A 127009-nucleotide genomic window follows, 5' to 3' on the forward strand; every position below is an offset into this window, starting at 1 on the left:
CCGTGAGGGCGCACCATGGCGGTGCCGTGAGGGAGCGGCGATGCCCGTGGGGGAGCACGATGCCGGTAGCCGTGAGGGAGCGGCGATGCCCGTGAGGGTTGAGGGAGCACGATGGCGGCGGTGCCGCAGTGCCCTCAGCGCCGGGGGCGGGGCGCGCCGCAGCCCGCGGGGGTCCGCAATGGGTTCTCCCGGCGCCCCCCGCCCCGCGCCGTTGGTTCGCTCCCTCCCCCGCCTGGTGCCCGGCGCGGGCCCGGCCGCCATTTTAGGAGCCGCCGGCGGGGTGGGCGGGGGAGGGAGGGGAGGGACGGCGAGCGGAGCGGGGCCGCGCAGCGCTTCTCCTCCCTCCTCCTCTTCTTCCTCCTCCTCCGCGGGGCCGAGCCGAGCCCTCCGCCCGCCGCACAGCGGAGCCCGGACCAGCGGGGGCGCCAGCCGGGGCTGCGCGCTGCCGTCCCCGCTCCGCGCTGCCATGCCGGCCCCCGCCGCCCGCCTGCTGCTCGCCGCGCTGCTCTGCGGAGCGGCCGCGGCCGCTCGAGGTAACGCGGCCGGGGCGGGCGGGGGAGGCTGCGCGGCGCCTTGGCGAGGGCGACGGTCCGGGTCGCCCGGCGAGCTGCGCCGCGGGCGGGCGAGGGGACGGTGTCCTTGGCGCCCTGCGCAGGGGAGGGAGCGCGGAGGCGGGCGCACATCGAGGGTAGGGGACGGGGGGAGGATGGAGCCGGGGCCGGGAGGACTCCGCCGCGGCCATTGCACCTGCAGAGGGGCCGCGGGGATGGCGGCTCGTCCTCCCGGCTCACCTGCGCCCGGCGGCCCCGAGCCCTCCCAGCCGCGGAGGGCACGGCCCGGCCCGGGGCCCGGCGGGGGATGCGCGGCGCTCGCCGTGTCCGCCCGCCTGTTACATAACGGGGCCCGGGGCGGGCGGGGGGCGGCACTTGTTGCCGGGAGGGTCCAGCGGCAGACCCGGCCGCAGCGGGGCCGGGCAGAGCCGGGGCGGCAGCGGGGATCAAACCCCTGGCAGCCGGGCCTGGCTGGGCTGGCGTGGGCAGGCTCCGAGCGGGGATGAGCCGGAGCAGCGCCTGGGCCGGACCGTGCGGGTTCGCGATGTGAGCGCGGGCCTGGTGGCTATTGATTGATCCCGAGGAGCAGCAGCATCATACGCATTGCGGGGCTGCTCCCCGGCAGGCTTCAGTGAGAGGCTCGGAGACGCTTCCTCACCTGAAGGTTACCCCTGGCATCGGGAATGCTGCTTCTGCAAGATTCAGCTGATCGCATGATGAGATTTGAGAGTGTTGAATAGCAGCGTACATTAGAAGTGCGGCTGTAAAATGGCTTATAAATACGTTGAAGGGAAGTTCTTGATCTAAAAAAGCAGCTCGTTATGGGCACATCTTGGTGCAGTTTCCCTGTGTGGGATGAAGAAGCTGATGCTGTGGTATGTCTAGGAAGTCCTCTGCCAGCTGTTCTGGTAGTGGCCATCATTTACCTGTGTAAGATCCCTCAAGTACAATCTGTTCACCAGCGTTCTTGGTATCGTTAAATGTGGTTTTGCCGCACCAGTACAAAAGCATAGTGTCTTTGATTTCCATCGTTTGAAACTAGGAATAAGATTAAGATCAAAAGCCATTTTCTAAGAAAGCTGCTTGGGAACAAATGGCAAATTTAGGCAGCATTAGCCAGGACAGTGCTGGTAGGCAGATTTTCTGCAGCTTGTTGGAGGCAGTACCTGTTTTCAGTCAGACCTACGGAGCTGCTGGGCTGCAGGTCCTGATCTGTTTAACTTCATCACACATAACTGAGTTACAGAATGAGGGCTGCTTTGGCTTAGTATGTGCAGTTGCCTCAGTCCTTGCCGTGTTTTGGCTGCTGTTGGTAGGCCTGTTAATAATGTTACGTGGAGATGCACTTAGTGACAAGTAAGCTCTGGAGGACACCTGGAAAGCTGCAAGGGCTGCTCATTTTTATTTCCCTGTTGTTAGGAAAGGCATTTGTTTGGAAACATTTGTGATAAGCTTTCCATTTTGTGCTGTGTTGCCAGTTCCTTTTTTTTTTTTTTCCAAGTACAGTTGAACTTGCCAGTTCTGCCATTCCTGTCGTCGGAACAGGGGAGTGAAAAGTGGTTTCTTTTTGATGATGGAAAGAAAGGGAAGTAGCCTTTGGGGGATGCAATCTTGCCCAAAAGGCAGGTGTGAGCTAGCTGACCTACCATCTTCCCTGTAGTTATTTTAAGGGGTGCAGAGAGTGATTTTGGGTTCTAAAGAGTCATTTTCCTGTCCAGCTGGTGCAAAACTCTTAATCTAATCGAATTTGTTTTGCAATTGATCAAGTTGACCCCAATATTCCTGAGCTTGTTGCAGTGGAAGAGCAGTACCTAGCAGTGCATTCCGGCTGTGGCTGAAGCAGCTGGATGTGTCTGAGCAGAGCAGCTTGGGGAGTGGAGTGGAGCAGCTCCCCGCTGCTGCTTCCGTGGGCCTGACCGGGCAGAGTGGTAGACCTCTGTTGTCTTGGGGCCCTTCCAACTCACTGTCATTTAGGAAGGGTATTGATGAAAGTAATACTATCTTGAAGAAACTTTGCTGATCTGTGATTATTTCAGGAAGTTATGTGGTGCTGTGAATGTCTTAAATCCAAACCACAAACCACTTTGTTACCACCACAGTCTTGCAGCAGATGTTTCTTTGACACAGAACAGCCTTTTTCATATTGGGCTGGAGATTAGGTAGGCTTCTTTCTCCTTTCTAGAGGCAAGGAAACGTAACACTATCCTAAAGCATTATGTAGAGACAATTTGGCTATTTATGTGGCCTGTTCTTTTTTGTTCTCCAAGCATTTATGAAAGTAAGAAACCACTGAGAAGAGAGAGAATTAACCAGTACTAGACCTCTGTACAATGTACAGTGCTTGGGAAAGCATTATATACAGCCACCTGGACGTGTAAACAATTTTAATCTCTTTTTCTGTATGTGTTATTTAAAACAATAGACTACTGTGGAAACTGAAATGGAGGAGAGATGGTCTGGGCGAGCATGGTGTACATTGTGTTTGGAATACTCCTGTGCTGGCTGTCTTCTCCCATGTTACCAGGCTGCAGGTTGTGCTGTCTGTGCTGAGGTAGCTGGAAAATTTGTCAGCAGAAACTTCTCTAGACTTAATAAATGTGTCTTTGGTTTGAGGTCGCAATGTTTCTGCAGACACAGAATCACCAGTTGCAGGTAATTGCAAAGATTTTTTAAAGGAGAAGGAAAGAAGATGGGCTCATGGGCTTCAGTGTGTCGTGGAAGTTAGAAGGGTTGAAATTAAACCCAGGTCAGGCCACAGCTCTGCATGATGTGAACATCCCACAGCTCAGAAGTCTGGTGAAGCAGTGTTTCCTGCCATGCAGCCCAAGTATGTGATAGCTGAGTGGCTTGTGGCTCTGGAACTGTTATACAGAGAGGAAAAAACATCTATAGTCACGAGGGTTTCCTGAAGAAAAGCTCTTGTACCATTTTTCTGAGCCTTACCCCATTCTCTTTAGTTCCACTGGGAGAAGTCTCTCTGAAATGTGGTTTGTGGTGTTAAGGGCCACATATCTTGTAGCACTATCATTGTTGTCAGGGACAGAAATGATACCTCGACATGGGAGAGTTCAGTGAGGCGGAAGCCTTGGTCTTAAATAAATCTTGTTTTGCACTCTAATTTATTTGTTTTGTGCTGATTGACTCACACTGGCTCCTGTAGGGACTAAACCTCCTTAGGAGTCTTTAGAAGGGATTATTGGAAACCTCAGTGCCTTTGAAGAGGTGTCTGTCTGTCCTTTGTTTATAGTATTAGGTCTCATCTCACTTGCTTTGTATCTGATTGAAAACAAGTTGCAGCTACTGCTCCCAGTGGGTTTCCCTGTTTTCAAATGGAGTCAACAAGTAGAGCCAGAAGTGCCAGCTATACTGGGGTGATGTTTGCTGTATTTCTAAATACTGTTTCCTTTCAGGGAGCTAAGTTTATAAATACGACAACAGTTAAAAGGAAAGGGGTTTCCACTCTTGCACTATAATTAGCAACATTTAAGATAACATTTATTAAATTAGTGTTTGTAGTTAAAGGCTTATGTTTTCTGTTTCAGTCTTCTGTTTAGAGTAAAACATTTTAAATTTCACTTGAAATTAAGGCTTTGTTGTCTTAATCCTATTTAAACTGTTTTGTGGTGGAATCTTTGTTTTCTCTGGCAGGCTTTTATCCAAATTCAAATTTGGTCAGTATATCGTCTGTCTAAGGTCTTTGGTGCTCTGAATGTTTCTTCTGTTGCTGTTGTGGATAGTAGAAATTGCACATAGTTTCTAATCAGTCATTTGCATGTCTCTTAGTTTCATCAGGCTTATAGCAAAGCTTCCATGTATCTTTGTACAAATAAAATCAGATAGAGGCCACTGGTTCAGGGGAGAACAGGAAACTTTCTGTAAGTGGTGATAAACAAGTGATTTTTCTCTAGGCAGAATACAATTTAATAAAACCCCGTTGAATCCCTCCAGCTATTGGTTTGAATGTGCTGTTTGGAGAGGTAGTGTTAATTGTACAGGCTGTTAGTGTGGGCAGCTGATAGATTAGAAATGTTATCTTGTGCTCCAGTGTGTGGCTGTTGAGCTTCCAGAGCAGGCGTTAAAAGTGCTCCTTAACTGTGGCAAAGAATCCAAGGCAGAGGTCTGAAACTGTGGGGTGAATTTCAAGCAGCAGGTTTTCCTTCAGCCAGGAGCCACAGAGGGTGATGGTGGATGTCCATGCCCTTACTGAGTCCGTGTCCTGGGGCATCTCCAGGATATTCCAGGTGGGTCTCCTGGCTTCACTCCCTGGTGCTTTGCTGCTGCCTTCAGCTCCCAGCAGTGGAAATGGTAGTTGGTCCTGGAACCTCATGCTCTGGGTCAGTTCCACGCTACCAAGGAAGTCAGCATTCGAGCAGAACTTGTGCTCAGTTTCATCCCATTGTTTGGTCCTGGTTGTAGGACAATGACTTTTGATAAAATTCGGGGTTTGAGAAGACCCAGTTAAATAAACAAACACAATACATCTTTTCATTACCACTGATTTATTTCAAGTTGCTTATATCCAAAGTTAATCCTGGGTCTTTTTTCTTGGAGGCTGGAGGCAGGAGCTGTGAGTGGCAGGCTGGGCAGGACAGAACACACATTGTAATCAGGCCAGGCTACGCCTTCTCTTATTCAGCTTTGCTTTCAGGGTGGAGAAGGCATATTTTATTGTGTAGCTCTTCACTCCTTGGCTGGACTGTATTTTTCTGTGGTTAGGTACTACACAGAATTGTTCTTTCAATGATACAGCTTGAAATTTCTTCAGAACAATACTAAATTACAGCTGTTGAAGGTAAGACATGTTGGAGTTTTTATTGTCTCACTGAAAGGCTTCCTTGTGATCTCTTGCATCCAGAGGAAGACAATTAAGCAAAAGATACACAGTAATCACTTTTTGTCAGGCCTTCAGGACAAGTAAAGGACTCTTTACTAGTTCATCTGTATTAACAGAGACTATAGTTCTCTTTTTGTAAATTTTTCTATGCATTTTTCATGAGGTCTCCAAGGTACATTTTCAGAATGAGGATTTTGTGGTTACTGTCCACAGTAAATAGCTTTCAAACTCTAGTGCTTGTTACTGAGTTTAATATGTTTAACCAGTTAATTTGTAAGAAATTTTCTTTTACATGAATCACATTGACTCAGTTCTAACAATATGCAACATGGCTAGACAGCACTGTGTATTAGAAGTAGTTATCTAGAAGAAAAAGGTTTCCAACTACAGTCCTTTCTGGGTGAGGTGTGTTTAAATCTTTGGTCCTGTAGGTGCCAGATCCCATTTGAGTCAAATAAACTTCAACCACTTGTAAGAAGAAAGCAGAAGTCCTCAGAAAGGACTTTGATAAGTACATTTAATTTTAGTATTTGCTTTCAAATTACAGAGCTGAATTAATCTGATTGTCTTAATAGCTTGTGATTGAAGTTTCTGTCCTAGCCCTAAACCCAGCTGCCCTGCCTACCTGTTCATTTACATTCATTAACTGTTGTAGGCAGCAGGAAAAGGGTGCTGCTGGTTATCTGCTGGACTGTGTTCTGCAGCATCAGCCATCGCTCTCGGGAAGGAAGCATCCTTGCTTTGAGGAGCATTCCCTTTGCTGCTGCCAGGCCAGGCTGGTCTGTTCTGCTTCGGGAGCAGATGGCATTTTCCAGCCTGCTGTTGGAGGCACACGTGCGGTTCTTCCCCTGCAGCAGCAACTACCTGCAGAGAGCAGAGCTGGGAGGTGGCTGCTGCTCTCCTGTGGGACGTGTTCTGTCAGGCTGGGCAGCAGGGAGGGCTCTGCAGGAGCCCCTCCATTCGGGGTGACACCCAGGAAATGCCTCTGCTTAGCTGGCCTTGGAATTTCTTTGTGCCCACTAAAGGCCAGGCAGAAGTCTGCGAGCTGCCTGTGCCAGCTCTGCTCCCCCCACTTGACTGGATTAAATGCTCGTTGGGATTTACAGCACATTCCAGCTGAGGTGCTCACAAATAGTGTGAATATTGTATTTCAAGGAAGCTGGTGTAGTTTATCCCAGTTAAATGGCAAGAGATTAACAGCTCAGGGCACTTCGGTAGTGTCAAGCTTGGGATAGGCTGCTGTTCTGGTTGGAAAGCACCAGTCTGTCTTTGAACAACTTCTGTAGATTGCAGGAGTTCTGTGACAATTAAACTACCCTTTCACAGTCCAGCATTTAATGCTGTTTAAGCAGCTGAGATCAGGATAATACTTGGCTCAGTGTGATTGAACAGGAGAGATGTACTGCTCATAAGCTGTACTTCATATTTCAAATGCTAGCTTGAGAGTTCCTTCCAGTGAGTGGTTATGCTGAAGTCAGTAGATCACAAATACGGATAAGGGGCCTTTCCTGGATATTCAGCAGTAAGTTTGGTGGTTTAAAATCCAGTGATGTTTAGCCTTCATACATACAAAGGGATTTAAGCTTTATGTTTTAAAATCTGGTGATGTTTTAGCCTTCCAAAACACAAAGGGGTTTAAGCTTTATGATTTTATTGTCTGCAGCACAGTAAAAAGACATGACTTTGCTTTCAACTGGGCCTGTTGTTTGAAGGTTCACTAGACTCTGCAGATGCTCAGCATACTCAAAATTCTGTTCATATGTGGTTACAGTACTTCAAGGTTTATAGCACTCCCTGCCCAGCAGTAGTGGGATTCAGGAGGTTGATAAATTAGGAGAAGATTTCTCAGAACATTAAAAAAAACCCTAAGTATTTTTGTAATCCACATTCAGAAGCATTAGAATGGAGATGGAGGGTTTTTTCTGGCAAAGATCTGTTCTGGTATTTTGTACCACATCCTTGCAAGGATGAAGATGAAGGATAAAGGACTCAGATTTTCAGTTGGGGTGTAACTGTCCTGGATGTGCCGACAGAAAAATACGCAACTGTGACCTCCTTGTGCTCCTGCAGCCAAAGTTGTGTTGGTGAGACAATTTTCTTGAAACCAGGTTTGAATTGAGGGTGAGTGTTGCATGGGAGCCTCAGAGCTGAGCAGTTGCTGGCACCTTCCCTGGCAGGGAGGAGTCTGTGCTGGTGCCTCTGAGAGGAGCAGGTTTGTTGTGAGAGCCGCGTTCCTGGGAGGGTGCTGCAGCCCGAGCCTCTCTGGGTGAACCGAGCAGTGTGCTTGGCATTTGCTGCCTGTGCTGTGCTGCATGCTGGGAGCGTGCCTGTGTGAGCCCACCGAGGCAATAAAGGGAGTGTTGCCATATTAAGTAAAACCACATGGAGTAATTAAACACAGTTTGCATTAAAACAGTTCCTTCTGAGTTCTTTCTTGCTGCATTGTTATGGATGAAGATGATACATCGTGTCTGCTGTTGCTACTAACTAGTAAAAGATTGCAGATGGAAGCATATTGGGAGTATGATGGTTTCCTGTATGAGTTCTCTAGGTTTAATCATTTATTGAAGTGTCCTTTTATCACTGTTTTTAATTCCCCTAGGTAAGCATATGGCACATGACATGAATCCATTTTAGTTGGTTGAAGAGACAGGATTCAAGAGTCTGGGTTAGCTTTCCTTCTCTGCCTGCCTTTTGACAATCTGCTTGTATAATTCTTTAGAGGTGAAATAGCAGGCCTCAGCTGTGTGGTAGTGTTCAAGCTGTCGAGTATATTTTGCTGTAATTGCACAGGCATGCATTTCATAAGTTTTAAGTTCTTGATCTCCTGCAGACCAAAACCTGGGTGATGGTGCCTGTGGCATGCTCTTTGGTGGGTTTGTTGTAACCTCTAGCAAAGCATTTCTTGTATGCATCGTTTGCTGAAGATTACTTGGTTTTGTCTGGTAAGGAGCAGTTTTCAGGCCCTTCAGGATGTTTTTCAGTAGGCTCTAAGCAGCTGGATACATGCAATTTTCCAGAATTGCATGTGGGAAAATTGTGCTGTTAAGGAAGCTTAACCATCCAGGAGCAACTCAGGCAGTCACACTCCAGCACCTGAGCTGGGGATCATAAAATGAAGCTAAATGTTTAATAATTAAGGGACTCTCCTGCTGGATTGTCACACAGTAGATGACAGCCTTGTAGATAACATGATTTGATCTTGCATCTTTAGTGATGTAGTAGAAAAAGCTCTTTTTGAGGCTGACAGGGAAAGAGACTGCATTTCTTTGCAGCAGAGGAAGACCAGTCATCTTGAGACAGGCTCGAGTGATCAGTTTGAGGCTCTCCTGTGCACAGGTGAAGGATTCTCTCATGTGAGATTTTTTTAGTGGAGTTTCTCAGTATCTTGAAACGACTACTAAAGAAATGAAGCTTGACCTCTTTTCCACCTGTTTTCTTAATGGCAGTGAAACCCCCTCCCTGTACAGGACAAAAGCTGACATGAGAACAAGTCTTGATGTTCTGAAGAATATTCCACCAGCTGCATCCCAGCTTTTCCATGGGGGGAAGCAGAGCGTAAACAAACCCTGGTGTTTCCTGTTCCCTGGCGTGGGGCTGACTGAGGCTCTGCTGGTGTCACACTTGGCACTGGTGGCAGCAGCTCCCCATCACCGTTAGCAGGTTTTTCAATTGCACTTCAGGGGCATCTTAAATCCCAGCATAGTTAGAAACTCATTTAAATTCTCTGAGTTACTTTTGGAAAGCCTACGGGGACACTCAAATTCTCTGAACGTACTTAGCCAGGATTTTGTCTCAAATCTTTTAGTTTATTAAAACCTTGATTCAGAATTACAAAGGAGGAAAATACAGAAATTAGTATTATAAAGCACTTTTAAAAGATACTGTCAGTTTCAAATGTTCTGACTTTGTACTTTGTTTTCCCTTCAGTTAACAAGCATAAGCCATGGATTGAAACCACCTATCATGGCATAGTTACAGAAAATGACAACACGGTGCTCTTGGACCCCCCTCTAATAGCCCTGGACAAAGATGCACCTCTGCGTTTCGCAGGTAAAGAGTTCATCTGCATTTCTGTTTGAAGATGTGGAAATGCTTTCCTGGGGGCAAATGCTCTGTGTTTGTGTGTTTTCCCTAACAGCAGCATAACATTTCAAAGCTTTTAGATCCTAGGAAATGTGTGTGCATGGACCAGTGTTTTATTTCAGGTTTGCAGCTGTATCCAAGTATCCAAACCAGAAAGCACTTTGTTTCTTTCAGTTTCATGTGTACGTGGTAATTTTTCTGGTGGTTTATTTTTGTTTTCATAGTGTCTATCGTTTTCCTCAATCCTCCAGATTCCACATTTCACAGCATTCAGCGTGGGAGTTCTGAAACAATGATTTTCTTACCATTCTGAAGAGAGTTTTGGTTTCCTTAGCATTTATTTGTGTCTTAATAAAATGAAAATACTAATTAGTAGAATTAGGATTTGCATGTCTATGATAATGCTTAACAATCTAGAGTATTTTAAAAAAACTGAACAATCTCCTCTGGCTGAAGAAAAGGCTTTTTCTCCTCTAGCAAAAAATACAGAGAATGATACACAAGATATTTGCCAAGTGTGAGCTAATTCTTCACTTTGAACATAGGAATGACAATTTTATTATAAGCTTCTGCAGTAGATTTTTTTCTGATAACTTTTGTTTAGGAATCCTGTGTTCATTAATTGGATGCAGTATTATGGAAAGTCCTTTTTTGAATTTGACAGTGTTAGAAAGATGTGTTTGAAGAATACCATTGGGCATCTGCAGGTATTTAAATTACTTGTAGCAGATAACACAAGCTTAAATTGGATATTTGGAGAAGCTTATTTGGTTAAGCAAAATTTGAGAGTTAAGAATCCTGGTGAAGCACCTAAAGGATGTGACATGAGCCGTTTTTGGGAGCCTTGCTTAGCCTGGCTTCATGGAGGAAGAGATAGGAGAGAGAATTCAGTTGAGAGCCATTTGAAAAGTTCAGCTGCTGACTGCATTGAGTGCTGCAGCTTGGTCACAATTTTCCTGAGGTACTGCTTAAAGTAAGAGTTTTGTTGCATTATCATGAGGCTGTAATTGTCTCCAGTGAAGTTGAAGATAATGCTAAATTTGCTATTCAGAAGTTGAGAGATAATGCTGAACCTCTGAAATGGAAACTTCCTCCTGTATTGGGTACATATGGCAGAGGCTCTTCTACTGTCTCAACTGGAGATGAAACTGCTGTCTGTGGACAAAAACCTTCCATTGCCAAATGAAGAAGCTTGCGTTGGGATACACAAAATCTGTTAATTAAGAAGAGGAATGGGAAGCCTGACTTGTGTTCTCAGGGATGAGGAGAACACAAATCACCTCTTGCAGTTCTTAAGTACTTTAAATGTAGGTGCTGGTGGTTCAGCAGCATTGAGCAGATTCTGAAAATGGCAGGTTTATACCTCTTGGATAGGGATGTTTTCAGGAAAGTATTGTCAGAGTATCTTCAAATATTTTGTTGTGTTTGCAGAGGAAAATCCAATGTCAAAGCATTTCTTAAATGAGACTTTTCCCATTGGGTTGATCTAAATTGTATAAACCTGCTTGCATTAAATGAACATTTTTATCAACTGGAAATTGTATAAACAGAATATATTTGTATAAACAATATATTTGGCTTTCAAAAATGGACATTTCTTAAACAGCAGGAGCAGACCAATGGATTTAAAGAAATTAAGTTTAGAGTATGGCACATAAACGTTGTAAAGAAATTCCTGGTTTGAGACTGTTGGGTTTGAATTGCATAAATGTTGAACTGTGGGGCTCTGTGGAAGTGTTTGTGGGCCATTGAATGGAGCAGTCCTGCAGCCTGTCCTTCAGGAGCCCTGGCTGGGTGAGTGCTGCCTGGTCCCAGCTCTGCAGGAGCTGTGCTCCCGTCCTGGCACAGCCCCTGCTGGTGCCCAGCACGTCTGGGGGCTTCCATGTGAGGAGCCACTGCTGTGCTTTCCCAGCAAACAAAGCGCTGCTCAGGATTAAGGGCTGCTGCAGCCCTTGCTGCTGCACTGCTGCTTATAAATCTAATTTATTCATGCTTCAAAAGGCTGGATATTTTAATTAATTGTGCCCTCTAGCTGAGCTGTGAAACTTCTGAACCGTCTGCAGATTTAAAATACTTTAAGTAGAGCTTTTTTGCTTTATTTCAATTTTGAGCGTGTCGAAACATCTCCAAACGAGTTCATTTAGATGCTTTGTTGTACATGAACTGTGGGGCAAGTGAAAGTAACATTTATTGCTTTGCTCACTCTGTGCTGTGGGTAGGACCCTAAAATTCAGGTGTGCAAAAATAAGCGGGGTTATGTGGATGTTTATTTCTTGGGTTATTTGTTGGTTTTAGATGTGAAATGACACACTTTTGGAAACAGGGTGAATATAGTCACGCCAGCCTGCCTTGTCAAACTGCCTGGCACATAGAGACAGGATGGAATCAGTCTTCTGCACCATCACTGTTACAGATCTGCTTGAGAAGACAGTGACCATTCTTGTTCCTCAGTGACTCTTTTCTGCATCACAAATTGAATCATGTTGGAATTTGATCCTAAGTGGCTTTGCTGAAAAAAATAAAACTAAAAATAAAATAAAGGACAGTTACATTTTTTATTGTATGTTTATTGTTTGTGCCTAAAACCAGTCTGATGGCTGAAGCTCTCAAGCAGGGATTTCCCCTTTACTGTGCATAAAGGAACTGAATTTCTGTTACATGTGAAACAGACCCTGCTGGATCTGGATGCCTTCACACAGCTGCCTGTGCAGTGCAGGGTCTCACAGCCAGGTGTTTGAAGTGCTTCCCTTGGCTGTCTGATGTGCCTGTAACAGGGCTTCAGTCCCTCTTCCCCACCTCTAGAGAAAACCACTTCTCAGCCACAGCCCTTTATTTCCCTCCTGCTCTTCTGGGATGCCAGTAGTATTTGTGGGGGTTAGGAATTTTTAATGTAAAGCATAACTGTGTGGAGAGCTTTGAAAAGGTTCTTTTAAAAAATTCCCCCAAATCCATTAAGGCCTTGGGGTCCCTCTCCCTGGAGGCAGCTTCCCCTGGAGGGCTGGGCCAGTGCTGATGCCACAGCCCCACTTTGCTGAGGAAGGGAGCTCTGCTGCCGGGGGCAAGGCTGGAGGGGATTTTTAGAAAAGAAGTGTCCTGCAGAGGAGATGACACTCTAAGCAAACACTATACTTTATACAGAATATACTTTATACAGAATAATGTAAATAAATTCAGATAAATTCTACTTTATGGGCAGTTATTCATCAACATGCAGTTTTGAAAACATCTCGTTTAGCAGTTGGTGTTATTGAAAAAAGAAAAGGAGATTGGATGAAATATTTCAAAATTCTCCAAATGAAAACCTGGAGTTAAAAGATTTAACCATATTTACCATAACTAAAACGCTAAAATTATAACAGTTACAGCAAATCACCGCTGGAATTTTAAAATACAGTTTTTCCAAAGCTTTTCTGTGTAATGTGTGCATCTTTGCCTTTTCCCTATTTGCTCCCATTCAACCTTTCCTGTTACTGACATGGGTTTGTCTTTTTTCCCTTTAGAGAGTTTTGAGGTGACAGTTACCAAAGAAGGTGATAAAGGGTTCTTTCTATCCCTTTTATGAATATTAACCTACTAACTTTGGTTATGAAATGGGGAATCAGCACTGAAACAGAAGATCCTGTCATGCTCTTTTGTCCCATTTATTCTCCCAGTTTTTTTCTATTTTAAAATATATTGATAAAAAGTGTTATGTAACCAAACCCTTGGTTAGAAATATCTGTAAATCAGACATCCATTTGAACCATTTGGGGTTATTGTACATTGTGTGGACACTGAAGGAGTTGTTTATGGAAAATTAGCATTTTCTGATATTTTCACTTGTAGATCACTTCTTTGGGACAGCTGAAGTTTTCCACATGCTTTGTGAAGTGATGTTGATGTGCTGAAGCATTACAGCACCTTCCTGCAGTACACACCCCTCAGGACTGACTTCAGTGGTTTAAAATATGAATCACCCCCTTTTTTTGAATACCTCTAGACATGTTTTCATTAGGAGTGTGTTGTTGGTGCTAAGAAACCACTGCAGCTATAATAGCAAAACAGTGGGGTTTGTTGGTGTGAGAAAATCCCCAGCAAAATACAACAAGTAGCAGAGGTAAAAACACAGTGTAGGTGCTCAAACAGTTGATTGAGTGGCTTTTGTTGTGTGCTGGGCTCACCCAGCTGCGCCAGCTGCAGTCGTGATGTGTTTAAAAATGATGTGCTGGGGACTTGTCTTCCAAGTTTGTAGGCTGAAGAGTTTGGCTAGAAGGAAAGCCTTCTAAATAATTTCCTGGGAGCCTCCTTGACTGACATTTGGCCTCTGTTGGTAGATAGCTGTTGAAATGGATGCCTGAGAAGTTGGTATTTCTACCTTTCTCATTCAGTAGTTTATTTTGATTCCCTGATTTTAGCCAGGTACATTGCACAGGAAGACTTTGTCCTTTGATCTGTTGACAGAATTTCTGTAATTATGGTGCTGAACCTGTACTCGAAGCCTTTTCATCCCTTGACTTGTAACTGTGCATTTTAACCTCTTGCTCTGGTCAAAGTAAACCAGCTGCCCAGCTATTGCCAGTAGCTTGGCATAGAAGGTATTACCAGTGGCCTTGGCTGTATGCTCACATGAGATCTACTCTTGCCCTAGAGCTGTCTCAAGTACTCCTGTGAAATGCCTGTCTACATTTCTCTTTTTCTCTTTTGTACTCCTGCATGAATGGATGCAAAGTAAACAAGTTGCTTGGAAGGCAGACGTTTGCTTCTTTTTACTAAAGTTCCCAGAATTCACCCATTTTAAAGCACAGTGCTCTTGCTTTGTCCACAGACCCTCACAAACCCCTGGCTGCAAAATGTTCGGTCATTTATTTTAAAAATGTATCATCATGTTGACCAGCTCTAACCTACCTTTACTTTAACTCTGTAGGTGAGATTTGTGGATTTAAAATCCACGGGCAGAATGTTCCCTTTGAAGCAGTGGTAGTGGATAAATCCACTGGTGAGGGAATAATACGCTCCAAGGAGAAGCTTGACTGTGAGCTGCAGAAGGACTACACGTTCACCATCCAGGCCTACGACTGTGGGAAGGGACCAGATGGAGCAAATGCAAAAAAATCCCACAAGTAAGTCAGTCTGGGGTGGGCCGAGGGGAAGTGTGGCTCCGAGGGGTCTCCTGCTTGTGGTGATTTATGGTCTGTGTATTGAGAGTAAATGGGAACCAAGTGTTCGTCCTGGAAGGCTTTTCATGGAACCACAGAAAGGGCCAGCTTGGAAGGGACCACACTGGCTCATCTGGTCCAACCTCCCTGCTAAGCAGGGCAATAATGGTGATAAAAAGAGCAGCAAAATGGACATGAACCGCTTGGACATCCCTTCTTTTGTCTTAGGTGGTACTGCTTTAGCCCTTGATGTCTCTGGATTTACATTAGAAAACCAGCTGGGGATAGAAGCAGGGAAACTGCTGATACACTTAAAATCTGCCTTGAGTTGGTAGAGTTTGCAATGGGGTACCAGGCCTGGACATTGTTTTGGAATTCAGTTTCTAAATCGAAAAAACTGTTTCAAGAAGTCAGTCTATTAAGCTTAACAAAATGCTGAAACATTCACGTTTCTATCAATTCCAGACAGCCCCACCAGAGAACCCAGGATCAATAGCATGGGGCTCATCTCTGCCTACATTAAAGAATGGGAACAAAGCAGCCTTTAGCTTATCTTTATCTAAGGAAAAACCACAATATAAAAGTCTCTAGAAAACCCACTTGAGAATGACTGTTTGACACGCTGGTGTGAACATCTGCAGAGCATGTGGGAGATGAGCAGTTGTGGGAAGCAAAGAGAGGGGCATAAATAAGATGAGGAATAGAGTAGCAGAGGGCAGCTTGGTGACAAACAAAACCTTGCTGTTCTATAACTGTACAAGAGTTTGAGTTTTATTTGCAAATAACCAGTGATAGTAAACAAACCCTAGAACTACACTGAATTATATAGCAATACCCTGGAGAAACAGCCACTGCTCCTAGTTAGGGTAGTTGAGGTGGTTGGGTTTATTCAGTCAGTGGTTGCTTGTTTCTGGGAGCTGGAATGCTGAAGGATGGCTTCGTGTGAAAAAGAAGAAGCTGATTTGGCAGAATCTGTAGTACCCTAAAAGCATTTCTTTGAACAGAGAAGAGTAATAGTCATTCAGAACCAGGTGTAAATATTCCTGTTAATCAAACCCCAAACCTTCACATTCATGGAAGTAAGTGGAAGAAGAAAAGGCAAATGTAAAACGCAGATTTTTCCTTGTTTAAAGTACCCAGGAAACAGACCTTCAGCACAGGTTTTCCTTTCTTATTCCTTGGTTTGACCTGTCTGTGTAATTCTTGCAGCAGATATTCTCTGGTAGTATAAATGCCATTTGCCTTCATTCCAGTGGTGTATTCTGTGGTGTGGGGAGGCAGGAGGGAGGGAGGCCATTTGGAGCTGTTGCACAGCAGCAGTGCAGGTTCAGAGCCTTCAGGTGAAAGACTGACGTGGCTCTGGTGGCAGAGAGGGGCTGGCTGCTGAGTGCAGTGCTGCAGGGGCAGGGTGTGCAGTCCCTGGGAGCCCGCTGTGTGTCATTGCAGGGCCACGGTGCACATCCAGGTGAATGACGTGAACGAGTACGCCCCGGTGTTCAAGGAGAAGTCCTACAAGGCCACGGTCATCGAGGGCAAGAGGTACGACAACGTCCTCAAGGTGGAGGCCGTGGATGCAGATTGCTCCCCCCAGTTCAGCCAGATCTGCAGCTACGAGATCGTGACTCCGGACGTGCCCTTCGCCATCGACAAGGACGGTGAGACACGGGCTCAGCTGGCCACTGCAGAGCAGGGGCTGCCCTGGCCACCAGGGCCTGCAGCCTGGCACTGAAAAGCCAGACCCTGCAGGGCAATGCACTTGCAGATGGGGTTATTCAAGTCTGTATGAAGTACATAGATGGTACCTGGATGTGTTTTATGCAGTAATGACCGTGAAGAATTGTCTTGATGTCTGACAATTGCCTTTTTTCTGTGTCAGGTTATATAAAAAACACAGAAAAGTTAAGCTATGGTAAAGAACACCAGTATAAACTGACAGTAACCGCCTATGACTGTGGGAAGAAGAGAGCTGCTGAGGATGTGTTGGTTAAAATTAGCATTAAGCCTACGTGCAAGCCTGGCTGGCAAGGTTAGTTTGCTGTCTTTCCTCTCTGCTCTTAGCATTTGCTGATACATTCAGTTAGATACGAGAGGTCTTTAATATTGTTTCTTTGGGTAAATACTCAGGTTGGAGCAAAAGAATAGAATACGAGCCTGGCACTGGCTCTCTGGCTCTGTTCCCTGGGATGCATTTGGAGACATGTGATGAGCCAATAACCTCAGTTGAAGCCACGGTGGAACTAGAAACCAACCATATTGGTAAAGGCTGTGATAGAGACACCTACTCTGAGAAATCCATCCACAGGCTCTGTGGTAAGAAGGCTTTTGTTAAAATAAAAGTGGTCTCTCTTGCTTACTAGTTTTACTTTGAATTTTATGTTAGACCAGAAATCAATGAGTAGATCTGGTCTTCGCTTGCACATAGTTTCCTTCAACTGATTTCCTCACTGTCATCAAAAGGCATGAAATTGCCTGAAGGTGACTTCTGCAATAATTCTCAGATGTGGTAAAGAATCTCTTTCTTCTGCCTGTCTGCTGTCTTACGTAGACTAATAATGTGCCTTGCATGAGATTCGTATTGAAGAGCTGGAAGAATTTGTGTGGAAGGGTATAGCTGTTAAAGCCTCTGTTTTTCTGAGCATGATGGACGTAATGGCTGCCATCTGAGAAATACATGATGGAAAACTGGAGAAAACCAAGAAGGAGTGGTTTGGGAAAAAAAACAGTTAACTTGGATCAGTTAAATTTGTACCATGGTTGCCCTAGGAATAAATGCCCTTGACATCCACTTACGCTGCAGTTAAAGGTCTTACAAAAAGTCAGTGGAGTCCTTTGTAGCCATATGGAAGAATTGAGATTACAGGATAAATTATCACTCGTGATTTATGTCTTCAGCTGCAGTTGAAAGTAATTGAAAGTGTGAGTAGCATGTAACCCCAGAGGCCTAGGCAATTCCTGGGCTATTCCTGCCCGAGGTCAGTGTGACGGTAAAGGGACCTGCTGCTGCCTGTGCTGTGGGCTGGGAGCGGGTGCTTGTGCACTCCTTCAGCTGGGTCACTTCTGGTCTCGCAGCTGAGTATGGTGTCCAGAGAAAGGCATCGTGCTCGTGGGGCTGGGGGACAAGTGGCATCAATGAAAGGGTTCCTGAGATAGAGGAAAATCAGATTCTATAGCTGTGGAGGTTGAATTTGCTTATTATGAGATCAATTGTCTACCCAGAGGTGAAATTTGTGGAAGTTACCATGGTATTAGATGCCTGTAATTAGTGCCACACTGTTTAAAAGGAGAATTGGGTGATGGTAGTGCATAATCCTGACAGTTGGTGCTGAGAAATTAGTGCTGAGATAAACAGTTGAATTTGAAACCAGTGGTGGTCTTTGAAATTTCTGTTTTGATTTGAGCATTTGTGTTGTAGGTGCTGCTTCTGGCACAGCTGAGCTGCTCCCCCCTCCAAGCAGTGCTGCTAACTGGACTGTGGGGCTGCCCACGGATAATGGCCATGACAGCGACCAGGTCTTCGAGTTCAACGGCACACAGGCTGTGAAGATTCCAGATGGTGTTGTCACAGTCAATCTGAAAGAGCCCTTCATGATTTCAGTATGGATGAGGCACGGGCCCGGAACCAAGGAGAAAGAGACAATTCTGTGCAATTCAGACAAGACAGGTTTGTCAATACTTCAGTAATAAACAGTCGGGTTTTTATGTGCTCTGGCAGCGCATGTGACAGTGTTTTCTCCACCTTAAGGTTTTCTTGGAATTTATACGAAGTTGACTTTAAAAAACACTGTTGTGCTTATGTTTAGGTTCAGCCTTAGATTATGTAGCTTCAGATTGGGCAGACTTGTTTTTCTAATTCTGTTTCAGTTTACATTATGCACTTCTTTTGCTGTGGTAGATTTCTTATTCTGGCACTGCAGCCTCGAGTTTGCATCTCCAAAGATAGCCTTGTTCTTGATGCTGCCTAAAAACATTAAGACACACATCTCAGGTCTAGTGACAGCACTTGCTGCTCTAACTTTATTTTCCTTAGGAGGATATAATTTCTTTTTCTCCAGAGATGAAGATTTTTTTAATTCCGTGCATAATTTCACTCTCTGCTTATGACTCAGAAACAACAATTTGGAAAATACCATTAATAAGAAGGAAATACAATAACCCTGTTTCCATAATTGCCATTTGTATCAAAAAAAGCCCTTGTGTTTGCAAGTAGAGCTCTTTTTCTCCTGCTGACAGGTTTATCTCTGGCTCTTCAGTGCTGTGCCTTGCTTTAGGCTGGGTTTGGATAGAGACTTCTCTGTGTTCTGCAGCCTCATGGGCTCTTTAAGAGTGTTTGCCCTCCCTGCTGCTGCAGATGTTTTACATCCCTCTTACCCTGCCTGATTTACGTCTGCATTGATCACTGCCTGGCATGGCTGTGGTGTTGAAGTGTGGCCCTGCAGAGCAGGTGGGTGTGGTGGGTGGGCTGTGCAGGAATAACGCTGTTGGTTGCACTGCCGCGCAGATATGAACCGGCACCGCTACGCGCTCTACGTGCACAACTGCCGCCTGGTCTTCCTGTTCCGCCAGGACCCCTCCCAGGGAAAGTCCTACAAACCCGCCGAGTTCCACTGGAAGCTCAATCAGGTGAGCTTCCAATCTGGGGGCTGGTGGTAGAGTGCCAGAGTGAAAGCCACCGACAGCTGACAGTGTGCTTAGCAATAAATACTCCTGCCACTGCAGCCTCCTGACTCCTGCTCTACAGAACAAGCTGTGCTTGTTTCACTTGTGATCAAGTGGCAGGCTCGCCTTCAGCTTTTCATCTTGAATACAAAGTAGAAAATGCAGCGTCAGTCTCACAGCTGTGACATCAGTTGTCTTCACTAAATGCACTCTAAGGTGGAGTGCATGAGAAACAGGACATATTTATTCTAGGTTGATGATAGCATTCAAGTACTTCTGAGCGTGTGACATTTTCTCAGCCCCCTGGATCTGTGATAAATAGTCGTGGTTTTTTAACAGTTTCTCTCAGCAAATACCTGTCCTTTGTCAAGTAAGGTTGTCTTACAACAGTATTTCAGGATGTGCATGCATGTAGAAATGTATTTTTAGATTGAAATATGCTGTTATTTAATATAAAATTAAAGGAAAGGAAGTATATGCAGCTTCCTGTATTGGCAGCAGAATAAAGAAACTTTTATTAATGTTTGGCAGCCAGTTAGCTTTTCAGATGTGTGCCATGTGTGTGAAAGATCAAGTGTGTCTGTACAGGCTTGTGTTGTAGGTCGTTGGTACATCTGCATGTATGCTTATGTAAAACATGGCACCAGATCAGTTACTGAACTGTAATGGAAAAAAAAAAGATTGAATTTTTAAAACTCTCTCTATTCAGGTGTGTGACAAAGAGTGGCACCACTACGTGGTCAACGTTGAATTTCCCACGGTGTCTCTGTACGTGGATGGGGTTTCCTATGATCCTTTCCCAGTCACTGAGGATTACCCACTCCACCCTTCCAAGATAGAAACACAGCTGGTGGTTGGAGCATGTTGGCAAGGTAACTATTGACGATTGTTAACACTTGTAATTAACTTCTTTTAATGAAATCTTTGTGGTTATCCAGAAGTACCCAGCGGGTCTTCTTAGTGCATGAAATGTTTTGCCTCTTGCAGATGGGTTTTGCTGCAAGCTGGTATCACATATTTCCTCTGAGTCATTTTTACCATGAGTGTGTGTTTGTTTTGTCGTTGGCCACAGGTGTGTGAAATACAAGGCTGCTCACCAGCCTGTATTCCATCTACATGATTTTTGTGGTGGCCGTGGGGAATACTGTTAGCTTATTTTTAATAGTAGTTGTAACAATGCCTCATGTACTTCAGATTGCCAAGCAGAACACTTCAGTTCAAGTAGGTTGAAGAGCATCTTGTAGGAAAAGTGTTCTCATCAATGGAAGCCTGTCCTGCAGACAGCTCTGCAGAGCAACACAGCAGTGCTGTCTCTTGGGTATTTTACCATTTCAGCTTAGAAAAATAGATACCTGCTTTATTGTCTGCTCTATTTAGGCTGCTCTAAGTTATATATACAGCTCCTCTCCAAGGAGAAAAAGATTTTGTCCTTCTGACGTTCTTTTAACGTTTCTTTTAAAAAATTAAAAGCCAATTTTCATTTTTGGTGCTTCCATTTGATAAATTGACTGCTCAATACATGTGATTCTATTATTGATTAAGAAATCTGTGTTGATAATGGCTTCTTTTGATCAGCTTACAAAACCTTTTGGTGAGTTACAGAATTACTCTGGATCTCACATTAACTTCCCCTCAAATGGAGCCAGCTGTTAGACTTGTGTTGTCTTGCTAAAGGTGGTTTGTGTGAGGTTCCCTCTCTTGGTTCTGCAGCTCTTGCTGGTGTCACTGCTGCGTGTGTGTGGGGCTCTTTGGGCTGTGGTGCCATGACTGTTCTTGTAACAGCACAGTGATGTCTTCCCCTGCACTGCAGCTCTTTGTTTCCAAGAACTCATAATCCTTGAGGAGCTGGGTCCAATGTGAGCAAGCTTTGGGGGATGTGCTGCTTTGTATTTTCTGGGATTTGAGAGTTTGCCAAATTGTAACTACTTGGTCCTTTCCCTGTTGTCCTATTCTTTGTCTTGCTTTTCTACAGAATATACAGGAAGTGAAAATGACAATGAAACTGTGCCCGAGACCTCTGCAGGTTGCTGGAGTTTTTTTCCCTACTGTTTTATTTCATTTTTAAGCCAAGACATTGCTTCATCTTGCACACAGCATGAAATGCAGGCATTGCATTTGGGCCATTGACCTTCACATAATCCTCTCCTAGGCTTGTGTCTTCATTGTGCTTCTATTTGCAGAGCATCATCAGCTGACTTCTGCTTGGTTTTGGATTTTTTTCTTTGTTTTGGGTATTTTTTGGTTGCATCCAAGTGTACTTCCATGTACAAATCTGCAACGGTTGTGATTGCAGTGAAGTGGTGAAAAAAGTTGCTGGTGTAAAATATCAGCTATAATCTCCTTCATCCAGTTTTGTTAAAGCATAAACACATGTCATCCTATATAAATGTGTGTTTTTATGCATGTAGGTATGTGTCTTTGTTATAGAATTTATTCATTGGGCAGGACCTCTGGAACTCAGGTACCTTTGCTCCTCTCTCAGAACAAGACTGATCTGATATTTAGATCAGGCTGCTCATAAACACAGACCTGGAATTTACAGGGGATACTCACTTGGTCAGATATTTATATAAAATTCTAATTGTGAATGGGCAGAAAAGCTTTGGCTACCAGGTATTTCAGATTTGCTACAGGGTTACTTCCTCATAACAAATTTTAGTGACAGTTCGGTGGGTTTTGTGTCTCGAGTTGGGATACTTAAAACTAGTGTATATTTTTAAAAGTGAATTCAAGATATGTACCCTTCCTGTAAGGTTTAAGAATTGCTGGAATAGTCTGGATGTAACTGGCAAGAGGTTTCTAGCTGTGCATCACATTTTAGTTTGGAAAGGAGGGAGCAGCATCCAGGGGCTCCAGAAGCTATATGAAAATCATATAATTTGTAGCAGGACATTTCACCACTGAATATTTGAGTTGTACTAAGGATCTTTTATCACTTAGAACTTCTAAAACAAGCTTAGATGTCTTTCTAAAATCAGGTTGCTTAGTAAGTAATGGGCTTGAAAATACACATTTCCAGGTGTGGCGTTTTGTGGCCCCAGGATTTAGCAAGATGGACTAGCTGATCATTGTGACATCATCTTCAAAAGCACTGAGGAATAAAGGGCTTGTTAAGTTGTCCTTATCAGACTTGACTCAGCTGAGTTACCTGGGTTTAAACTGCTCACTTGAGTCTGCAGAGAGAAGATGGCACCTTTAGAAGGGGCAGGTGACTCTTGGACACCTCTCAGAATGAGCTGAATGACTTTACAAAGCTCCTTTCTACCCTTGGAGTGTAGGGAGAACCTGCAGTGCTGGTTCAGGTGGAGATCCCTCACACCTGGAGGGATGCTGTCCTGTGTCCTGAGCAGAAGGAGGTGTTAGCTCAGCAGGAAGATTCAGGTTTCATGGCTCATCCCATTGTGTTTGATTTCTGAGCACACCTCGCTGTGTGGGGCTTCTTTTGGGACGTTTGTCATGGAACAGTCAGTTCAAGGTGGCCACAGCTGTCTGAAGGCCACGTGCATGGTGAACTGTTTAATTCTTTCTTTGTGCCTGACCATAATCACAAGGTTAACACCCAGAATGGATGAAAACTAACCCGCATGTGTATAATCCTGTGTGTATCAGCTGGCATACTTGTTGTCTTACAAAACAAAAAGCAAAAAGAATCACGGCAAGTAAAGATTTTTCTCCCTCGTGTTTTGAAGGTGGTGAACTGCGCATGGCTCAGTTTTTCCGAGGCAATCTGGCAGGGTTGATGATCCGCTCTGGTAAACTGGAGAACAAGAAGGTGATTGATTGCCTCTACACCTGCAAAGAGGGGCTGGATTTGCAGATGGCCGATGGTGTTGGCAAAGGTGTGAAGGTAAATTTGCATATAAACAAAGGGGAACATATATATTCCTTCCCTGATCAGAGTTACAAGTTTTACTGCCAGAGTTAACAGGGTGCCCCAGATATAACAAGCTCGTATCTTGTAGCGTTCTGCATTAATATTACATAAAAATAGGAAATTTTTCTTGTATAAACCTGCTCTTAGAAATGAAAGTTACTCTGCTGTCTTTTAAGTCTTGAAGAGAAACTCCATATTTGTAAGCCTCTCTTACCAGCTGTGCTGACTGTCTAATAAGAGATCTTCAACAAACAGCTTCAGAAAATGAGATTATGTGGCTTTTTCAGTAGCAAGGTTGTGTGAGCAGGGCTGAATTTCTTTTATATGTTAGCTGTCTCTCTTCTGTATTACTAGAACCAGAACTGTGATACGTGCTTAGATTTTTTCTTAAAAAATGAAACACAAATACATTGCACTGGGGTAAGGCAGCGAGTGGGGAGCTCAGACTGTGTGCCACAAGGCTGGGAAATAATGACCCCGTTGCTTTGGATATGGATGCAGTTCTCCTGCATTCAGCAGTGCTGAGCTGCAGTTTGAATTGCCAGATCATGTCACTCAGCTGGGTGTTCTCTTACGGTTCTCTTCCTTGTTTTCAGATCCACATGAACCCGAGCCAGTCAACGCTGACCGTAGAGGGGGATGACATTGACAGAGTTGACAAGGCCATGCAGCACATTTCCTACCTGAACTCCCGCCAGTTCCCAACTCCTGGCATTCGGAGGCTGAAGATCACCAGCACTGTCAAGTATGTCCTGGTGCTGAGCTGGAGCATCCCTGTGTGGGGCTGGTGGAGCCTGGTGTTCACAGACCCCACTTGGGAGAAACAGAGGAGTCCTGGGCTCTGTGACCATCCCACATTTCAGTACCAAATGTTTTCCACACCAGCGCTCTGCTTTCTGCCCGAGAATGGAGTAGGGAGTGTGTGAGATGGAGAGGGAAGTCCTGCCAGTGCTGGGAGTGTCTGCAGTGGCACAGCTTCATTAAAGGGGTTACCTGTGGCTCTAAGTCAAAACGTAGAAATAGGCCAAATGGTAACTGTAAGTAAAAACCAATTGTGAGATTGCTCCCTTGGTGGCTATTCCATACTTTCCAGGGCAGCTGATGAATTTATCTAAGACTCTTGGGTCTGAGACAGCTTTTGAAAAATTGATAAAGCAATTACTGTGTGTAATTGTGCTTCCCACTGAAATAACCACCTTGACTGCCAAACTGCCTGTGTCTCTCAGGTGTTTCAATGAAGAGGCCTGTGTCTCCATTCCCCCTGTGGAGGGGTATGTCATGGTCTTGCAGCCAGAGGAACCAAAAATCAGCCTGAGTGGCATCAACCACTTTGCCCGCTCTGCCTCAGAGTTCGAGAGCTCCGAGGGCGTGTCCCTGTTCCCGGAGCTGCGCATCATCAGCACCATCACCCGGGAGGTGGAGCCCGAGGGGGACGGGGATGAAGATCCCACAGGTAACGGCGCTGGGCCCCACCCTCGCCTAGGGGAGGGTCTTCCTCCTGCAGGGAGGTGTGGGCTTTTAATACAGAATCCAGGAAGGGAAAAAAAGGTGTAGATCCTCTGGTCTGGGCTAACAAAAACTTACCTGGAAATGATAATAAGTCCAGGCCATGATCTTCATATAAATATCCCTTCTTTGTATTTTGTACTTTATTTTTTAAATCATTATTTTGTGAATACTTGTTCTCCTCAGGCCTAGATTTTAATATTTGTTCTGGTGTTTCTGCTTAAATCTTTGGCTTTTCCTCTGATTTTTAGTTCAAGAGTCTTTGGTATCTGAAGAGATCATGCACAACCTGGATATGTGTGAGGTGACAGTGCTGGGAGAGGAACTAAATCAGGAACAAGAGAGCCTGGAGATTGACATGACACGATTGCAGCAGAAGGGCATTGAGATGAGCAGTTCTAACCTGGGCATGATAATCACAGGTGGGGGTTCCTGCTGCTGCTCTTGGGAGGGTCTGAAGGGACTGACAAGGGGAGCAGTTCTAGAGAGGTGGTTTGTAACACCTTACTCCAAGTACTTAATTTTTTTTTAGAATTTCAAGTTTAGACTACCTTTAGAACCCCAAGCACAGCAATTCTGTGGAAAGCTGTGATTCTAGAAATTGTAACATTCTAGAACCTTCCTTCTGTCCTTTCCTGTGTTCCAAATAGCCCGTCACCTCTGGACTGTGGAGCTGCAGTTAGACTTTGCCCCAGAAAAGGCTTGTTCCTTCCATGGGTACCCCAGTGCTTGGGAGCAGGCGTCATTCTTTTCTGTTACGTTAAAAGTATTCCATAGAAAAGCTCCCAGAATCCCTTCAAAGCCTCCCTGGGTTTAGGATTTCACCACAAAACCAACCCACAGGATTTCAGCGGAGCCACCCGTGTGTGTCGGCGGCGTTCCCCTTTCTGTATCCTTGCGATTCTGTCGGCCAGGAAACCTTAGGTGGAGCACTGGAGTAATATTTGTCTGGGCTGTGAGGTGGGGCAGCTTCGCCGAGCAGCTGCTGTAGTGTGTGTGTCCCCCAGGGGTGGACACCATGGCTAACTACGAGGAGGTTCTGCACCTGATCCGCTACAGGAACTGGCGCACGGCGGCTCTGTTCGACAGGAAGTTCAAGCTGCTCTGCTCGGAGCTCAACGGGCGCTACGTCAGCAACGAGTTCCAGGTGGAGGTGGGTGCCTGCCCCGGGGCTCGGGGCCTGCAGGGCTCAGCAGCATGCAAGTGCTCGCCTCAGCATGTAGATAATTGACCAGTTACTGATTTGGGTTCTGTCCTGTAAATCAGCATTAGGAAATGTGAGCGTTTCGGGCAGTATTTTATGGATAAATGTGGTTTTAGTCCTGTATTTCAGCTTGAAATAAAATTGTTGTTCGTAGAAGAGATAGTGTGGCTAATGGAGGTGTGAAGGTGACAAGGTTGCATTGAGAACACGGATTATTAATTTAGCAAGTGGAGTGAGAGTGGTGCTACCAGAGAGGCGAGTGGCCTTTATGTGTCACTTCGGGGATGCCACAGATGGACATGCCGGGCCCTTTGTTGTTCTGCTTGTCATATGTAAATTTCTGATACTAAGGGATTATGTTAAAGCACAGAGAGGCTAAAAATGCATTTCCTCTGCAGCAGGCTACAGGTTAATTATTATTTAGTATGCTTACATCTAAAAGATGGAAGTACAGCAGAAAATGGCATTAAAGGCACTAAAATTCTCAGTTTTTTTCTCTTTATCTTTTCAGAAGGAAACTATTGGGTTTCTGGAGTTTACCACTTTCTGTTTGTCTCTAGGTGAATGTTATCCACACAGCCAGCCCAGTGGAACATGCCAATCACATTGCTGCACAGCCACAGTTCATTCACCCAGTGCATCATTCCTTCGTTGATCTCTCTGGTCACAACCTGGCAAACCCTCATCCCTTTTCAGGTCAGAATTCTCAGCCATTGAAGTTGAGCTGGTTTTTTGTCTTTCAGATTGATGTAATTATATTTGAGGAAAGGAAGCCTAGTTCTTACTTTCCTGCTGACCTTTTAAGTGGCTGTAGACGAAGTGCCTTTGTGTAATAAATATGAAATACGATAATATACATGGAATACTTGTATAAAGCCATTTCCCATGGCAGGGGATGGGCAGGGGAGGAGTTGCCAGCACAGTGTGAGAGTTCCCACTGTGGTGTTTTGTGGCTGCAGTTGTCCCCAGCACAGCCACCGTGGTGATCGTGGTGTGTGTCAGCTTCCTGGTGTTCATGATCATCCTGGGCGTGTTCCGGATCCGCGCCGCGCACCAGCGAACCATGCGGGACCAGGACACGGGCAAGGAGAACGAGATGGACTGGGACGACTCTGCCCTGACCATCACTGTGAACCCCATGGAGGTAACCCTGGGCAGCTGCTGGCCTTTCCCAGCTGGGATTGCCCGTGGGCACGGGAGGAGAGCAGGAGCGAGCCTGAGCACAGGGCAGAGCCCTTACCTGGGCATCCAGAGCAAATGTGCCAAATGCCAAGAGCAGTTGGTTGGGATCTTGCAGGGGGTAGAGTTTCACGATGGAGGATGGGATTTTACAGGCCAGTGTCCAGCACTAGTGTTCATCGTGTGCACAGTGCCTTAAACACAGCCTGCTTTTGTCTAAACTCGCAGGAATTTATTGTCAGAACATCTGTGTTCATGATGTTACCTTCTTCTGTGGCTGACATGAATGTTTAGAAAATTGGGAACAAGAAAGACCTGTGACCTTCGTGCCCTGTGTCCTATTGTGAGATCCTTTCCTGGTAGAATTTGCAGTTCTGGATCACCCTTCAGAGCCAGTTTGTGTCGAGTGCCAGGGTTGTCACAGAACTCTTTTACAATGTGCTACTTCCTTTGTCTTTTCTGGTTTCTGCCAAATTCCTGCTGAACTTCGAAATCCAGCAGGGAATCTGCAATAGCTCTTCCTCAATGTAATGCCTTGAATAAAGAACAGAAAGAATTTTAGCCAGTGTGGTAATGACAGCTAATTTTTGTCTGAACAGACGTATGAGGACCAACACAGCAGTGAAGAGGAGGAGGAAGAGGAGGAAGAAGAAAGTGAAGATGGAGAAGAAGATGACATCACTAGTGCAGAGTCTGAAAGCAGTGAGGAGGAAGAGGGAGAGCAGGAGGAGGACCAACAGAATGTTAACAGACAGCAGCAGCTGGAATGGGATGACTCTACCCTCAGTTATTGATTCTAGCTGCTCCCTTTGTCTTTATGTTCCCGCTCTAGAAGACTCCACTGTAACACACTCCATTGGTACCAAGGATTCATGGTGTTTTAAACAAAAAAATTCATTCTGGCCAGTAGATTGAACCCCCACAAGCCGTGTTTGTGTTCTGTCAGCTAGTTCCTGATGTTTAGGGTTGTAGTTAGCACCTCTTCCTTCAGCCATGCCTCAGTGACTGGATTTTTTTTACGCTCTGTGAGGAACCACCTTGCACTTTTTTCTTCATGTCATCTCAGCTAAGTGACTCTACAGCTCTGTAGCCATTGCACATGAATTTCTGAACTGTCTTTTTTTGCTCAGTGAAAGAAACTTGGCTTTGTTCCTTTTTCTCTTTCTAAAAGATGCAAAGATTGCTTGTTGACAAAGGGTAAAGCTGCTCATTTCAGCCTGTTGATTTCTTTTAATTTTTTTCCCCCGAATTAGTGCATGTGTAAAGTGGCAGAATGAGGTTACTATGTAGAAGATTAACAAGACTTTTTAATATTTTGTAAATATATTGGAATTATGTAATTATGTCATTTGTGGTAGTGAAAACAGAGATTGGGGTTTAAAACATGCTAAAGTGAAAAATCATGCAGCATGAACTATTCCAAGTCTCATCCTACTGCAGCAGGAGCACGGGCACAGTTCTTAGTGTAGATGTTCAGTAACTCTGTCTTGGCCTTGACTGCGATGTGTGCTCATGCCCCGCTCTCTTGAGCTCCTTCCTCTTCTTTCATCTCCTTTTTTTTTGCAGAGGGAACAGACAAGCTTGTGAGAAGTTGTAAAGGCTTTAGGAACCTCTGCAGAGGTTCAGCTCCCCTGTGCACTACAGTTTGTTTTTAATTTTATTTTTTTCTCCAATTAAGGCTTGCCATAAAGGCTTTTAAGTTATTGGGGAAACAACACTACATGCATGGTGGGCAGATCTGTGTGCTGTGGCTGTGGGCTGTGGCCACAGCTCCTGGTAGTTCTGGGGAGAGTGCCTGGAGTCCAGTGTGGGCTGGGCACACTGCAGACAGGTTTGGGGCAGGGGAGTCTGAGACCTGGGCTACCAGTCTACATGGATAGGGATTTGGGGTTTTTTTGTTGTTATTTTTCTAATTTGGAAGTGGGAGGGTTTGGGGTGCAGCTGATACCACTGAACACTCCTGCTCCTCCCCTGCAGCCCCTTGTACAGATCGTCGGTGTTTTAAGCCTTTGTTTACACTTAGTAATTGTGTTTTCCTGCTGGTGAAAAACTGTAGCATAAACTATCCAACCAGAAAACCTTGGGAATCATGTTAATTCATGCGATTTGGGTTGTTTCTGATCCCAGTTCCATTTTGGGATTGCAGAGGGCAGTAGCTGAAGGGTACAAACATGGGGGGGCTGTTTTTTCCGTCAGGCAGGGTCGTTTAACTTTATTTGGTCTGATGCAGAGTCGTGAATAATGAATTTCTGCTTGATCTCTGTGGAGGTGGAGTAAAGAGTAACTTGTTCTGCCTGTAACAGGAGCCTGGGACTGCATTCCCTCCTGAGCACGGTAAGCCAAGCGCCAGCGTTTGCTCCTGGCTGTGGGTGCAGAGCCCAGCGGGCCACAGCCAGGGCCAGGAGCACTGGGGAAGGGCCAGCGAGGGGCACAGAGGGTCCTGAGCAGCAGAGGGATAAAAGATCAGGCTTGACCACGTGTTTGTACAGCTGGGGTCCAGAGCAGCCCCCTCTCACCTGCTGGGACCCATGGGGTTTGCTCTGGGGGAACCTGACTGAGGAGTGCCTTTACAATAGAGATGGACCTGGCAGCAGGGAAAGAACCCACACCAGAGCTTACTGTTTTTTGGGGTTGGTTTTTGTTTTTTTTTTTTTAATGTAAAATTTTAGATTTCTAAAATGGAAAATGGTTTTGACTACTTACGTGGTAATTAACTGCTAGTTTTAAGTAAACTGGGAAACTTTTAACTTATGTCTGACAGTTGTCCTGTGTTAATGTGTAGAAGACTTATCCTTCCATATACTGTTGCTGTAGCTGCTGTATTTTAGACCAAAACTGATCATGACTTAATGGTAATACTGAGGGGTTGTCATGTCCTGATGCAGTTTGTAGCCACTGTGGGTATAACTTTTCAGATGTGTATATTGGTAACAGGTCAGTTTGGAAAGTCTATAAGCTACAATAAATTTCTGGTTCTAAAGGTTGTTTGCATTTTTTATTTTCCTGAGTGAAACAAAATAGAATCCAGTTCTATAAACTGCCTTACTTTGCCTGTGCTGGGGGAGTAGGAGAGTGTTGTGGTCATTGCTCTCAAGCACAGAAGGACTTGGCAGCATTTGTGTACAATTTGTCAATATCTTTTATTTCTTATTTACAAAACATGTGCTTAACACAACTGAAAAGCTAAACATGTAAACATTCTCTTCTTGCAGAACCACGGTTTGGCTTAAAAAAATACTTCTTTTTCAAAGGCAACAGAATAAGCACAATCCATTTGTACAGAATTAAAAAAAACCAATGACAGAAACATCTCTAAATAAATAGAAATAGGTCTATCATTCTGAGCATATTCATAAAAATGAGAAGCCACTTGTAATGAAATGGAACATTTTTGAAAATTATCTAAGTTTCAATCTTTAGTACAGTTCAGCTTGCTGAAAACCATCAGGTGAGCTGCTGCTTTGTGAATTTGGAGTCAAAGGCTCTTTGCTGACCCAACAGAGCTGTCAGAGATTTCTCCAAGGTACCCTCCCAGGGTGTACAAGAAGAAGGTCTGCACGCTGACTCACTGAATGTTTACTGCTCCTGGGTAAGTCAAGTTTTCCAGACTAAGTAAGCTCTGTAAAACTGTGCTCAGTTCTTGCAGTTGATACTGCTACACCTTCGTGTTATTGCACTTCTCAAAGTGAGGGACAGGACAGAGCCACTGCTCTGCAGTCTGTGAGGGCCTGGCCTTTCTGCTGAGAGGGCCTGAGGAGGGCAGGGGGCCAGTGCTGCAGCACCTGACCCCCAGGCTCTGGCACTGCAAGAGAATTGCTTCTGCAGCTCTGGAACTGTAGTGTCTGCCCTTCCACAAGAACCTGATCGGGGCTGTAGTTTCAGTGCATCTCCCCTTGCACAGGGCCCAAGACTTTTTTTTTGCATACTTTTTGCTCTGTAAATTAGTTTAATAAGCAAGGAAATAGCAATATTTACTCTCTAAAATGGAGCAGAGGCACAGGACTCTTTCTCACTGATCAGCCTGCATAGGGCTCTGAATCCTGCAGGATTTCCCTCCAGTACCAAAGCAGCTGTTAGAGCCTGAGTGCTTCAGTCACAGTATCATCTGAAGGTGTAGGAAAAGGGGCTCTCCCAGGGTTAAATTAAATTAAAATGAGGTGTCTTCTATGCCAGAACTGCTGCTTCTACCAACAGGTGCTTGAGAGGCAACAGGGTTTGTATGAACAGATCCAAACCAGAACAGACCTCACAGCTTAACGTCTTTTATGAAAAGCAGTAAGTACTTTAATTTGAAAATGCAATCTTAGCGTTTTCAGGTTTGAAACCAAAATAAATGCAGAAATGCAGGAATTACTTGAGGCTCAACTAAAGCCTAACTTTGGAAAGCAAAGTACCTGATCCAGTGGCCACCTCAGAGCTGCTTTTGTGCCATCAGTTCTAGACAGCAGTAGCTGAGTTCCAGCTCAGTTTCAGAACACTTCAGCCTCTGGAGCAGACAGAAAGCAATGTGACAGCGTGGATGCTTTTATGCTGTCTCAAGGCAGAGTAAAACCATTGTCCAAGTCAGCTTTGGTGTGCTTTGAGCTGACCCACCTCAGTGGACACTGACACAGGGCAGGAGTGACCACATGCTGAAGGTAATGCCTCTGAGCTGTAACAGTGCTGTCCTAGATAGGCTGCAGGCATGGGGGGACCACTGCTCAGCTAAATTTCCAAGGAAATAGAAATACAGACATTAGCACACGGGAGGGGCGTTACAACTGCCTCGACTCTTCCACTGAAACATGGATTTGAAGCTGAAGGAGTTCTCAGGGGTACAGTACCTCTACCCACCTTCACTGTATGCAGTAGTTTTATTGCCTCACGCCTCTCCCTTGTCCCCACAGAGGTACAGCAGCCACGGTGGTGTGGCCGAGGACAGGCCGACAGGTTTTCAGTCATGCAGCAATGTGTGATCTCTGGCAACGAGGTGGGGGATCTTGCACATTGCACCACTGTCTGTCAGGGCTGGGCTGGGGCTGCTCTGTTCTCCTGGGCAGGGGCAGCTCCTGCTCTACTGCCTGTTGTCTTTGGAGACGTTGTGTGCCAGCCAGTTCACTTTGGTTTTCCAGCTCTCCCGCAGGGCCTCGTTAAACTTCACTCTGAAGTGCTTCAGTGCCTCCTCATCAGTTTTCCCAAGGGCCAGGGAGTCCTGCAGGCAGGAGGCACAAATCAGTGCACAACTGAACAAGTCACTGCTCAACCAGTAAGATGTTTATTCATAAGAAATTACTCCACTGAAAGGAGGAATGGAGTAGCCATCAATTATTTTTAATTGTTCCTGCAGTTGCAGAAGGTTTTTTTCTCTGATAAACACTTGCACCCTCTGCTTCTGTTGGTGCAGGAGAGCACATTCTGAATTGCTCTTGGACAAAGTGGGGTGGTTACAACTCAGGAGGCAAAGTAGGAAATGAGAGCCAAGGGCTTTGCCTCCTTCCCTGCCAGTGGGCACCTGCTGCCTTCAGGTGAAGAAACAGAAGAGGTTTCTGAGCACCAGGACCTGGCATTTCTGATGTCCTGCACAGGGCCTTGGGCAGCCACTGGAGTTCATCTGCTCAGTTTTAGCTCCTTGCACGGGCTCTGCCTCTTACCTTTAGGTACTGGATGTCTTTGGAGCAGCTGAGCTCTGGCAGCCCAGCAGCCTTCATCAGTGCAAAGAGGTGCAGGAAGAGGAGCCCGTGGCGCCGCAGGATCATGTAGGCCCTTTCACAGTAACCCCTGAACCTGGGCAGGAGCAAAGAGCAGCCAAAGGAGTGAGGACTGCCGACTGCACCACTCTGTAAAGCATTTAACCAGTCTGAACCCTGCTCTCTCCAGTTAATAATTTATTTACTTCCATCTGTACAGGCAGCTATAAGCTGCACATTGGTAGAAATAAATACTAAATACTTATACTACTACTACTCATTGGTGGAAATAAATGCTAAAAATTTAGAGCTTCAAAAGCTGAAGTCAAGTTTAAGCACTCCCAGCACTTACCTTTCAAACTTCTCATTGTTGTTAGTTTTTCCTTGCTGGATGACATGCACAAAGTCGTAGGTTAAGATGAAAGGGACTCGTTCTCTGTTAATACCAAATTTAGTCTTGAAGTTCCCCAAAAAGTGACCAAAATCAATATGGAACAGCTGCAAATAAAAAAAACCAAAACTAATTCAGAATATTACCTGTTTTAGCTGATCAGAGCTGAGTTCTCTTCAGTTAGTTCATTGAGCAGATCCTGGCCATAGGGTTTAGGAAGGGGGGAGAGTGGCCCTGCCCAGGGCCCTGCTTTGGGCAGAGCCCTTCCCCTGCCCTGAGCAGAGCCCCCTGCCCTGCCCGGGTGCCCCCGTTACCTGCCCCTGCCCATGCCCAGGTGCCCGGTTACCTGCCCCTGCCCCTGCCCTGCCCAGGTGCCCGGTTACCTGCCCCTGCCCCTGCCCTGCCCGGGTGCCCCCGTTACCTGCCCCTGCCCTGCCCAGGTGCCCGGTTACCTGCCCCTGCCCCTGCCCTGCCCAGGTGCCCGGTTACCTGCCCCTGCCCCTGCCCTGCCCGGGTGCCCCCGTTACCTGCCCCTGCCCTGCCCCTGCCCGGGTGTCCCAGTTACCTGCCCCTGCCCCTGCCCTGCCCGGGTGCCCCCGTTACCTGCCCCTGCCCAGGTGCCCCCGTTACCTGCCCCTGCCCTGCCCTGCCCAGGTGCCCCCGTTACCTGCCCCTGCCCCTGCCCTGCCCAGGTGCCCCCGTTACCTGCCCCTGCCCCTGCCCTGCCCGGGTGCCCGGTTACCTGCCCCGTCTCCCGGACCATGATGTTGTCGCTGTGCCGGTCCCCGATGCCCAGCACGTAGGTGGCCACGCAGTAGCCAGCACAGGACAGGGTGAACTCCTCGATGGCTTGGTCCAAGGCATCTCTAGAGAGGGTAGGAAAGAGTGGAAGGTGATTTTGCTTTGGACTCCAGTACTGCCCGGGGAGAGCTGTTTTCAGCTGCAGGAGGAGGGAGGGAAGCTCGTTTGGACTCCCGCACTGCTCTCTGGAGGCAGGACTCCCACCCCTGCTTCACAAGATGAGCTGCGAGGTCTGTAACTGAAGGGCTCTGAATAAGGTGGTGTCCACAGTGGAAACGAGATCCACACCAGGCCTCCAGGCAGGGGAGCAGCCACAGCCCACGGGACAGCCCGGAGCTGTGCAGAGCTGAAGGAAGAGGAGCAGGGAGGGAAAGGTGAGCCCTCACCCCGGGTTCTTGGACTTGAGCCAGTTGAGCAGAGCGTCCTTGTTGAAGGCAGCCGTGGCCACCATGTTGCTCTTGTTGAGCTGGATGTTGGCGATGGTGTCCGAGTGCATGACCACCTCAATCAGCCCCGTCTTGTCTCCTGTGGAGAGGCAGCCATAAGGGGTCATCCTGCAGAGATGAAAGAAACCCTTCCACTGAAATCCTGCCCGCAAACGGGTCCTGGTGACTTTTAAGCTCTCCCTTGCCTGCCTCCCTTTCTACTCTGCAGTTCCCCACCCCAGAGAAGCTGCCCTGCTGCTCCCAGAACACCAGACAGAGCTGCTGGGGCCAAAGGAGCTCGCAGGGAAAGCAGCCTCGACTGAGTGCAGGAGGACAGCTGTGTGCACACTGCTCACCTCAGGTCCAGGCCCTCCTGCTTCCACAGGATGTCCATCAGCTGGATCATCTGCAGAGTCAGCATGTCCTGGCGCAGATCTGGGCAGCATTGCAGAGCAAAACAGAATTTCACTGTTCAAAGGCATCCAATTACCACTGCACTAAAATCTTAATTAAACGGGGAAGCAGGTGAAATATAGAGGGGAGTTAATATATATTTTCAGATTACTACCAAAAAAACTCACCCAAAACCAATAAAGTTCCTAATTTACACAACATCTTAATGGTCCAGATTTAGGCCCACTCACTCAGTAAATACTTGAGACTAAAAGATATATTTTCACAAGCATAATAAAGACTTACCATCTCCATTTTTAAAAATTATACCCACTCCACCTCCACCTGTCTCTTCACTATTAAACACAATCCACAAAGGTTTCATTTTGGAGTCCATGAAGGTGCACTGATCCACACTAGAGGAAATAAAAATAATACTCTGAGTTTTCATCTATGAAAATATCAGCCATCCAAGCTGCCAGTCCTACAGCAACTCCACCCACTGATGGGCTTGGGACTTCCATGGGGAAAGAGCCTTGGGCTAACCCAAAGCCTGGCTCCAGTGTGAAGCAAAGCACAAAATTCACACAGACTCAGAGGTGCAGATCTCTCCCTTACCAAACTTCAGCGAGGATAATGTTGGGGTTCAGGGGGGACTGGAGGTGGGAAAGGGCTTCCCTGTAGGTTTCCTGCTTCATGCACATGTGCATCATCTCCTTGGTTTGAGGCTTGGTGGCCTTCTGAGAACTCACTTTCACAAAGTCATTCAGAGCTTTCATCTTGTTCAGTGCTTCTCCCTGAAAAAGGGAGGGATGAAACAGGATTGACAAATAGGAAATTCCTAGAGAAAGTTTAAAAAACACTAAAATCTCCTGTGAAATATAAACCTTGGTTCCATCTCTTACTTCCTCTTCGATTTGTAGCAATTTCACACACTGCAGCAGAACAAATTAAGTAGTATCTGCTTGAGGAAGATCCACAATTAATTGTGGATACTCTGCTGGGCACAAAGGCATTGCAAGGCAATGGCTGCAGCAGGAATAAAGCACATTACCACACACCAAAGGAAGAAGTGAGGTGCCCTGGCTGGAAAAGTGCAGAGGATGAGACAGAGAGCCCAGCCTGCCCCTCAGTGCTTTTGGGGAGTTCTGGTTGTGAGCAGCTCCCTCTGGACAGCACCTCACCCAGCTGGTCGAGTAACAGCAGCGCTCTGCACATTTCACACCACTCTAGACACAGACTGCAGCCTGTGTGGGTGACATCCCCAGGGCTGGGGGAGCTCCAGGGGACCCCAAAGCCCTCACGAGGCTTTTCTTGTCCTACTGTAACATTAATCTGAGAGAGCCGAGAGCTGAGAACTGGCCCCGAGGCAGAAAGGCCCAAAGCAATCAGTACCTGCTTCATCAGCACCTTCATGTGGTGGGTGCTGCCCCGGCAGTAGGCTTCCAGGATCAGCCCAAACCTCAGGGAAACTGCGGGCACGTGCATCTCTGACCTGGGCAGGGAGCAGAGCAGGGGTTAGAGCAGAGCTGGCTCGCTGCAGAGTCACTCACTGTCCCCTGCACCAGGCACCTGGCTGCTGGTTACATCCCATGTGATGGGGAAGGACAGAAAATGCCCCCACCCTGAGGGTGATGGAGGAAAACCGTTGCTTGAGGTGATGAAACATCTTTCTGGGTGACTCAATCCCCTACCCCTCCTTTGAGAACATCACTGGGGAGCAAGAACAGTTCAGAGCTTATGGCTCAGAGATGGCAGGGGGCCATGGAAGCCCAGAGCAAATTCCAGCTCAGAGGCATGTGTGTATATAGTCACAAAAATATATAAATTCTGGAAACAGAACCCCACCCAAATACCACCACTGAAATGACAAACAACAAAAAGAAATTAATAAAAAACCAATATTGTGTTCTCCTGGAATAATTCTTATTGAGGCACCCGAGGTAAAAAGTAGCAGTTCCCACTTCACAGAGCAATGAGGGACTCAGTAAATGCTGGTTTCCCTTGATTTTTGAGAAAAAGCCTGAAACATTTGCTCTTCACCTCAGATGCCAGAAGAGGAAGTGGCCGATCTTGCGGTTGGATAATGCCCTTTCCAGCAGGAACTTGGTCAATTCACAGTCTAGGTAGGATTCATACTTGAGCACCTGGACCAGCTGCAGCAGGTATTGGAACACATCATCATCCCTGTGGACAGAAAGGACACGTGAAACACAGCCTTGTCACTGCCATAACTGTCCCTGTAAAAGCTGCAAAGACAAGGCTGTCACTCCTGTTCACAGCCCCTCAGCAGCCCTGAGCAGAAATAGAAAGGGCTCTGCCTCTCCCCTGGGGACAGCACTTACGTCAGCTTCTTCAGGGAGTTGATAGCAAAGGAACCAACATAACGGTCAGGAAAGCTGAAATCCAGCAGCTCCAAGGCATTCAGGACAGGCAACTCTGGCCAGGTCTGAAGCAGGGAAATCATCTGTAATGAGCAAAAAGAAAATAGCTAAAAAAGGGAACAAGGCTTCTATGACAGTGGATATAAATCTGAAATTCTACCGATGAAAGAGCAGCTCCTTACAGGGGGTCACTATTTATAGATGCCTCACAGCAAGTTTGCAGATACCAGGTCAAACACTGATCCATTGAGGTGGCTTGTGCTGATCTCTTACTATCATTTAAGAATATTCAATCCAGATCTCTTTTTTTCCCAAGAATTATACAGATTTTTTTTTTTTTTGCCTCCAGTTTCTCGAAGGGATAAACAAGACCTTGCTGGCCAGTAACGAATCTGGGACAGGCCCCAGAACCAAACAGAGCCCAGAAGAGCCAGACCTCAGCTGGGAACTTCCCTGAGAAAACTGAAGCACCCCTGCTCAGCTGGGCTGCCAAACACGGCACTGAATGCAGACACTGAAAGATGGATTGAAAAAGGAGCCCTGGCTGCCAGCCCCAACGGCCTCACCTGGGCAACATCCTCGTGCTTGTTCCACTTGGTGATGACGAGCAGCTTGGCCAGGGCCTGCGGGTACTGGTCACGGATGTCGTACCTCATCTTCCACACCAGGTCCTTCTCGTGCTCGTACAGCTCCGTGTGGCTCCTCCGCTCCAGGATCTCCTTCAGCTGCAGCTTCTGCACAGCAAAGGGCACACCTGGGCTCAGCCAGCCCACACAGACCCTGCAGGACTGGGGCACAACCAGGGGTAAGGGGGAAACAACCAGCCCATGAAACCAGGCTGGCAGGCAGCTGGAAACTGATGCCAGAGGACTCACCTCCTCAGAATCTTCTGGGGCAGCTCGGGGCTGTTCTCCATTCCTCCCCAGCTCCAGCAGCTGGGACACAAATAAAGAGGGTGAGAAAGGCTCTCAGTTCCTCTGTTACTGTAGTCCCCATCACTTCATGCTGCACAGGAGCTCAGTCACTTGCCAGCTGTCCCAGGCTCCCCTTTCTGCCTGGCACAGCCCCTGAGCAGACCCTGCCTCTTGGGGAGCACTGAGCAGATCTCCTTCCTCCCCTGTAGCAGGCACATCTCTTCCTCCACTTGTCTGGCCAGTTGCAGTGACAGATGGAAAATCTGCACCTCACACATGGCATGTTATCACTCTGCTGAAAGGGAGGGAGCTGCCTGCTTTCACTCATTTCCCCTTTATTCCTATTCCTTCCTGCAGAGCCTAATGCAGTCCGAAGGCAGCTCAGTTAAACCCATTTTTTAAACAAATGCTCATCTATGAGAGCAACTTTACCTCAGTAATTCACAGCTTGGAAAAGTATTCACTCAAAGGTCCCTCAGGTGAGAGGAAATGTGACATTTTCAGTCAACAATATCTATTAATCAAGTCTGCTTGCACCCAGTCGCTGTTGATGGCTGCCCCAGAGGTTCCCCACTGGAAGGGACAGTGAGGGAATTCCTAAAAGTGTCCCTGTGCCCCACCTGCTCAAAGGATGGGTAGTACACAGGATGTGCTGCCACGCTGGGGAAGCAGATGACCAAGGCTGCTGCACTCTCTGTGTTGGGGTTGCACTGCACTGTGCCCATGGGGTTCAGAAGTTCCCCTTTCTCATCTGAAAAACAAAGCACATAAAACCATGAGCCCAAATCTTGCGAAGCTTTGGTGCAGAAAGCAGAGCAGAGGCTGTCCCTGGGCACTGCCTTGGGCACTGCCTGGCCACGAGCCCTCCACCCTCCTGAGCCTTCCCCAGTGAGGGACACGTGGCATCCTCAGGTGGGCAGCCACCTCAGGCCACACCTGCAAAGCCAAGCTCAACAAAGCCTTGCCTCGGCAGGGCTCCAGCTGCCATCAGGGCACGGAGCAGTGGCCACTGCACTTCCAGGGGAGGCTGAGGATGCCCAGGGCCAGCAGCTCCCTCTCGTGCCATACCTGGGAAGGAGGACCACATGTGCAGGCAGCACTCCCCTGTTTTCAGCTGGTCCTTGTAGTCGAAGAGCATCACGTTGACCCAGGCGATGGGGCAGTCCTGCAGGGACAGAGCTCGTGGGGGGCTGCCCGGCCCAGCTGGAGCAGGGCACCGAGAGACCCCCCTGCCAAGGGACACCCTGCCTGCTCAATTCTCCTACATTAAGAGTGCAGGATGACACGGGGCACTTGCCAAAACCTGGGGTCTTTTGTGTGGTGCTGAATGGCACCGAACGCTCCCCACAAATGTGCCTGGAACTTCACCACCTGATATCTGGCAAAGCTGAAGAATCTAATTTTCCAATAAGGCCTTGCTACTCTGCACTCAATATTTGAGGGAACCATTACATATTTCATATATTGCACAATTTGAGAGGAGGGAGAAGAACTTTAATTTTGAAACAGGGAACACGGAGCAGGCACGATTTTGGAAAACGAGACAAAGGATGCTAGAAATAGCTCATAATGGGAAAAAAAGGCTTGGCTTCTTTGTACAATAATAAACACTATCTACAGAAATCAAACTTCATGCTGCCAATCCCTCACCACACCCCCAAAATAAACCCCACAAATCCAACCCAGCCTCATTTTAGAGGAGGGAGACTCCAGCAAGCAAAACATGGCCAAGACAAAGAACCCATCCCCTGCCCTCACCCAGCTCCCAGCCCCAGAGCAGACACACATCCCACGAGTGAGCTCAGCTTTCCTGCAGTCAGGTTCCCCAGATGGAACACTTGACCTCATGCAGCAGCACTCAGGGCTCAGATCACACCACGGCTGAAGCACAGAACAGCTGGGAAAGGGGTTACAAGGCAGAAATTCACCCACAAACAGAGCCACGCTGGAAGGAACCACAGAGACACAGAGTCTGGTTCCACTGGGGCATTCTAGACAGCGCAGCAGCCTTGCCCCACAGAACACCCCAGCACTGGGGGGAGGTAACAGAGCCCCCATTTCCCTCCAACGTGACAAAATGAGTCACTTCCAAGCGGCCTCTCACAAACCTTGGAGCAGATTTGATTACTCCAAATATCTTCAGTGAAATCACATTTGAGACATCAGCTTCCAGACAACAGGGAAAAGCCAAATAAAACACCACCAGCAGCAATAACCTTTTCTAACAGAGTAAATGACATGTAACCACAGCTCAGAGCCTGCCAAAACACACGGCAAGATTTCTGGTGGATGAGGTCCAGCAAAACAAGGATCCAGCATTCTAAAGACAGCCATCTCCTGCATGATTTAGAGGAACACTGAAAGCCAGCCCTCTGGGTGACATTAACCCTCTGACTCATCCAGTCAGCCTGCAGACATGCCTGCTTTTGTGGCAGTAACTAATTTGTGGATTTAGTCCCACCTATCTGCTCTGGACAGTCTGCATATAAAAACATGCATGGAATTAACCTCTGAGTAAGGGAAAAAAATAACAATCAAACCAAACAAACAAATCAGGGTGCACTCTGTAACCTGCCCTTACCAATCATTTGAAATGATTTCTGGGCACTTCACTCAGAGCTGTAGCTCACCATGGGGAAAAATTCCCTTTTTCAGTGCTCAGCTGTAGTGAATGTTGTGATTTTATACTAAAAGCTCATCAGAATGCACCCAGCTTTCCCCAGCACCAGAACACACATGAATAAGATCCTCCTAATAGCTCAGCTAAACAGACTGGCTCTGTTTTGTCAATCAGAACAGTAAGATTTCCTACTGACTGCTTCAAAACTGAAAATTATTCCAGTGTGACCACAATCATCCAGCCTGTGGATGAATCAGATCTGTCCAACAAAAGCCTCCAGCAAGAGCTGGGGTTCTGCTATTCTTAAATAAAAAAGAAACCCAACAATAAAACTGTTAATCCTGGTCCTGGCCTCAGAATGTTTCCAGTCTGAAGTCTTCAACCCAGAAATTGGTCCCCACAAGCAGGATTCCTGAGCTGGCTGTGGCTCCCAGACATGACTGCACAGCAGCCCTGAGAACCCCACTGATGTCAGCACAACAGAGCTCAGTGAACCTCCCAGCAGCGAGGAGGAGTGAGCAGAACTGAAATCTTCTGTATCACACTCATCAGTGCCTCATTCCTCTGCTCTCTAGCACAGATGGCATGAGTAACCCTCTCCTCAGGGCACGGGAGCAGTCCTTGTGGCCACACAAACAATAACTCGCAGCGGCACAAATGCCTTTGCTGCTCATAAAGGAAGGAGCTTGAGGCTTACATTACAACTCTGGGAAATCAGCAATTCAGTTACAGGCTGCAGTTGGATCTGCTTTTAGATACTAAATTATTAACGGAATAGAAGATTTGGAAAGTGAAAAATATCACTACCTCTGATTAAGATGCTCAAATCAAGAGCTTCCAAGGTGATTTAACACTTTGGTTAGTCTGCAACACCTGAACAGTGACCTTGAAGAATCTGCACTTCAATTTTACCTTGCCATAACCAATGTTTACATTCCTCAGTTCATTCCCCCTCCCTAGCTGGTAATTTGCTCCACTGGGCATTTGCAGGAAAGACCTTGTTAGAAAGAAAATGCAACAGAGATGATGGTTTAACCTCAACTTCAAAACAAGGAAGTTGCAGAAGGGCGAAACAGGGACACCAAGATAAGTGATTCCTCTTTAGGTCCAGTCAGATGCTGGGTATGTTTCCCAATGGTCTTTCTAGAGAAGAAATTGCACATAACAGCCTTTCTTACAGGCAGCCACTTCTCAGCTTCCTGCTCCTGCTGCAGGAGCCCCTGGCCCCTGCCCTGCGAGCTGCTTTATTACCAGGAACCCTTCTGAAAGCAAAGGCCCCTTGTCCAGGATTCACTGTGCTCCGTGGCCTGGCCCAGCCCCGGCCTGGCCCACAGCTTACAGCAAGAATACTTACAGCTTTCTTGGACTTCTTCTTGGTGGAGCGAGCCTTCTTGGCCTTCTCGACGACGGCGTAGAGCGCGAGGCAGAGGCGGGCCATGCGCGGCAGGTCGCACACGCTGATGTCGAAGGCCAGGCGCTGCCGCCACACGGGCTCCGAGCACACGCTCACCTCCGAGCTCGACACGGTCTTGCACAGCATCTCGCTGCCGTGGAACAGCCCCGCCTGCACCACCAGCTGAGGGAGGCAGGGAGGACAGCACGCCGTGAGCAGGGCTCGCCTGGGGGGCTCGGGGGCGTGGGACAGGGCAGCTCCCCTCAACACGCTGTCCTCCTCCTGCCTCTGTCCCTCGGTTCTGCAGTCTCTTTGCTCGGCTTCACTGAGGGCATTGTTACCTTCTCACTTCATGCAGACTTGCATATTGATTAATGTGACACGTTCTTTGCCCACTTTCCTTCCTTTCCAAAGGGCAGCTGTTCCCCCGCTCCTCATTTCCCCCCTCATGGCCAACACCCCACACGTCCCAGGCCTCTGCGCCTCCCCTTTGCCAGCCACCACCTCTCCCCTCAGGGCTGGCTTTCCCCTGCCCTGCACAATGCCCTTAGCTCAGGGCAGCAGCTCTGCGTGCTGTGCAGCAGCTTTCCTGGCTGTCTGCCCACCTGCCTCCCCATCCCTGCTGCGCTGCAGCCCAGAGGCTGCCCCAGGGCTGCGTGCAGCCCCTCAGGAGCAGGTGAGCCCACGCTGCCAGCCTCCCCTGCCCTCCCCTCACACACCAGAGGGAGCGACTGGGAAAGCACACGCACGAACCCCGGAGCGAGCCAGTGCCCACCTTCATTCTCTCGTCCGCATTGACCTTGCTGCCTTGCACCAGCTCGATGTAGAAAGGCTGCTCCAAGGACCAGAGGGAGCCATAGTTTGGCTGCAAAGAGAAAAGGGTTCTGATCAGGAACAGATGCAACAAAGGCCTCTCAAGCCAGGACCCGAACTCATCTCCCATTCCATGCTTTTGGGTCCCACAGAAGAGAGCAAGAAGCCTGGCACAACCAGGGAAGCTGTGGAGAGGGCTGGAAATTCCCACCCCATTCCCCACTGTGAACCTGCCCTGAGGAGGGCAGGGAGCACCCACTGCTGTTCCAGCCCAGACCAGCGTGTCCCCCAACAGATGAGCCCAGGGGTCCCTGTCCCCTTTTACCTTTTTCTTGGGGAGCGGGGGGGGCTTGGAGGCGGCCTTTGGGGGGCTGGTGATGCAGTTGGTCTGCTCGTCCCTCATGGCAATGATGGCAGAGGAGTGCACCATGGTCAGCTGGGGGGTCAGGCCCCGCTGCAGGCAGCTGCGGATGTGCTGCGGGGGGACAGGGTCAGCCAGGCCACCCCCCAGAGCCACCAGCCCAGGCAGGAGCCCTGCAGGGACCCGGGGAAGGACACAGCAACAATCCCACTCCAGCTCTCAATGATCTCCTCTTGCTTTATAAACCTGCAGCTCGCTGGCCTCATGCTGCCAGAGCTGAGAATATGAAGTGGCTTTTATAGCTGGCATTTCATCAATGGACTCAAATGGCTGCATTAAGGGAAAACACTGAGGAGGATTCAGCACTCCCAGCAGCAGTCTGCCCTGCCAGAGGAGCACATGATTCAGGATTACTTGCCCAACTTTCAATGGGAGAACCCTCATCCCACGGGGATATTTCCAGAACCACAGCCTGTAAATGTATTTACACAGGATTGGCACCCAGGGGCAGGTTTAGACCACTGGCCCTCCGAAAATAGGGATTGGTTATGTTGCTGGAAGTACCCTTTGTCCTAGGTAGCATCCAGGTGCTGTCACTGATGTGCTGCACTCCTGCAAACAGCTCACAACACGGCCCAGCCCACGCCCCAGCCAGAGAAGGCCATGTGGGAACAGTCACTGACAAAGCAAGACACGAGGCTCACCTGGAACTGGTACAGGGGGTAGTTCCCATAGAGATATTCACATTTCCCATTCACCTGCAGGGTGTAGTCCTCTGGCTTCTGCACGGTCTCGGGGCGGAGCACGGTGGCCTGTTTCTTAATGGCATAGCCCATTAGGGTGATGGGGAACTCCCAGGGGGAGATCTGGAACATGAAGCTCTCCTGCAATCCCAACAGCACAGCAAACTGTCAGGCACAGCACAGGGCTGGCGTGGCACAGACAGGGAGCAACATTCCTGCTGCTGGCAACGAGGAGCAGCATGGGAAGGTACAATCACACACATCAGCCCACGATAAGAGGGATATGTTTGCCAAACTGGGCAGGAGCAAGTTTCAGCAGTGTAAGCACAAGGCTGGAAATCAGGAACTTCAATTTTCAGCAGAATGACCAGTTCGTGTGGCTGCCAGTCATTAAAAACCTTCCCAGAGTCATTCCAGCAGCAGGGCAGAGGCTGGAAGGGTCCCCAGCTCAAACACACTGCTCTGAAGGCTGCTCTCCTGAGAGGGTGACCTTGCCTCGTGCCCAGGCACAACAGGCAGAACATGAGCCCGGGCAGGAACAGGGGCCATGGGCAGCACACAGCAGGGCCTGCAAGCAGTGCTTGCTGAGCAAGCTCCTGAGCTCCCAAAGGAAAGCCAAGTACTGGATTCAAAGGAAAGCCTGGCTCCTTTCCTACCCAAACCCAAAAAAGGTTTCCATCCCACGTGCACGCAGCAACCTCAGCTCCCAGCTAACCAGTACACCCAGTGCACGTTCAGGAGGGAGAACAGCTCCCTGCCAGCCATCTCCACAGGCGAAGCAGTCTGGAGAATGAGCACTGAACAGATGCAAACGCTGTCCAGGCACACATCATTCTGTCTCCACACACACAGAGGCTTCCAAAGGAAAAGCACAAACCATCAAACACCGCGACAGAAAAGTTTGTGCTTTACCCCGCCAGACTGGAACCTGACGTTGACAAAGATGTTCTTGGTGGGGATTTGCAGGGAGCTGAGGCCCTTGGGAGCGGGCTCCAGCTGCAGGGGGAAGTTGCACTCCATCCACGCTGCCCAGCCGAGCTGCTGCCGCTGGGCCGCCTTCTCCTCGCAGAACTGGCACATCTTGGCACGGAACTCGCTCACCTCCGGGTCCTGCACGGAGTCAAACTCGTGCAAACCTGGGGGCAAGGCAAGAGAGGGAGGCACAATAAGCATCTGCAGCCAGTGGGGGAAATCAGCCTTTTCCTCACGTGTCTGTGGAAGAATCCCTGAACACGTGTTTAACATGTGGCCAAAAGCAGTCAGCCAAGCTGCCAGCAACCCCTGATCATGGTGATCATGGGTGTCCCCACAGCCCAGTGCTCCGCCAGCAGGCAGCACCACCTTCCCTGGCCCTGCACAGGCAGTGTCCCCCTGCATCCCCTGCAGATGGACCCTGCTGCTGTCCCAGTGTCCCAGCACTGCCCTGCAGCCAGCCAGGCTGTCTGTGTGCCCCCAGAGCCAGCAGCCATGTGCCCCTAGCAGTGAGGGCTGTGTGTCCCCAGAGCCAGCAGCCCGTGGGGGTGAGGGCTGTGTGTCCCCAGAGCCAGCAGTGTCCCTGGGGGTGAGGGCTGTGTGTCCCCAGAGCCAGCAGTGTCCCTGGGGGTGAGGGCTGTGTGTCCCCAGAGCCAGCAGTGTCCCTGGGGGTGAGGGCTGTGTGTCCCCAGAGCCAGCAGTGTCCCTGGGGGTGAGGGCTGTGTGTCCCCAGAGCCAGCAGTGTCCCTGGGGGCGAGGGCTGTGTGTCCCCAGAGCCAGCAGCCCGTGGGGGTGAGCTGACCTTTGCCGATGAGCAGGCTGATCTGGGAGTTGATGAGCTTCTTGGCCCGGTCCCCCTCGCGCGCCACGAGGCGCAGGACGGGCAGGAAGGGCTGGATGTCGCAGAGGCGGCGCTGCTCGTCCTCCAGCTCCTGCTGCTCGGCCGTCTGGTTGATGCAGGTGAACACGTAGGCCTCGGGGTCGCTGAGCATGTGGAACAGCGGCTCATACTGCGCGTGCTTCCAGAGCACCTGCGGGAGGGCACGGGTCACTGCGCTGTCACCCTGCCACTGTCACCCTGCATGGTGTCACCGTGCCGCTGTCACCCTGCCGCTGTCACCCTGCCGCTACCTGCTGCTGTCACACTACACACCTCACCGTGCCACTGTCACTCTGCTGTCACCCTGCCGCTGTCACCCTGCACACCTCACCACACCACTGTCACCCTGCTGTTGTCACCCTGCTGTTGTCACCCTGCTGTTGTCACCATGCACACCATCACCGGCTGCTGTCACCCTCCCTCTGTCACCCTCCCGCTGTCACCCTCCCTCACCCTGCTGCTGTCACCCTGCCACTGTCACCCACCCCCTGTCCCTCAGCACACAGCTAAGGCAGAGCACAGCCCCAGCTCCTCGCAGCCCCCTGCCCTCCCAGGCTGCTCCTCAGCCAGGTCTGGTGGCTCCAGCTGCAGCTGAGCTGCTGGCCAGGTTCATTTGTAGGTGCCTTTAACTGACTCCCTTTCTTCATGCTTTTGTTTCGGGCAATGTCAATCCCTCAACCTGAGCATTTAAATAAGCCCCACCTGAACATCCCACAGTAAGCACCTGCTGACTCTGGTCCTGTAAACAGCAATTGCTCACACTGGAAACAAAACTGGGTTAAGTAACTTGCCCCCAGTAACATGAAATCTGTCAGGGCGCCAAGGACAGGAGCCAAGAGCTTCTCAAGCCTTGTCAACACCATCCAGTTCCCAAGGATGCCTCTCTCCCTGTGGATAGCACTCTCACATGACTCCATATCCCTTTTTTGACTCTCCTCCTAAGAGCTCTGCAGTAGATGGGCCTCTGGCTGTAACACAGGCTGTCACCCAGAGCTGGCAGAAGGCTGTTACCTGCTTGATGGTGCCCAGGCTGGCATTGCAGGGCACTGAGAGGTTTAGGTATATGCCTGTGGGCAGTAAAAAGTCCACCTGGATGTTTTGGTTTTCCCCCTTGGACCAGAATTCCGTAGGGCAGTAAATGCCTGGGGGCATCCTGCTCACTGCTTAGCTACCACCTGCAAGAAAAGGGAAAACAATCTGGTGCTGTTGACTGCACATTATCTGCTCAGTGCTGTGCTGGGCTCTGTAGAAAATTAATGTGCACAAGAACCTAAAGAAAGGAAGGTCAGCACAGCCTTAAAGCTCAGGGAAAGTTAGTAAATTAGCAAAAATTCCACTTCAGTGCATTTGAGCCACATGCAACTATAGCATTTGTTTGTATTTCAATGCAACCCTCTCTTAATCCCTTCTAGGCCAGGATTAACATCTGCACCTGCATTTGACACAGAAATAAGAGAATGATCTACTCTGGAGAACAAAGGCATTGTCCCAATAGCTCATCCTTGACCAAGCAGCCAAGAGAAACAGTAAGTTCCTACCCCTGGCTGTGTAAGGCAATCCTCAGGCCACATGCTCCAAGCTCCACTTTGTTTTTCCAGAGCTCAGTTCCAGTCTGCAAGAGGGAGAAAGAGTTGTTGCTGGTTCCAACTATGCATGCATTTTTATACACACAAACAAATAATCCTCTGCTGTACATCCCCTCCCTACAAGTATAGAAAAATGAAGAGGGAGGCAACCAGAATAAGTTTGTTAATTCCATCTGCAGCCTGTCCCCTGGCAGGATGCTGCAATTTATTTCCAGCACATCCAAGGAATGCGAAGAGAACAGGAATCTGAACACTATCAGGTACAGACTGCTGTTGTCAAACACAGGATGGAACAAAAGGCATTCACCAGCAGCCTGTCAGACATTTCCTTTCTCAAAGACCTGTAACAAAGTCTCCATCAATTTGCCCACAAGCAAAATGCTACAGCAATAACACCTCTGGCTTCCTGCATGGATGGCAAGTGGCAGAGCGTGGTGTCCCCTCGCACAGGAGACTCTGGAACTGGGGGATTGGCTCCCAGCAGGGGACAGAAGAGGCTCTAACTAATGCTCTGCAACCACCTCAGCAGAGAAACCAGCTCACCCCAACTCCCTCTCACCAGTTTTTCTGCCAGGTCAGCAGAGGAACATCCCAGTGGCACGGCCTGGAAGGTGCCCAGCCCTGAGCAAGTCTGTGTCCCTTCTCCTCAGCCCATGAAACCAGCACAACATTTCCCCATTCACAACTTACAACGCAGCTCTGCAGCCGTGGCTGTGGAGACTTTGGAAGAAGCTGAGCAAAGTGCAGCTGATTCCCAGAGCACAGAGTCCTGCTGGCAGCTCCTCAGGAGCCAGCCCTGGGCTCCAGCGAGCACAAGGAGCCCAGCATCTTATCTGCCAGCTCCTGGAGCACACCACTTCCCTGTCAGCAGTGAGGTCAGGATTCCCAGAAACATGAGCTGTGCTTTATCTGTCCTGCTTCCTCAGCACACAGGCTGCATCACCACAAACCACCCCGGGCCCTGCAGGGAGGGCAGCAGAGGGGGAGGAGGCGAGGCTTACGAGTTTGAATAAAGCAGAACAAGCTGGCCTTGTTCTCTGCCCATCAACACTGAAAACAGCAGGTTTCTGGTGTGTCTGCTACCTCAGCCTGAATCAGCAAACTGCCACAACTCTACTGACCAGCAGAGACAGAGACACAGCCAAGGCTGAGCTGCTTCCTCCTGCTAAGGATTTCTATCTGGCACCACATCCCAGAGAATATGAAGGGCCTGCCTAAGCCAGGAGCACTACAGTGTCAGTTCAAGCTCAGCCCCTTGTCTTTCCAAACTCCCTGATTTAGAGGATTCAGGATTTTTTCCTAGTGTGAATATACCAAAGGAAGAATAACTCTGGACTTTCATCATTTCTAATACATCATTCACCAAGTCTCTCCCCTTCCCATTGCTAAATTCAGAATGTTCTACTTGTTGGAGCTCAGATCTGATGTGACAGCTCTTACATGAGGCCAGCTCTGCATGGATGGGTACTCTGCACTGCCTGACTTCCCTCTTCCCCTTTGCCTTGGGAAACTGAACTCAGTTCTCCAACTTTGTTTGCACCTCATGTGTACAAGTAATTACAATTCCCTTTTCTCTGGGTTGTTCTGCCATTTGTGAACGGCCAAGTGCAGCATCACTCCTTTTTGGCAGGGTTTACACTACTGGAGTAATTTGAGATATACTCTCTGTCTTTCACTGCAGCAGTCTTCCAAAAAAAAAAAAAATTCTCCAATATAATTGACAATTTTTAAAGCCCAGACCTCTTCATCACTGGGCAGTAAAAGTGGCAGAGGAAAATAACCACGAGACAAAATTTCACTTTTTAGATGAAGGCAGGTCCACAACTTCCCCTGTGCCCTCTGCCTCAGTTTTATTCCCTACACTGCAGGAAAGCTACAGGCTGCTCTCCCCTCCCTGAGGCTTCCCCTTGCAGTATTTAGTGTGCAGGTAATAAATGTGTATCTTCAGCAAAGAGGGGAGCTGGCCAAGGCAGAGCTGATGCCCACATGGGAGGAGTCCATGGACTGGGACAGAAACAAAACCTCAATTTTACTGGATGCCTTGTAGAGAGTAGAGGCACAGCATCAGCTGCAGGAGGGAACACAGGTGAGGAATCTGAGGCAAGGTGAATTTGTGCAGAGTGTCAGGGTGCACATCTGAAACCACCCAGCCAGTATTTAACAGGCCAGCAGCCAACATAAAACCTACTAACACAAATTTCCTCTTGTGAGGTTTATCAACCGCAGCTCTGCTGTTTACAACATGCAACTGCTTTGGAGAGGAAAAGGCAAAAGAGAAAGCAGCAAGATCAGGCCTGGAGCAGCGTTCCTCTGCGAGGCTGCAGCACCAGACAGACACGGAAGCTCCAACACCCACAAACAAATTGCAAAATTACAAACCCCAGGAGTACCAAAATACCTCTCGAGCTTATAGGAAATGAGCAGCGCAGAGCTCACAGGTGATGTGCTGCGTGGGAGACTGCAGGAAGCCACTTTCATTGCAGGCATGGCTTTGGCTGGGGGAGGAGACCCCGGAATTTTGAGGTACACACGTGTCTGACATGGCTTTAGCACACCATCAGTACACTGGGCACAGCTGAACCAGCTCTGAGCTCTCACAGCACTTCGGTGTGCTCTGAGAGAGGTTTGAGCTGGGTCTTGGTTTTCTGGTTGGGGTCACAGGGTAAAACAAGTCCACACTTCAGACAAGTCATTTGAGCACTGACTGACAGTAAAAGTAACCCCAAATTGCCCTTCAAGACAGATTGGGAAGAATCCTGCAGCAGGTAAGTGTGTCAAACTGCCTGCCCGTGGGGGTTTGGGAGAGGGGGGCTCCCCCTGGCAGGGTTTGCTGGGGACTCGCACCCAGGGCCTGCCACTCCAGCACACACAGAACCAGGCTGGAGCTGCTTCCCTTCGGTGTAACAGGTCAGACCCTGCTGCTGTGCCCACTGATGTTTCCATCACAGCTTCCAGCAGCCTCCTGTAAAACAGGATCCGGGTCTCAGCTGTGCCATGGGGCCATCTCTGCTCTCCTTCAGCTCCTGGGACAGGGCTGCACCCCAGCTCTGTCTCTGGTTCCTCCTTCAACGCACCCACAAGTGTCAAACTCAGGCCATGAACCAGGCAGGAAGACACTGGGGACCCCTCAGAAAATGTGGAAAACCATTCAAGCACTGAACAACCCCTAAAATGGAGAGCCTGGCTTTTTATCTTCCTCCAACCCGAGTTTAGAATATTTGAATTCCCTTTATTTGGTTTACCATCCTATGACTTCTACCTCCACCAAATATAAAAATGAAATAAAGCTTTTTCATATTATCAGCTTCCATTTTGTATATTGATCTCTCCTGTCCTGCCACACAGCTGTCTGCACTGATTCACTCATTCTTTCACCAGCAGTTCATTGTTCATCCAACTCTACACACCAGACACAGTTATGCTGCTTGGACAATGCCTTTGCTTAGGTATTCCTAAGCCCTGATTAATCTGACTTTTACTTACACAAACCATCAGATGGATGCAGCTGTACCATGCACTGTCCCTGGCAAGGGATGACAATGCCCATACCAAACTCTTCAGGCCTCTGAGATCCTACGGAGCATCCCATTCCCTAGCAGAGGTGCTGATAGAAACCAGCAGTTAATTAACAAAAATCAGCATCTTCTGGGCAGCAAGATTTCACTGGAGAATCATGGATTTTCCTACCATCCATGGATTTGTTCTGGTTATGTGGAAACGACAAGGATCAAGCTTTAAACAACCACTGGGGCTAAAGAATGCCCTGGCTTGGGCCCTTCCCTTAATGAAATAAAGACTCCTTTGAGCTTTTAAATTGTTCAATGCCCACCTCACACACACACGCTCCCACAAAACAGGCTCACAGGGACAAGCAATGGAAGCAGAACTACACTAATGTGATCTGAACTGGGGATAACCTTGTTTGTGCACAGGGCTGATGATGAAAGGGGTTGTCAGCAGGAGAAGAGATAGGAAAGCAGAATGCACATGTGGAGATAAAAACAGGCTGCAGGTTTTGGGGCTCCCAGCTCCAGAAGGACCTCAGAGCAATCTGCCATCATTCAGGCTCAGCAGAACCTTAGATCCCACCAGAAGCAATAGCCAGAGGGAGGGAAAGAGGAGTTCAGGCAAAGCAACTCAAGAGAAAAATAAATGTAAAGCCATTCCTCATTCTGGGAGTAAAACAGAATCACCACAGAGAGACACCACAGAGCAAGAAAAGCATCTGATGGGAGACTCAGGAACTTTGGTGGGAACTTCCAATCAGCTCCTAGGCAAGTTCACAGTATTGCCTGGGGAACTACCTGGTGGGAAACCGTATATTCAGTGGTTAGAGGAAAAGCCTGAAAACCAGCACCGTGCACAGCTCTGCTCCCAAACCCGACCACTGTTTGCTGCACAACACCAAACAACAAATCCTCCATGTTTCAGCTTTCTGACATGCACCAGCACAGCCTGTAACTCATGAGGGGTGTTGTAACTCTTGCATGCTGGCAAAGGGATATGAGATCCTTGCACCCTTGCTATTACTGCTCACACAGGCAGGGCCTGGGAGCTGGAGGAAGTTGTGATAAACGAAAGCTTCCAGCTGAAGAAGTTGCTGAAATTAGGCTTTTTCAACTGTTCCCAACGGCTCCACAACACCAGAAACCCGAGTCCATCTTGTTGATGGAAACAAAACACAAGTCACGCGTTTCTAACGACTTCTGTCACGACATTCAACTTTCAGGTTCCCATCTCAGGCACATACAGTGTGCCACGTTCCAGACTCTCCCCTGGGAGCCCTTAAAAGACCCTCGTGCCCTGCCAAAAACATGATCCAGAGCTAACCCACAGCAGAAACACACATGGCTGCGAGCACCTGAGCCAGGCAGCACAAGCCCTCCACCAGGGAAGATCCGGATGACCAGGTGTCGCCACTCCCCAAGCCCGGGAGGGACAATTGTGGCGACAAGGCGCCATGTGCCAAAGCCACCTAAAGGCCAGGCAGACACCAGCAGCACCCCGTGGGGCGGGCCGGCAGGTGATGAGTGGTTACCGGCCAAAAGAGCCAGCCCGCTGCCTGCCATCCCTCCATCCCTCCATCCATCCATCCATGCAGGCAGGGCAGCTGCGGCCGCGCAGCCCGGCGCTCAGCGGCTCTGCCGAGCCCCGCTCCCCGTGAGGCTGGAGCTCTTTTCCCGAGCAGCAGCAGCGCTGCTCGCTGACGGCGCCCGAGCGGAGCCGGCATTTGCCGCAGGCGGCCCCGCAGCGCCGGCCGCGCACCGGAGCCCCCGGCCCGCCCGGGCCCCGCTCCCCAGCCCCGGCCCCGGCCCCGTCCCTTCCCGGCGCTCACCTGCGCTGGAAGCCGGGGGCTCCCGGGGGCTGCGGGGCTCCCGCGCTCCCGGCCCCGCTCCGGCGCCGCCCCGGCCCCGCCCGCCGAGGGGCCGCGCCCGCCGGGCCCGCCCCGCCCCGGGCACCGCCGGCAGCGTCCCGGTGCCTCCCGGTGCCTGCCGGTGCCCCCCGGTGCCCCCCGGCCCGGCAGCGCGGCCCCGCTCCGCACGCAGCGGAGATGCCGGCGGGGAAGGCGCGGCCGCGGCGGCGCTCGGTACCGGCAGCAGCCACTCGGTACCGGCGGCACTCGGTACCGGCGGCAGCCGGTGCTCGCAGCACTTGGTACCGGCAGCAGCCACTCGGTACTGGCAGCACTCGGTACCGGTGACAGTCACTCGGTTCCGGCAGCAGTCACTCGGTACCGGCGGCACTCGGTACCGGTGGCAGTCACTCGGTTCCGGCGGCAGCCACTCGGTGCTCGCAGCACTCGGTACCGGCGGCACTCGGTGCTCGCAGCCGAGCGCCCCGAGTGCCCGGAGCCTGACGTGGCCGCCTCCCTCTGCCGCACTGGCGGCGAAGCGGCGGCTGCCGCGGCTCGCTCCGGGGCCGCAGGGCCGCGCAGCAGCGAGGGCAGGTCCTGCGGGCACATCGTGCGTGAGACTGCCCGCCCAGGGGGTGTAAAATGCTGTGGGATTCACTCCTTTCCTGGAAAGCGCTCCTTCCCTTCAACAGCCTAGCCGTTCAACTGCTCTTTCTGCATCTGGAAAACCGTGGGAAGGCTAGAAACTGGCTGACACTGAGTCTGGGAGAAAAAGAGGGAGAGGGGCATTGAGGGAAAAGACATGGACTGTGGGAGACAAGGAGAGAGCCCCAAGGGGAAGGGGAGACACCCTGGTGGCACTTGCAGAGCGCTGGCAGTGGGTAACAGTGCAATAAGCGTGGGGGATACCCCAAATCCCAAAGCCTGGTCAAGTGGATGTGGGGGATGAGAAGAAACCTCCAGGCAGGCAAGGTGCCCGTGGGTCCAAAGTAGGAGCAGGGCAGGTTTTAACTTTGGTGCTCCACTTTCACCTGCTACTCGTGGGAACAGGACCAAGCCCTCCTTTAAATGCTGGAAACCAAGGACTCACAGGGTTATCCACTCAGAGCTTTTTCTCTCCCCAAGCTGTTGTACAGGTCCATGGACTGCAGGGGAAGCCCACCCAGGCACTAGAGCACTGTGCAGGGTCTCATCCCACCCATTCCCCACTTCTCACACCCCTGGGGCTGCCATCACCCTTTGCTCAGCGCAGCTCTCCCAACTGTCACGGGGAATTTGTGGCTCCAAAGCAGCAGCAGATGGGACAAGAAATGTTTCCAGTGTTCAAAGACAATCATTCCTCTCCGTCTCATTAAATTTTCAGCAGCAATTAGATACTCAAAGACCATGTGCTCATCTGAAAAGTCTCTCTCTTTTCACACATCTCTGAAATGCCCGCCATACTTTGGGTCACAGATGAGAAAATACTGGGAATGTGGATTTGTGATTTTAATTCTTTCACTGCCACACATGGAAACAAACAACCCTGGTTCAGAGCATGGTTTGTGCTACTGTGTCACCTCGACTGGTCCTGCTGTTTTATGACTCCCAGAATCATCCTTTCCCTAAAGCTTTTGCTGAGATGTGTGATTGAGGTATAAATTCTTTTTTTCCCCCTCTATGTTATCGTCCAAGAAAAGCTCATTATTCTTGCAATCTGACTCATTTTTTTTCCCCTGAACATTACTAGCTGGTAACACAGATATCTTGCCAACAGTACAAGATGTGACTGTTGAAACATTCATTGTTCAACTCCATTTGAATCTACTATGGTGTCTCCATGTGACCATGTAACGCTCAGAAATTGTCTATTTTAAATCATCGGCCCTGACATGTGTTGAAGATATTTTTAACAGACTGTTTACAGGAATTCTGGTTTCTGTTCTGTATTTTTTTTCCTTTTCAACAGCTTTTCTGTTCATCATCTCCAAGTTTCACATGTACAGCTGTACTGAACACCAACAGGGCATTTGCCCACATGGCCTGTGAGAAATTGGACATCAGAAACTGAAGGGAAGGGAAAAAGGAACTCAGAAAAAATAGCTGCAACCTGCTAAGATTAAGATCTGAGACCTCCAGGGAGAACAGAAGGGAGGGTTACTTGGTTTTTCTTCTGTGTTATCGAGAACCAAACAGGGCTAATGCATTGCGAGAGAACACTGCTGAGAAGGGCAAGTGGAATTCTTTCAAATGCACCCGACATGAGGGACATGCAAGGCCTGCCAGATCACAACATCCATTTGCACTCCGTGCCAGTCTGGTTTGCCCTCACCCCGGTTGTTCATAAAACTCTGGAAGGTTGATTTTGCGTTCTCAGCTCCCAAGCTCTCCCGCTGCCTGTGGGCATGTGCTCTAGGCCACTTAACCTGGTGAATCTGCAGAATCACACAATTCCACGCTGCTGCTGAGCCAGGGGGGGCTTGTGCTGCTTGGGGAACGAGGCAGACCCCAGCCCAGCAGCCACCTCTGTCCCAGTCAGGAAATTTACCCAGTGACGAGGCGCAGTCAGCTTGTACAGGAGAAACAACAGGAGGGAGGATGGCAACGGGACACGGAACCAGCCCGCCTTGGTACCTCCAGGATCACCCAGCAAGAGTGCTTCCACCCAGAGGCACAAACACCCACTGGCTGCCCTCCTGGCCCCAAGCCACAGAGGTGCTGGCAGAGGTGGTGCATAGTGACACTGCTGCAGGTGTATTCCCTGCTTCCAGACGGGGCCAGGAGAGCGTCCCTCATCCTTCACCAGCACAGGACAGACAGACAGACACACAAACAAACAAACCGACCCAAGCTGCATTTCATTGCACCGGGAGGCAAACAGGAAGCCTGAGCAGCCTGAGGAGAGTCGGGGCTCTCTACTCCATGTGGTTAGCACTGCTCAGGGCTCACGCTGCTCAGCGGGGAAACCGCGCCGGGCCGCCGACACGGCTGGGAGCTGCTTGAGTTCAAAACTCAAAAGATGGGTTTTTGCTTGCTGTTTTTGCAACACGGTCTGAAGTAGGATCACAGCCACCCAAGGTGCAGCCCTGATCCACGCTGGTTGTCAGTGGTGAGCCGTGGGGCTCACCTGCCTGAGCGCAGCCACGGGCCACACCAAATCCCCTGGCCAAGCCAAACCGCTCCAGGGTCACTGCTTGGTTGTGCATGTTACACGAAAGCTCTCGGTGCTACAGAATAATGCTGCTCTGCTGCACAGCATCCCCACTGCCTGGATGTCCCCTTTCTCAAGGGTCTCTGCTGGGACCTGCTCGGCTACCTGCTTTGGAGATTTATTTAAACACACCTACATCTATACACACACACACACATATATGTACACCCATATATACATGTATACACAGACATATATATATATTTGGGGCACCCAGGTCCTCTTGCAAGCGAGCACCATGCATGCCAAGGAACATGAGGAGAGTTAGGATAAACTGCACTAAGATTTGTAACTGCACCTCACAGAGCACAGGAACAGGCTCAAGGGCATCCCCAGCCTGGGCTGGCCGCTCCATACACCCCTAACTCATCACATCCCGACACACAGACATCCTCCACCCACCCCCAAGCCAGCGCTGTTCCCTCTCTTCTCCATCTACACTCCAACAGCCTTCTCAGGAGGACGTTGCCCTGAAGACAAACGTGACACAGCTCAGCCTTTGGGACAGCTGAGGACACCGTGGTTATAGCACGAGTTGTTTTTCTTTCAGGAACAAGGCCACAGTTTACTTGTTGTTGTTGCCGCAAGAGAGATTTTACAGACTAAAACCACAACAAAGCTTCAGCACGGCTTTTCTCTTTGATGACCGTGCATTCAAACAAAAATGCCATTAAAAAACCTTTTCACAAGCTGTGAGGAGCCGATGGTGAAGTATCAGGGGGTGGGATTCAAGGCCTGAGCAGTCTGTTTGCTTGAAAAGCTTCTGAAATGGTGTCAATCTCGTGACCCCAAAATGACAGAGAGAAGAGACAATGATGACAAAGATACTCATCCCTCTTGCTGAAGGCCAAAGTGGCCTAATTTGGTGTCCTTGCCCAGATCCAAACACTGTTTTATTTGTGTGACTATGTATTTAAACGAAGGATATTGAGAACAAAGCGTTCCTCTCCGGTTCCCCCGCGAATGTTGGCAGAGCAAAACTGTAACAAGGCAGGACCTGAGTCAGCTCAGTGGCAGCCGAGATTCCCCTCCTGGCCATCAGCAGCACCACAGACAGGAGAACAGCCCCGGGAGGCAGCTCTGCTTCAGAGTTATCAAAATGAGGGTTTGTTTGGTAGCCCCTGGCTGCTTCTTCAGCAGGATTTCTGAGTTACCACCTCTGCCCGTGCCAGAGTTAGTGCTGAGGCAAAAGGCACGTTGTGTGGATGGTGGGTGCTGTCAGCAGCACATCATCCCCAAAACAGAAGCTACAACCAAACGAGAGGCAGGAGGAGACGCTGCTGGCCCAGCCCTGCGAGAACGTGAGGCTACAGCTCTGTCAGGGATACTGTGAGTTACTGACTGCAAAAATGTACGAGATCGTTTGGGGAGAACACCCCGCAAATAAACAAAAATGCCCAGCAAAGCAGACAGGCTGCTGTGGGAAACCAAGGCTTTGCAGGGCAGGAGAGGGGCTCGTGTTCTGCTCCTCACATGGTGCCAGTGGCACGGCTTTTGCCGGGCTGGATTTCCTTCATCCTTCATGCAGAGCACTGGGAGTGTTCCTCCGTGTTCCACAGGGGAGCTTTGCTCTTCGTACACCCCAGCCGAGGGCTGCAGCTGGGGGAGCTGCACAGTTCAGAGCGGCAGGGTCACAACACACCAGGTTTTCATCACTTCAGAGCACGGCTGCAACACAAACACTGCATTTCCCCCTCCCAGGGAATGCCACTCTAAAGCCCACTTCTGTTGAAGATGGGGTTTTGATACAAAACTAAGAAATGTTAAACACAGAGGCCAGAAGCTCCATCCCTTTTCTGACTATCCCTTCTTCAGGAGGGACAAACAACTTTCCTTTCTCTTGTTGATTTCTTTTTTTTTTTTTTTTTTTGCAATACAAATGAGTGATCTTTAAAACCACACATTTCCATTATGATTTGTAACTGCCTGTTTAACTAAACCACGCTATTTATTCTTGAAATTACTGTTCGGGGATTCTGGATCCCTTTCTTTGCTACCAGAAGGAAAGCAGCACCCAGTCTCCCCACGCTCAGAAGCACAGCTCAAGTTCACAAAACGAGGCTTCAGTGATCAAGTCACAGTGCTAAAAAGAAAGCCCTTCATCCCGTTTGGGAATTTTGGGGGTCTTTATGAATTGTTTCCAGTAAGACCGGATCTTGCAGGCTCGTGTGTGGGTGGCTGGCTGCACCCTGAAGGCAGATGCAGGTGCCTGCCTGTGCTAAATGTTTTGCACAAGCTCAAGAGTTTGTTGCATTTCAGTGGTTTTTGTTTGTTTAGTTTTGACGTCTAAAATGTGTACTCCAAACTAAGCAACATTCAGAACCCAAACGAATACACTCTCTGCATAAAAATCAGAATTTATGTATCGTGTTACCAAGTGAGGCAGATGCCAGTGACAAACGCTTCAAGAATTTTTTAGCAGCCACCTGAAAAATCACTTAAGAGTCAGAAATAAGTAGCAAAGGCCATTGCATGAGTCACCAGTGACAACAAGGAGAAAAGGAATGTGAATGGAATTTTTCTCCTTTTTTTCTAAAATGAGAGATGGCTCTAGCTGAAAGAAAATTATTTTTACTGTTACCACAGGAAAATTTCCTTTTGCAAAAAGGGGAATTTCCACCTGAGACATATTGATGAAGACTCATTTACATAGCTGGAGGCAACAACTTTTACCATGGGAACAGTGATGAAGGAAAAACAAATTCTTTTCAGTAGCGGGAAAGCGCAAAATTTTTGTCCTCAAATTTTGGTCTAGAAATAGATAATGTTTGTTTTCATTAAGTCTTTAAAAATATTTACAAAGAAGAGAAGATGTATTTCACAGAAGGGAAGAGTCCAGCCAGCCTAAACAGAACCAGGACTGTGCAGGACAAGTACTGACTGTGTTTAACACTTGGATTTTGTGCTGCAAGGGCGAGCGTGGCTCAGAAAATAAAGTAAAAAGCTCCATTGTTTGTTACAGAGAATAATCATTAAAACCACAGCAGCAGCCAGGTCTGAGCGAGGCTGGAGCAGCAGGAGGCACCTGAGCACCAGAGTGATCTTTCCACTCTCCCAGAATGGCAGCAGGGTAACACAAATTACAGAGTCGGGCACCTTTGCCCATACAACCACTCATCACTGGGCTGGAAAACTGTCAAGGTCTTGGACTGAATTTGATACAGATCCATTTTCACCAGGCCCCAGTAGCCAGGGTCTGCATTGGAATGTGCAGCCCACAGCAGCTCCCCTGGTATTCCAGCTCAGGGTTCTCCCCACTGCCTGATCCCTGCTGGGAGCTGCTCCGCAGCACCACGGGGACCTGAAATCCAGAATTTACCCTGGCACCAAGAGGATAAACCATCAGACAAAAGCAGCCACCAAGCACCTGCAGCCTGGGCTGCTGGGGGCTCAGCGAGATGATAACTTTGCATTAAATTTCCTATTTTATTTCCTTGCTACCTGCAACAGGAAAAAACTCAACCTCTCATTTCCTTCCTCCTACCCACTTTCTGTTGGGTGTTTTGAGTGGCTGCTTGCAAACTAGCTGCAGTCAGGAGCCAGATTTTCAATTTGCTCTTCTTTAAGGGCCATGGGCAGAGGCACAGAGCAGAGTCTGCTGGCTAAAGTGACAATGCCAGGGTGAGGAGAGGGCAGTGACAGCCCAGAGCTCGCAGGCACGAGGGGAAGGATGGTGGGATGCCAACAGAGCAGAACCCAGTGCACAGCACTGCCAAAAAGGAGAGCACTGAATGAGGCTTTGGCTTTCTGAATTACCCTTGGCGACTTGATGGAAAAATGTCATGGGATCTTTGCACCCTCTTTCTTTCCCTGAGCACCAGCTGCACAGGTGCGTGCACAGTAATGCTGCCCAGCCACACTTTGTGGCTTTGGGAATGCAATGACCACACACCCCCTGCTTTGGGGTGCTCTGGGAGCCAAGGTGCTCACTGAACCCTCCAGAGAAGAGTTTGCCTTGAAAGACATTCCTCCCCAGCCTCTGCAGCCCCCAAAACACAAACAAAAATACAGCCACTGACTACACATGTGATTCCTTCGGTGGCAGAAGCATAAAAACATTTCAGAAGTCCTTAGACACTAAAAATACATTCTTCCTCTCCTCGGACTTCTCCTTTACTAGAAAGATTCCTCTCTCTGTGCCATTTTCCAGTGTGTCACCCTTGTCTCCTGGCTCCCACCCTGGAGCCAGACAAATTCCAAGCACAGAGCTCCCGATGGGCCACAAGGGCTTTACTGCCAGGCACCTGCTTCCAGCCCATTCCCTGCTAACAGGTCATGCCCTGACCCTCCTCCCTGCACATTATTTATTTACCCTTCTCCTTTTCCTTCAGAGCTTTGTTGGGGGCTGCTTTGTGTGCTCCCTGCATGGGCAGCCACAGGGAGGACTGACACCAGCAGCACTGGCTGCTCCTCAGACACAGCTCTGCCACTGCAGGGATGCACAGAGCAAACCTGAGATTTGAACAGACCCCTCAGATCACCGAATTACCAGCAAACCCCTCCAAACCCACACCTCTTGTTTTCACTGCTGAATCAGAACCGGCAAAAGCCCGCAGGGATTTGAAATGTGCATCCCTCCTCTTGGCAAAATACAAATACAGGCATCTGATCCCATTTACCAGGGGCTGAGCTCTTGTCCCCCAGGGCTCTCATCTTTACAGAATCCCTGTCTTCCCTTATCTCTGGCAATGGGCACGGCAGAATATTTGGTGATAACAGATTTATCACAGGGAATTGCTCAGTCCACAGCACCAGAGCATTTTCCCCTTCTCCTCTTCCTGAACCTCTTTTGAGGGGTTCCAGCTGACCACAGGAGGAAAGGCAGCCAAGCATCTACTCAGCTTACAAATGACAAAAAATAGCACATGAAATCCTGCTAAGTAGCAAAAAAGTCAAGATGACAACACCCAACAAACTTGCACGGGAGAGAGCTGACAGAGCAAAGTCCCTTCAGTGCCCTTCAGCCACTTTGGGCAGCAGTGACCAGCCACAGCACCATCAGACCTTGATCCATTTTTCATCACCTCCTTGATCTCGCTGTTTCCAGCTCATCACCAGATGGCTGTGCCTGTTGCCTCGGCTGGACTTTGGAGAGCTGGTAGGTGCAAGCTGCTGTTGGTAAGCACAGGTCCTGCCCCCATGTGAATTAGCAAAGGCTGAGGGAGCCCAGCAAACTGGCCCAGGGAAAAGTGGCCTCCTTCCACTGGCAGCTGCAGGAGACTGTGAATTGTCCAGCAGTGCTCCCCACTCATTGCCTTGGGATCAGTCTTACAGCAGAAAATTAAATCCAGTCACACTGCTTGTCTTATGTCACAAAAAATAGAGGAAGAGGCCATAAAAACCCCAGCCAGCAGCAAAACTGATTCTGAATACAATGTTTTTCTCTGCTCTGAATGAGAAGTCAGTAGCTCTGATTGCATGAGCACAAATTCCCCCAAAATTTCCCTGAAACCTTCCATTACAGAGAGGCAGCTGAGCTCTAGCAGTAATTTAGGCTGGTACTTGTTTATTTACCTCGCTGAAGATTATCTGTTAGATCTCAGGGGTGAGTGAATCACCCTGCACTGCACAAGTGCAGCTGGCTCTCCCCAGGAGAGGAGCAGCTCTGCAGATCACCAGGGCTCCCTGCAAAGGGGCTTCTCCCAGCACTGCCTTCCCCTCCCCGCTTTGGCTGGTTGCCTTAACTGAAGAAAAAATTCTGGTGGGAGGACTAAGAGCAGCCAAGGCTGTGCCAGGCTGTTTCCTCTGACACGCAAGACAGTTGTAGCCCCTGTGCTGTCTGTGTGCACCACAGGTTTACACGGCTGAAAGGATTGGCTCAGGTAATGCAGAAAAATCTCTCTGCAAGAGCTTACAGAGCAAGGAAGGGATTCCTGCTAAATTCTAAACAGAGGTGCTGGGAAGACTCCTCCTGGGAAACAGAACCATGAGGACAAGAACGCTTGGAATTAATCTGGAAGACATGAATGAGTGCCACCATGAAATCACCAGCGACCAAGTGACATTTAGCACATGGTAGAGACTCGCTGTCAAATCTCATTAACTGTATCCTTGTGTCACAGCAGACAGCTCTGCCCACAGAGCAGAGACCACAGCATTACAGTGCAAAAATCATTCATGAGCCTGCTGGTGGCTCTGGGAGGAACCCTAGAACGAAGGAGAAAAAGGAATCCTAACGGAAATTTGTTCCCATCGTTTAGAAACCTGGACTAACCAACACTCTGTCCAGTTCCCTTACAGCCCTGGCACCAGTTCCTGCAGGGATAAGTCAGGCAGCCCTTCCTGACAAACCTGTGCAGAAGCAGTGCTCAGCTCTCTGAGTGCCACTGGCCATAGCTGGCACCACTGGTAAGTGCTGAAAAGCCACGAAAAAGGCACTCAGCCTGCAGGAGCCTCTGGTGGAAGCAGCTTCAGTGAGGGGATGTCCCCTCCCTCCTTGTCCTGCTGTCATGTGCATGCGAAGCTCATTCATTATTTTTCATCTCTCCCCAGCCACTGATTGAAGGGGCATCTCACCCAATTCCCCATCCCCAGCAAAGCCCTCTCTCCCTCTGCTTTGGCAGCTGTTTTTCCTTCTCCTCCCGGCCCATTTGCCTGCTGTTGTCTGGCTAATTATTTTTACAAGGCTCAATAATTGCTGCAATCCTCCCCATTTTTCATCTCCTTCCCGCAGCAGCGTTTGGCAGGCAGGGACCTCCTGCAGCAGCTGTGCTCCTTGGCTGCCCACCCTCCTCCTGCCGAGAGCAGCGCTGCCAGAACAAGGCTGTGCAGCCTAATCCTCTATTTACCTTTCCCTGGCGGTCATTCGCCAGAGGAGCAGCTTTGCGAGTCACTTAGCAACGTGCCAGCAAGCCCGAGCCCTGATGTCACCAGCAGAAACAGCATCTCAGAAACACCCGATTGTCTCCTGCCCTGAACCAAAGCATCCGCGGCCGTGGAGCTCAGCTCCCCAAAAATTGCTGCTTCTGGAGAACTGATCTCTGGCTCGCTGGCAGATGAGGCAGCAGCACAGCGATTTCAGATTAAAAATAATCTCCCATTCTTCACTGATCACGCTGGCTAGAACACAGGGCCCCTGCTGCCTCCCAACAGGAGCACTGAACAAGAGCACGGATCAGACACTGGAGGGACACAGGCCGAGGTGATAGAGCAGCCCCCTCAACCCTTCCAACTATTCACCTACGAAGAGGAAATACAGATTTTAAACACCTTTCTCCACATTTTGCCATTTACTTATGGTCAAACAAGCTGTTTTTCCCCCCCTCTCAAAACAGCAGGGAGGACACATGGCAGTAAATACAGAAATTACACTGACAGAACAGTTCCTAGTGCAACTTCTTGATGCTTTAAGAATGCTGTCAGGCCCCTAAAAACAGAAGTCACAGCTCTTGAGAATTTTCAGTTCTTTGTGAATTTTCAGATAATAATTGACCCTGGCTCTCAGTTTGGGAACCACTTCCCTGAGAGCTCGCTCTTGTCCAGCTGTGCAAGCTGCCCAGGGTCATGGAAAGGGAGGGCAGCTCCTCACTGGGGCTCCTCAAACCAGATCCTTCCTCCTTTCACACACTTGAGCAAACCTAGACTGCAGGGTGGCTTTCCTGGCATCCAATCCCAGATCCTGCAGGAAGCAGCACTGGTGATTTGACATTCAGCATTATCCTGACACTGAGCAGCCCTGACTGATCATCACAAGACTCCAAGAACAGCACAAATTCTAGATTTGTCCGTTCAAGAGCAGCCGAGGGAAACAGCTCCAAGAGGAAAATGAATGGATAGTTAGGAAAATGAATGGATAGTTCTGCTGCTGCACAGCACCCAGCAGGGAATTTATGGGGAGCACACAGACACCACAGCACCCCCTCCTCAGAGAGCCACCTCTGTGGGACAGGACCACACCTGGGGAGCACACAAACACGCCCTGCCTCTTCCAGAGCCCGCACCCAGACTTCTGCAGGTGTTTCCAGGGGTTTCTTCCAGGCGAGCAACCGCCAGCCCTGTCCTGCTCTCTTGCAGCTTGTTGTTTCTAAGAGCAGTGGTGTGAAAAAACAGGAAGCCATGCAGAGAAGAGAGAGAATACAGATTGAGGCACGAAACTGCAGTAGCCCCAGCCCCCCCTGCACTCACCCCACCCCCTCTTCCCTTCCCACCCCCTCACCACAGGCCACATTCTCGGTGAGAAATGCTCAGCTCTTGACGGGAAACCGGGTACGGAGCTGGGCGGCCGGAGAGCCTCGGCGGGAGGGGAAATCCAGCAGCAGTGCAGCTCCCCGGGCTCTGATGGCCACAGAGCACCAGGAACGGCTCAAATCAGACTCTGCCCCGCAGGTGCCTCCATTTGAGCCTTCAGGGAACAGTTCCTAACTCACTTGTCCTGAAAAGTTCAGATTTGCTGCTTCAGAGATCCCCTGAGGACCATGCTGCAGGCTGTCTGAGCTCTGTCTGTGATTTGCTGCAATCCAAACAAGTGCACCATTCCATGCCCATGCAATTGTTTCAGGAATAAGGACTCTGAGTCACATCTTTCCTTTGAAGAAAGCCAGCAGATCCTCTTGTCTACAGCTCTCTATTCTCAGCTCTCCAACTCACCCCACGCTGGCAAATTGTGACACAAATTTTATGTTTTGCAGGACTCTTCATTGCTCACACCCTTATCTCTTCAGTCTCCTACTCAAGGCTGATAGATTAAAAAGGTGGAGATTAAGAAAGAGCAAGAAGTTGGGGCAGAAACACTGGTAGGGGACAGAAAAGTCAAGCAAACCACCAAAACCATGCCAGCACCAAAACCATGCCAGCACCAAAGCCATGCCAGCACCCTGGCTTCCACAGTAGAGAAAACATTGCCAGCTTCACCCAGCACACAGCCATGGCTGTGCTCATGTCAACCAACTGTCTGGATGGAAGAGGAAAGGAGGAAGTGCCTTGAGAATGCTGGTGTTGCTGAAATCCAGGACAAAGCCAAACGCCACACGCAGCTTGGCCAGTGCTCCGAAATCCAAGTGAATACAGCTGGGGTGAGCCTGCACAGCCTGGGCCACAGAGGGGAACAGTGCCCCAGGGGAAGGCACAAACGACCTGGCACATCCCAGAGCCAGTGACAGCCCAGGATCAGATGAAGGCATCAACACACAGAGACATCAGCACGGCACCGTGCTTGGTTCGGTCAATGGAAAGTCTTTCACATCTGTGATAACCCAGCAGCATGCAGAGAAATTGTCCTGCTCTTCTACACAACACGTAAAACCACTGTTAATCACCAAAACCGAGGAGGAAGGACAGGCATGAGGCCACACAAAGAATTAGACAGTCTGATATCTGCTGGTGGGAAAGGGGAATGCTCCGTTTCCTTGGTCCTGCCCAAAGCCTCTCTGCTGTTCACGAGGGGATGTGCTGGGCTGGGGTTTATTTATAAAACCTATAAGAATGTTGACCCAAGGCTTTAACTCGGAGAAAAATAAGCAGAGGTCAGGTTTTCTAAATGCAGACACAAACTCCAGGGAGAATCTTACCAGCAAGGACCCTCAGCTTTCAGAGGGAAGCAGAACTCAGGAGAGGCCCCAGCACTTGTGACTGCCAAGGAAACCATGCACACCATGAGCCACCCCCTGGTTTAAGTGCAGCCCATGCTGCAGCTTTCTGTTCCAGCCACAGAAGCCAGGCAGGGGCTGCAGGGAGCTTGAGGGTGCCTGAATGAGCCTGAGGGGCATTCCCAGCACCTCTCTTTGCTGGCAGAGGTAGCCCGCCTTCCCAGGCTCTTAGATTTTGTCTTTTTAAATCACTGATGAGGAAAGATGCTCCTGCAAGTGGTGATTCAGAGCAGGGCCTTTATCTAAATGCTCTGAATCATTCTTTGTAAGAGACCATCCCTGCCGACAACTGAAGCAGCCTCTGGAGAAGGCAGACAGCAGTGCTGATTAACTCTTGAGTGGCATTGCCATCAGAACACCCATGTAAGAGACTGACTGAGCTGTTGGCTCAGCCTTGGGTCAACATTCTTACAGGTTTTATCCAAACCTGCTCCAGCAAAAGCCAAGTGCACTTGGAGGAGGAAGAACACGCAGCCTGCAATCCAAAATCTGACCCACAGATAACTCATGTAGCCGCGGCCATCCCTACCGCTCTGATTGGGGGTGCCACGAACCCCTCCTCACCTCGAGGAGGATTCCGCCGCCCAGCTCGATGGGATGCTGCTGGAGGGGCAGCAGGAGCCCCGCGGGCGCGGAGGGCGCTGGCCATGCCCATGCCCTGAGCCTCTCCGTGGCGCGGCCCCATCGCGCATTTATGGCTCCGTTTCCCAGAGGGGCCCCCGGCATTTCGCGGGGAGCCCCTTTCGGCCCCGCGATCGCCCGTGCCCGGCGGGATGCGGCGCCCAGGCCCCATCTAGCGGCAGCCACGCCGGGAGCGCTCCGGAGCCCGGACAGCGCCCGGCGCGGCGCCCGTCTGCGGCAACCCGCTGTAAACGGCTGCAAACATCTGCAAAAAAGCGCTTTATTTGCGCGTTCCCCCCGTCTGGGCCCGGCCCCGCAGCCTCGGGGAAGAAATGCGAAGTGCTCACCGCTCAGCTCCGGCTCCCCGGCCCGCGGGAGGCTCAGCCGCCCCACAAACAGCTCCCGAGCAGGAACAAGAGTTTGCGGGGACCCCCGGGCTGTGGGGACCCCCCGATCCCCCCGGGGGAAGCGTCCGGGTCCCATCGGCGCAGACGAGCCGCAGGTGTGAGGGTGAGGAGGGTGAGGAAGGTGAGGAAGGTGAGGAAGGTGAGGGGCACCCCCCACAGCCCCCGCCCCTCAGCTGGGGCGCAATCCCCGCCCGGCCCTTCAGAATTAGCAGAGCTGTTGCTCATCTACAGGGGAGGGTTTTCTTCTCATTAAAAAAAACCTCCTAAAATTAAAAAGAAAAAATCCCGAAAGCCACCACCCAAAACCCCAGCGAAGCCCTCTTAAAAGCCCCTCTTGGGGCCGGTTCCAGCCTGCGCTGGGCCCACCACAGAGCAGGTCCCATGCACTGGACCTCGGCAATGGAATATTTGACTCTATTTCCAGCACCGTTTTCATCGTGTTGGTACAATTTAAAGATGATATTTAGAATCACTTTTAAAGTATAAAAGTTACAAAATCACAACTATAAAACTGAATTTCAGTTGCATCTTCTTTCAAGAAGAGCATCAACATAATTTAAATACTTTCAGTAGGCACAACTCTTAGGAAATACTCTTTATTAATATAACATACAACAAGTGCTGCTCCTCACATAACAGTATTTGAACTCTTTTCTCTCATAAACCTAAAACATGGTTCTTATTGGAAGCATATTTTGTCTCTGAACCCTTATTTTGAAAGAAGGGCATAAAAACGACTCCCCCTGAAATCAAAGGGGAAGAGATCCTTACACGGTAATTACAGTGTCATTTATAAGAAACACATTAACAATGAACGTATACAAACATACAGAACCAGCATCAATATAAAATAACCCGTATCAAAAATCCCATATAAATTCACATTAGGTACAAACCCGCAAGATTTCCAGTATTAATCCAAGTATCTTTCGTGTTTGTTGGTTTAAGGTATTTTCCACGCAGAACAGACCTACATTGTTTTTCCACAGACCTTGAAAGAAAAGCTCCAAAATAAATTAAAGACACTTGAAAAAATAAGCGCCCTGCATGAGGCAGGGACTGGCCTGTGCCGGACTCCCCGTGTGCCCTCAGAGCCAGAGGACGCGCGGTGCCGCTTCGCTGCTCGGTGCTGCAGCTCCCTCTCAGGCTGCCTGGAGGCTCAAACAACGAAATCGCAATTTTCCCCGTTTCCGGATGGGGAGCGGCGGAGCAGCCCGGTCCGCTCCCTCGGGGCAGCAGCGGGACAAGGAGCGCGTCCCGGCGCTTCCCGCGGCACCGCCGGGCGGGCTTCGGCGGCTCCCGGGAGCCCTGCCCGGAGCCCGAGCCCTGCCCGGAGCCGGGCTCTCTCTCATCTGAAGGCGGGGGACAGCCTGGCCCCCAGCTCGCAGCTCACCGCCGTGTCCAGCCCGGCGGGGCGCAGCGCCCAGGCGGGCAGCGGCAGCGCCGGGGCTCCGGCCGGCAGCTCCGGGTACCGGCGGGGCAGCAGCAGCGCTGCCCAGGGCCCCTGCGCTGCCCACGGCCCCTGCGGCCAGCCCGAGGGCACCGGGCAGGGCGGCGGCGGCCGCAGAGCGGCGGGGCCCGGGCGGATCTCGGGGGGCTGCGGGGGCTCGGCGGGGCCCGGCGGGAGCCAGGGAGCGGCGGGGCCCGGGGGCATCTCGGGGGGCGGCGGGGGCCGGGGAGCGGCGGGGCCCGGGGGCATCTCGGGGGGCGGCGGGGGCCGGGGAGCGGCGGGGAGCGAGGCCATCCCCGAGGGCGGCGGGGCCCGGGGCGCGGCGGGGCCCGGGGGGGTCGCGGAGGGCGGCGGACGGGATGCGGACGGGCGGCGGCGGCGGCGGCGGCGCTGGTAATTCCCCCCCGGGAACATGTCCTGGAAAGCGGGGTCCAGCGCCCACTCGCCGGCGCGGCCGTGGCGGCAGGGCAGCCGTCGGAAGCAGGGGTTGAGGCTGAGGTTGTGGCGGACGCTGTTCTGCCACTGGCGGCCGGGGCCGCGGTAGAAGGGGAAGCGCTCCGCGATGTAGGCGTAGATGCCGCTCAGGGGCAGCCGCTGCCCGGGGCTGGCCCGGATGGCCATGGTGATCAGCGCCACGAACGAGTAGGGAGGCCGCTGCGGCCACCCCGCCGTGCCCGGCTCAGTGCCCGGCTCGGTGATGCATTCGGTGATGCGCTCGGTGCCCGACCTGGTGATGCATTCGGTGTCCGGCTCGGTGATGCTCTCGGCGACACGCTCGGTGCCCGGCTCGGTACCCGACCCGGTGATGCATTCGGTGATGCGCTCGATGCCCGACCCGGTGATGCTCTCGGTGCCCCGCTCGGTGATGCGCTCGGTGATGCTCTCGGTGCCCGCCGCCCGCCGCTCGCCGGGGTCGGTCTCGGCCATGGCCCCGCGCTCCGCTCGCCCCGGCCCCGCGGGCCCTTCTAAACCCTCTCCCCGCCACCCTTCCGCCCCCGGCCCAGCCCAGTCTGGTCAGTTCGGGGTCGCCGCCGGGTCAGGACGGGCCGCGGGGGCTGCGGGCACAGCTCGGGGCAAAGCTGAGCGCCGGGCACCGCCGGGCACCGCCGGTTCCCCGAGCAGAATGCCCATGGTTTCCCACCCCCGGGAGCAGCTGCACCCCCGCCGCTCCAGGGGCAAACACGGCTCGGCCCCGGGGCGCTCCGGTCCTGCCGGCCCCGGGGGGCGATGGAGAAGCTGCTCCGCTGCAGCAACGCGGATTCTACAGTGTCACACCTGTGCGAGCACTGCACAGGAGTCACGGCATCCTTCACATACGCCTGTGTGCGCAGAGTGAGCGAGCTGCTGCCAGTCATTTAATTAAAATACATCCTCCTTTAAAAAATGTTGATTTGATCAGCTTGTGGCACCTGCCCCCTAATTTACATTACAAAATAAAAACATAATTAGAAGACCATACAATAATACATTAACACCCTCGGTCATGATTTCACAAAAAAAAAACCAACCCAAAAACTTAAATGCCTAATGAACACAGAAGTACAGCGTGCATATAACTGGACCACTCACACCAAGGTGAAAACTTATCTGGTTTTATTTTTTAAAGAAAAATATTCCTCTTTAAACACAAAGCATGAACTAAAAACCTCCGAGGAACAGCTTCTCCTTCCTTGGAGCATGTTAACTGAACTGTACAGTGACAGAGCTCCGCAGAGGACGCACACATACAACATACAGTCTTTCTTTCACAGGAAAGAAGGTTTAGGACTTGAAATTGTCCTCCTCACCCTCTCTAGATGCCCATTCAATCAAAAAATACTCTGTACCTTACTCCCACCCCAGAACACAGTGATGATAATTTCTGGATGCAACATATATTAAAAAAAAAAAAAAAAAAAAAAAAAACAAAAGAGCCAAATTGGCCCATTCTAGCCTTTTAACAAATGTCTGTGAGAGAGGTTAAGACCATTGTTATTTCCAGGAATGGTGCTTGCTTGGAAGAAAAATATAGCAGCATCCACAGGCAACAGAAGCCCTTCAGTCCAGCTGCCCTGTTACAAGGAACCCAGCCAGTTCAGCAGGGGTTTACAGATGCTCCCAGCACCCAGGAAGAGGGAGTGGGAATTGAACATTCACAGGCCTCATCTGTTGCTTGAGCAAACAGCCTAAAATTCAGTGAATCTGGCACCTACACATGCCAGCAATGAGGTTCCCCCCCCAGTGACCAATTTAATGTCTAAGATTTTATGTTAAAAGGTGTGATAAACTTCAGAAACCAGCAACTCATTCTACCCACTCCCTCTATCCCATCAAATAGATATGTGCATAATATTTGTCACATCTGCCACTCCCCAGACTGCAGAACTGGAACCAGACTCCAAAATACAAATTCTTTCTAATTCACAACAGCAGAATCATCTAAAGTATCTGCAAGGTCTCAGAACGTGCCTAACAAGCCCATAGCCAAAGAAAAAGTACCTGGACATTTTCAATGGAAAGTAGGAAATGGAAAAGGTCTGAAAATAAATCTCATTTATACTCGACCTGGTCGTTAATTGTTGGTATTATTAAGTCACGTTCAGATCTTTATCAGGCCATTTTTTAAAGATCTTTCCCACTCCATACACTCCAACAGTTTTTACAGTAGGAAAAGTATTAGAAAAATAAAATCTCCCCCCTGAAGAACACTGTATGAAGATCAACATCATCAGTCACAGATATTTTTACAGGGGACCAGATAAACTTCTGCTTCCTGCAAACCAGCTTTGTACAGAAAAGAGCAGCAAGATAGACACAGTATCTACGAGCTAGATTAAGGCCAACAATATAAAGACAAACATGGGCTCAGATCTTCTGAAATGAAGAAACCTTGCAAATGTTTTTGTACATCTGCATGCACACACACACACACACACACTCTCACACACGCTCGTGTGTTCCTCAAGCAAAGGCTTCACAACCGTGAGAGCACCACGGGAGAGAGTTCTAGCACCAGAATGAAAAACTTCCCTCTTCAGCAACAAACCCCAAAGTCTCTCTATTGCTTTGGACAAGGTCACCAAACCCCCTTCCCAGAGTTTGAGGGAGCAGCCACAGGAGCGCAGCCACAGGTTACAGAGTCCCTGCTCCGAGCGCGGCTGGGAGGATTTGTGTGGAGATGCTGCAGCTCCCGGGCTGCTGCAGAGGAGGAGAAGGGTGGTATTGCAATCTGGTCGAGTGTGGCGGTGAAACTCAGCGCAGGCTGGGAGGTGGAAGTGGGAGGTTTGCATACACGAAGTCACAGTGCACATCTGCCGGGTGACGAGGACAAGCAAAGCCACAAAGGCATCTTCTGGCAGCTTGTCTCTGTGCAGGAGGCCTCTAGGCAGGACAAGGATCCGTGAAGGGCATGTCACACACTGCACCAGAACATCGTCAGACCCAGAGAGCAGAGGCTTAAAGAGAAGCTTGGCAGCTGCTGCTCTGCCATCATCCTGCCTGTACCCGTGCTCGGGTGAGCGTGCAAAGTCTATAAAAGGGACAAAAATCTCTTTACAACAGGTCATGGGTCCGGTTTGGCTACAAGGAACAGCTCATGCAGGTTCATGCTTTGTGCTGCAGGTCTCTCCTGGCTCTGGGCTGTTGTCCAGGAGGGGCTGGCTGTGCAGCCCTGCACAGTGCAGGCCTGGCCTCCCCGAGGCACAGCAGGGACCAGTCTCACCCACAGGGAGGGCGGGAGCAGCAGCTGGAAGTGGGCAGCTCAAACCATGCAGGGAGACTCGGAAAGCATAGAGACAGTCATTTTTTCAGTGCTTGAATCAGCAGCAGCAAGCACACACATGCTGCTCGGGGTCCGGCTCCCGTGGTCCACCAAGCGAGGCTGGGAAGGAACTCAAGTGAAACATGCAACAAAAAAACCAAAGGGAAAGGAAGGGTGATCATCACTGCGAGGCGGGGCTCAGCCCAGAGCAGAGAACGGTCAGCAGCACATACACCTTGTTCTGTGCACATGCAGGAACACAAGAGAGGAACAGCAGCCAGCTGGAAGGGAGGGAAAGACACAGGAAACACCAAGTCAGGATGCAAACACAGGGCAGTGGGGTGGGGCAGTGAAATCTGAGGTAAAAGGAGCCCAAAGGAAGAGACAACAGAAAAACTCTTAATAGATCTGAGTCCTGCTTCAGGAAATACACAGTTAATGCCAGACAACTCTCTTCTCACCAGGTTTTTTCATACGCCGGTAAATCTTCTCTCTGCACTTGGTTTTTGGGAACCAAAACATCAAGATCAGGATTTCCTTTTTTTCTCTAAGATGCACTAAATGATTCTGAGTGTTCAGCACAATGCTCTAAATGGCCCCTGAATTCTAAGCAATGCTAAAGACTTACCCAAAAGCAGAAACACCCAAATTACAAACTGCTTTTGAAAACCTACTACTTTCCTTGGGCTAGGAAAGAAGAACCTATCCAGAAGGCTGAATTGTCCAGAAGCAGGTTTGGCATTTCTCACTGAGAGCACCCGGGCATTTTACTAAGTAAGAAATCTCTTAAACAGTTACTTAGCAAATCCCAACATCAGACTGAGGTGCCAGGTTTCTGGATAGATGTATACAATCACACAGCTCCCCACCCACCTCTAACAGAACAGATTTGTGCGATTTACAGCAAGAGCAGGCCCTGCCACTCACTGCTTCAGTGAAAACTCCAGCAGAGCTGTGAGCTGCAGCCCTTTGTGGTGCAAATCACACTGGGATCCTTTCTTTTACCACGTCAGAGTAACGCGGTCCATGCCTGCTGGGCAAAGCAGAGCAGGGGCTTGCAGGCTCTGATGCAGCACAGGAGTCTGTCTGGGGGCTGTGCAGCCACAGGGCTGGCTGGACAGGCACACACAGGGGGCTGAGAGCCAGCATGGCCACAATGGAACTGGTGAAAGCGGCCTCGGGGCCAGGCCCAGCTGGAAGCACAAGGACATCTAAGATGCAAGAACATGACAGAGCAGCCAAGGTCACCCATGTGCTTAGGCAAGCTTAAGGCAACTAAAGAAAGTTCACTGACAATTTAGAGGAGAATGCCAGAGAGAAGAGAGAAGAGGAACCACTGAGCAGAGCCTGGGGATGCTGTTCCAGTAGCCAAAGCCCAGCACCAGCTACTAAGCCATCCCTCTTCTTCAGCTCATTTGTTCTGACTCTCCCCATTTTACCAGCACCATCAGCACGAGGTCAGTATGTCAGAAAGAGGAGCTGGGGGTGGGTTCCTAAAAACGCAGCTCACACATTTTCAGGCTTGTGTCTCAGGTCAGTTCTTTTGAAAGGAAGTGTGTGGGCCGTTGGACTGGCCTCCTGCTTTGAGCTGGGAATGCTGCCTGCCATCTCCAGGGACAGTCCTGGGATATCTTCTACCTGGAAGGGATGGCAGCAGCTGCCCGGGTTCCTTTTCATGCCAGTTGAGTGTACAGTAGTTTTTTAATGAACAGCATGCACCGGTGGCCTGGCCTTGGCCATGAAGCCATGGTTGAGTTGCTCTCAGCTCCTCAGGACCAGGTGGAACCGGAGAGAGAGGGAGTGTTGGCACACGTCAGCGCAGGCTCCTGTAGACATAGGCTGATGTGAAGACAGCATTGAGGGTCAGGCTCACGGCCAGCAGGCCCCGGAGGGCAGAGGTACCAAAGCGACCTTGGCAGAAGGGGAGAACACAGAGAATAAAAGGGAATAGTATTAAGAGATGTTAAAAAACGGATAAGTAAAAGTGAACACGTGTTGTACATGTTGTTGCCATGTACTGTTTCTCTCTGGCCAGTGTTTCAGCACAAGCAGAAATTGCTGAAGTACTTTTCCTGTCAGGAAGCACTTTTGTTGCTGAAGCACTTCTTCCTGTCAGGAAAGACTCCACTGCTGTCTTTTAGCTCTATTTTCATCTCATCTCATGCTCCTGAAACCTGCATCCCCACCCCTCTTCTTCTGTCTTGGTTTAGCACTTTGTCAGTGCTCTTCAGACAGTGCAAACAACAGGAACAGTGCAAAGAACAGGAATTTGTTAGGAACTTAGAATAGCAGGCAGAAGGTCCATTTTGCAACTACTTGTTAATTTGATTTCCAGGAAAGAACTCAGCTACCCTCACAGAAATGCTCACAGGTGCAGGAAGCAGTCACCATCCTGGTACTCACCCCTCCAGCCTGCCAGATCCTCCCCTTTGGTAGTTGTGTCTACCACACAGGTAGACGAGTGCGACGAGTGATCCTCCTTTCTGATGGAATTATCACTGCAAATACTCCCCCCTTCCACAGCACACCTCATATCTGCAAGGAGAAAAAGACAGCAAAGTTCACCGCCCGCGTTTCTCCTGGAGGCTCCCCATCCTCTGCAGGGCTGTGCCTGCCAGCCAGCTGCTTCCCACAGACAGCCTGCGGGCGGGCAGCGCGGCGTACCGGGCACGGCCGGGCTCCGCCGGGGCAAGCCGGGCAGCTCGGGGCCCAGGGCGTTGCTGTCGGGCTGGGGGTGCTCCTCGGAGCCGCTCGGGGCCAGCAGGGCCTCGCCCTGCGCCGGGAACAGCAGCAGCTTCTGTCCCTGCAGGTTGAGGCGCGCGGGGCTGATGAGCGGGCGGCGGAAGCGCAGCGAGCCCGAGCTGGAGGTCACCGAGCCGGCCACCGAGGGCGCCGGGGACGGCAGGCGGGACGGGGCACGGCTGCCCGCCAGCAGGGAGAAGGGATCTGCAACAGAAACACCCGCCGTGATTACAGATCCTCTGGGCAGAGAGAGACAGAGCTCTCCCTGGGCTTTAAAAGCTGCGAGAGACTTGAAGAATTCAAAATTATTATTTCTCTTTCTGTAAACATTGTTTGTAGATATGGTTCTCCAGAGTGGGCTATTCATAGTTCACCAAGCGTGAGAGATTCCTAAAAGCCAATCAAGTTTCAAGTCCACCATTATTTCTATAAAAACTGTAATTTTAATAATAAAGTGTCTTTTTCATACCTTCTAATGATGGAGTCTCTGCATCACCTTTAGCTGTCCCCAACACCCCTTTGGTAATAACACCCCATGGACAAAACCACCAGGTATCATCCCACTGCAACAGGCACAGCTCTCTTTAACAGTACTACAAGGAAAAGGAATGGGAGTTGCAAATGTCCACCAATGTGCCTTGTACTAAAATTCGTTATTTATTTGAGTCCCCACACTGCAAAACACAGAGAAATCCCACAAGTACCTCAGCACACTCAGGATTGACTCAGGAATCGGGTGAGCATTCAGGAGCCTGGGGAGCTTTGTCTCAGCTCAGCTGTGTCCATCCAGGAGAGCACAATCCATTTTGCAGGTGAATGAACTGCACTGGCACATCCCCCAGAGCGGCTGAGGAGGTGCACTGGGAGCAGGAGGCTCGCAGGGGCCCGGGGTGTGACTGTCTCTGCAGCAGCACAAACAGCCCAGGGACCCGTGGGGGCCAGAAGGGCAGCAGACAGGTCACAGAGCAGCCAAACTAGCTGCACTCTGCTGGGAAAGCTACAAAAGAGCTGCCCTGGCAGCAGCTGAAGTCTCCTGTCCAAGCAGGCTCAACTCTGCTCTAATCAGCAAAGGGCTCCTTGTTTTGTCTCACTGATGTCACCCAGAGCTCTCCCAGGGAGAACATCCAACACACACAGCACCTGACTTTAACACCGCCCCACTTCCAGCTGGGACTCTCCCTGCAGCATTTCTAGCAGCAAAATGGATATTTTCACCGGAATGCGAGCAGGGAGGAAAGAATTCAACCAGACCACGTGTTTCAACCCACTCAGTGCAAATCCTGCAGAGATTGCTGCTCTGGAAGGCCTGGAGCAGTACCTGATGTAGGGGATTCCTTGGACTGCGATGACTGCGAGGCCGGCCGGCTTCCACTGAACAAGTAGCCAGAATCTAAAAGCAAAAACGAAACAATTTGAACCCAGCTGGCTCAGCTGCTGCCAAACCCCAAACCCTAATGCTCTGTGCCACAGGAGCAGCCCTCCCTGAACAGGACTATAATGTGAGGCTCCAGAGCCATTCCCTCTGGGCCAGCCCCTGCACACACCTGGATCCCTCCCAGGCCATCTCCTCCTGAAGCACTGCAGTGCTATTCCCTCTGGGACAGTGCCCTGCACACTCCCTGGATCCCTCCCTGCTCATTTTCCCTGCAGCACTGCAGCCCCAGCCCCCCTGAGCCAGCCCCAGCCCTCAGCTGGATCCCTCCCAGCCCGTTTTCCCTGCAGCACTGCAGCCCCAGCCCCTGCCCTCACCTGCCCGGGCCAGCGAGGGGATGGTGCCCAGCGAGAGCGCCCTGTTGAGACGGCCGGGAAGAGAGGACGAGGCAGTTCTGCGTGGGGACCTGAAGAGCTGCTGGTTTGTCAGGTGGAGGATACTGGGTGGTGTTGGGACAAACAGAGACGTGGCAGGTGAAGGGAAGGCTGTGCCAGGGCTGCTGGGAAAGACAGTAATGGAGTCCCCAGAGAGGTACCTGCAAAGGACACGCATGACAGACACTTAGCAACGAGAAATCCCAGCGACTGCCTCTCTCAGGCTTGCAGAACACTTGTTTTCTTACCAGGTTTAGACTAATTTTTCAGTGGAGGAGTGCTGAAGTTTTATGGGAATGTTCCTACACTTTGGGAAAAGAACTGCCCAACCTTACTTAAATGATTGTGCACCAAGCTGTCCCACAATACAGGGTGGAACAGTTCAGGAACACCAGTGGAAATACCCTGGATGAGGAAATTACCCAGAGAATGCTTTAAGAAGTCCAGATGTTAAAATACAGGAATTTTGTATTCTTTTTAACAATTGAATGAAAGTACATGAAAGAAAGTCTAGAATATGAACCAGAATATCTGTTCCTCTGTAAGACTTTTTTAGTTAGAAACAGTTAACAGAACTGTCAAATAAATCACCACAAAGAACTGAGTATGAAGTGCACGTGTTTTTAAATGGAGATATCTGACTTAGCAGATACAATATTTGGAGGCTTAATCTCACTTCTGATGGAAACAGAGAGAGATGAGAGCAGCAGCATGGTTACATGGCTTTTCTTCTGTCAGAGGAAAGCCAGGAGTAAATCAGAGGGTGAAGAAAATCTCAGCCTTGCACCGTGGGGTGATTTATGCACGTGTCATTCTATGCTGGAGATAAAAGAGGTGGTGCAGCAATACCATGCCATGCTAACTTTAGAGCGAAGATTACAATTTAAAGTATCTTATAAACTACTTATCTGCTAGTAGGAGGCAGCCATCACCAATCCTGAGCAGCTTAATGAGGCTGAACAGGTGAGCCAAGCAGGGTGCTGGTGCAGGACGTGCCTCTAACAGCAGCCAGGGATGTGCTGGTCTTGCAGCCCCAATGGCCCAACCTCCCCAGGCTCCAGAGGACCTGCCAAGGGGGTCCTGCTGTGCCCCCACGGGGAGCCTCCGAGCACCCCCACACATCTACCCCACCACACACACAGATGGATGTGCCCAGCTCAGCTTCGTAAGAGGAAATGAATGGGAAAGGGAATTAGAAGTGCAGCTTAGGACTGATATGAATCACAGGAGAAAGAGTGATACCTACCCCTCACCGTGCCATGGCTGTGGAGAGCATCACCTGTGAGCTACACAGTTCTTTTGTCCTAACTTTGCACCTTCTGTGTCTTTGGCTAAAGGATACAACTTTCCACAGCTCCTTGCTGCAGCAGAAAACAGCTCAACTGGTTTATTAGCCTTTGGAAGGCTTTCATTTAATGGGCTGGAAGCTATTACAGTAATTTCTCACTCATAACCACAGTCCTGGGACTGTAACTGTTTTGGATCAGGCCTGCAATGGCTCTGCTGCTCAACAGCCCCACTGCTCAACCTCACCCAGCTAGTGCAGCCACATCCTCAGGGCAGTGAGGAATCATTTGTCTTGAACCATCCAGAAAAGGAACTAGCAAAGAGGAGCTGAAGGATTTTAAGTATAGCTTATTAATGCCTTAGGACTGAATCCTGACCAAAGTGTGTCCTAAACACTGATCTGTTCTAACAAATTCCTGCTAAGTGTGCAAAATCCTGTTCTCTGCACTCTTTAGTGTTTGCCACTGCCATGTCAAGAGGATGCTGCTAAAAGCTCTCATGGGAATGTGCTTCATGCCTGAGAATGGGCAGCTGAACTAAAACTTCTTCCAGAAGCAGATAAAAAAAAGGTGACGAGATCAAGAGGATCAAAAGGCAGGAAGCAAGCCCATCACAGCCTGGGATGGAGCACTGCAGCTGTGCCTTTGCTCCAAGCCATTTGTCACGCGGTAACAGTGGCTCTGGCAACAGTCAAAAAAGCAACATAAAAAAAAAAGAAGGGAAAAAAAAGGCTCTGGAGTCAGACAGTTTGTGGAAATAGTCAAGGCCCGGAAGCCGTTTATTTCAGAACTTGATATTGTGAACATCAAAAGCTGGGTATCTTAATTAGTGTTTACAATGATCACAATGCTACTAGACAGTCGGGCACAAGTCTGCTACACAGATACTTTAAAAATAAATAAATAGAAGGTTAAAGAAGGGTATTACATGGCACAGGACTGTACACGGTCCTGAAGAAACACCTCCTGCCAGGAGAGCCTCCCCTGCTCTGTCCCTCTCATCCACAGACACCACCAGAGGCGTGTGCCTTTTAAATTCACATTTTACCAGAGATGCTGCATCAGCCCTGCACAGAGAGACACGGGAGGGCACGGGGCAGGCCAGGCTGCAGATGGAGCCACTCCTCTATCAGACAATTCAGCCCATGAAGAAAGGAGGTGAGGTGCAGCCACAGGCAGGCAGCTTGGGGGATGCGCCCTGCCCTGGCAGCTGGGGAGCCCAGTGTCAGCCAGGGGTGAAGTATTTCCTCTGGACTCAATGTCCCCACGTACAGCAGGCACCTCTCTCCCCGGGGGGCAGAGCAGGTCCCTGTCACCCCGGGAGCGGGTTACTGGCTGGGGAGCAGCACACTGTGCCCTGACACTGCTCTGCTGCACCTCCCCACTCAGGGCCACTGCCTCCTGTCCGACTCACAGAACCACGAGTGAAGAGCAGCACAGGAGTGAAAAACAGGCACAAGGACCAGGGAGACTAGTGCTAGAATGGGCACAGCTCTCAGACACATCAATACTCTCATATGTGGCTCAGAGAGCTAGAAAGGTCAGCTGCCAAGAGTAAGAATCCTTGTCTCTTGCCTGTTGTCCTGCTTTGGGTGAAAAAGGAGGGTTGAATTAGAGCTGCACTAAGACCTTCTACAGTACAGATGCTTGGCACCAATTGTGCCTTTCCCCCACAGCTGGGGGCACAAAGTGGGGAGGTGTGTGTGGGTACGCACATCCTATGCCTACACAAATCCAGACTTTTCTGGCATGCCAAAAACGCCCAGGGCTCCTCCTCCTGCCTGTGCACTCAAGAGCTTTGGTCCCAAACGAGGCTTTACAGGGGAGGACTTCAGGACTGAGTACTGTCCCTTTCCCTGGAGAGCACCTGCCATGGCTCCAAGAGCCAAGTGTCCTTGCAGGTGACAGCACACCTGGGAGGAACTGGCAGGCTGCATGTGACAGCACACAATTTCAACAGCATCTCTGAAAACCAAAGCAAAGCCATATAGCACAGCTCCCTTCACCTTTCATGAGTGCAGTCGGTCTGGAGCAATTATCTGGCTATTAATTATATTGATTTTTATAAGAGCATAAATACTTTGTCCACATTACATCAATACATACTTCCTATAGTGTCTAAGCATGATTATTAGCTTCACATAATTTCAGCACACTTGAAAAATATTCATAAAGCCAAAATAATAAGCCACTACACCATTTTTATATTCCCACACGTTCTCACCCTTTGACACACCCAAGCTCACTAGGGCATGCAAAGCATGGATGTAGGAAAGGAGGAGTTTAGAGAAAGGAAAGAGCTGGGTATAAATACAGAGTATTGAGATTGGTAAAGGGCCACAAGGCGTCAGTTTGCATGCACTGATGTCACTGAGGGCCTCAGGAAGAGCAGAAGCAGCAGCAGCAGAGATGCTGACTCGGTTGCTACCTCTGGGCTCTCCCTGCAGAGCCTGCAGGGTTGCTCAGAAATGTTAGCCCAAGAGTCCTCCTGTGCCCTGCCACGCTCGGTGGTGGCACAGGAAGGACAGAAGCGCTGGCCTGGCAGACACACGGGCACTGCTGCAGCCACGTGCCACCAAGCAAAGCAACACAGTGTTGTCCCAAATCTTGTCCAGGGAAAGGCACTTCATGAACCCACACTGGCCTCTATAAGTCTGGCTCTGCTGGGCAGGGTACAAGATTTTGAGGTGGCACATCAGCCACGGCCACTGAGGGTCAGAGCCAGGCACTTGGGGATGGAGCAGATTTGATTTCAAGTGACACTAACAATCCCTCAGCACCTCAGCTCTGTTCTGCTGTTACCATCCCCTGGTCCAGACACATGGTTAGTATGAAAAAGCAGCACCTTGAATTAGGGGCTTTTGGGCTAAAACCCTCTAATATTGTTAAGATATTCACATGCTCTGGCCTGCATGGCTGAGAGAATCCTCAGGCAACAAAACTGCACCTGGAGACCACCATGTGCTCCTCTGTGGCCTGAAGTAAGAGCCCAGCTAAGGGAAAACAGAAGCTCGAAGCAGTGACCAAGAGGTTCTGGATGATTTTGTGTCAGCTGTGGTTGTCAGTTACCAAGCCTTCGTTAGCTCTTATCCCACCCAGCAGGAGGAAATGTGCGACACAAAATAGCACCTCAGCTGCACAGACAGCACCACTGTGCAGCTAAACACACATTTTCTCCTGCTGGACTCACTGTGGGGCAAGCAATCATGCAGTTAGACGATGTACTCAGATATCTGCATCTAGATGACATATCTAACTGCTGAGTGAAAAATGCAAAGCACCTTCCATACAGAACTATGGCGTGCAGAGTCTGCAACAGCCTGTCTGGCTTTGAAATCAGCTAAGAACAGTCTCAGCAAAGGCAGGAGTGGTTTGACTATCTTTTTTTTCACTGTCAGCAGCAGAATGCTGCTAACTCACAACTTCTCTGCAGGGCTCCTTGTCTGAGACACAACTGGGACAGACTGAATGCTACAGTTTATAAATCAGAACACCTCTGGACAAAACCCACCCTTCTCCTTTCTTCCCTTACCCCTAAAGATCCATCATCCTCCACCATCAGCAAAAGCATGTGAGACAAGGAGAAAGAAAGGAGGCTGTCAGCATCAGAGTCTCTAAAACATCAAAAATTCAATTGCTGCAAGTTTGGTTTTGAGGCTCTGAGGTTGTTGTTTTTAGAGGCAGCAGCACAGACATGCTGAGGCACCGAGAAGTGGGGAAAACAGGCTGACACCTGAGCAACAACAAAAGCTTCTTTGGCATTAAACGAACCCCACTTCAATATGTACTCTGTTATTCTGTTTCACCTTTGAAATTTTCCCAATGACAAGCACAAAAGTTCTTCAATTGTAAGTTGTGAACAAAGCACCACAGAGATCAGTTGTACAGCTTGGCCATAAAACAAAGTAGCTCACTGATGTTCTGACATATAAATTAGTGCAACTAGTAAACAGACTTCATTTGTATTAATCTGCATAAAGTGAAGACAAACGGATGTCACTTGCAGTTAACATATCTCCCACATTAAGAGACTTTAAACTCAGTATAGATTTGCACTTGCTGTGCAAACAGAGCTAAAACATTCCTTAACAGGATTATTCAGGCTTCACAGTGTAAATCCTCTCCTTCCCACAGTTCTAGCAACTGCCTGTTCCCAACATTTAGTGTGCATCCTCCCCACCCCATCCCATCCCAGCACAGGGAAAAAGATAACCAGAGAAAAGAACAGGCATGGTAAACCAACGTAACATTTAAGAGCAAAAACATCACAAAAGGTGCCTGACCCCAGGGAGCTTGAGGAGGAGTCAAGTTTGAGTAGAAAGAAAAAACCAAGGTGCTCCTAAAAAGGGAGGAAAACAGGTACTTAGAAGGGATAGGAGATGATAGGAGCTCCTGAAAACAACACATCTGAAGAGGCTGCCAGCTGTCTTTAGAAGTTGCCACTGAGAGTTTCCTTACTACTGGGCAAGAGAATTTGGATGGATACATTTCATTGTTATTAATAAAAGGGCATTGCTGACAGAAATCAGGCACGACATTACCATGACCATTCCCATCGAGTTTGTCAGCTTCTCATACCCCTCTCAGTATATCCTTCACATATGAGCTTCCTCCCATTCCTTGGACACATCTCACAGGAGAACAGCAAGAGGAACTTCCAATCCAAATCGTACAGGTAAGTGCAGAAGACAATCACAGCTAAAAGTCTTTTCTTACATGTACTTTATGAGGAGAATTTAGAAGTCCTGAAGCAGGAAGAAGGGAGGAATTAGAAAAAAAGTCCAGATGCCTTATTTCACTTAATGGCCATAACAGCTCAAGGTTTCCCATGCCTGTGAGCTGGAAGACAAATATTTTGGGTCAGGACTGATGGGTGATGGGAACGTGGAAGATGGCACCAGGCTTTGCAGGTGCAGGATTCCTCTTGTGGGTAAGCAAGTAAACAACCCTCAGCATCATTCACAAGCACCAGAATGGAGCCAGGTTCTGTGAGCTTGGAGGTGGATATTGCAGTTAACTGAAGGCACCAGAAAAAGATTCCAAAGGAGAGGCCAGGTGGGCAGCAGGTCTGTGTGCCACGCCCTTGCTAAGTTACAGGCACACAGCCAGGAGCTGCACCTTCCCATGACTCAGCCTGGCTCATTGTTAACTGACTCCAGAGCTTTTGGCAGTGCTACCTGTATGCCTTCACAATGAACAGCAGTTCGAGGAACAGTAAGTATGAACAGCTAGGAAATAGCTTTTGTTTCCTTCAAAAAAGCTCCTCTAATTTCACCAGCATCTGCAGCACCCAGTAGTGTCTGCATTTTTCAGCAGGAGCTGCAGATACTTCACAGTGAGAGCTCCACTCTGATTATTTTACAGTTTATGCACTGGAGGATCACTAGACCAAATTAACTTATATCAGACTGTCAGGGTGGTGAGTTCCACCGCGCTATTCTGAACAGAAGAAAATAGCAGATGTTCTGTAAAAGTGCTATTTCCTCTTGAAAAACCAAAGTCCATAAGAGAAACTCAGTGGAGTGCCTTTCAAACAACCGTGCAGGATAATCAGACTGCTTATCCTAAGAGGCCCCAACAAGTTAATCCTAAAAAACCCAAACAGCTGGAAGCTCCTTCCTCCCCACACAGTAATACCCAGCCACCCCAGCTTTCAGCAGAGGAGTGCCAGGCACTCAACTCCAAGTCACAATTTCCTGTGAGTCACAATTTCACTCTTTTTTCAGCAGTATTAGCACAATGCCAGACTGCAAAAAGAACCCCTGCAAGTAACCCAAAAAATCCACCTCTGCTGCCATGCAGTCCCACGGCAGAGCTCCCACCCCTTCCTACAGCACACCCTTCCAATGTGTGCTCTCAGCATGAACACTGACCGAGCAGTGAGGTGCAGTGAGAGCTGACCAGATATCACAGCACGAGCCTGTCAGTCCCACACTTCTCTTTCTAAGGCTACAGGAGTGGAGGAACAGAGGCATTTTTATCCAGTTGTGCTTATACACAGATGTTGCTCGGGAGCAGGTGGGTAAAAAAACCCAAAGAAAACTGTCACTGAAAGCAACAACCACTGGTAGATCTGAAAATTTAACCTCAAACAGCTGCATACTTTCAGGTATTAAGACACCCTGAGCTACATGACTTTTTAAAGCACCTTTTTGAATAAATTACTGAAGTTTCAGTCAAAAGCACTTAAGGACTCTTCTCCATTTGAAGCAGGAGCCAGGAGAAGGGCAGAGCGAGAGAGGGTGCAGGTAGGTGATGCTACACAGTGGAAGGCAAGAAGAACCAGGTTATGGGCTCTGTGTGGTCCCCTCCTCGCGTGCCTGGGCAGCACAGCACGTGTTAACAAGGACTCCAAATCCAGAGGCAAGTTCCCATCAGTTCCAAATTAAAATGACCAGCACCATCAGGACAGTGAAGGTGGCCCGGGCACCAGGGTGGATCAGGGCAGAGGGTTCCTCTGTGAGTGGCTAAGGATGGAGAGGCAGTGAGAAGAACCAGGAGGACAGGAGGAGCCAGAATCTCTTTGGCTGGAGGAGCAGAATGGGGAGGAGGCTGCATTTATGGAGCAGTTTGTGAGGCAGCTGCTGGAAGAACTGACTTTGGGGAAGCTGGATATTTGTACTGCTGACGTAGGATGCAGGAGGAAGGGAGAATGGAGGCAGCACGAGTAGCTTCCATGGCTAGCAGTGGAAATGCTAGCACAGTGGTAAGCAAGGATGGGGAAAAAATTTTATATATATATATATATATATATATATACACATATACTATGTGCATATATAAATATATATATTTTTTAAAAAAGGAAGAAGAGATCTTCACTGCTTATCTAACTTTAAAAAAGAGACACAGAGGAAGGGAAAACAACAAGAGGAGAGAGAAGCACCAGTCGCAAAGAGTTCACAAGGCTTTTTTCCTGCTTCCCCCAGCGTCACTGCTCTGGCTCTGACCTTCGGGGCCGCAGTCTCCGCTGGCCCGTTGCCTTCCGCGTGGCCACGGCTGCCGTGAAGCCCACCAGGCAGCACAGGGACGTGGTGCCAAACTTGGCCGTGTCCAGCCAGCTGGGTGTGTCTGCCTTCAGGTACCGCTCGGCCAGGTGCAGGCTCATCACCACCAACCACAGCACCGAGGCAAAGGCGTCGATTCGCCGGAGCCTGCCACGGGACAAGAAACCAAACAGGACGTCAAACACTCTGAACACCCTCCAAACAGGACCTCAAACACCCCCGAACACCCTCCAAACAGGACCTCAAACACCCCCGAACACCCTCCAAACAGGACCTCAAACACCCCCGAACACCCTCCAAACAGGAATTCAAACACCCCCGAACACCCTCCAAACAGGACCTCAAACACCCCCGAACACCCTGGTCCCGAGCAGGGGAGGGAAGGTGGGGAAGGAACCCAGCCCTCTGACTGCAGCACATTGCTGCTGGGCAAGTGTCTGTGCAGATCAGGTCCATTTCTAGCAGAGCTGCACAGGCAGCTCTTCATTCACAGTAATTCAAGCTTAAATGGAATGAATCAAGGCATGCAGTACTACACGGAAAGTGTTTACCCCTGGCCCACAGCACTACAGAGCTGCCACCAAAGCAGCCTGAGTGAGACAGAAGCCCAGTGCACCCACCTGATGCGCCCAGCCAGGAACATGGCCAGCAGGCAGGTGAAGAGCCCCAGCACAGCCACTGCCATCTGGTGATTCTTGCCGTAGGCCCACGCCACGCTCAGGTTCTCCAGCAGGTGCTCCGGGAGCAGGCGGAGCAGCTCCCGCCAGCCCCGGCCCGAGCCACTGTCACTGCCACTGTCACTGTCACCGCCTGCACGGGGGCTCTCGCCAGTCCTGTTCCACATGGACGCGGGGCCAGAGGGGACAGGGACAGCTGTGCTGAGGGAGAAGGGGTCGCCTGACCCGTACAAGGCCATCAGAACCAGGAACGCACAGCTGAGGAAGGCCAGGAACCGCAGAAGTATCACCTGAGCTGGTGTGGTGATGGAAGTGGAAGAGGAGGATGAACACAGATTCTGCAGAGGAAGGGAGAAACAGCTTGTCAGAAGCTGAATGAACTGCAGCAAGGTTTTGAAATGGCGCTGTATGAAACACTTCCAGACTGTATGGTTTACTGGACTGCTCTACTCAGGTCCTTCCAAGTCTCTGTACTGGGCTCACACCACATGGGATTATTGTAGACTAGCAAGGAGCAATGGCAGAGACATGAGCAGAAGCCAAGGTCAGGCAGGGCAGTGAAACAAGGAGAAGGTCATAATTCAATTCTCATTGTTCTTTTTTTTTTTTCCCCTTGTGCTCTGTAATTTCCTGCACTGCGCTCATAAATTGGCTTCCCTACCTCCCCTTCTCTGCCTGTCCCATTATTTTCCTTCCACTCTATCATTACATCAGACTTACCTTCTGGCAACCGTGCTGAGTGACACCAGCAAGAGGAAAACCCCAAACTAACACTACAAGCATCTATGGCAACCCTCCTGTGCTCTTCCAAACTGCAGCCACGCACCCAAACCCCCAGGGCTGGAGAGCCCCAGGCTGCTGCCTCCCTTCGCCAGCTGCAGACGCAGGTGGGGTGGCAGGGCAGTGTCCCTGTCCCTGCCCTCCCTGAGGTGTCCCCACGTACCTGGCTGTAGCTCTTGTCCGTCTCGCGGCGCCTGAAGTGGTGGCTGAGCAGCAGCGCCCGCAGCTGCCGGTTCTGGTGCTTTATGTAGTACTCCACAGCAGCCTGGCACGGGCGGCACAGCTTGTAGGTCTGCTCCAGGTGGTGCTTGTACACCTCAATCTCCTCATCGTACTTGCCCTGGACAGAGAACAGCAGGGGAAAACCGGTGAGAAGCACAGGTGCCTCACCAGTTGCCGTGTTTGCTGTTGACAGAAGGGAAAAGCATGACCCCATCTCACAGGGACAGCTCCCTGAATGCCAGGCACAGAGCCAGCCTCACAAAGAGCTGACCCAGCCTCCATGTCCCAGAAGGGATGGCACCAAAGAGCCCTGGAGAAGGCTGCTGTGGCCCAACATCAGGATGTTCAATTTCTGTGCCCGATTTTGATGTCTTTGTTGAGATCTTATGAATTCCACATAGCTGAGACAAGTAACTAGAATTGCTCTTCCTCTCCTGAAATGAGGGGACACAAAATACCTGTGGCTCCTTCACTCCAGGCTCATCCCTCCCTGGAGCAGCCAGCCCAGCTGTCACTGACAGCCTTACCCAAGCACACCAGATAACACAGTCCCAGGTTTCTCAGCTGGCACAGGCACTGCAGCTCACTGAAGGCTTTAAAGGGGCCAAGGCTGGCAGTACGTGAGCAACTGGATAGGTCTGGCAAGAAGCAGGGACTAGAAATAAAGCTGAGAAAAGGGCACCAGCCAAAGATATTCTCTTTAAGCGGGATCAAATGTCAGTCTGTTCTCCAGGAATCACTCTGATTAAACTCATTATAATTACACAAAGCAGACTGGATTAGGCAAGCCGGAGGATGGACTCATCACACTACAGCACAGTCTAACCCTAAGGCTTGACCATGGTTGAAAGCCAAGGAGTGCAGCACTAAATTCTCTGCACAAAACTTTAGGGAGCCATAAAACCGTGAAGGAGAAACCCCATTATCCCATCCTCCACGCATATTAAATAATGGGAAGGCCAAGAAGTTGCTCAGCAGGAAATCCTGTTGCTGTAGCTGCAAAGTCCCTTTGCCCTCCTAAGCACAGGTGCCTAACCAGGGGAATTGTGTCTGCACAGGATTCCTCTCCCACTTCACTTGTAAATGCAGAGCAGCACAGCCAGGGCCTCAGGAAAACCTAATCTGTTACAGCTTCATGTTAGCTAGTGGGCTGTTGTGCCTCTCAGGTCCCATAAACTCAGCCATGGGAAGTACTGGAGGTGTAAGATGAGCTCAGAAATATCTTGGGCTCAAGCTTCAGTTTCCAGTGCTCGTCTAGAACAGGGGAACATTCCAGCTTTGAAGTAGAATTAGGTAAATTTACAACACTAATCACTGAACTTCTCTGCACTGGAGTGCCACAGAGTGCTTCAGGAGACTGCTGGAACATCATTCCACAGCACACTGAAAAACTGCTCTCTCTCCTGCTTACTAGGCTGCAGCATGGAACAAACAGAGCAGGAATAGCAGACACGTGGACAGGAATGCCTTGGACAAACATCCTCCAGTGACAGCAGCCCCTAAGAACACTCACCTCCTCCCTTGGTGAGAACGAAGCCAGCTGTTTGATTTTCATGGTTTGATGGTTGTTGCATTTCTTGCAGAGCAGAATTTGGCTGCTCACCCACTGCTGTGGTTTGGCAGGGTCACAGAAAGTTGGACTGCCCGACACAACGTGGTTAAGGTGTTCCATGTACTGGGCAGGGATGGGCTTATTGTAATCTCCATTCTGACAAAAGGCAGGGGGAAAAGCAAACATTCAATCATAAAATCAAAGCTAGGTTGACAGTAAGATTGTCTAAGCTCTGTCAGCAGCTCTGCATTTCATTAGCATTCACCCATGTAACAAAATAAATAAATAAATAAATAAAAAGAGAGACAAAATGCTTCAAATCTTCCCCCCACCTCCACTGTCCTGCACACCTATCTCGAGTAGCTGGTAGAGCTGGATTTCAGCTCAAGACAGGCTTTGCTATTCAACAGAATACAAAACCAGAGAAGAATAGTTTCATACAGTAAAATAAGTATTCTTAAAGAGATGTGCCAAGGCCACTTTTGCTCTTTAAAGCAAGACAGGAACATTTGTCTCGATCTCTCTAGCCAGCACACCCCAGCACAGTGGATTCCTTCTCCAAGCTGAGGTGCTGAGCTCCCGGGTGCCCAGCACAGCTGTCCACTCCCCTGCACTGCAGCTGCACCAGGCTACCTGAGGCTCCCCAGGGCACGTCCCAGCCTCCCCTGTAGCCCCTGGAAGCCCCCTGCACCTCCTGGAAGCCCCCCGTACCTCCTGGAAGCCCCCATACCTCCTGGAAGCCCCCATACCTCCTGGAAGCCCCCTGTAGCCCCTGGAAGCCCCCTGCACCTCCTGGAAGCCCCCTGCACCTCCTGGAAGCCCCCATACCTCCTGGAAGCCCCCTGTAGCCCCTGGAAGCCCCCTGTAGCCCCTGGAAGCCCCCCAATACCTCCTGGAAGCCCCCCAATACCTCCTGGAAGCCCCCCAATACCTCCTGGAAGCCCCCGTACCTCCTGGAAGCCGTTGTACTGCTCGCAGTTGGGGCAGTCCCAGCAGTTGCGGTTCCCGTAGGGCACCACCGTGTCCTGATTGCAGAACCAGCAGTTCACCGTCACGTGCGTGGGCTTCTTCCTGGGGGGAGAACAAACAGCTCAGGCAGGAGCCCTGGGCTCAGCTGATGGAGAGGAAAGCAGTGGCTTTCCAACGGTGAAATGCAGGAGAACAGCCAATCTTCCCATTCCGTGTGCTCGATGCTGTGACTTGGAGTAGTCCTTTTAGCAAAGAAAAGGCAGAATGCTAAACAGAAATAAATTCTGCTTGACAATCATCCCTCTGTTCTAGTACCACGGGCATGCCAGACCTTCAATAACAACCGTGTGATTTACCCACTTCACTGTTTTTCAGGGGCATATCTGGGGGTACTCTCCATAATCAGCAGTGCTATTCCATGAGAAGCTGCAGCAGAACTGATGCTTAATACACAGGATTCCAGGAGAAGGAAGTCAGGAGCCACGAGAGCTGCCTGTGAGGTGCTCAGAAACCCAGGAAATGGGCATCCCCTGCTTTTACGTACTAGAACTGAAGGGATAAAGACTAATGACCTTGATCCATGAGCCCCTTGTTTTCTGAAGCAATCCTGTTGAAACAACAGCCAGTGCAGACAAACAGCTGTGACCTGGCCCCACCAAAACACGTTGTGACAGATGTGTGAGCTCAGAACTCCAGCGGCCTGCCCCCTGAGCCTGCCTGCTGGAAAAGCTCTGCACTTGCCTCAAAACTCAGTGCAGTGCCCAAGAGCAGCTCCCTGGCAGGCCGAGGCTCCAGAGCCCAGCTGTCTGGGTTTGTCAGGACCAGTCCCGGTCACACTTGCACGGGAGGGCAGCTGCCCAGGACAGAGCTGCTATGGCAGCTATGCAGACAGATGGACCCAGCTGCCACCAGCCCGGCTCCACCAGGGAAGAACTGTGTGGCTCAGATCTGTGTGGCTCCACTGCAGCAGCGGAGAGGGACACAGAGCAGGGGAGCAAACAGCAGTAGCCAAAGTGCTGCCAGCACAGAGCGACTTCTCCCAGCTCTAGAGAATGTTCTGTGCTGCTGAAAGATCTGAGTGCTGCAGAAGTGCTGTCTGGCACCCTGCAATCAAACAGCCAGGTGGGCTCTTCTCTCTCAGCCATCGCCTCTGCAGCTGGATCGCCACAATTAACATTTTTCCCACTCACATCTCCATACACCAGGCCTTGAAACTCGGTTCATAAAACATCAAACCCTCAAGCAATATCTGAGCCTCCTGTTTAGGCACTAACAATGAGGATATGCTTGAAATGAAGCACTGAAAAGTCAGAATGTACAGAGGATTCCCCGCCAGATGCTGAAAGAAAATGGCTGGAGCTACTAGGAAGACAGATTCTCATCTCAAAATAGATGCAAACACCCACACCCCCCTTTAAAATGAATATTCCCTGCTCAACTTTCTTCACTGCCAAGGGGGCTCAACTGATTGGGGTTAAAAATATCACTGCTAAACCTAAGAGGCAAAAAAAACCCCCCAAACCAGCCCAGAGTTTAAAGCAGACAAATCTGGGTCGATAGTCTGAGTTATCCACGAGCTGCCACTGTCCAAAAGCCAAGCACATGTCAAAACAGCCAGATGAAGGATGGGCAGCAGCACCTGCTGTGTTAGTCCAATCTCACTGGCACAAATACAACCCACGGGCTTCAACCAGCAGCACACAGACCCTGCAGCTCCTGGGCACAGCCTGAACTCCACCCTCTGAAGGAGGTTACTGCCCAGGTACTGCCACCATCCCTTCCTCTGGCACCCACAGAGACCCCTCAGCCTCTACCCACCCCCAGGCTCTAAATTCCACCACTTGACAGAGGCAACAGCACTAATTTCAAGGACGACAGAAGTGGAAAGCACAGGTGAAGAAATGAATAAAGCAGTCCTGCTATAAAGGAAAACCCATCAGGGCCAAGGCCTACCTGAGAACTCGCTAATATCAGAGACCAAACCCTCATGTACTCGAGGCATCTCCACCCTTTTCCAAACTGGATTTCATTTCTTGCTCTTGAGGCTCAGGAAGTACTACCAAGGATTAAATAGCAGCACTTCATTTGCAATATATGCAAAACAAATGGCTAAGTCTTGGATTATTTAGGATAAAAGGCAATAATACTTCCTTCTGTGAAGCTATAATCTGTTGCCATAGAAATAGGTGCAAAAAATCCCAAATTCCCAATCTGGTGGATCCAAAAAGAAGAACAAGGGGAGAAAAAGGTTGTTTAGGCAAGAACAGGGAGGTTGGGTGCTAATTTTCTAGTAATTGGGCAGGACTGAAAAAAACAACAAACAAGTTCTGCATTTGGAAAGACTCTCAAATACAGATTTAACTACTCTGGAGCTATATTTACCTTGACTGAATTCAGGCAGCAGCTGAGGGCAGTGTGCTAAAGCACACGCTGCTTCCAAAGTCAGATCCAGGTACGAGGCTGCCAACACAAATCGAGCCTTTACCATGTGCCCAATCCCTTGCAAATCAAAAGGCAAATCATCCCTGAGCAGTTTCTAATCCAGCACTGTACTAACCTGAACCAGCTCCACAGCCCAGAGAACCTCCCTGCACACTAAACTAGAACCTGAGCAGCAAGAAGTGATTGAGTTACTGCAGGCACAGAGAGACTCCACTCACAGCTCCCTGTGCAACCTGCACACCCAGCCGAGCTCAGAACATATTCCCAGGCTTGGACAAATTGTTGTGCAGGTAGAAGACATTTGCTTAAGACGAAATTGAGGGGGAAATACCTGCAGTAAACTCAGTTATGACATCAACAGCTAAATGTCTGACATTGCTCAGTTAATGTGACACCCTGCTCCTTTGTGAGAAGCTGCTGGGTTCCTTTATTTTGCCCAGAAAAATCAGGCTGCAGCTCTGCAGGTCCCATTGACTGGTTAGCAACTAGCTTGTGTCTGTCATGTAACACAAGGAGGAACTCAGGCTCCTTCCCAGCACTCTTCACTTCTCATTTATACACACATTTAGGGTCATGCTGAAGTCCATGCTTCTAATGGATCGCCAGAACAACAGTCTGCCTTGGTAAGTGCTGGCAGTAATAAACTGGATTTGTAAATATTTTTATTTACATCTGTTCCCCACCCTCTTTAAGTCACAAGATGAAAATGTTTATTTTTCTGTGGTCTTGAAAGAGACACTGGTGGATGTGCAGCTCTTTGCTGGGTTACCAAGGATTAGAAGAAAAACCCAATTCTCTATTAAAAGCATTTAAAGCAGCAGTCTTCATTCTGGCACAAGTGGATTTCAAAGCAATTACCCAAATGGCTATGCCAGCACATCTGAACAGGAAGGACACTGCAAGAGGAGCTGTTTTGCACAGGTCAGTTCTGACCAAGCCACGTCTGGTGGCAGCTGGACACAGCAAGTGCTGGCACACCTGGGTCCAGAGCTCAGCTCCCTGGCAGGAAACTCCTGGGTGGCACAGAGCAGCTTGTGCCCACGCCTGTCACCTGTCAGTAGAGGGGTCTGTCAGGGCAGCCCCAACGCTAAACCCATTTTCCAGCGCAAGAAAAACACATCACAGCTGCCCAGAATCCAGCAGGTGAGCCATAACACAGCTGCACTTGCTGAAGTAGCAGCTGTAGACACGATTTGGCCACAAGAGCAGATTTCTGGCACAGTGGTGTAAGTTACAGCAGCCTGTCCTCCCCCAAGAGGCAGACTGATGTCCTCTCAGCCAGGAAAAAGGTGCCCAGTGGACTCAGGCAGGGACACCCAGTGACAACCACCACCTCTGTTCATATCTGCACATCAAATCTTTTATCTCCTTGATAAACAAAAGGCAAAGGCAGCATCATGTCTATGTCTCATATCACCTCTGTGCCCCTTATTAAGCTATCCTCCTTGACTATGGAAGATGCATTAAGCCAAGGCAGAATAAGAAATCTGGAAGTTTCAGGATATACTGAGAAACTCAAACACATAGCTTCAAAGAATTATCAAGGTCACCTGGAAGAATTTACCGGCGGCCTTCAAGGACTTGGGAAGAAATGCTTTCCATTCCAGAGACCTTTTGATGAACCTGAGCAGAACAAATCCACTCTCCTCCCTCTAAAGGCATGCTAGCCTCAACTGGGTCAAAGAAATCTTGCCTGCTTCACTGAGATTGCTTGAGGCCACTTGGATTTCTTGGCTACCCTAAATATGTCAGGGAAAGGCTAGGTCTTGTGTTCGGACTAATGTGCCATTGATCACTGATACGGTTAAATAAACAGCAAATGCTTTAGAGCAAACCCTAGGCATTGCATCGAGGATGCAGGAATACGCTTCTCTTGCAGAGCATTAACTGGAAGTGAACCTTAACACAGGGAGCCCTTGGGACTGGCTTGTCTCCAATAGAAGCACTTAATAGATGAGCAGGCTGCAAAGTCTATTGCTGCTACAGAGACTGAAATCCTCATATTCCACACCTCCCTACATTCCTTTCATGCTATGCCAGATTAGAATCTGTCAAATTAAGCTTTTCTCCTTTCATGAGATCTGCATCCTGACATCTTTCCTGATGCTTTACAAACCTGGCTTTCAATTGCTCTGAATTTGTTCTAAGGTCAGGAACGTTCTGTGCAATTAAGAAACAAGTAACCAAAGAATTCTGGTCCCTAATCAATAATTCTGACTGGTATAGAATCTCCCCTAGTTCTAGCACTGTGCTAACAGCGTTGTTAATTCACGAACCCGTTCCTCAGCTACCCACCCTTCACCCCACACCCCACACCAGCCAAAGGTGCAGGATCTTCCCTTTCCCTGCCTCAAAGACGTGGGGAAAGAAGCAGGGGAGAGCGCCACGGGCCAGAGCCGCGTTCCCCGCGGTGCGCCCGGGCAGCGCTGGCCGCGGGGATGCTGAGCCCGGCACACAAAGCCCTTCCCGGCCGGGAACCACGCTCCCCGCCGCCCTCCCTCGCCGCCCAGCCGCCCGGGGCCGGGCCGGGCCGTGCCGGGGCCTGCGGGAGCTGCTGCCAGCCCGCCCGGGCCCGGGCCCCGCGTGGCGCCTTCCCGCCGCCGCGGGCCGCATCCCGCCGCGGCCCGGCCTCCCTCCTCCTTCCTTCCTTCCTTCCTTCCTTCCTCCCGTCCGTGCTTCCCTCCCTCGCTGCCCGTGCCCGCGGGCCGTACCTCCGCGCGATGCGGTAGAGCAGCAGCCCCGCGGCCGCGGCGCAGGCGGCGGCGCCCAGCCCGGCTCCGTCCATGCCGCCGCCGCCGCCGCCGCGCTGCCCCGGCGCTGGCGGAGCCGCTTTGTAGGGGCGCGGCCGCCCCCCGGCCCGCCCCTCGGCCCGCGGGGGCGGCCGTGACTCACGGCGGGGCCGGAGTCGTGCGGCGGGGCTGCCGTGACTCAGCGCCGCAAAGGCCGAGATCGTGGCGGCGGGGGCGGCCCGGGCCCGGCCGTGAGGGGGCGGCCCGGGGAGGTCGTGCCTGGCCCGGCGTGCCTGGCCCGGCGCCCGGCGCGCTCGGGGGGCATCGCTTCTGCTAAATTTAGCCGCGGCGCTGTCCGTGTGACAGCGGGGACGGGCCCAGGGAAGGGCGGCCGCCGCAGCGCGGCACGGCACGGCACGGGCTCCGCTGGAGGGGCACAGCCCAGCCCCGGCCTGCACAGGCACCCCAAAATCCTGCCCTGCACAGGCACCCCAGAATGCAGCCCTGCACGGGCACCCCAACAATCCTGCCCTGCACAGACACCCCAGAATGCAGCCCTGCACGGGCACCCCAACAATCCTGCCCTGCACAGACACCCCAGAATGCAGCCCTGCACGGGCACCCCAAAATCCTGCCCTGCACAGATACCCCAACAATCCTGCCCTGCACAGGCACCCCAGAACCCAGCCCTGCACGGGCACCCCAACAATCCTGCCCTGCACAGACACCCCAGAATCCTGCCCTGCACAGGCACCCCAGAATGCAGCCCTGCACGGGCACCCCAAAATCCTGCCCTGCACAGATACCCCAACAATCCAGCCCTGCACAGGCATCCCAGAACCCAGCCCTGCACGGGCACCCCAGAATCCAACCTGCACGGGCACCCCAACAATCCTGCCCTGCACAGACACCCCAGAATCCTGCCCTGCACGGATACCCCAACAATCCAGCCCTGCACAGATACCCCAACAATCCTGCCCTGCACAGGCACCCCAGAACCCAGCCCTGCACGGGCACCCCAGAATCCAACCTGCACGGGCACCCCAACAATCCAGCCCCGCACAGGCACCCCAGAATCCTGCCCTGCACGGGCACCCCAGAACCCAGCCCTGCACGGGCACCCCAGAATCCAACCTGCACGGGCACCCCAACAATCCAGCCCCGCACAGGCACCCCAGAACCCAGCCCTGCACGGGCACCCCAGAATCCAACCTGCACGGGCACCCCAACAATCCAGCCCCGCACAGGCACCCCAGAACGCAGCCCTGCACAGACACCCCAGAATCCTGCCCTGCTCAGACATCCCAGAATCCATCCCTGCACAGGCACCCCAGAATCCCTCCCTGGGCATCCCTGGAATATCCTGAGCTGGAAGTGGCACAGCCCAGCCCTGCACAGATACCCCAAAATCCCACCCTGGGCATCTCTGGAATATGCTCAGCTGGAGTGGCACAGTCCAGCCCTGCACAGGCACCCCAGAATCCAGCCCTGCACAGGCACCCCAGAATCCAGCTCTGCACAGGCACCCCAACAACCCAGCCCTGCACAGGCACCCCAACAACCCAGCCCTGGACATCTCTGGAATATCCTGAGCTGGAAGGAGCACAGCCCAGCCCCAGCCCTGCACAGGCACCCCAGAATCCCTTCCTGAGCATCTCTGGAATATCCTGAGCTGGAAGGGGCACACCCAGACCTGCACAGACACCCCAAAATCCCTCCCTGGGCATCCCTGGAGCACTGTCCCATCGCTCCTGGAGCCCGTGCCTGTTGCCCGGGAGCCTGGGCAGTGCCAGCACCCTCTGGGGAAGAGCCTGATACCCAGCTGAGCCTCCCCTGGCACAAACCCATACCTGTACAGATTTAACCATGGAAATTAATTCTGCGGAGTAACAGTGAATATTTCATCCTAACGAGTTTAAAAGGCACGTAATTTTTCCATCTCTCTTCCATTGTTTAGTGCAATTACTTAGGGATCGTATTGTGACTGAATGATAGGGCAGGGAGGAAGAACAACCCACCCAGTCATTTGGCACACCGAGACAGGACTGTGCTGCAGAGCTGGTCTGTTCTCCCCACTCAAGTCCCTCCCTTCCTATCAGCTCTGTCTGTGCTATCAGCCCCAGCAGAGGTGCATTGTTTAAAAATCAGTTTCCTCCTCAAGGGAGCTAAGGAGGAACTTGAGCAAGGGGCACAGCCTCAGCACAAGCGTGGAACACAGCTCCCAGCAAATGCAGGTGTTTGGGGGCTATCGAGGCAACCACAGCTATCTAAAGGGAGGCAGTAAGTCTTACAGTGTGAGGACTTGGAAATCCTAGAGTGGCTCACAAATACTTCCAAAACGAAATTCACCAACTCGAGTGGCTCAGAAATACTTCCAAAACGAAATTCACCAACTCGAGTGGCTCCTCATATTGCAGCAACAGTATGTGTGTAATTTCCATTGAACTGTTAATTGATGAATGGAAACAGGCACAGTCCTGGTAAAGCTCATGGAGTCTTGGTGATCACTTCAGACAGCAGTAGTTTCATCACCTTACTGATAATTAAGTTGCAAAGGGTCTAGTAATGAAGCCTTTACCTACCTTCCATGGAAATGACTTTCTGTAGAAGCTGGAGAAGAGGAAAGAACAGTGAAAAATTCCTTCAGATTGACTTTGACAAGCAAAGGAAAGTTGTTGGTTATTTTTAAATTCAGGTATCGTTTTGGAAAAAGCTACTTCAAATTCTTCCCTCTGGTAATAGGCTTATTCCATACTCAGTGACATCAATGGGATTGCTCACAGAGCATCACCTAAAAATGGTAACTCTTTACAGGGTCTAAGGAATCAAGGGCTAGTGAATTTTAAAAATTCTATTAGAGAGAGGAAGGAAAAAGGATTTAATTATACTAATTCAGAAACTCTGTTACCTCCCAATATAGCTCATTAACCCCTGATCAAATTAAGACTAATTCTGTCAGGATTGGTAGCAAAGCTTAAAGGACAAAACCAAAAATCCTACAGCATTCCTGATTTCCCATCAGATTTAGGCAAAACAAAAATTTGCTCACTTTCTCTCTTACCAAGTCCCAGACTTCTCAAAAGGGCTGGAGTTCCCTCCCCTCATTCTCAGAAGACATCAGCAGTCTACACATTTGACTAACGTCTTAGAAGTGAGCTAGTGCACTGGAAGTATAGAGGAATGCTAATTTAGGAAAGAAAAATCTCAGAAAATGTTTCAGAGTAGCAGCACAAGTGTCCTAGTTCTCAAAAATAGAAACAGTGTTTGACAGTTTTACCTCCTATACAGAGCCTGAAGCTTCTGCTGCTCACCATCTCCACAAAAAAAGCCATGTCAATTTTTACTCAACTGTTTCCTATTTTAGCTTAGGAGCAATGTGATAAGTTATTTCCAGGAGGACATAATAGAAATCAGTTATTTTTTGCAGTTTTGCCTCATAATGAGGTACACACACATTCTACTCTCTCTGCACTAAGCTCCTACATCACACTGATGTCAAACCTGACCTCAAGCACCAGTCATCAGCTGGGCTCTACTGGGAACAAATAGGAAGGTTGGAATCCAGCTATCAGCCCATCCCATTTCTGCCATCAAATCCCAGCCTGAAAGCTCCACCTGACCAAAGGAGCCCCACTCCCTCCCGGGCTGCCTCCTCCCAAGCCATGCAGCCTCTCTGCTGGGAGCAGTCCCTGGAGTCAGAGCTGTCCACACGCTCTGGATGCTGCTCCAGGACTCAGCAGCTGCTCAGATCGTGAGCAGCTCGTTGTTGCCACTGCAGGGAAGGCCAAAGCTGGGCTCAGATGCTGCAGGGTTTGTCTCAGCTGCCAAAGCAAATGACACTAAAGAACAGAAGGCAGAGTGTGGCCAAAGCAAAACACCAGCCTACATGTGAGCTCTGAAATACTCACTGCACCATCAGTAGTAGTTCATGTGCCACACTTGAGTCACAAGGTGCTGCTGCAATACAAGGGGGGGAAGACTATTCAAATGAAAGCATATTCTAATGGTTCTGAAAGAACTAATCTCAAGTATGCAGGATATTTGATTTAGAAGTGAAAGGTAAGACTTGTATCATAAGAACTGCTGAAAATCTTTCTCTCATGGCACTTCCACAGGGCAGCCAGGCCACAGTCACTGTCTGTCCTTATGCTCTCAGGCCTGCACCTGAGCCAGGTCTAAAAGCCACGACAGATCTGTTCAAACCCACTACCACAACCGTGTATCCCAAATGCACAGGGGACACACAACTCTAATTACATTCTTACTAAAAGCTCCCATGGTGGGCACAGCTCATATCCTCAGAGAAGCAAGTTTGTCCTACTTGAACACCCCAGGGCGTTCACACAGCAGTGAACGATGCACCCTTAAAAAACCAGAACTACTCTCAAACTTATTGGGGCACTTGGGCTATTACAGTGCTCCAAAGCAATATGACCCAGGTGTAAGAAGACAGTTTCAAATGTCCAAGCCAGTTCTCCTGTTTTAATACAGTTTTAATGAACATCAGTCCAAGAGATCACTTGATAGTATGAGGTACATTCCTTGACCACATATGGCTGTGCTTAAGGAAAAGAACAAACATATAATTAAATTAAATACTGTAATTTAATTTAGTAGTAGCTTAATTATCAAGTTAAAAAAATTATAATTAACTATTAACATTAATGACTTGACACCTTTTAGAAAGCATGAGTCCAAAAGGAAATATCCACAGATGGTCACAAACTCGTAGTGTTTCCACCAGCACTGCCACCTGCAACAGTCTCTTAAAGGACTATTTGTTCAGTGAAGGAATTGGTCTTCAGTCTGTAAGGGGAACCTCGGCTCTGCTACTTTGTGTGGTCTTCTAGGAGATACACAATCAGCTCGTAGGTGGACAGGACGATGGCTGTGTTTGGGATCTGCCGGATGAGCTGGGCAAAGAGTCCTCTGTAGAAGGCCAGGTAGCCCTCTTCCCGAGCCACCAGCCGTGCCGTCTGCAGGAAAGCCTTGTACTTGGTGCCTTCCTCTCGCAGCCGTGTCCGGATCACCTCTGCACAACGGGACACACAGTTACCAAGGAGAAACCTGCCAGCACCAGCAGAGCTCCTGCGTGCAAACCCCAGCGACCGGGAGAGCTGGAGCAACACCAGCCAGCACAGCCATGGCACCCTGCACACACTGCCCTTCAGGCAAGAGGAAGAGTTAAAGAGGAGCTCTCTCTCATGTGGAATAAATGAATGATTGGCTCATTGGAGCTAATACAGCTCTAAATGCTTTACTGATGCTCACATAATCAATACTGCTCCTTCTACACAACCATGTCATTCACATCTATGCAAAACGACTAACACTGCTCAGTGCCAAGTGCTTCCCACAGCCTGACCACAGAATCCCAGAGGCTGTGGCTACTTACCCAGCTGAGGCTACTGGTCAGAACAGAAACATTAGGCAATCAGTTTCTTGGTGGCTTTTGAGTTGTTCTTGTGCCAACCACATGCCTAACTAGGAATAGTGGGACCAGTACTGACAATGCCAGTGCAGAAGCCAAAGTAACATGCATTTGACCCTTCAAACAACTAAGGGTTTTACAGCCCTAGACCCTGCATTTGTCTTGGATTCCAGGCAACAGCTGTTGTGCTGCACTCACAAATGGAAGGGTTAACATACCATGAGGATAAGCAATACAGGAGGCACAGCCCTTGGAGACAGCAGCAGCAACCATCAGTCCAAAGAAGCTTGTCGAGGTCCTCTCGGTCCCGTTAGAGGAAGGGGGCAGCTGGACTTCCTTCAAGTGCTTTTTTAAACTTTCATAAATAGCAAAGCAGATAATGGTCTCAGAAATCCCTGCATAGGAGGCAGTCAGGCCCCTATAGAAACCACGGACACCTTCTGTCTGGTAAACATATCTAGCACACTGCAAAGCATTCATTGGTTTGGAGCCCCTCACTCTAAAAAACAAACAGAACAGAGCATATCGTGAGTCAGGAAAAATAATATTAAAAAAAACCCTTAGGGCTTTCAATACTTTTTATGACTACAGAAATGGTTCTCTGAGTTTTACTCCAAAATTCTCCTAGGAAAGCTGCACAGAGCAGGACTACAATGCTAAGAGTGCACACTTGGCTTTGCTACTTCACTAATATATACTCATAATTCCTTCAGCTCAAGTTCAATCTAGTCTGTCACAGTTCACACCAAGGCCTTTAAAGACAATAAGCACTGAAGACACACGGCTTTGTGTCAAACTGGTGATTCCATTTAAAGCCATCTTCAGCAGGCCAAGAGACAGAAGTCTGCTGCATGAGACATGATCCTTCATTTTAAGAGACAGCACTCAGTTCAAAGGTGCCACCCTGCAAAGTGCTGGAATTAAGCCTTATAAATTATTTATAAAGTTGTCGTGCCTTATAAGATCCTTTTAATCTGACCTAGCATGTCCTTGCAGGAAGGAATTTCCATTCTAAGCAGTCAGGTTATTAGCAGAGTCCCTTATTGCTTTGATATCCACCAGTGACTGAAGCATTCAACTAAAAGAAATTGCTGTCAAATTCCCTCTGTCTTCTGGATGTGTGGTTAACAGTAACACAGTGGTGAAGGAGCAAAAGAGCATTAAACCACTGCAGCAGATTCTTATTGCCTGCAGGAAGTTTTATGAAATAAACTGCTGTCTTCATCCCAATTTGAAGGCAGCACCCTTTCTTACAGCCTCCTGAGTACCCCACCTGTGTGACCTGGGACCAGTGACCCTGCTGCTGCAGTGACACACACCTGGCTGAGCTGGGACCAGTGACCTTGCTGCTGCAGTGACACACACCTGGCTGAGCTGGGACCAGTGACCTTGCTGCTGCAGTGACACACACCTGTGTGACCTGGGACCAGTGACCCTGCTGCTGCAGTGACACACACCTGTGTGATCTGGGATGATCAGTGACCTTGCTGCTGCAGTGACACACACCTGTGTGATCTGGAATGACCAGTGACCCTGCTGCTGCAGTGACACACACCTGTGTGATCTGGGATGATCAGTGACCTTGCTGCTGCAGTGACACACACCTGTGTGACCTGGGACCAGTGACCCTGCTGCTGCAGTGACACACACCTGGCTGATCTGGGATGACCAGTGACCCTGCTGCTGCAGTGACACACACCTGTGTGATCTGGGATGATCAGTGACCTTGCTGCTGCAGTGACACACACCTGTGTGACCTGGGACCAGTGACCCTGCTGCTGCAGTGACACACACCTGGCTGATCTGGGACCAGTGACCTTGCTGCTGCAGTGACACACACCTGGCTGAGCTGGGACCAGTGACCTTGCTGCTGCAGTGACACACACCTGGCTGAGCTGGGACCAGTGCAGGTGATGCTGCCAAAAGGGACACAGACTCCACCCTCATGCTCAGCCTCCCCCACGAGCTCTCATGGCCCTTCCACAGTTTCTACCACTGCTGTATCACAACCTTCTGCCCTCAACACATTTATCCTCATCTTCAACCCCAGAACTGCAGAGGATTCTGTAAGCAACAGACAGAAAAATAATGCTATGCTAAACTAAAGATTTACAGTGAAGCCAGAGGCTGAACCTCACCCAGCACTCAAGGCAACTCCCACATCTTCTCAACAGTCTCTGTGCATCAAACTGAAGAAAGACACACAGAACATAAAACCTTTAGTCTGACCACACAGAAACATGGCTTGAAAGGTGGAACTGAGAGTCAGGGAAAAACCGGGCAAGATCTACCAAAGTACAAAGAGCCACGAGTAAAACCAGGTTCAGTTTAGCAGAGGCTGCTGTGGCCACCCAGAGGCACCCACCACCCCCATCAGTCACTCACTTCCGTTCCAGCTGCATTCTTGTTTTCACCATCCATATAGGGTTCATCAGGGAATTTGTGATAAAGGCTGAAAAAACACGACCACAAGCGCAGCTGAAGCCAGGCCATTGTATTGCCAGGAACCTTACACCCTGAGCAGTGAGACACTTTCAAAAGCCACACAGGTGCACGGCTTCCAATTCCATGTTAAAATTCAGGAAGCATCAACCCATGGATTCTTCCTTTTTGCACCTATTTTAATATGTGTGTCATGCTCCTAAGGGCTGTTGTAGACAAGATCCTGCCTTGCTGGCTGGATTTGGAATTCCAGCTCGAAGGAAACCCGTGGGGACACAAACCTGAACTGGACTCGTGTTCCCCAGGGCTGTAGGTGGTGCCATTGAGCTGCTCATTAACAGAACCCACCCCTAATTAAGGGCTTACTTTGGGAATGATTATTTTTAGTGACCACTCTGGTGACTGATGATTGAACTAGGGGAGCTCTTCTGCAGTATTTTTCCTACAAGAACAAACTATTTTTCCCAGCCTGGTAGGAAAAATACAACATCCTGAAACAATTTGGCAAAAGCAGTATCAGAAGTTTTATGGTGTTTACGAATATTTTTTCCTTGCATTAAGAGACATGACCAGGGCATTGCAATTGGAAAAAAAACATCCTAAATTAGTAAACAACAATCTAGAAATATTTCCGTGCTGAACAGATAAACAGCTCCTCTGCAGAAAAGGAGAGATAGGAGCTAGCAAACTCTTGGGTTTTAGCATATACCAACCCAGGTTAAGGGCACATTTTCAGCACCTGCCACACACTGGCCTCTGTTCCAGGAGTTACAAACACTCACCTGCAGAACCTGCAGAACAGATGTGCACAATGTTGCTGTTGGGCACAAACATGCTGTTAAACTGCTCTTTGGCTTTGGAGTAGCAGGCAAAATAGACAGCTCTGTGGGGTAAAAAAGAAGAAAAGCAATGTAAAACAGACCATGTCAAACTAGACAATTACTGTTCTTTTTCCAGCCCCCTGAAAACCACAGCTCTCTGAAGAGGCCTCCACATGACTACTTCCATCTGCAGGGACACAGAGGGTTTTGTTGTCTCTCTTCCCTTACACTGCAGTGCCACAGTTTGACTTGACACCCACAGGGCAGGAACATTTTGCTATGGGAGGCAGCGTGGTGCTGCAGACAGCATGAGTGGGAAAAGCAGAGCCCTGGATCCAGAGCCCTGCTGCAGAGGTTACCTGTACAGAAACAGGATCCCCTGCTTCTCTGGGGGACATCTCACCTACCGGGCACGAGGCCAGAGAGGGAGTTCACCTCTCTTGAGGCTCCTTCCTGACTGGAAAACTGGTTCTAACTGGTTCAGCTTCAGGCAGAGAACATCTGCCAATATCCAAACTGCTGATGAGTTTTATCATTTCCTAGACAGAGAATCTTCAGCCCTGCCAAGAACAGGACAGTCACAGGGAGAGGCCTCTGAGGTGCTGTAAGACTTCCAGAGGCAAGCAAGCTTTGGTGCTGCTGAAAGAGGGGCACACACCCCTTTTGGGGCTGTGTGGAGCAATGAGACTCCTTCCCCCTCAGCTGCAGGTTTCCATTTGACAAGAATTTCGGCAAGCAAGGCCCAGAGAGCAACTCCTCTCCCCTGGCACACAGCTCCCACTCCCTGCTAGGCAGGCACTGCTACGTGTCCAAGGGAAGCAGGACATTAGAATAATGCAATTATTAACCTACAGCCTTTTCTGCACTGCTTTCTCTTCCTTTTCAAGCACAGAAGTGGCTCTTGCAATGACTTGGAACTTAAATATACTTGGCATTTAAGTGCATTATTTACTCTGCATCTTCCAGTGGCACAGAAATGTAAACCAGATTTTTATCTGTAATTGTTGATGTGTACACTGAGCAGAATGCAGACACAAATCTCAGTTTACAGAAGGGAGAACTTCATGGCCTATTATTTTGAATCACAAATACACTGTAACATTTGTGTTGGCACCTTAAACATGGCTTTTAGCAATAGTTTAACTATTTACCTTGATGGTGCAACTCCAACCAAGTTTGGACCCAGCCCTCGGAAGAGTGACCTTGGTCCTTCTTTTTCCAGAATTGACCTTAAAATAAAAAACAAACAGGGAGGGAGAAGATAGTATTTGGGTTAAAAGTTAGTTTCTTGTTCTGTTGGGCAGAGAGCCAAAAGAACTTCACAAAAGCAAAGACTATGACTTGTGGAGCTGTTAGATTTTAATCTACATGATATACTTCAAAATAAGTGGAATTATACACTGAGTAAAAACCACTGTACCATAAGATTCACTGCTCTACAGGCAAGCGGGTGTCAAATGGCACGAAGTTATAATTTCCATTCTTTGAAAGCTGTCAGGAATTGAACTGAAGTTTCATGGAGAAGCCAGTGATAGCTGACTCTGATGAACAAAGAGTATTTTCAGTGTTCTCTGTATCTAAGCAATTCAGAAGTTTGCTTCCTGTACAGTCCTGTACAGAGGAATGGAAAAAGAAATCCTTTTTCCTTTTACAATTAGCTAGGGATGTGCTTTTCCCCCCAAGAAAGCTGAATGTGGCAATCCCTCTACAAACAATGGGAGTGCACAGTGTGCCAGACAGCAGCTCTCTTCACTGAGCTCACCCTGGGAAAACCAGGCAAGAAATTCCGGGTGGCTCTGGGCTCTGTGGGTCGCTCTCTGCACCCTCTGCAGCTGCCAGCCTTTCACAGTTTGCTCTCCAGGTCACTGGCACTGCTCAGAGTGCTCCCCACAGACTTCAACCCAAGCTCGTTCGACAGGAGGAGCTTCTGAAACACTTTTGTTTTCTGCAGCAGAGCTGAACTTTCTGTATAAACTGCAGGGCTGAGTGTTTCCAAGGAGACAGATCCACCAACTACTTGTTCTTTGTCACTTAACAGTCACGACTGCAGCTTCCAGCTGGGCTAACTCATCAGAATCCTAAATGGATTAGACAAAGCCAGCCTGCCCTTCTGGAGTGCTTTCTGTCAGCAGCAGGCTGAACCTGCCCTCTGGGTACCTGCTTTCCTTCTATTTACAGCAGCCAAGGCCTTTCATACCTCACACCTTTAACTCTCACAGAGCAGTTTCACTGGCAGGGCTCCCTCCTTAGCCAGGCAATTTTCCCAAACCAGGGGGTCCCAGTCATGTCCAGTTTGGCAATGATCAGGACTGAGAAAGGGATGAAAGAGCAAAAGCAAGGGACTGAACTTCCCTTCTTTCTTCAAACATTTGTATTTTCTCAGGTCATAATCAATAGCATTATCTGCTCCTCACAGATGCTGCCTGCAAGGGAATGACAGCAGAAATACTTTGCTCTCACTTCTCAAACATCTAAAGTAATCAGGTTGAAAGCTCGGCAATACACACAGCTAACAATTCCTGAAGTGAAATTAAATCAAGATCCCAGTCACCAAACTTAATGAGCTTAATAAATACATTAAAAAGGCTGACCCGTTTTAAACCATTTCTTCTCTCCCTAAAAAGACAACCCCAGAAAAAGATGGGCCCAGAGGATGAATTAAGATCTTTCTGCTTCAAAAGTTTTCACTTTCTTTAGTTACAGCTGCCTGAAGTCCAGTGCTGCAAGGTGAAAAGACAGCAAAGGAAAGGGCATTAAAATCAAAGCAACTGGCACTGCCTTATGCATTCAGTCACGAATTGCTCTAGACTCACCTCTGAGTAGACAAAGAAATGTTTGGCAGGGGAGAGCAGGCTGTTTACAATACAGAAACTCAAGTCCCAGAATGACTCCAGCCAGAGAGCTCTGCAGAGAATTTGAATTAGCACTCCAGTGTTATATAACTGTGCAGCTTCTCCCCAGGCAGCCTGCCAGGCGTGCTGGCCTTACATAAAATCATTCAGCTTGCACTGCTGGTGGGTATTTTCCTTGGCACTCCTGCCACCTGATCTCAGCAGGACCTCTGCATCACCCTGGGCTGCCCAAGCAGCCAGAACTCAATCCTTCTGCAGGAGGTCTGACCATGAATCCATGGTGCTTTGGTGTGAACACACAGTAGCTGAGACTGTCATAGGTGCCCGTGGAACTTTGAGCAGCTGTTAGATAATTTCACATTTCCTCTTCTTTAGGAGCACACATCTAAAAGGGAGCAGCTAGAGCAGCAAACATTGCAGCCTGAACCACTCCAGGCTTTTAACAGAGGCCGAGACAGGCACGGCCAGGACTGCTGCATAACAATGATCAGCAAAGACAACACCTATCAGCAGAGGAGAGCTCAGTAAGCCAGGGCCAGCTGAGAAGGTAAAAGCCCCCAGGACGCCCACAGGACATTGTATTTTAGTGAAGTGGAACTGGGAATGGTGAATGGGAGGAGCAGCAGCACTCACTTGAGAACACTGAAGAGCCCGGGGGACACAGATGTTGGCCTGACCATTCCTTCCCCACTGATGGTCCCCAGCTGCACCTGGGAGTAGTAGACAGTCCTGAAGGCCAGTTTTGAGGATTGAAGCCTCGTCTTTATCACCTCTAAGGGACACGTAAAGATGGCTCCAACTGTTCCTCCACACCTGCAAAGAACAAAGAGAAGGCAGAACGTGACAAAGGCCGCTGCACAGATGTGCAGAAGCAGAGCACAGAAATGCAGCCTCAAGCCTGGTCTCATTATTCCACACTGCACACACAGGCAGCTCTGGCACCAGGCACGGCAGACTGTGCCCATGCCCTGGGGGAGGGACGCGGGTAGCCATGAGAAAACAGAGGTGATACCAACACCCACAAACATCCCTGGCTGACCACGGGGTCAGGGGACCACTGGCTGGTCCCACGTCCTGCCACCACTTGGGAGTTCTGCCTGGGAAAACTTCCGTGGCATCTGTCCCTCTCCGAGGCTGCTGTCCTGCAACAGACACAGCCTCGCATGGATTCTTCTTATGGGAAGCAGGAAGCTGCCAGATGACAACAAGCCACTGGGGATTAGGACACTACAGAATGAAAAAAATAATATGATTCTTCACCGTTTATGATTAAAGAAGTGTCTTCAGAAGCAGCAAACATCAAAACTACACTAAGCTAGACAGTCTAAAGAACAACAGATATCAACTTTTTTAGGGGAGAAGGAGGGAAGGAAGCAGCAAGGATGAGGAGGGTTGGCAAACAGAACAGCAGGGCAGAAAGGCCCCTAAAGAACAGACTTCCCACACTCTGATAGCAGAGGGACAAAAATGAAAAATTATACACACATGACCCTATGATAGGCACATATTCATCTTAATACAGTCAGACTGAGCCTCAAAAAAAGCACATTGGGCCAAGAATGTGAAGTGTATGAGTCCTAATTTTAATTTTTATCAGTGATCTGGAAAGTGACTGGTCAAACTATTTCTCTCTCTGCTGCTGTTCCTCTTAGGTAATTGAATGTTCCTTCTGGCAAACTTCATGATTAAACATAATGCTGAGGTTGGCTAAAAGGTAATATAGCTACATTTTATTACTCAAACACACTGGGATTTAGGAAGGCTTAAGTAAATATTTCAGGTTTCTTGCAAGGGTATTTACTGCAGCTGAACTGGCTAGGAAATATTTTCTTTGTTTGCACAAGTGTCAAAGCATGTGATTGCTTCAGAAACCTGTGTTTATGATTTTTCTTAGAAAACACCAGGGGTCAACACTTAAATCTCTTTGATGTTCATGTGAAATTGCAACTTTGGTAGTTTTCCATGAAGGGGAGATGAATTTTAAAAAATAACTGTACCCTTTTTCTTGTGTACAAAACCCCACATTGCTTGCTAAAGAACACTGCATGCACTGAATTGGGAACAGAGATCCACAGAAGGACACTGCTAAATGCATTAGTGGGTATTTTCTAAAGCCCCTTCCAGACATAACTACCTTACCAGGAGAATATTTTTTTAAGCACAAGGGAAAGGGCAATAAAGAATGGCAGAAAGATCCAATCTGGGATGCACACGAGCTCATGAATGCAGCCCGTCTTGCCTGCTGAAGCAGTGTATTTCATGTGAACAGAAACCATTCTCTGCCCAAGCCCCACACTGCATGAACAGCGTGGCCACCCAGGTGTGCAAGCACAGAGCTCCAGGTTCTTTACCAGGCTCCAGAGCACACCCCAGAGCCAGGGAACACAGCTTCCTCACCACAGCTTCCAGGTTCTGCAAGATTCCGTCCAAGTAGGAGCCCAAACCGTGCTTTTCAAATGCAAATGCACCCACCAGAAGAAACTGCTTTCGTGGAGACTGCTAATGTGATTTAACAGCGTTGTTCAGCTCCTCTTCCTTGCTGAGAGGGATGGAAACCTAAACTAGGGACAATCCACACGTGCACAATGACAGACACGGTAAGAAAGAGCTCTGCCTGCACCCCTCTGAAAGCTTCTGAATGTTGACTGAAGGCACTGAGCTGATCAGGAACTCAGCGCACAGCAGCTGGAATTGTGTCATCTGGCTCTGAAACACCACACAGACCTTATCAGGCCTCTGATTATTTTGTGTACTGAAGCAGGGCTTGGAGCTGAGCCCTCTGTGGGTCCACAGAGCTCAGGAGGAAATGGCTGCAGCTCATCCTTCTCTCCTTTGTCAGATGCTCTCACATTGCTCACACTTCTCTGACATGACATTTCAGGGGGAAGAGGCCCATCAGGAATGGCTTCTCCAGCAAAACCTTTCCTGTTCCCACAGCTCAGGCATCACCTGGGACAGAAGGTGTTTTCAGGTTCCCCCCACTGCTGCCTTTCTAACTGTGTCCTTCCAATACAGACACACACATGTGCAATTAACTCCTGACTAATCAACACGCCCCAGAGCAACTGCAAGTCTGGGGGAACTTCATGAGGTGATTGGATTGCCTTAATTCCCAATTCCTTTATCTGCCAATGCTCCACTGCTCTGTATTCACTCCTCAGTCCCATTTATTTCACATTCAAACAATACTTCGACAGTAACAATTCATAAATTCAGAGCACTTCAACTTTATTTTCTGTTTCTGAACCACCAGCTGCTCAGTCTAGTGACTCCTTGCCCCACAATTTTTTAGCCTCTCTGGCATATTCTCTCCCACATCAGCTGTCTTCTTGCCTTCCTAGCCCACTCCTTGCCTTTCAGCCTTTTAGCCTGATAATCCAGTTAATCTCTGCAGCCTTTAATATTTAAACTTCTGCTAACGCATATATAATCCTCTGAAACCCAGCATGACGAGTTAGTATCTGCAACACCACTCTTAACAGCTCACAGTTTATGCTGTCAGTGGAACATTTAAGAAAAAACCCTTATCTAACAGCAATTCTCAGAGTGTCACAGGGTGCACACATTATGTCCCAAACATAAATGCACTGCAGACAGTTCAAGTAAGGACTTTGATGTATTGGGCAGTTTTTCCAGCTCAGATGACTTTCCTTTGCATGGGAATTCCACACATCATCCCCTGGGAAGATGCCTGAAGAACAACACACTGTGCACAGCAGAAACACTCTGTATTCCTAGGGTGTCCCAAGTGCCTGCATCTGGGAAAAAAGGAGAAACAACCTCAGCTGCATAAACAGCCAAAGAACTGAAACATTCAGGGACTTGAAGCAGGATAAATTTGATTTGGGAAAATCGTGAGCTGCAAGCAAGGCAAAACCTGCAAGCCTTCCCACTGTGAGTCAGGGTTTTCTGCTGCATCAGTGCAGCACAACAGTTCAGAGATCTTAAAGCAGCGCTCACTGCACAAGCCTCTTGCACAAATCCTCAAACAGTGCCTAAATCTGTCCTTGGTGAACAGCACAGAAACCCCCTGGAAACAAAACACCTCAGCAGTGTTTCCAGCAGGTCAGACATGGTGATACACGGAGATACAGAATGTACTCTATTAACAGCTGGAGAAAAATCCTTTACGTCCATAGAGAACAATGTTTAAAAAACATGCCGAGGACACACATGCCAGAGTGCAATTCCCAATTTTCTCTTGCTGCCAGGTTTCTGTCTGTTCAGAGTCCACCCCCAAAGTATCAATGACCTGCATTTGAAATAAACTCTCAGCACCCACTGGCACAACTGATAGAGATGGCAAGAATCTTAATTAAGACTTACTTCATCAGTCCTAGATTTAATCACTGAGCAATATTCTTAATACAAATATCAAGCCAACCTGAATGTTAAAGGAAGTCCTGCAGAACAAAGTCCTTCCAGTAGCTGACTTCAATACCACAAAGATGATGGAGCTGCCTGGTTACAGCAAGCACAGCTCACGACCAGCCTGACACACTGTGCTGGGCATTTGATATTATATTGATTTTCTAAACCATGCCACATGCTCTAGCATGACACGCTCAGCTGAACCAGCAAAGCAGGTTCCACCTTTGGTATTTCCTTACTGCATGGTCCAGACTGTGAGCAAAACAAGCTTCTGCATTCTCAGACGCCAAAGGAAACTGAGTTTCAGAACAATACAGACTGTTCCTAATGCTTTAATGTTATTAAGCATTCATTCAGCTTCCCCCTAATCATGCTGTTTCCAGCTATTCCTGTGTTCCTTGAGCTGCCCCACTGTTAATGAGGTAGGGAAAGCACAGGAACCAGGAGCAGGGTGGGACAGTCAATCCCAGCTCAACTCCCACTCCTGGACCACACGCATCTTCAGGTGAGCACTGCTTCTCTCCACTTCCCAGGTGGAAACATCTCCCAGACTGTTTGTCAGCATCAGCACATTGCCTAACACCACCACCACTTCTCAGGAAATCTCTGTAGTAACCAGCATTCCTCCAGCTGGGAAGACAACCTGGAGTAACCTCCTTTCCCAAACAACAACTGCAGGGACTGCAGCAGGGAACCAGGGTCCCTGAGCTGTAAACACACTGTGTCTGTTGTGCAACCGGGGCATCATTGTCTCTGCTGCCCCTGGAACCTCCCCAGCCTCAGAGCCACGCTCCCTCCACTGCACCACGAGGACTCTTTGGCTTCTGTTGCTCTTGGAAGCCTGAAAAGGAACTAACAGAAACTAACGGGCCAACGAGTCTGTCTGCCTGAATAACCTGGTTAATAGGAAACCACCTGTTTCAACAGCTGGAGAGCACTGTGCAGCATCCTGGTGCATTTCATCACTCCCAGCCCCTGAAGAGCCCAACGTTGTATTCTGGCCCCTCAGACTATCTCAGGCTGGCTCAGCTTCGTGCAAACACAGAGATATGAATTACTATTTAATCTGACACCACAGCCCATCCCCACCTTCCCAGAAAACCATCACGATACCAACAATGCCTCTATCGAAATTATTCCCAGTGAATGGGCTCCTTTCACTTTCTCTGCAAAAACCACTTTCCAACTGCACAGAGCACGGGGATCCCTGCAGGAGGCAGGGGTACAACAAACCACCAAGGAAGACGTTCACTTCCCAGCACTAGATCAAAACACTGAGGAGTTTAACATTCCTGTTTATTTATAGCCTGAGGAGTTACCCGAGGACAGCAGGAGCTCTGGGTGGGCGCTGTTACTATCCAAACAAATTCCACGTGTTCACTCAGGTCCAGCTCCTGTCCCACGTACTGCTCTGATGCAAGTGGGGGAGGCAGAGGGGACAGAGCATTCACGCCAGCAGAAGGGCAGCGTCTCTGAAAAACTCGAGATTTGTTTGGTTTAACAAACATTATATTAAATAAACCTACTGCTCCAGGGACATGTCAGAGGAAACAGAAGTATCCTGTTAAGCAACAGAAAAACCAATGGTCTACTATCAGACAGATTAAACTAACAACAGGCTTCGTGTTGGCTTCCGAATTACTGTCAGCTGACAAGCACTAAGGAATATTCTATTAGTTGGATAATTTAAGCTGTTGAAAAACTGAAATAAAGTATTTCTGACAAGGCCAAAGGTGCCCTTAATCTGCACAGCAGAGGATTGAAACCTGATTTACACCATACAATCATCTTCCTAGACTCCTATTAAAATACCTGCAATAGGTTAATTTTCTAAGGGTTTCTGGCTGGCGGTTTATGGGTTAGGGCTGTTTGCTTCCAGCTTTTAACACAACAAACCCAACGGCCTGCGAGTCCTCGCAGCACGAACCGGACAGCAGCGGGGCGCCCCGCCAGTCACCCCCGGCAGGCGCCAGCCCCTTCTCCAGCCCCGCTCCCCGGCTGGAGCTCCCGCACGCCGCACCGGCAGGCAGCTCTGCGGGACGGAGCGCGGGCACCGCCTGGCACCGAGCACCGCCCGTGCCGCGGCAGCGCGGGCACCGCCTGGCACCGAGCACCGCCCGTGCCGCGGCAGCGCGGCCCCGCAGCGCCCGGGAACGGCGACGGGGACGGGACAGGCCCGGCCGGCCGCCAGCGGGGAGCGGAGCAGCGGCGGCAGGGCCCCGGCCCGGCCACTGCGGGGCCTGTCCGTCTGTCCCTGGGGCACAGCGGGGCCTGTCCGTCTGTCCCTGGGGCACAGCGGAGCCTGTCCGTCTGTCCCTGGAGTACAGCGGGGCCTGTCTGTCCGTCTGTCCCTGGGGTACAGCGGGGCCTGTCCGTCTGTCCCTGGGGCACAGCGGGGCCTGTCTGTCTGTCCGTCCCTCAGCACAGCCGGTCCCGGCCCTGCCCCGGTGCCCCGCACTCACCCCCCGGCGAAGAGGTGCAGCAGGGTGTTCTCCTGCGGGCCGCCCGCCATGGCGGTGAGGATGATGATGATGATGAGGAGGATGATGAGGAGGATGATGATGATGATGAGGATGAGGGGCAGGGCGGAGCCGGCTCCCGGTGTCGCCGCCGGGGCCGCGCGCCGAACGGGCCGCACGCGCGTGACGCCGCCGGGGGGGCGTGGCCGGCGGCAGCGAGTGACGTCACGGCAACGAGAGAGACACCGCCCCCCGTGACGTCACGGGACAAAGACAAAAAAATTAAAAATTCATTGTAAGGTTCATCTAATCCCAAACCTGGAGTTAGCACGGCTCCAGCCCGGTTCAACACGGCTCCAGCCCGGCTAGCACAGCATCAGCCCGGTTAGCACGGCTAGTTACACGGCTCCAGCCCGGTTAGCACAGCATCAGCCCGGCTAGCACAGCATCAGCCCGGTTAGCACGGCTCCAGCCCGGTTTAACCCGGCTCCAGCCCGGTTTAACACGCCTCCAGCCCGGTTTTACACGCCTCCAGCCCGGTTAGCACGGCTCTAGCCCGGTTAGCACAGCATCAGCCCGGTTAGCACGGCTCCAGCCCGGTTTAACACGGCTCCAGCCCGGTTTAACACGCCTCCAGCCCGGCTAGCACAGCACGGCTCAGCCCGGTTTAGCCGGCTCCATCCCTAGCACGGCTCCAGCCCGGTTTAACACGGCTGTTCCGGGGCGCCGCACACGCTCCCCGGCTCGCCGCTCCCCGCCCGGGCTGCTCGGCCGCTGCTTCCCCAGCAGAGAGCACTGCAGGAGCGGCGCTGGCCCGGGAGCCGCGGGGGGCTGGCTCGGGGCTGGCTCGGGGCTGGCCCGGGGGGCTGGGGCCCGGGAGCCGCTGGGGGGCCGGCTCGGGGCTCGGGGCCGGCCCGGGAGCCGCGGGGGCTCGGGGCTGGCTCGGGGCCGGCTCGGGGCTGGCTCGGGGGCGGCTCGGGACTGGCCCGGGGCTGGCTCGGGGCTGGCTCGGGGCTGGCTCGGGCTGCCAGGGATGCGGGAGCATCCGCCTGGCCTGCAATGCCTGAATGGCTCTGGAGGTGCTGTGGCTCCTGCTGCCCTTCACCAAACACGGCTCCAAGGAGGGATCAGCCCTAAAGAGCTCCGGCAGTCGAGGGTTTCCCTGAAGCCCTGGCGCACAAAGCCATCGAGCTGATTGTTTGAGCCAGACAGGGAAAGCTCTCCCGGCTTCCCGGGCATCATCACTGTGGTCCTTGCAGGGCAGCCAGGACGAGGGAAGAGAGGAGAATCTTGACTCCATGTTTCAGAAAGTTGAATTATTATATTATCATATATATTATATTTAAAATGCCAAACTAAAGCTACACTGAAAGAATAGAGAGAAAGGAATCATCAGAGGGCTGGACAAGAATAGAATGGAATGAATAACAAAATCTTGTGACTGACCAGAAAGCCTGACCCAGCTGCATCCTTGATTGGTTAATTAAGTAGAAACACCTAAAATGGACCAAAGATGCACTTGTTGCATTCCAGAGCAGCGGATAATAATTGTTTTTCTTTATTTCCTGGGGCCTCTCACCTTCTCAGGAGAAAAAATCCTGGCAAAAGGATTTTTCATAAAATATGTTGGTGACACGTCACCTTGACTCTCCTTGTCCCTGTGTCTGTGAATTGAGGAGGAAGTTTTTCACAGAAAGAGTGGTCAAATCCTGGAATCATCTGCCCAGGGAGGTGGTGGAGTCACCATCCCTGGATGTGTTTAAAAAAAGCCTGGATGTGGCACTGGGTGCCATGGTCTGGTTGAGGTGTTGGAACATGGACTCGATGATCTCAAAGGTCTCTTCCAACCTGGAAATTCGGTGATTCTGTGATTCTGTCTGCTGCTCCATCCCCTCAGCCCTCAGGGCTGGCTGCAGGAGCTGTGGCTGCAGCAGGGCAGTTCTGTGTCGTGCTGGGAGCTGTCAAAGCACCAGCAGAGAGGGCCAGATCTGGGAAAACTCTGTGCTCCAGACACTGCTGAGCATTTCTAGGGAATTTCATGAGGATAAATGCTCACAGAGCATTGTGGCCTCCACAGATCAGACACCGCAGGAGCCACATCAGGGGAAGTTCCTAAATTACTGCCGTGCCAGTACAGCATGAACCCAACCAGGAAAGGCTCGAGCTGGCTATTCCTGGGACTTGTTTTGTCTGGTGGCTTCCTACAAACTGGAGCGAGGAGTCACCAGCTTGTTCCACATCATTAGCTGCTGGCAGCTTCCCAACCATTACCAGCATGGCCTGGATCTCACCCAGTGTCTTTGAGATGAAAGGCATCGCAGCACCACTGCACTCACTGTTTTAGGTCCCAGTCCAGCTCCCACTCAAGGCAGTTACTCTTTTTCCACTGACTGCAGCTGGAGCTGGGTCTGACATTCCTGCAGCAGATCTGTCTCCAGCCCTGAGTTAGGTGAAATATTGGTTAAATACTCCAAAACAACAGATAGGGGTCTGCAACCCCGCTGTTTGCTGGCATCAAATAAAAACCAGCCACACAGTCAAGCAGGAGCATGAGGAATTCTGTTTCCTTCCTGGAAACACTGAAGGTCTGAACTCAGAGCAGCCAAAGCACCTGGTGACAGGAGCCTAGGAGCCTGCTGTCAGGGGGTGTCTGGGGGCCATCACTCTTCCCAAAGTGCATCCCTGCCACCACAGAAATCTCCCTGCTGGTGATGCACATCCTGGTAACAGCACTCATCTGCCCTCAGAACAGGCAGGGGCACTGCTCAGGCTTTGGGAGCAGCCTTGGGAGGCATGCATGTCCAAAAGAGTCTCCCACCCCAGCAGCAGCAGCCCCTGAGGAACAAGGTGGGCACTCAGGGGAAGGAGAAACTGGGTAAAATCATGGCCAGCAAATGACATTTTTTCCACACTAACATGGAGCTGGAGTCACGAGCTCGGGGTAAGGAGGTGACACTGAGGCAGGAGTGTTTTCCCTGGAGCAGGAGGTGGGAGCAGTGGGAAGGAGGGACTGGAGCCCCTGGGCAGCCTGGCTTGGTGCTGACTCACAGACACCTCTGCCTGGGGGACACACAGCTCCTGTGCCTTCACACTCTGGGCAAGGGCTGAGACACCTCTGGAGGGGATGTGGGGCTCCCAGGGGTCTGAGAGGGGCACCAGGGGAGCCTTCCAAGAGCCAGCACTGCTGAAGTGCAGGGGGTGAGCAGAGCACCTGCATCCTTGGCAGCTCGGTGCAAATGCAGCCCAGAGAGCCAAATGGAGGGTGTATGGCCAGACAGATACAGGGGATATGGTCAGATACAGGGGATATGGTCAGATATAGGGGATATAAACAGATATAGGGGATACAAGCAGATACAGGAGATACAGTCAGATATAGGCAGAAAGAATCCCGATTTTTGGAGGATTAAAAGGGGATCAATGGAGCAGAGTAGCAGCACCCCTCTGTGTGAACCAACTTCCCTCCATCACCATAGCCAGCCTCCCTGCAGGCAGCACTAGGATTAATGGGAAACACATGGGAGCAGAGTCAGGGATCCAGGGCTCAGGACGAGCACTGAAGCAGAAGGAGCACCTGGAGCCCGTTCAGGAGTGAGCTCAGGGACCAAACATCCCGTGAATGGGGAGTGGGCTGGGTGGGGAGCTTAGGAGGCACAGGGTCCAGTGCGGTGCTTCCCACCCTGCCAGGGCTGCACGCCAGCCTGGGAGGAGCATTCCAGCTCCAGCACAGCACAGGGGTCACTGACCACAGCCTGCATCTCCCACACAACATCTCCTTCCTGCCCTCCCAGGTTAAATTGCCAGAGCTGGCCTCATGGCAGAGTCACCAGGGCCACTGAGGGGACACAGAGGGGACACTGCTTCCTGCTGGGGGCTAAAGGCAAGGCTGTAATGCAGGTGAGCAGAACATTGTTATGCAGCAGAGTGGGAGCTGCTTCAATCTAAACCCTGGTGTGATGGTGGCAGCTGCAGCACCTACATGCTCTGCCATCCCCCAGCTGTAATCACAGCAGAAACGTGGTGGGAAAAAGTTCTCAGGGTGACACGTATCTGTCTGCCGTGCTCCTGGCTCTCTGCAGTTTAACTAACAAAACACCTGCAAGGGGAAATCTCTTTCGTCTCAACCATACCTCTCACCTCCTTGGGTTTGCAGATAGTTGATTGCATCAATTGCAATCTTTCCCTTAAAATAAGGATTGGTTATTTTTGAAGAGGAATTAAATGACTGAAGGGAGGATGGAACGCACAGAGGAGAGGAGCTCAGTTACCAAAGGCTCTGCTGTTTTATTAGCTAACATCAGCATAAACTGCTCAGTAAAATGGCTGCCCATCCCATCACTTTTATTACCTTCCACATCTGCTTTTTTATTGTCATCAGCTTAGCTTTAAACAGTCCTTTCCAACCTTTCCTGTGGCTTGATCTTCGCTGTCCTCACTCCAGAATTAAGTAACAAGGTTGTAACCCAGCACTTTCCATGCCTTGCTGTGCAAGGTTCACTGGGTCACTCCAGGACCTCTGCCTTTCCCTGTCCCTGACACCCTGGCTCTGCCACGAGGGCTGTGCACACTCCCTGCAACCACCAAGGCTCTCACCTCAGCATTAAAGCTCTGCCTGACCTCCAGATTTGCCCCAGTAAATCTTCTGTCCAGCATGGCCTTGAAACAATCTGCTCCAACAGCCCAAGATGAGGATTAGGTTTTATAGAAACAAAAGCAACAATTGCTACAATTTGAACATATTTCCCCTGGATTTGTTTTTCATTCAGTGAACGAGGATTTTTATTTAAATGTGTTCTGTAACATTACAAATGGATAGAGGAGCAATGAGCCAACAACAGGGCTCTTGCAATGCAGCAGTGAACCCCAAGGACCGTGTGTCCTGTTGTCACAGCTTTGTGGGCACTGCCTCTTTTTCTATCAACTGACACTGCCAGGCACCAGACCCTTCCAGAAATCCCCTCAGCCAGCTCCCCCAGGAACTCCAGAATAAGCTGCAGTGCCCTGAAGCATCTCAGGATTTCTCTGGGGACCAAATCTGAACTCCAGGATCTTTCAAAGCTCAGCCCTCTCCCCTTTTCCTGAGCTCTAGAGCTGCCTCGGTGTCGTTGCTGCAGGAGCTTCCCCAGCCCATGCAGTGCCCTGAGTGCTCCCCGCAGGCTCCTGGGGCTGGGACAGGGCAGGCAGGTGTGCCAGATGTGCCAGATGTGCCGGATGCTGCCTTGCTCCAGCTGTGACTGCTCACCAGAGGAGAATGCTGTGCTGCAGGCACAGGGACAAGGTGCGAGGAGGAAGCCTAGAGGGAAGGGGAACCTCTCCCACCAAGAATATGTGCTTTGTACCCTCCACTGCTCTGCTTCTCAGCCAGCCCCTGAAATGAAAACCATGTGGAGGGGTGGAGCAGGAGGGCAGGGATTTATGGGTTGTTTTATAGGAGATGATATAAAACACTTTTATGTCAAGTTCTCTGTTGTGTTAATTTCCTTTCTCCTTCTCTTGCTGGTTCCTTAACCACATGCAGGAGAGATCCAGGCTCTCTGCAGTCGCAGAATAAATCTACCCTTGGAATGCCTGTGGTCAGTGCCCAGCCCACCCTTTCTGTCAGCTTGCCATTTATTGTGGATTATGGGAAATAAAACCTGGACCTGGGCATGTCTCTGTGCTGTGGGCACATCAGCCTTGTTGGTTCAGCAGCTGTGCTGAAACGTGCCCTAAATGCCACCTTTTAATCTGATCCTCAGGATTCCACTTTAATCCCACTGTGAGACCCACGTGGCTCATGGGCTAAGGGGATAAGGCAGGTAAATGAGGGAGAATTATTCCTGTTTTATGGGTTTCTGGAGAAGGCTGTGGGAGCTGGTAAAGGCTGGCTGCAGGGGACCCAGTGTGTCACCTCAGGGCTTGCTGGCCACTGAAATGAACAGGGGACTCTGGAAACTGTCATTATTTGATGCAGTCCACACTTCTTCGTCCTCCCTGACTGAAATGATGAGGAAAGGCAAAGGCTGAGAACGGGTTAAGAGGGAAGGGGAAGCAGCACAAGCAGATTTTAAAAAAACCAATTACTCTATCCAAGGCAAAGGGCAGCCTGGTGATATATCTCACCCAAAGGGGGCTGACAGAGTGACCTCATGCTGCTTGTCCAACACAGCCCCATCCCTCCCACAGCCACCTGGAGCAGCAGCTCCCTCTGCCTGGCAGCGATCCCTCCCTCCAGAGCAGGGCCAGCTTCAGAGCAGCGCTGTCCCTGCCCTGCTCCAGCCCCTTCCCAGGAAATCTGGAGGCAGCAAACGAGCACCCAGTCCTGCACTGTCCCAGGGACACGGCGCACCACGGCTGAGTGCTCAGGTGCAGGTTTAGGCCGTGCTTTACAAACCATGCAAAACCCTTAACTCGTCTCAGAATCGCTGCTGAGCCTGAAGAGCTGGGCTTGGCTCACACAGGTGCCCAGCCACAGCCCCAGGTGCCTCACAGGTGCCTCACAGGTGCCTCACAGGTGCCTCACAGGTGCCTCACAGGTGCCTCACAGGTACCTCACAGGTGCCTCAGGCCCAGCCTGGGCTGCAGCCTGCCCAGTGCTCCCTCTGTCTTTCGTATTAATCCCAAGGATAAACCCAAAAGGAAGCTATCACTGGCTAAATTCTAGCAGTTTCTTTGGTGCCAGAGACCCAGGTTGCTGCCCAGAGACTCTGGGGTGTGCCAGGAGGATCCTTGGGAAGCAGCCTGGGCTAAACCTTCCCCCCAGGTGTGTTCCGTGGGGGCAGGCAGAGTCTCAGCAGAGCCGAGGACAGCGCAGGGAGGTGGCAGGCAGCAGCAGGTGAGGGGATGTGATGGTGCAGGAGGTGTGCTGACAGGAGCAGGTCAGCCCTGTGCTCAGCCTGGCTGAGAGCTCCCAGCCCAGCCTGAGCTGGGCCAATTTGGCTTGCACAAGTAGCTTTTCACTGAGGGTTTTATGGGACTCTCTGGGACCAGGGGCAGTGGCAGCCCCCCTTCCCCCTGCCTCCTCGCCCCGGTGCTAAGCTATTTTACAATTATTATCTGAAGTCAGTGTTTAGCTGTTGCCCAGGTGACAGCTCAAACACGCCTCACCTCGCGGCCTCCCTGCAGCTCCGCAGGGCTGGGAAGCAGAGCTGCTGCCAGGCGCTGAGGAAATGAGCTTTGCAGCCTCCCCAGGACATCCCAGAGCCCCGCAGAGCTCGAGCAGAACCAGACTGCTGGGCAGCACACAGAGCCCAACACAGAGCCCAGAGCATCCCCCCTGTGCAGAGCCCCCGGCACCACCCCACTGCCCCAGCACCTCTGGGATGGAGCCTGGGGCAGGGCCCCACTCTGGGGTGCCACAGGCACACACAGCCCTGCAGGACACTGCTCCTGAGCCACAGCTCGAGCCCTGGCACAGAACTGGGCTCCCAGAGCCCTGCAGGGGCTGCAGGAGCTGCATGGCAGGCGCTCAGCACTCCTCAATCCAGCCACTCCCTGGAGTCACAAGGAATATCGTCTGGGCGAAGGGGATCTGTCAGGGCTGCTGCCCCTCCTGCAGCCTCCATATCACCTGTGCTCATCTCCCAGGGCACTGCTGCTGCTTGGTGTGCCATAAATCATCATCAATCATCATCAATCATCATCAATCATCCTGGCTGGCAGCTCTGTGCCCCTGCAGCTTGGAGCCCTGCCTGCCTGCCCCCACAGCCACCCTGAGATGTTCCTCACTCACAGGCAAGCCACAACAGCTCTGCCCCCATTCCCTGCTCCTTCAGGGAGCGCTGTGGCCCTGCCAGGGAGGAGCAACGCTCCTGAGTAAAGCCCTGAGGCAGCACAAGAGGCAAGGGGGCTTCAGCATGGCCCTGGCTGAGTTACGGTCTGGAGAGCTTTCAGCAGTGTTGACACAAGAAGTGTTTATAGCCAGCGCTCCGGTGCGAGGTGTGATCCCCTGATCTGCCATTTACCCATCGTGGAACTGCCCCAAGAGTGCTCTCAGCCTCCCAGCAGAAGCCAGGAGTGGAAGCAGCTCACACAGCCCCCCTCACACAGCTCCAGACGAGCCCACAGCTCCCCGTCCCCCATCCAAACACAAATTGCCAGCCTCGTGTTGCGCGGGGAAATGCATCAGCCCTGCCCGTGACTGCCTCTGCCCGCAGAGGCTCCTCTGCAGCTGCACCAGCGTGGCTGCAGCAGGCAGGTGATGCAGCTCTGTCCCCCCTTGCAGCCCCCTGGCAGCTCAGTGCCAGCCTGAGCCCAGGCAGGCTCAGCTCAGAGCGGGAGGGGGAGCCTGGGATGCGTGGGACCCCTTGCACTCAGTGGGGCACTGGAGCCCATCAGGAAGGGATAAGGTCAGGTATTTCCTCTGGGCTGGTGCCCAGCAGCCTGGGAGCAGGGCAGGAGAGATTTTCCAGGGCCCCTTCAGACAGGCAGGCAGGAGCAGAGGAAACGGGGATCAGGGCGAGGGGTCTCTTGCCAAGCCCCCTCCGGAGCCCTGATCAAACACTCCGGGGCACCTCCTTTGTGCTGAGAGATGAAACCACTCCTCTCATGAAGCTGGGTGCCCAAAGCCAAGTTTAGACCCAGTCTAGACGCAGCAGGGTATTTATAACCTCGGCGCACGGCGTGGCAGCCAGTGGGGTATAAACAACATTCAACAGCCGTGAGCACAAAGTTATTTATACCTCAGAGTGCTGAGGGCAGGTTCCACAGCCCCCAGGGCAGCAGGCACGGCTGGCTGGGCATGGGGAGAGCTGCACCCTCAGTGGGGTTTGAGGATGGGGCACAAGAGCAGCTGAGAGCTGACCCAGCCCCTGAGCTCCACTGGCCACATCTCACTGGCAGTTTTCAGCATTCAAAAAGAAATTTTAATTCTTTTTGCCACAAGGAATTAATATGAGTGAGCCCAGCTTAATGGCTCAGCCATTACCTGAGGTGTAGGCAAATCTCCATTCTACCACAACAGCAAACCCATCCATATTCAGCAGGTAAAATTCACAATGAAGCTCTGCTGACAGCCTGACACGACCGAGTGGCAGCAGCTCTCTCACAAGTGTAAGAGCTGACTAATTCATGGCAGGAACACCAGCCAGGAGCTCTACTGCCCCTTGAACACAAGAGAACATGAGTGCAGCGAGCCTGCAGCTGCCCAGGCGTGAGGGAGAGAGGCATTACTGAATAGCCAACCTCTGCATCTCCTAGTCATTAATGGAATTTTATGCAACACAGGTGCAGTCCACCATTAAACAAGGTTTGGGTGACACTGCTGAGCTGACAATGCAGATAAAGATCTAGCTGGGAAAACAGAAGAATTACAGAATGATTTGTTCCAGAATATTGACCTGTTTATGGGTAAAACTGCTCTCCTTGATCTCTTGGACTGAAATGGGATGGAAGCACATTTTTTGCCTGGGAGCCGGCTCTGGCTTCCTTGTGGAAACCCCATCCACAGAGCAGGCTCACAAGATGATTTTATTTCCATCTTGGCCTTGGTACAGGAATCAGGTAAGGGCTGTAGGTGCCTGTACTTCTGGCTCTCTGGTGTGTTGTCAGCTGAGTCTGTCTGGGGGCCACGGATGTCCCAAGCCTCTGAAAGAAGGACACCCTGAGACAGCCTGGCGGGGATGGGACGGAGCCACTGAGAGCAGGGTGAAGGAAGTTTCCATGTCAGATCTTCCTCCAGCCCTTCAGGGCGAGGAGTGTCACATCAGGAGCCTGGGCAGACTCTCTTCCCTCTCCCCTCTTGTCTTGCCACACGGGGTTTTGGGTTACTGCCTCTGGGAGGGGAGAACCGGTTCTGCAGGTCACGGTGGGGCAGCAGGGCTGTGTGGCAATAAATACCCATCGGTGTCCTTTGTGTGACTTACATGTCATGAAACACCTCAACCTTCCACCCGGAAAGAAATTTTTACAGGCATAATTGGCTTTAATAACAGCTTGCAGGAACACTCCACTTTCTCCTGGGAATCCCACGCACCGGGCAAACATCTGACCTACAAACCTCAGCCCTGAGCACAGAGGTGTCACTGTCACTCAGAGATGGATTACCCCAGCAGAAAGCCACTGCCCAAATATTAGCTCATCCTAGAAGTCAGAGGAAGGTCGAGGGGTTGAGCCCTGCAGGGCGGGCTCTGGGAGCGTGTCCCTTCTCCCTGGCAGGTCCTTAGGGAGGTGAGGATGCCAGGCTGTGCTTGCAGGTGTCTGCTGCCCTTTCTGCAGGGTGAGAGCCAGCCCTGGAGGGACAGGGGCACACAGCCCAGGGACTCGCAGATCCTGGAAACCTGCTGGCAGGGTCAGGGCAGGATCTGTCAGCACTCTCCCTGTGCCCACCTGAGCTGGGGGAATTACCCCAGCCCAGGCACTTGGGCTGAGAGAGAGAAAAGCCGGCAGCACAGCGAGCCAGGCTGAGGCATCCTGCACAGCACCAGGTCCTTCCTCTGCTCGTGAGCCGTGCATCCTGCTGGACCCTCACAGGGAGCAGGGCTCTGGGCAGTTCTCTGACTTCTGCTGCGAGCCCCATCAGCTCCGAGCTGATTCCTCCCTGCTGGGTGTGCAGACGCTGCCCGGGCCCTGTGATAAGGAGATCATTGCTGAGCAGTTATAAATAGCCATCAGACACCAGGCCTGTGTTACTCACAGCACACGTGTCAGCCAAAGTTCTTCCAGCAGGAAACTGCATTTCCCACCCTTTGTCTGTCTCACACTCTCCTCCCTTCCTAGAGGTATCTGAGGTGTTAACTCCTCTCTCTCCAAACTGCTTTCCTCTCCAGCTCCCACTCCCTGCCCTTCCTCCAGCGTGGCACGGAGACAGTGAGATGCAGACACTCACTTTGGAGGGGACATGGATCCCTGGCACCCCCTCCTGTCCTGGCACCATGGTTTGGGAAGGGCATTCTGAGATGCAGACACTCACTTTGGAGGGGACACTGATCCCTGGCACCCTCTCCTGTCCTGGCACCACGGTTTGGGAAGGGCATTCTGGCAGAACAGGGATGTGCCTGGCCAGAGCTGCCCTTGTGGCAGTAACTTGTGCCATTTAAGCAATAAAGAAGTTACAGTCAGGTCGTAGCAGTGGCTCAGAGCAGGCAGAAGGGAATAAGGGATGGAAAGTCACGGCACTGAGATGCTCAGGACAAGCTGCCCCAGTCTGGGGAAAAGACCTAGCAGAGCAGCAGTGAATCCAGGAGGACAGGGCAGTGCTGTGTCCAGTGACCCCTTGCCACAGTCCATGGGAATCTCAGCTGGGAGACAAAGTTGAGGCCAGGCCATTTTTAGGTAGCAGTGAAAAGGCTGGAAGGGTAATGATGCTGTTCCCAAAGAGACAGCTGAGATTACAGAGAAATTAATGTTACACAATTGTCCTTTATAGAGACCCAGGGGCAGGTGAAAGGGAGGGCAGGGTTGTTTTTCCCTGAAGTATCTATACTAGCTGTTCTCAGAAGTTACTGAGCAGAAGACTCAATTACACAAGTCCCTAATATAGCAAGTTATATGATCATGGGCTATGTTTTTAAAAATTTTGAGTCACCCATTTGTCCACTACTAATGGTAAAGGTCTTTACTCCGTGGAAACTCTTCCTGCTGGAGATTGAACAACTGACTCAAGGGAACATTTATTTTGGGAGACTGTCCTTTAAAAAGAAAACAGGGTGAAAAAAAAAAAACAAAACCAGCCTCTGAGCACTATTCACGTTTATTCACGTCTCGAGTGAACTGCTTCCTGTGCAGACAGAGCAACAGAAACCAGGCACCACCCAAACCCAGAAGCACTGTGTCCTGGTGAAGAGAGCTCTGGACAGGAGTCCAAGAGGCTGTGGCTCGGTTCCCAGCTCTGCCCTGACCTTTCAGTGAGTTAATTCATTGCCGTGCCTCAGTTTCCCTGCTCTGTACAGGCAGTGATGCACACATTAGGGCTCTGCTCCTGAGCACGGCTAAGGAGGTGTTAAATATCCCTTCTGGAGGGCTTGCCTGATTCAGCCCCAGCTCATCCCTTTCCTGATGTGTTCACTGCACTTCATTCCCTCTAAAGGATCCTGCACTTCAAACACTTTTCCTTAGAATAAAAGGGGGGGGAAGTATACTAATAAGTAAACAAACCCCAGCTCCATCAGTCAGGAAGAAAAAACAAAAAAAAATGCAGACAAAGAGACTTGGCTAGGTGACATCCTGCCCAGCAGATTCCCGATTGCCTGAGATGCATCTTGTGAATGCAAAGGTTTTGTGTGCTGGGTGGGTGTGTTCAGCCTGGGGAGCAGGGGAGAGGGAAACCACACAGAAATTAACTCCTGCACTGGGGGGAAGGACGAGGGGGACCCCAGCAAGGTCAACAGGCAGCCCCCCCTTTTTGAGCCCTGCTCTCCTGAAGGCAGCGGGGTGGGGCTGGCCCTGGTGTCTGTCTGTCTGTCTGTCTGTGGCACCCCGAGGTGTGTGGTTTCAGATCCTGTCTGCCCCGAGCTCTACACTGAGAGAGAGGGAGGGAAAAGAGAACAACCTCAGCCAGCTCTCTCTGGAGGAAGTCAAAGGCCAGATGTTCCCTGCTTCCTGCCCTGGCCTGTGGCTGTGCTGCTCTGTCTGGAGCTCAGATGTGAGAGCCTGAAGCTGGGCTGGAAACTCCCCCAGCTCGGTGCCCGCTCCTCCGAGCTCACCTGGCAGCAGCAGAGCCTGCACAGCCCCGGGGAGGCTGAGGGAGCTCCTGGTGGTGCTCCTGGGGCCAGCCTCCACAAGAGCTGCTCTCCCCTCAAAACAGGAGAGAGGCAAGCGTGACCTTAGTAAAAGTGTGCTTTGGACTGGTTTTGAAAGAAATGTGTCAGGAAGCATTGCTCCCTTCAGCCCTGTATGCTGAGGCACCAGGAGGACTTAAAGACATTGATTTAACAGGAAGAAAGGTGCCTTTTGGGCTCTGCCTTCATAGGCGGTCAACAGCTTTCTTCAGTGATCTTCCCCTTTCCACCCAAATTAAATATTTTTGGCAGAAGAGAAAATGAACTAATTCCCCACACCCTGCCCAGGGATCTCTTTGTGTCTTGTTTTACTACACACAAACCTTCTGACTGCCCTTTGTGGTGCAGGTTTCAGTGGGAGAAAGCACAAATGCATGTGCTCTGCTGCTGTGTGGAGCAATGGGAAGGTGTTTCTTTAAAAGCTGGGGAGCTTCCTGTTGGCATGATGTCCTGTGCTAGGGAAGGCTCCAGAAACTAGGAGGATGTGTAGAGTCAGGCGTAAAATGTGTATATTTAGTAAATACCATTATATTAGATCACGTTTCTTCACATTGCTCCTCTGTGGCTGGCTGCATATGAACAAAACAAAAACACAAAAACATTTGTCTCTGCTACAGAACAGAAATTGCAAGCAGGCCGAGCAGAGAGCGAAGCAGAGCAGCTGCAGGGCAGATTTTGGCCAGTGCTGAATAAGTGGAGTGTGTAAGATGGGCCAGCATTACACACATGGCCAACAACTGCTCACAGGTCTGCTGAGATCAGAGCACAGCGAGTAATCCAGAGCAGCTTGCAGAGGCTGGGCAAGGCTGCAGTAAAGTGGCACTAGAGACAGGGCATAAACAATTTATCTAAGATATTGACCAGCTTAATAAACCATGCTAGTTCTTTCTCTGCTCTTTTTTTCCTGCTCGGGATACAGGGAGGGCAGGGAAAACAGTCCCAGTGAAAACATGAGCACAGGTATGCCACAGCAGGGCTGCTCTTCCCTTTCCTTGCCCTCTGTTTTGAATACAGTCATGTAATCTGGTGAAAGGATCTTTGCAGGGCTGACAGGAGTGGGGTGACCCTGGGAAGAGGGGGGAATGCCATTTCTGCAATCACAGCAGGAGCTGCAGCCAGAGCGGGGAGGAGCAGGGGGGGCAAGAGCAGGAGCAGCCCAGGGAGGCCAAAGCAGCAAAAGAGACCCCAGGCAGGGTGGAACTGGGACTCTGCGTGTGCCCAGGTGGATTTTGAGCCTGGCCACCCCTCAGAGCTGTGGGCAGGAGTGGCAGGGGTACCGTGAGCCCCAGCTCCAAACCCCCTGGCAGAAGTTGCTGCGTGGCAGGAGCACAGAGCTGTCGTTTTTTGGGTTGGCTTTCTTTTATTTTTTTCCTTGAAAACACTAAAGAGATGAGCAATTGAAAGAGCAACCAGCATAGCTCACTGCCTCTTTAGAAATGCCTGGTGGAATCCCAGCCAGCAGGGGAAAAGGGCTTGGGATGAGAAGGGCTGCTGGTGCCAAGCCCAGCCAGAGAGTGCTGGCACCAGGGTGCTGAAAGCATCCATCCCTCTCACACTTGCCTGTGAGGAGGGGAAAGAAAAACTGACAAAAAAAGGAAAAGAAAGGGGAAAAAAATAAGGGAAGGGAAGAGAGAAAGAGAGAGGGAGGGAGCAGCAACCCAGCGTGGTTGGAATAACTCAGCTCACTGCGGCCTGTCCAACAACAGCCCTGGCGGATCATAAAACAGCCTCTCACATCCATGTGGCTTGTGCTGCTAGGAGACAAGGTACAAACACACAGCCTCACACCAGGCTCTATAAAACCTTATATTCCCCCTCAGACCCAGAGTTCATCTGAAGAATTTGCATCACCTAATTGAACCAAGTTTTAAAATAATCGAAAATAGCAAAGTAGGGGAAAAAAATGAATAGCCCCTTTCCTTTCTTTGCCCCCTTTTTGTGACTTTAGTTACCATAAAAGTTGAAAAGTGCCTTTGACTCTTTTCCAGGCAGAGTTTCCACACAGAGGCTTTGCT

General features: G+C 50.3%; 5 protein-coding genes across 11 annotated transcripts; 1 reads left to right on the plus strand and 4 right to left on the minus strand.

Moving 5' to 3' along the window:
• The first annotated feature begins 279 nt into the window (after positions 1-279).
• On the plus strand, positions 280-30005 carry CLSTN1 (calsyntenin 1). Of its 4 annotated transcripts, XM_038159519.1 has the most exons (19): positions 281-533; positions 9316-9438; positions 12972-13001; positions 14375-14570; positions 16053-16261; positions 16483-16632; positions 16731-16916; positions 18019-18267; positions 19105-19226; positions 19972-20134; positions 21235-21285; positions 22952-23109; positions 23733-23881; positions 24363-24589; positions 24894-25064; positions 25650-25795; positions 26407-26542; positions 26806-26990; positions 27625-30005. In XM_038159519.1, exons 1-19 carry the CDS (start codon positions 467-469, stop codon positions 27817-27819), a joined length of 2913 nt encoding a protein of 970 aa, XP_038015447.1. In that variant the 5' UTR covers positions 281-466; the 3' UTR covers positions 27820-30005. The 4 variants fall into 4 exon arrangements, with proteins under 4 accessions (XP_038015449.1, XP_038015447.1, XP_038015448.1 ...); XM_038159521.1 differs by lacking the exon at positions 21235-21285 and having other exon boundaries at positions 280-533; positions 27625-27819; XM_038159520.1 differs by lacking the exon at positions 12972-13001 and having other exon boundaries at positions 27625-27819.
• PIK3CD (phosphatidylinositol-4,5-bisphosphate 3-kinase catalytic subunit delta) lies at positions 29667-52774 on the minus strand. 3 transcript variants are annotated; one of them, XM_038159525.1, is made up of 24 exons: positions 52703-52774; positions 47320-47393; positions 46793-46956; positions 45704-45932; positions 44842-45065; positions 43945-44070; positions 43151-43300; positions 42788-42877; positions 41974-42195; positions 39068-39164; positions 38620-38750; positions 37961-38020; positions 37652-37819; positions 37047-37168; positions 36745-36888; positions 36097-36196; positions 35320-35498; positions 35008-35117; positions 34665-34743; positions 34270-34437; positions 33825-33948; positions 33044-33189; positions 32656-32788; positions 29667-32216 (listed from the first exon to the last, which is right to left on the minus strand). In XM_038159525.1, exons 3-24 carry the CDS (start codon positions 46931-46933, stop codon positions 32079-32081), a joined length of 3081 nt encoding a protein of 1026 aa, XP_038015453.1. In that variant the 5' UTR covers positions 46934-46956; positions 47320-47393; positions 52703-52774; the 3' UTR covers positions 29667-32078. The 3 variants fall into 3 exon arrangements, with proteins under 3 accessions (XP_038015453.1, XP_038015451.1, XP_038015452.1); XM_038159523.1 differs by having other exon boundaries at positions 43891-44070; XM_038159524.1 differs by lacking the exon at positions 52703-52774 and adding an exon at positions 48058-52667 and having other exon boundaries at positions 43891-44070.
• Positions 52775-66287: 13513 nt separating this feature from the next.
• LOC119710726 (forkhead box protein L1-like) lies at positions 66288-68945 on the minus strand. Its single transcript, XM_038160114.1, has 2 exons — positions 68264-68945; positions 66288-66380 (listed from the first exon to the last, which is right to left on the minus strand). Exons 1-2 carry the CDS (start codon positions 68897-68899, stop codon positions 66288-66290), a joined length of 729 nt encoding a protein of 242 aa, XP_038016042.1. The 5' UTR covers positions 68900-68945.
• Positions 68946-69548: 603 nt separating this feature from the next.
• TMEM201 (transmembrane protein 201) lies at positions 69549-94369 on the minus strand. Of its 2 annotated transcripts, XM_038159634.1 has the most exons (12): positions 93906-94369; positions 91135-91212; positions 88734-88854; positions 87745-87939; positions 86173-86349; positions 85173-85567; positions 84496-84699; positions 76203-76420; positions 75772-75843; positions 74376-74657; positions 74115-74246; positions 69549-73622 (listed from the first exon to the last, which is right to left on the minus strand). In XM_038159634.1, exons 4-12 carry the CDS (start codon positions 87901-87903, stop codon positions 73525-73527), a joined length of 1737 nt encoding a protein of 578 aa, XP_038015562.1. In that variant the 5' UTR covers positions 87904-87939; positions 88734-88854; positions 91135-91212; positions 93906-94369; the 3' UTR covers positions 69549-73524. The 2 variants fall into 2 exon arrangements, with proteins under 2 accessions (XP_038015562.1, XP_038015561.1); XM_038159633.1 differs by lacking the exon at positions 91135-91212 and having other exon boundaries at positions 93906-94365.
• A 4021-nt stretch (positions 94370-98390) lies between these two features.
• On the minus strand, positions 98391-112455 carry SLC25A33 (solute carrier family 25 member 33). Its single transcript, XM_038159909.1, has 7 exons — positions 112303-112455; positions 106103-106282; positions 103769-103846; positions 102579-102679; positions 101740-101806; positions 99573-99853; positions 98391-98955 (listed from the first exon to the last, which is right to left on the minus strand). The coding sequence occupies exons 1-7, from the start codon at positions 112350-112352 to the stop codon at positions 98753-98755; spliced, it is 960 nt and encodes a 319-aa protein (XP_038015837.1). The 5' UTR covers positions 112353-112455; the 3' UTR covers positions 98391-98752.
• Positions 112456-127009: the final 14554 nt, after the last annotated feature.

This window comes from Motacilla alba, chromosome 21 (assembly GCF_015832195.1).
Source record: "Motacilla alba alba isolate MOTALB_02 chromosome 21, Motacilla_alba_V1.0_pri, whole genome shotgun sequence".
Taxonomy (NCBI): Eukaryota; Metazoa; Chordata; class Aves; order Passeriformes; family Motacillidae; genus Motacilla; species Motacilla alba.

Bases quoted from the DNA above. Each gene is read 5' to 3' on its own strand.
- CLSTN1 (XM_038159519.1), top strand. From the start codon at position 467: ATGCCGGCCCCCGCCGCCCGCCTGCTGCTCGCCGCGCTGCTCTGCGGA. The intron at 13,002-14,374 runs GTGATAAAGGGT...TTAACTCTGTAG, and splicing joins GGTGACAGTTACCAAAGAAG to GTGAGATTTGTGGATTTAAA. The intron at 16,262-16,482 runs GTGAGACACGGG...TTTCTGTGTCAG, and splicing joins CTTCGCCATCGACAAGGACG to GTTATATAAAAAACACAGAA.
- PIK3CD (XM_038159523.1), bottom strand. From the start codon at position 46,933: ATGCCCCCAGGCATTTACTGCCCTACGGAATTCTGGTCCAAGGGGGAA. The intron at 44,071-44,841 runs GTAAAGCACAAA...TTGGGATTGCAG, and splicing joins TCAGGTTCCAGTCTGGCGGG to GAGAGCTTCATGTTCCAGAT. The intron at 42,878-43,150 runs GTAAAAGGGGAC...TTCTCTTTGCAG, and splicing joins CCCCGCTCCCCAAGAAAAAG to CCAAACTATGGCTCCCTCTG.
- LOC119710726 (XM_038160114.1), bottom strand. From the start codon at position 68,899: ATGGCCGAGACCGACCCCGGCGAGCGGCGGGCGGCGGGCACCGAGAGC. The intron at 66,381-68,263 runs GCCTCGCTCCCC...GCTTTTTTGCAG, and splicing joins CCCCGCCGCCCTCGGGGATG to ATGTTTGCAGCCGTTTACAG.
- TMEM201 (XM_038159633.1), bottom strand. From the start codon at position 93,979: ATGGACGGAGCCGGGCTGGGCGCCGCCGCCTGCGCCGCGGCCGCGGGG. The intron at 84,700-85,172 runs GTGGGTGCACTG...GTCCCGTGGCAG, and splicing joins TTCCTGGCTGGGCGCATCAG to GCTCCGGCGAATCGACGCCT. The intron at 76,421-84,495 runs GTCAGAGCCAGA...TGTCCTTTGCAG, and splicing joins CGGAGACTGCGGCCCCGAAG to GTACCTCTCTGGGGACTCCA.
- SLC25A33 (XM_038159909.1), bottom strand. From the start codon at position 112,352: ATGGCGGGCGGCCCGCAGGAGAACACCCTGCTGCACCTCTTCGCCGGG. The intron at 106,283-112,302 runs GTGAGTGCGGGG...TGTTCTTTGCAG, and splicing joins CTGCACCTCTTCGCCGGGGG to GTGTGGAGGAACAGTTGGAG. The intron at 102,680-103,768 runs GTAAATAGTTAA...TTTACCCCACAG, and splicing joins GTTGGAGTTGCACCATCAAG to AGCTGTCTATTTTGCCTGCT.